Genomic DNA, 144179 nt, shown 5'->3' with positions numbered 1-144179 from the left:
ATTATAAAAAATGTACTCTTTTTTTACAACACACTGTTCCTATGCTAATGCAGCTTTTGTCATTGCTACGCGTTGTGGCGCGGAAATGTTTCCTGTGGAAAACTGACGACAGCACGCCGGGAGGGGCTTATATGGCTCCACTGACGTCACTTCCGTGGATGACGTCAGGACAGAGCTGGGCAACGCCACCTCCCGGCGTGCAGAGGTATTTCTGGGAAAAAGATTTTCCGGATCCAGTCTGATGCCTGGGAGGACATTCTAAGTTAAGGAATCTGCGGCTAGACTGTGTCTCTACCAGATATTCGTTAATGAAGGTAAGTAACTCTTCGAATGGTGCATAATTACAGAAAATTGCCTAATTTCAGGAATTTCATAACATAAAGGGAAGTTCCCAAAATTAAATAAATTACACCGGCGTAATCTAGATTTCACTAAAACCTATTTAAACATATTTAAAATAGGGAATCCAGGGAGAACTACTTCAAGTAACATGTTTGTAATAATCCAAATAATATCCTGGGATAAAATAATTGTAGGAAAAATGTTTATCACTCCAATTTAGTGCCCAAGTTGCTATTAAAGATACAACTGTGCCATACAGTTCTTTTTAAATTGCACTAATATTTGAGAACGACCTCATCATGCACTAGAGTGGTATTTTGCTTGCTCTCACAGATCCACCATGTAATTCACATTCAAATGTGTGATTTGAATTCAGGCACATAATATGTTTATCTTTTTTCTCAGATTGATTGTTCAAGGCTGCAAGGTGAGTGCAACATTGTACATGGAATAAACTCATGTATGCATGGATTACTGCATATTAAATTATACTATGCATCACATGCAGCCAGTTGCATGACACATACCAACCTCCAGTTCTCCACAGCACACTTGATTGAAACTATCTTTGTAGGGCGTGAGAAATCAGATGAAGTACACAATACTTGACTCGTTGAAGGCAGGTAAAGTAATGATTTTGTCGACTTCACCTTAGTTGATGTTAAATAGGCGTGGCTTCATTTGTGAGCTCGATGTCTAGGGCACAAACATTTTCTGGCCAGAATCACTGTGGTGTCATTGGTAGACTACTTCAACCACCATTGACGTTTTTCTAGTGACAGATTAAATGTAGTCTATATAAAAGAAGTTTGATAATCTATACTAGTGACCTTGCAGACACATTAAATAGACTGGTGAGCAGTATCACCATTAAGGAAATATTAATTAAATGAAGGATGTAGTCTCAGAGTGGAAGAGATTCTCTTTTAATCTCCATGGGTGCAGGTATACGGGAAAATGGAAAACTATTTCCAAATGCATAGTTTTAATGGATGCATGTAATGCTGGAGTACATCTTTTCGAGTGAATGACCAGACATTGTTAAGATTTCCACTGGGTGTGAGCAGTGTCACAAGAAAGATGAATCATTTGAAAAATATGGGTTGCATTGTCTGAGGGCCTACACTGCAACAACCATGGTTTTTTGTTGTGGGTGTGTTGGCCTCCTCTACTGTAAACCCCTCCAAAAATGTTATTTCTGCTAACCAAGTGCCTATGCCCCCCCTTTAAATATGTCAGAATTGGAGCACTCCTAATTGACATATTTTATAGTATATGGTGTAGTAATACATACATAGCATGGAAGTTAGGCGTCACTTGTGGACTGGAGCATCGATTGTGCTATACACTACTTTGGCAGAAAAACACAGCTCATGGCCTACCCTGTGTAGCCTGCCTGCAGAAGCCTAAAACTGACTATACACACCTGTCAAATAACCTTTTTTGGCAGGTGTGAAACTTTGGAAATATTAAGTCACCCTTAAGTGCACCCTAACACCTAGAAGATAGGGTGCCTGGTATTTAAAAGTAGAACATGTTCGATTAAACTAGGCAAGTTCTTTCTGTGACTAGGCCCCAAAGGTATTTTTACTGGCAGGGAGTATTTGAATCCATGGAAATGTTAATGATTATAAACTTTAATCTGGAACTTTTGACAGGAAACGACTACAAAAGTCATTCAAACACTATTTTTATTATTTAAATAAATCCAATTTAATGATTATATATTTATGGAATATCTTTTTTAGAGAATTACCTTTTACCTTTCTGAATCACCAGCGTGCTTTTTAGCATTAGCCCACTGACAGCTGGTCTACCAGAGCTTGACCATAATGAGGTGGGAAAATTGCTCCCAGAGCAGGAACAATGGCCCAGATATGGGGAAGTGTTTTTCTTTCCCTTGCAGGAAGACCAGTTAGGAAGGGCCCTGAAACACTAAAGGGGCATGCCCATTAACAAGTAGAGGTAAGGTTAGACCTGAACAAAACAACCCTTTGCCCCCCTAGCCAGGCAGTGGCCTAATCCAGTGATAAGAGGGCTTCCCTCCGCACTGGGTTTGAGTCATCACACAGAGAAGGGGGTCTTCTAATTTGCCTAGACACACCTCTGGACAGGCACAAAGGCTCTGCATAAGGTAGGAAGAGTTTCTCCAAAATGAATTTTAGGAGTGAGGTGCACTGTGGAATTGTTTGCAGTAGGGAAATAGGAACGGGTACAAAAGTGGGTAGGGTTGCCCATTAGAACATTTATCCCAATGGTCAGGGAGGAACGGGGACTCACCCCCACCCACTCACCGGTGCCATCCATAAAAGGAACACCAAAGGCACCCTCCTCAGAACACTTTCTGAACCTACAAAACATCAGAAAAGGAATGGACCCTAAACTAACCCTAAAGGACTCATCCTACTCTTTCCTGTACCAGGGACAACAGAGTGGACTCCAAAGGCAATTTGGCTGACATCCTGTGAGGCTATAGGGCCACAGCAAGCAATAAGAGCCCTTTTTTCTAAGGTGACTAGTTCACTCGTACCAACTGGACATGGACTATATAGTGCTAGTGGCATCTGCTTTAGTAAGCCAGGACCCCCTAGTGATATCTCAGCAGTCCTGGGAGGCTCTAAAAGTGACCCACAAGAGCTATTCCAGAAACCCTGAAAAGTTTGGACTTCCTAGATGTCCAGAGTTTTGCAGGTTAGCCTCAGAGCGAACATGTCTGATTTTGATTCACTTTCTTCAGATACAGCTTCAAGCTGAAGGACTTTCAGCACTATAAACACGCTAAGTCAGAATGTAAAATCTTTGTCCAGAACAAACCTGTTTGGTGTGTCCAACCGACAACCGGCAGTATACCTGTAAAGCCTCTAGGTTCTGGGCTACCTTTTCCAAGAGTAATCATTGGCATTTAGCGCTTTTTGGTGCTTTTTTATGTAAACCTTTAAAAACTCATATCTGCGGTGCCCCTTGTTGGAGGTTGGTAATCTTTATGACAATTGTTCATTGAAATTTACTTTATATTTTTAATTCATTTAGGGATTATTATGGTTTGCTGTTTTTACTTTGTTACTGTTTTGATAAGGAATACGTACTACCCCAAGTTAAGCCTAACTGCTCTGTGCCATCGCTACCAGCGGTTTATGCTAGGTTAATTTAGTGACTAAACCATTCACCCTGACAAGTTAGTGTTAATATTACTTGAGGTGGACAACCGCCCACACCAAATTCGAATCCACTTTCTTAAAAATGGGACTACACTTTAAAGGGCTTCACAAAGCACAGCAGTTGCACGCTAAGGAAAAGTCACAGTACCTAAATATTGCCTTACATTTTGTTTATGTCATTATTATTAAAGTAAGTGAGGCATATTTACTGTTTGGCACACCAGCGGACCCTAACACCTAAAACTACAATAAATAGGGACCAGTACTTGAGTATATCCTGAGCTACATATATAAGAAAGGGACCCCCTGAAACTAGTGGCAAGTTCCTAGGTCAGGGCACAATATTTATAAATCCTAGGCAACTGTGGGTTCCTTAAGGATATCAGGTACAGTGGCACAAAAAATGTGTGAGCCCGACAAATATAGACTGATGCAGTGTACAGGAGAAATTAACAATAGAAACATTGACATAAATATTATTCATTTATTATAAGATGTACATAACAAGTTTAAAAATACAAAACTCACAAGTGTTGTTACACTTAATCACAGAAATTTCAACACATACTATCAATAATAATTTGAATCAATTTACATACATAAATAAAAACAAGTACAGTCTTTAAAACAACAAAGTGGGTTAATTGATAATCTCTACGGGCGTTTCGGCGTGACAAACGCCTTCTTCGGGAGAACCACTTGAAGATTCTAAAAGGAAATAATATACATATTATATAAAAAGATATTTCCAGTCCAGTACACTGCAATGATTCACATAAGCTACATCAAGTGAGAAGAGGCTAACCTGAGCACAAACAGAAGGAATTCCCTTCAGCCAATTTCTGCGCCTACGGCGAAATTGTTCCAATATGTCTGACTATGATAGATAGGCGAGTATATTGAAAACCAAGTTTTTGGCACGTGGATACCCCCATAGGTTGGTCCGCACATCATATAAACAGGCTCGTTTTTATGATTGGGATGTACTACTCGAACCTAAAACAAAACAGATCAAAGACCAATTGGTCTGTGTCACTAGACACTCCACTCTGAATAATACTGTCAGACATATTGTGACCACAAATTGGCACATTCTGAACAGTAGCTCAGAGGAGCAAGACACAATACCTAAGCCCATGTTCGCACACAGAAGGAACAGGAATATTAAGGACCTAGTCACCCACTCTAGATTTAAAGAAAATCACTCTTTTATTCAGAAAACCATTGTTGGCAGTTCCCCAGTTACCGGCACATACACCTGTAACACATGTGTGGCATGTAAATCAGCAATAGTGGGCCCCAGTTTCACCTATCAAGGGGTCACTATACGCCCAACTCAAATGTCCAACTGCAAGTCTAAAAACATCATCTACCTACTCCTATGCCCCTGCGGGCTGGGTTATGTCGGCGAGACGGCAAGATCTTTTTGCACCAGGCTGACTGAACATCGTTCAGCCATCCGTACGTCCAAGATAAGTGCTCCTCTAGTGAAGCACTATCTTGAATATAAGCATAAACCCACAGATATTTGTTGGTTTATTATAGAAAACTGCAATCATGCCACTATTGCTGATATGGAACACATGCGCAAAAAAGTTTTTTGGATTTTCAGTTTGGCATCATACCCCAAAGGTTTAAATAATGAGATACCGTGGGAGAATGCCATCAGATACAATATAAAATATTCTGAAGTCTGTTATTTATTTCTATGCCTGAGCTTCCTATTCCGTCCTCGGTCTAGTTGCGTTTCTATATCCGACACACCTTGACCTCCTCGTATGACATCATCTACAAGGGACTAGGTAGCTGCAATCAGCAGGATGGCTCTTTTCACATAAACTATATAATGCGGCATGGTGTGGCCATCGGTATCTCTACCAGAACCCCTCCAGACGCTTCGTGCGCTTCAGGCGGCAAGTAAGTTCTCCTGCCCTCATTAGCAGCATCTTCACCCTAAGTGTTAGCGAACAAAACACCTTTGCCTTTTAAATTCCGTATGCCTCATTGCCATTTTAGTACTACGAGCAACGTTGCTCTCTCTCTGTAACTATAATGTACATGCCATTCTGTCTTAGGAAGCTTATCCTAACTATTTAAAGAAGTATATCTTAATGGGCTTTTTTATTTAGAATTTTGAATGAAACTATTTACCACACTTTTAGTTTCCCCTTTTCCATATTTCTGATTAACCCCTTCAGCGCTGCGCGAATTCCGCTGCGGTGCTGAAGGTTCTAAAGAACCAATGGAACCATGACGGAACGGTTCCGTCATAAGCACAGGCCAACTGACGCTCATGACGGAACCGTTCCGTCATGAGCATGGAAGGGGTTAAGAGAGAACATACCAACGGCATCTGCGGTAAATCCATTTTATCGTAACTCCTTGTCCTATTTTCTCTCTAGTTATCCACACTGGTTTTAAGTGGCCATCCATGCTCTTAACACCCGTTAAGCGAAATTAGAACCTACATTGTGTCAAGGTAACAGTAAATCTTATCTTCCATTTAATTAAGAAGTGGAATCGAAATAAATTTCTAATGTCATCCCTATTACTTGCCCGACAGGTTCCTTCGAGACGATATCATCACGTTGCCTGTAAAGCATTTTTAAACTTCTACTTTGTTGTATTAAGCCTATTTTAGCTTCATCGTTGCTAAATTCATCACCCCTGACAGTCGACTCTTTGAAACTTAATAGGATAAACCCGGGTTCTACGAAATTAGTTACACACCTATAGTTTAAACTCATGATAATGAATTCGACCAACCTGCTCGCATTTTACCATCTCTTCTGCGGGTTTCACCTTGTTTTGAAGGCGAAGTGAAAGTAATTTCAATCCAATTCATTTCGCTGTGCTGTGGCCTACCATTATATGCTTGCACTACCATACCGGAAATAATCTCGGCTTTTCAAATCGTAGCTTGCTGATAGGTAATACAGTAGGACATGCAAATTTCTGCCATTGCATATGATCTAACCTGCCCATCCCCACAGTAATAACATTTTCGTGTTTTCTTATCCTTTTAAAGAACTTGTTCCGTTCAGGCACCATACGTAAAGTTATCTGCTTCCTGGAATTCAATGTATTTCTCCACAAATTTTTAGGTAATGGCCCATCAGTTACCTTTTGACTTTGATCCACCCTGGATTGCTGATTTATAGGTCAAATCACAATTAAACCTTGGGATTTTCATATGCTTAACCTTATCCCAGACCTTTCAGGTTCTTTTATTCTATACGAGGCACATTTCCTGTTTTCACTACATCCTTAAAGCTTGGTGATTGGATCTTTTCCCTTTCCTTGGCACTTACCAGCTTCACCATTTCATGTTAGCCTCTTCTCACTTGATGTAGCTTATGTGAATCATTGCAGTGTACTGGACTGGATATATCTTTTTATACAATATGTATATTATTTCCTTTTAGAATCTTCAAGTGGTTCTCCCGAAGAAGGTGTTTGTCACGCCGAAACGCGCATAGAGATTATTAATTAACCCACTTGCTTGTTTTTAAGACTGTATTTGTTTTTATTTATGTATGTAAATTGATTCAAATTATTATTGATAGTATGTGTTGAAATTTCTGTGATTAAGTGTAACAACACTTGTGAGTTTTGTATTTTTAAACTTGTTATGTATATCTTATAATAAATGAATAATATTTATGTCAATGTTTCAATTGTTAATTTCTCCTGTACACTGCATCAGTCTATATTTGTCGGGCTCACACATTTTTTGTGCCACTGTCCCTGATATCCTTAAGGACCCCACAGTTGCCTAGGATTTGCTATTTTTATAAATATCCTGAGCTAAATTCCACAAGAGTAATTGTCCTTAGTAAATCAAAGTCGGGACGATCATCTTTTGTTCTCCATTTATTATGGCTGAGATACCCGCCACCCCCTCTCAACACAATCCCCAAAAGGAGGGAAACCGGAAACAGTTCTTGAAGTTTTTGGAAGTGGGATGGAGTGACCATCCCGGCCGTATTTATTAAAACAAGATTAAAAACATTAAACGTTTCATGTTATGTACAATTTCATTACCACATTGCGATGTTTGGCTAACCTTCACAGATTCTCTAATACAGAGGTTCTCCTAGCCGAACTAGCATCCTACAAAACATTTTCTTGACATATTGAAATTGTACATCCTAACGTTTAAGGGCCAACGGCAAGGTCATAACCGGTGTCAAGATCCCTAACCAGACTTACCCCTCCCACTTGGGAGGGGCGACCGCACGGAGGCGTACCTCAAGTGCAACTACTACCAATTTCCCTTGACTTGACGGGGGCACCTAAAAACTCGACGCCAGTTAAAGGTCGTTCGAATACTCGTGTGAGGTATCTATAAGGTATCGTAGCCCTTATCCCAACCCCACACAACTTACCGCATCTGCCGTCGCAGATGTCACTGGCCCCGGGAAATTCCCCAGGAGGGGGCTGTAACCCCTCCTACAAAGGAAGGGGCCTTGACCGCCTTTCCTTTACTTCCGGCGACCCATCCTTAGAAGGGACCGCCTCCCCATTGAGGGGCCAATGGCCACCTCTCCCGAGCGCTCCCATCCGTGTTGGGTGACGCCCACTCATAGGGATCTACTAATTAGTGCTCACCGATCATGACCTTACCGCCTACCAAAATAAATACGACAGAGCTAACTAACCTAAGAATATATTGGCCACTATGACCGAAAGAACACGCTTTAAAAATTCAACACTATATCTGAGTCATTTTAATGGCAAAACATACTAAAAACAGACGATTCTTTATTATACTCAACATCAACATGACACTACAACCTGCAAACGAAAGAGAAGCAGAATTAATCAACTTTATTACAAACAACTGGCTGTCCTCAGGGGCTGGTGGGTGGGTCAAAATTGGCTCCTCGTTCTGTCCCGAGCTCACGTGCAGCGAGGAGGTGCAGCTTCCGGGCACAAGAACAAGAGGATGTCTTCTGGTCTTGCGTCCCTTTTTATCCGTCTTCAGGGCGGGCGTACACCCGCCCCTGCCTGCCCCTAGGGCGTGGCTGGCTGCGTCAGTGTCTAGGCCAGCCCACTCTAGGGCGGGAACGGGCGCGCCCCGGCTACGCCGCTTCGGGCATACCAGCCGAGACGCGCCCCCCGCCCAAAAATGGCTTCCCGGGGGGATCGAGGCACTCTGCCATAAGTTCGGGGGGACCGATTTGGTCGCCCCTTTCCATATGGCTGAGATACCCGCCACCCCCTCTCAACACAATCCCCAAAAGGAGGGAAACCGGAAACAGTTCTTGAAGTTTTTGGAAGTGGGATGGAGTGACCATCCCGGCCGTATTTATTAAAACAAGATTAAAAACATTAAACGTTTCATGTTATGTACAATTTCATTACCACATTGCGATGTTTGGCTAACCTTCACAGATTCTCTAATACAGAGGTTCTCCTAGCCGAACTAGCATCCTACAAAACATTTTCTTGACATATTGAAATTGTACATCCTAACGTTTAAGGGCCAACGGCAAGGTCATAACCGGTGTCAAGATCCCTAACCAGACTTACCCCTCCCACTTGGGAGGGGCGACCGCACGGAGGCGTACCTCAAGTGCAACTACTACCAATTTCCCTTGACTTGACGGGGGCACCTAAAAACTCGACGCCAGTTAAAGGTCGTTCGAATACTCGTGTGAGGTATCTATAAGGTATCGTAGCCCTTATCCCAACCCCACACAACTTACCGCATCTGCCGTCGCAGATGTCACTGGCCCCGGGAAATTCCCCAGGAGGGGGCTGTAACCCCTCCTACAAAGGAAGGGGCCTTGACCGCCTTTCCTTTACTTCCGGCGACCCATCCTTAGAAGGGACCGCCTCCCCATTGAGGGGCCAATGGCCACCTCTCCCGAGCGCTCCCATCCGTGTTGGGTGACGCCCACTCATAGGGATCTACTAATTAGTGCTCACCGATCATGACCTTACCGCCACAGGACCGGATAGTTGACCGGCTATCCGGACCCCCCACAAAACTCCTACGTAAAGGTCATGTTTCAATGTTTATCAACCATGCTAAGAAGTCTCCTATGAGTAACTCATTTCCCACCCGAGACAAATGCACACCATCCCCCGAATACATACTGTCCTCCTTAATACAACCATGCGAGATAGAATGCAATGTCTTAGAACGGAACAACCTACTCACTTTGTTATTAAGTTTTTTAACAGAATGGTTCATAGCAGGAATCGATATAGCCCCCCGCCACACTTTACGTGGGATCATATGCGAACACGCGATGATGCACCCCGGAACTTTCCTCGCCAACCAACTTACAGTGGAAAGCATTGCCTCTAGGAGAAGTCGTCTACCGGTAGTGACCAAATCATTGCCCCCCAAATGTACTATGACTATAGACGGCGGTGACCTTGTCCGCCCTAACAAACCCTCAAAGAATGCTTGAAACTGGTCAATACAGAGGCCGCCCCTTCCGTAGAAGGACACCCTGTACCCGTATTCCCAGGCTACGTGAATCATGTCACCTGCTTCGAATACGTCTGCGGCGCGCCTCACGTATGAGTGGCCCACGACCCACACCTCCTTTCTCACAGCCGGTGATGTCTGACCGCTGGCCCGGTGTTGGGTCGACTGCATAGTCCGCCCCGCCTCGTAGGCTTGCGAAACTGAAAACCAAACAAAAACAAGAGGCGTGAGTACATCGTTACAGCTTTACCACATGTGCAACCGCACATACCTCTTATAACAATTATAACTGCATAGTCCGCTCCGCCTCGTAGGCTTGCGAAACTGAAACCAAACAAAAACAAGAGGCGTGAGTACGTCGTTACAGCTTTACAACATGTGCAACCGCACATACCTCTTATAACAATTGGAGGACCAACGCCCCACTCGTTTTACTTGTTCAACACTAAGACCCCTGGCTGTAGCTTCAGTAGCAGCCCCTATCCGAAAGGAATGGGTCCCGAACTCACCCGGGTCCAAGCCCGCTGCGGTAATTGACATCGCAAGCACCCGCTGAAACTGAAACTTCGTCAGTGGGGTGGCGTCCGCGTGTCTCAACAATGTCCCCTCCCATGATGCCACCCTTCGTGCTAGGTAATCTTCTAAACACTTTACCGGACACATGGGGGATCCAGGAATCCTGTGAATGATTATGGAGTCACCTATCCCATCTTGGTCGGTCTTGGACCTGACAAAGGAGACAGTCATCGTCTCGCCCCTGATCTGAACGTGCTCCTGGCACAAACCCCCCTCCACATCCCGTTTGTTCCTCGCTACTAGTTCACATATCCTCATCGCCCCGTGAAATGCAAGCGTAAAAGCAGCTCGGAACAACAACGTCTCAAACTGAGACGAGCATGTGGCAGGGAGTGCGGCCAGCAACAGGGACAACCTATCCAGACCTATCGGGCGCCTCTCATCTACTCTGCGACCCTCAAGGCGTTGCCACCCACGCAGCGCTTTTTGTACCACGAAAGACGCTGTCGGGTCCTGGATATTGTGTGCCTTGGCAGCAAAGGAGATGGCAGCACGATGTCTCTGGGCCGTAGCCACTGACTTACCAGCCCTACGCAAGAACATCAGAAAATGTACCACCCATTCCTCATAACCCCAAAGCCCCTCTCTCTCAGTCCCCAAAAAGGCTAAATAAGCCCTGAACGCCCCTTCATATGCCTTCCTCGTCCTTGGTGCTAGACTCTCTCCCACGAGGTGACGAAGTTCGGGGCACCGAGAGACCAAAGAGCTTCGGGAAAGGGTGCCGGCTCTGGGTCCGCCGATGGAAGGAAACCCGAGAACGCCTGCATTTGAAAACGAGACAGTGCATCAGCCGCCTGATTCAACACCCCTGGGACATGTTTTGCTCTGAATATTACGTTCAGTCGCATACACAGTAAGACAATTTCTTTGAGCAGCCTTAAAATCATTTTACAACGTGCTGCCTGACTATTGATGCATTCTACAACGGTCATATTGTCAGACCAAAATATGACAGAATGATCTTTGAACCCTTCGGGCCAGGTTCTGAGGGCCACCAAAATGGGAAACAGTTCAAGGAAAGCAATATTACTTGTCAGCCCCTCTTCATGCCACCATGCCGGCCATCTTTGTGCCGACCATTTTGTGCCGAAATGGCGCCAAAGCCCATGCTTCCCGCTGAATCTGTCCATAGACCAAGTTCATCAGAGGACACGGCTGGTTTGTTCCAGACGATTCGACCATTGAAGTCCGCCAAAAATGCTAACCAGATACGCATGTCCTGGCGGACCTCAGCCGATAGTCTCGTGCGATGATGACCCTCCTTCAAACCAACCATCGCTTGAGCAATGGAACGAGAGAAAGGGCGGGCCATAGGGATCACCCTTAGAGCAAAGTTCAATTTCCCCACCAGTTGCTGCAATTGATGCAGCGTAACTTTAGATGCATTTATACATATTTGCAGGGCTGCCTTGAATTTCGACACTTTTGCAGCTGGTAAGCGAAAACAACCCTCACTAGAGTCCAACTCAATCCCCAGAAACTCGAGGCAAGTCGTGGGACCCACAGTTTTTCCTGGTGCCAATGGCACGCCAAATTGACCCATTAACACACAAAAGTCAGCCAAGGCCCGGCCGCATTCGTCATCCCCAGCGGCCCCAAGGAACAAAAAGTCATCAAGGTAATGCATTACATTCCGTAAACCCGTTTTCTTCGTGAAGACCCATTGCAGAAAACTACTGAACTTCTCGAAATATGCACAAGATATAGAGCATCCCATCGGCATACACTTATCCATGTAATACGAACCTTGAAACATGAATCCCAGAAGACGCTGGTCGTCCGGGTGTACCGGGAGCAACCGGAACGCTGACTCGATATCTGATTTCGCCATCAGCGTCCCGGGCCCCAGGCGATTCAAAATGGCTACGGCCCCATCGAATGATGCGTACCGCACCGAACATACCTCTGGATCAATTGCATCGTTCACAGAAAGACCATGAGGAGCTGATAAATTGTGAATCAATCGAAACTCACCTGGGTCCTTCTTGGGGACCACCCCTAAAGGAGAACAGACAAAGTTCAGTACCGGGGGTACATTAAACGGGCCGGCGACCCGACCTCGGGCAACCTCTTTCCGGATCTTATCCTGCACTATGATCGTATGCTGCAAGACGGAAATTTGATTTTTGCACGTCCCGACACCCTGAAAGTCCCCTACCGGGATACGGAAACCATATAAAAAACCGTTCCGCAGCACCCCAGCAGAAGTACGATCCGGGTATTCACTGAGCCAGGGAATCATCGCCAAGGTATCAATCGGGGTTGGTAAAGGCGCCCCTCGGACTATTTTAGACCTGTTTGGCGCCTCCTCTACCCCCATTCTCACCTGTTTTGGCTCTGCACGAGGACTCAGGATGGGGCGACCCGCAACCACTACACTCATGTTTGAACTTACACGATCCCTGGGGCCTAGTACATTTACCTTTGTTAAAATTGAAACAGAAACCCCTTTTCCCTGTACCGCCGGCAGGTCTCGGGTAATCGTTGGTACCCGCACCTGACCGAAAGGGCGTCCCTGGATATTGACGGGAGGACTCGCCCCCATTGCCCCCCACCAACGGTACTTTCAACATCCCTGATTCTTTCATCTTGTCCCATGTTAAAGAATCATAACAGTCCCAGGTTAAACTTTTGTTATGCTCCATCGCCTTCCTGAAAAGGTTGTCATAATAGAACCATTGGTTACCTTGGTGCGATGTCGAATACCCCATAATTCGTGACTGATATACCGGAAACTCAGGGAGCAATTCAGGCCTACGTTCCCCCAAAATTGACGTAAAAATTCCCCATGCATTGCCCCAGTTGCCAATATTCTCATTCACTTTAAAGGCGGCCATTTTTGCGCGCCAAACACTTGGATGCATCAGATCCTTTTGACTCTTAACAGTTTCAACCTCATAATGATCAACAAGCAAGGAGAAAATGTTTACATATTCCCCCGCCCAAATCTTCTCCTTTACTGCTAAAGGAACATGTTGCCCCAATTTCTCTCTACGAGAGGGTATAGACTCATCCCTCGCGATCGGCAATGGCCGCTTACCTGCACCGGACGCTGCTTCCGCCATTCGTGGCTTCTCTATCACCGCAGCCGGCGCGGGTATCTTGGTTGTATCACGTTTCTCGCGCAACTGTTTCATCAGTACTTGCGCTTCGGCAGCCGTGGCGCCCTCGCTACTGTCCCCCAACCACGCTGCTAACTGTGCCGCCAACTCGGGAGGCATATCCCCAGTGGATGTCGGGGTGACCACAACGGGAATCGGATTCCCTTCCTTCGGTACCGGGGCCGGTACCGGAGCTGGCGCCTCGAGCGGGGAACAGGGAACCGGGACGTCTCCCCCGGCTGGCCCCCTTCTCGGCCTCTTTGGCTTGCCTCCAGCCGATGGACGCCCCGATCCCTCCTCCCCGTCTCGCTCCGCCAACCGCTTCTTTATTTCGGACATTTCTTTCATGAGGACCCGAACCATCTGGTCAGTCGTCATTCTCTTCGCGCCTTTCTTGGGCATCTCCCAAATGAAGTATCTAGAAGACAAAAAGAAAGATCAAAACGCTCAAAATTGGCTCCTCGTTCTGTCCCGAGCTCACGTGCAGCGAGGAGGTGCAGCTTCCGGGCACAAGAACAAGAGGATGTCTTCTGGTCTTGCGTCCCTTTTTATCCGTCTTCAGGGCGGGCGTACACCCGCCCCTGTCTGCCCCTAGGGCGTGGCTGGCTGCGTCAGTGTCTAGGCCAGCCCACTCTAGGGCGGGAACGGGCGCGCCCCGGCTACGCCGCTTCGGGCATACCAGCCGAGACGCGCCCCCCGCCCAAAAATGGCTTCCCGGGGGGATCGAGGCACTCTGCCATAAGTTCGGGGGGACCGATTTGGTCGCCCCTTTCCATTTTCACTGTCGTTCTCCACACATGATCCTAGCCAACGCGTGTTTCAACTTTCGTGGTGTAAACCACAGACTTCATCCGAGCTAGAATATTATAGTACACAAAGTCAGTATACCTCCACATGAACCCCAATGGGTTTTAACATAAATTAATCCATTTACCAAGTCCAAATCAAAAGGCGAAAGTGCCTTAAAAAAACCACAGCAAACCACCAACGATAATCTCTAAAACACCAACAGTGAGGCAAATAGGGTCAGGCAGATACGAAATCAAGGTATTATTTCATGTGTCATAGTAGAAAAACGCCACCAGATAGGTTTTTCATAGTTAAGATGAAGAAAAAGTCCAGTGAAATCAAAAAGGTGAGGAAATAAATATCACAACCTATCACACATTATTAAGTGGGTAGTACCGATCGTAGAAAAAACGAACAAGGAATATGTTGCTAGCATGCATAGTAAAAAGAGAAAGGTTTTCATTCCTGCAGCCTCACCTCATTCTAACAAGAGAATGTAGTTTCGACAGTAATCAAACATTGTAATTTTTAAAAAAGGGGGAAACTCCCAGTTATCACATATCTGTGGAACAAAGCCACATTTGTATCAAAAATTATGTCAGAAACCAAAGGGTGTCCTCCTTTATACAAATATAAATAATAAAAGTAAAACTCACTTGTGCTACGATGTACTATAAGGTAAGGTGTGTGGCCTCGCCTAGTGGACATGTCCCAATCACTTTATCAACATAGCACCTAATAAAGGTAAAACCAAAGTCTCAATATCTCTATCCACAGGGTTAATGCATAATTACTTGTACCTGTTGCCCAGTCCGCACTTCCCAATAGAGTACATACAGATAAGTATCGAGCAAGACATCAATCCTTACATCCATTAAAAGCGGTAAAGGGAGATCATCATGAAATAGGGACTATAGTCCTGTAAATGCATAGCAGTCAATGTTGATACATATCGTAACGTGACATCAGAAAATAGTCAAAACCATTAGTATCAATATTCTTTAGCGGTATCCCCACTATAACATCCACTATCTGTACATCACATTATTACCCCTTATATTCAGGTTAGAATCATAAGGAATCCCATTGTGTTTTACAAAAATGGTGTCGCCACTATAACATACACTAACCGTGTAAGACATTATTGCTCCATGATATCAAATTGGGGTCATAAGAACCCCTGTTGTATACAAAAGGAGGATCTCCCATTTAACATAAAAGCTATAAATAAAGTCACACGCTTACCAATATCAGTAGTGTACTCCACAGGTCCGTGTTAGTTGGCGTCTAGCAACCGCGCCATCTTACACGTGAACTATTTATACTTTTGAGTCTTTACCACTAAGAAAGAGGACTCACGCTTTCATCAAAAACAGTCTTGGAACGGGCTATCAACAGCAATTACAATAAGACACTGCGGACTTGTGATAGTCATAGATGTATCTCAATTAGAGAATAAAAAATGTGTTTACGAGCTAAGGTTATATCTCTCATGCACCAGAAATAAAGAGAAAAATGTAAGAAAAACGAGAGGTGAAAATATTCAAAGAAAAGATCGCCGAAGCGCTGTCTGTTAGAATAATAACGTTTCCATATTGTTAGTAACCTATGACATTTGGATTTGGTTCACATAATATCGATAATACTACGTGTCAAGAAATTACAATTGCACACTTATCACTTCTAGACGTGTCAATGAGGACCGACAACATTAAAAGTACAATAATATTCCAAATGAGATCAGAGTACATATGAAAGCATGAGTCTTTTGCGTACATTCATAAGCACAACAAATATGTTATAGGTGGTAATGCCTTCACAAATACCAATTTTCCTCGGTCATCAAGAGTATAAACGAATGCAATCTCACTTAGAACAAAGGGGCTGACATAACATGAGCTGTAAGTAGAAGGGACAAAAGCAGTAACTGCGTGTCCTATTGTAGGTTGGGATCACTGACAAAATATCGACAGTCAAAATATCGACTTACCAAAATACCGAGGTAAAAATATAGAATGCCAGAATATCGACTTCCTCTCTACAAACAGGTAAGTACAAAAATATCGACTCCAAAATATCGATAGGAAAAAATATAGACAGTCAAAATATCGAATTTTTTAAATATCTTAAAAGTAATTTAAAAGTAATATAATAATAGATATAATTTATTTAAACATACTTAAAATACCTAAATAAACTTAAAATTAATAAATAATTAATGTAACTTAAAATGTTTTTTTAAACATATATATATATCTATACATTTTATAAACATATATATATATATATATATATACATATACATATTATTAACAAAACATATATAATATTTTTTCAGTAGGATAGCCAGAGGGTTAAATTTACTATTCACATTCCAGAGAGTGCAACAGTAGGGAAAGCGTTGGATAGCGTAGGGATAAAAATTAGTATTCCCACTCCAGAGAGCGCAACAGTAGGGAAAGCGTTGGATAGCGTAAGGTTAAAAATTACTATTCCCAGTCCAGTGTGCGCAACAGTAGGGAAAGCGTTGGATAGCGTAGGGGTGAAAATTACTATTCCAACTCCAGAGAGTGCAACAGTAGGGCAAGCATTGGATAGTGAGAGGGTAAAAATTACTATTACCACTCCAGAGAGAGCAACAGTAGGGAAAGCGTTGGATAGCGTAGGGGTAAAAATTACTATTCCCACTCCAGAGAGCGCAACAGTAGGGAAAGCATTGGATAGCGTAGGGGTAAAAATAACTATTCCCACTCCAGAGAGTGCAACAGTGGGGAAAGTGTTGGATAGCATAGGAGTAAAAATTACTATTCCCACTCCAGTGAGTGCAACAGTAGGGAAAGCGTTGGATAGCGTAGTGATAAAAATTACTATTCGTACTCCAGAGAGTACAACAGTAGGGAAAGCGTTGGATAGCGTAGGGATAAAAATTACTATTCCCACTCTAGTGAGTGCAACAGTAGGGAAAGTGTTGGATAGCGTAGAAGTAAAAATGACTGTTCCCACTCCAATGAGTGCAACAGTAGGGAAAGTTTTGGATAGCGTAGGGATAAAAATTACTATTCCTACTACAGAGAGTGCAACAGTAGGGAAAGCGTTGGATAGCGTAGAGATAAAAATTACTATTCGCACACCAGTGAGTGCAACAGTAGGGAAAGCGTTGGATAGCGTAGGGGTAAAAATTACTATTCCAACTCCAGGGAGCGCAACAGTAGGGAAAGCATCGGATAGCGTAGGGGTAAAAATTACTATTCCCACTCCAGTAAGTGCAACAGTAGGGAAAGGGTTGGATAGCGCAGGGGTAAAAATTACTATTCCTACTCCAATGAGTGCAACAGTAGAGAAAGCGTTGGATAGCGTAAGGGTAAAAATTACTATTCCCACTCCAGTGAGTGCAATAGTAGGGAAAGTAAATACTTCATATACAAATATAAATAACATAAATATTAATACCAATTAGAACATAATTAAAATATTTTACAATTTTATCAAATATATTAATTAATTAATTAAAATTACAAATAAAAAATAGCTAATAATAAAAATTACCTACTAATACTAATTATTTACCAATTACCAATAAATTAATTTACAATATAAAAATAAATAAGAAATAGACACAAAAAAATATTTAAAAAATGTAATTACTACAATCAATTAAATTCCCAATCTATTCCCCTATAAACACACAACCCACAGAAAATAATGTAATAAAAGTAACATATTTATCAATTACAATAAATTACAAATTATATTTTAATTATTTACAAAGTAATAATTAATTGACAATTAATTTTAAATTCATATCAATAAACAAAAAAACATATATAATTAATTATAATTAAACAACTTCCCACCCTATTCCCCTTTAAACCCACAACCCGCTACAGGAAGTTAATTACAAAAATTAACATATTTATCAATTAATCAATTAAAATGAATTCCCAATTATATTTTAATTAATTACCAATTAATAATTAATTAACAAATAAATCTAAATAAATACCAATAAATAAAATAACATATTTAATTAATTATATTTAAATTACTTCCCATCCTATTCCTCTATAAACCCACAACCCGCTACAGGAAATAAATTACTAAAATTAACTTATTTATCAATTAATCAATTAAAATTAATTACAATTTATATTTTAATTAATTACCAATTAATAATTAATTAACAAATAAATCTAAATAAATACCAATAAATAAAATAACATATTTAATTAATTATATTTAAATTACTTCCCATCCTATTCCTCTATAAACCCACAACCCGCTACAGGAAATAAATTACTAAAATTAACTTATTTATCAATTAATCAATTAAAATTAATTACAATTTATATTTTAATTAATTACCAATTAATAATTAATTAACAATTAATTCTAAATAAATACCAATAAATAAAATAACATATTTAGTTAATTATAATTAAATTACTTCCCACCCTATTCCCCTATAAACCCACAACCCGCTACAGAATTATATTACACACAAATTAAAAATTAATATTAACTTACCTTAAATTCGATATTTTTGTTGTCTATATTATGTCTAGTCAATATTATATCCATTCTATATTTTTGATTCGATATTATGTCCATTCTATTCAATATTAAAAATTTCTAGTCGATATTTTGGTAGTCTATATTATGTCTAGTCAATATTATGTCTATTCTATATTTTTTACTCGATATTATGTCTAGTCGATATTTTAAACTCAATATTTTGACTATAGCTGTAGGTTGATACCTAGTTGTGTCCGTACAGAAAAATGTAATCAATGGCATAATTTCACTATATATAGAAACCCTATTGATATCTAAAATGTATATGGACATTACTCTGACCAATGGCATCTGTCACTGATCATCGTAAAACCATTTTGAGCATCCAAAAAGCTGTTATATCATCTTATCAGTGTATCAATAGTCAGTTCAGCAACAAGTTACATGAGGTCAAAAAGGGGGTCAATTCATTAGAGAATCAATTACCTAAAAAGTATTGAAGTTCATTATCAATATTGAAGCCCCTGTCAACTGCATGAATTTGATATCCATCTTGCTTCTTTCTGTCTTAATCTCAATTCCCGGTTACCACCTCTGGCATCCGGTAAGACAGTTTTGATCCCATGGAAAGAAAAAGACAAGTGTGTCCCCTGTAATTCGCATTCTGACGTATGTACCGCTATCGGATATCTCATATCCCTGTTCTTCAGGGCCCTAAAATGTTCAGCAATGCGTTCTTTTAATTTCCTAATTGTGCTCCCTATTTAGATTTTATTACATTTACAGATCAATGCATATACCACATAAGTTGTATTACAATCTATGTGTGTCTTAATTTGAAAGTTACTGGAGCCATTATAGCAAAAATTCTGTATACCGTGTTGCATTAGCCTGCACATGCTACAGTCACAACACTTAAAAGAACCCTTATTGAGTGTGTGTAACCATGTTGGCATTTGTTTCTGCTCTCTCGGGTAGCTAGGGCTAATCATGTTTTTAATTGTTAGACCCCTTCGGTATGTAATCGATGGATGATTTTCCACATACGGTCGAAACATGGGATCTGACGTGAGCATGAACCAATATTTCTTCAAGATATAATATATCTTGGCTGACCATGGATGATAGTTGGTGACCATCCTAACTGGATTTCTACATTCTTTGCTGGTTCTTTTATTTGACTGTAAAGTAACCATTCTGTCCAGTTTCAATACTCTTTCTCTTGCTCTAGTGACAATATCAGGTCCGTATCCTCTTGACAAAAATCTGTTTTCTATGTCTCTCACGCATGGTTGAAAGTCTGACTCTTCACTACAGTTGCTTCGTGCCCTGTAAAATTCTCCAAATGGTATAGCATTGACTTGTGATCTTGGGAGAGCACTATTTGAGTGTAGTATAGAGTTACAAGATGTGCCTTTCCTGAAAAATCTACTGCAAAGCCTACCATTTTCAACATATAACTTAAGATCTAAGAATACAATATTCTCATAACTATAATTGATTGTGAGGGACATGTTGTAGGTATTGTTATTCATATGTGCAAAGAAACTCAGCAACTCTACCTCCCCACCTGTCCAAATGAACAGGAGATCATCAATATATTTCCCGTAGTAGGGGCCGATTCACAGAACTAACTTAAGACAAAATCCTAAACTTACTACTTTTGGTATTCACAGAAGTTAGGATTTTGTCTTAAGTTTGTTTTAAGACAAACTTATGACAGATTTAAGACAAACTTAAGACAACATCCTAACTACAAAAAACGATAGATTTAGGCCCAGATCACTGTACTGGGGTGAATGTATGACATTATTCTGCATTCTGTCCATCACCTGTTGTTTTTTGCATTTCTCACCCGAGTGAGACGGGTATGCTCAGACGTGAGTCCCGTGCGCTCCATGCCACTGGAATCAAGCTATGCAGGCTGATGAGGGCTGAAAGCCGGAAACCGGTCCTTGGATGCTTGTTTCCAGTCCAGGGAGGACCTGGCTTGGCAGTTCAGGCTGGACTGTTCCCATGGGGCACAGGGTCAAGACTGATTTGCATATGGCTGGGTTCAAACTGGAATGGCATGGTAAGCAAAAAAACGATGGATTTAGGCCCAGATCTCTGTACTGGAGTGAATGTATGACATTGTTCTGCATTTTGTCCATCACCTGTTGTTTTTTGCATTTGTCACCCCGAGTGAGGCGGGTATGCTCAGACGTGAGTCCCGTGTTCTCCATGCCACTGGAATCAAGCTATCCAGGCTGATGAGGGCTGAAAGCCCGAAACTGGTCCTTGGATGCTTGTTTCCAGTCCAGGGAGGACCTGGCTTGGCAGTTCAGGCTGGACTGTTCCCATGGGGCACAGGGTCGAGACTGATTGCATATGGCTGGGTTCAAACTTGAATGGCATGGTAAGCAAAAAAACGATGGATTTAGGCCCAGATCTCTGTACTGGGGTGAATGTATGACATTGTTCTGCATTATGTCCATCACCTGTTGTTTTTTTTTTATAAAAACCCACAGCAAACCACCAACGATACTCTCTAAAACACCAACAGTGAGGCAAATAATGTCAGGCAGATACGAAACCAAAGTATTATTTCATGTGTCATAGTAGAAAAACGCCACCAGATAGTTTTCTCATTGTTAAAATTAAGAAAAAGTCCAGTGAAATGAAAGAGGTGATGAAATAAATATCACAACCTACCACACATTATTAAGTGCGTAGTACCGATCGTAAAAAAAACGAAGAAGGCATGTGTTGCTAGCATGCATAGTAAAAAGAGAAAGGTTTTCATTCCTGCAGACTCACCTAATTCTAATAAGAGAATGTAGTTTCGACAGTAATCAAATGTTGTAATTATTTAAAAAGGGGGAAACTCCCAGTTATCAGGTATCTGTGGAACAAAGCCACATTTGTATCAAAAATGATGTCAGAAACCAAAGCATGTCCTCCTTTATACAAATATAAATAATAAAAGTAAAACTCACTTGTGCTACGATGTACTATAAGGTAAGGTGTGTGGCCTCTCCTAGTGGACGTGTCCCAATCACTTTATCAACATAGGACCTAATAAAGGTAAAGCCAAAGTCTCAATATCTCCATCCACAGGTTTAATGCATAATTACTTGTACCTGGTGCCCAATCTGCACCTCTCAATAGAGTACATACAGATAAGTATTGAGCAAGACATCAATCCTTACATCCATTAAAAGCGAAAAAGGGAGATCATCGTGAAATAGTGACTATAGTCCTGTAAATGCATAGCAGACAATGTTGATACATATCGGAACGTGACGTCAGAGAATAGTCAAAACCATTAGTATCAATATTCTTTAGCGGTATCCCCACTATAACATCCACTATCTGTACATCACATTATTACCCCTTATATTGAGGTTAGAATCATAAGGAATCCCATTGTGTTTTACAAAAATGGTGTAGCCACTATAACATACACTAACCGTGCGAGACATTATTGCTCCATGATATCAAATTGGAGTCATAAGAACTCCTGCTGTATACAAAAGGAGGATCTCTCATTTAACATAAAAGCTTTGAATAAAGTCACACGCTTACCAGTATCAGTAGTGTACTCCGCATGTCCGTGTTACTTGGCGTCTAGCAACCGCGCCATCTTACACGTAAACTATTCATACTTATGAGTCTTTGCCACTAAGAAAGAGGATTTGTGCTTTCATCAAAAACAGCTACATCTTGAAACGGGCTATCAGCAGCAATTACATTAAGACATCGCGGACTTGTGATAGTCATATATGTATCTCAATTAGAGAATAAAAAATGTGTTTAAGAGCTAAGGTTATATCTCTCATGCACAAGAAATAAAGAGAAAAATGTAAGAAAAACAAGAGGTGAAAATATCCAAAGAAAAGATCACCGAAGTGCCGTCTGTTAGAATAATAAAGTTTCCATATTGTTAGTAACCTATGACATTTGGATTTCATTTGAATAATATCGATAATACTACGTGTCAAGAAATTACAATTGCACATTTATCACTCTAGACGTGTCAATGAGAACCGACAACATTAAAAGTACAATAATATTCCAAATGAGATCAGAGTACATATGAAAGCATGAGTCTGTTGCGTACATTCATAAACACAACAAATATGTTATAGGTCGTAATGCCTCCACAAATACCAATTTTCATTGGTCATCAAGAGTATAAACAAATGCAATCTCACTTAGAACCAAGGGGCTGACATAACATGAGCTGTAAGTAGAAGGGACAAAAGCAGTAACTGTGTGTCCTATTGTAGGTTGATACCTAGTTGTGTCCGTACAGAAAAATGTGATCAATGGCATAATTTCAATATATACTGAAACCCTATTGATATCTAAAATGTATATGGACATTACTCTGACCAATGACGTCTGTCACTGATCATCATAAAACCATTTTGAGCATCCTAAAAGCTGCTATATCATCTTATCGGTGTATCAATAGTCAGTTCAGCAACAAATTATATGAGGTCAAAAAGGGGGTCAATTTTATTAGAGAATCAATTACCTAAAAAGTATTGAAGTTTATTATCAATATTGAGGCCACTGTCAACTGCATGAACTTGCATGATCCATCGTGCTTCTTTCTTTCTTAATCTCAATTCCCGGTTACCGCCTCTGGCATCCGGTAAGACAGTTTCAATCTCATGGAAAGAAAAAGACAAGTGTGTTCCCTGTAATTCGCATTCTGACGCATGTACCGCTATCGGATATCTCATATCCCTGTTCTTCAGGGCACTAAAATGTTCCGTAATGCGTTCTTTTAATTTCCTAATTGTGGTCCCTATGTAGACTTTATTACATTTACAGATCAACGCATACACCACATAAATTGTATTACAATCTATGTGTGTCTAAATTTTAAAGTTACTGGAGCCATTATAGCTAAAACTCCATATACAGTGTTGCATTAGCCTGCACATGCTACAGTCACAACACTTAAAAGAACCCTTATTGAGTGTGTGTAACCATGTTGGCATTTGTTTCTGCTCTCTCGGGTAGCTAGGGCTAATCATGTTTTTAATTCTTAGACCCCTTCGGTATGTAATCGATGGATGATTTTCCACATACGGCCTAGGCCTACAAAGTTGCAGCCCCTTTAACATGAGCTACCCGCCAGACACATGCACACCGGAGAATGTTGGAGACCGTCCAGCCCCTTGAATTTCTTTCGAGAGTTCTAATTGATTTTATAATGCCTAGTCGGCCACAAAGACTTTAATCTGGGCACTACCTGTGACAGTGATACCTGTGCACAGATCTCGGACTAAGTTATGAAGGCAGTTCTCTCAGACTCTGAAAGTGTGTACATGCATATAAACCCATTATGTGAGCAACCTGCTCATGGTCCTTTACCCAAGTTGTTAACAGCAGCTGACTTTATGTTAAAAGGTAGGCAGTGACAGTAGCTGTTTAAGTCCATTTAAACTTAAGTTTACTGTGCCTGAGGGTCCATCAGAGGTTCAAAACGTCCAGAAACAAACAAATGCTCTATATTTTTATGGATAGAGTTGTAAAACAGAATTTCAGATCGAAGTTTTTAAAAACTAACTACTTTTGAGCTTTCTTTTACGAAAACATTGTGGTTATTTTCTACCGTGCTGGTGTGACATAAAGTAATACAAAGCATTTTTTTGATTTACTTGCCATTAAAAAAATGCACGGGACAGTGCAAAATTGTGGTGCCCAGGTGACCTATACAAACCTTAGGAAATAACTTTCATTGTGAAAGTGTTTCATATGTGAGTGATGTGCTCCATTTCTTGATATTATCTTCTGTTTAGAATACGGGGCCATATGTATGAACACATTTTCCCATAGACACAGAATGCGTAAACCCTTAGATATGGCTGCCCCCAATTTTCTAACCCACTGATTCCCTCCTCTTGCCAAAGAAATGCAATAACCAACTTCTTTCTTTATTGGCTGAGATAACTCTTCCTGTTTTGCTTGCAGTAATATGGGAGCCTTATTGAATTTTTGTTTAGTTTTTGTTGTTGCTGTTGTTACAAGCTTCTATTGCATTATGTGTGCATCAGTGCATGGAACTATGAAACTGATATCTTCTTGCCTCTCTTGTATCAACCTATCTATTCATTTACAACATAATTGTATCCATGCAATAGCAGAGCCCTTTTTTTTACTCTACTTATGTGAAATATTTGTAGATGTAGGAACTCTACACTGTGCAATTATAAACATAACACGTATCAAATTAGAGAAATAGAAATTCCAACACATACCTATTTAAAGCACATAATGGTGGCCACATCAACCTAATTTGACTTTTTTTAACCTATTACAACACATAGCTTCTACTTAACCCTGGGATCCTAACTCATTATGTGTGAATAGGCTTGCTAGAATGGACCAAAATAAGGATTACATTCACATAAACCTACTTCTACATGCTTTGAGTTAAGAAACTTAAGTGTATTTTAGGCAGTGTATGGCACATCATTCTGCCATTGATTTACTTTATAATCCAGTCTCATTTTGACACGTCCATGCTCTTTGTCTTCTTATAATGTGACCTCGCATTCTGAAGTCAGAAGGTGAAAACCAATTCCATATCCTGGTGTATATGATAGGTGTTTATTGTTACCTAACAGTACTTATTTTATCAGCCTCGGAAGGAGGACGAAAGTCTGAGTTGATGTGGTGGCAAACCAACCTATGGTGGTTTTCAGATAAGGCATTAGTCCCAGCAACATTAACAGGAAATAGGGTTTAATGTAATCAAGCTATTAACATTTAAAATTCTGCATGTGCCCATGTAGATTTGCCTTGTTGAGTGTTCTCTTTTCTCCATAACTGATCCCATACTTTCTTATCATAATGTTATGTATATTTGTAAAGTGCACTGTAACCAGTGAGGGTATCATGGCTGAGCAGGTGTGTGTGTGCCTAATACCACACTTTATGAGCTTTCATATTTATAATCATTATCTTACATCATTGGCTTTCTTGGACCTGGCCCTTTTTTTGCAGGGCCAAATCCAGTTCTTTTGCTGTTGCTGAACCCGTTTTTGCTGGCATTAGAACTCTGAGCACTTTTTTAATGGTGAAGCTGAATAATTGTGAAAATGCCACTTTTAAAAAGTTTGCATGTTTGTGTCCCAAACAACTGGGCCTTCCTGCCTGTGTCCTGGGTCTTATGACTGTGAATTTCTCTTCTGTTAGGGGTTGTGTATCACTTTTAGACAGATGAGTTAAAGGGGGACCCAGGATACAGGCTGCAGGCATTAAATGTAAAGACAAGAAAATGATAACTTTCTATAAGTGGCATTGTGATTTAAAATCCAACTTTCCCATCAAAGAGGATTTTAAATTACAATTAGTTAGAGACCAAGTATGACATTTCTACCTGATCCCAAGCAAATGTTAACACTTATTAAATGTAATAAGGTAAAACTATGTTATGCTATGGGAGAGGTAGGCCTCACAGTAGAGAAAAACACATTTAGGATTTTTTCACTACCAAGAAATATAAAACTTAAAAGTAAATATCTAACTCTTTAACCCCTTCCCTGCGGGGCTAATTCCCCTGCTGTGCTGGGGTAGGGGGACGTGTGCAGCGCTGCGGTGCTCATGATGAGCTCAGATCGTCATGCAGCACGGTGGCGCTGTGCTCATGACGAGCTGAGCTTGTCACGACCACGCCCGTTCCAATGGAACGCACAGCAGGGGAATTATCCCTGCGTGGGCGCGGCACAGCGGTCATGACGAGCTCAGCTCGACATGAGCACAGCGCGACTGTGCCTCATGACGAGCTAAGCTCGTCATGAGCACGGAACGGGTTAAATACATTGCACCCTGCCCTAAGGGCTGTTTACGACATACTTCAGTGGTGACTTACTTGCATTGAAAAGGGAGGTTTAGGTCTTGGAAAGGTGTTATTTTGCCGCATCTATATTGCAGTTTAAATCTGCACACAGGCTGCAATGGCAGACATGTTTAAAAAGGACACCAAAGTGAGTGGCACTATGAGAGCATCAAGCCCACCAGTAGCATTTAATTAACAGGTCCTGGGAACATATTTTACTACTAGGGACTTATAAGTAAATTAAATGTACCAATCAAATGTAGGCCATTGCTACCATCTTTTAGCGAGTGAGCACAACCACTTAAGCACTGGTTAGCAGTGTGTTGTAACCTACCCCTTTGTTGTAACCTACCCCTTTGTTCCTCCCTCTCCGCCCTGTTCCCCCCTTGTCTCCTTCCCACTTGGTATTACCCTAGCTGTCACCTTAAGGCAGCAGTAGAACGTTGAGTTTGTCACGATCCTGCCAAGCTGGGAGCACCTATGTTGAATAGAACTAAATAAAGGTTCTTGAATCTTACCACCTGTGGACAGTCATTACTACAATTTTGGCGACGAGGAAGGCAGCAGTAGAACGTTGAGTTTGTCACGATCCTGCCAAGCTGGGAGCACCTATGTTAAATAGAACTAAATAAAGGTTCTTGAATCTTACCACGTGTGGACAGTCATTACTACAATTTTGGCGACGAGGAAGGCAGCAGTAGAACGTTGAGTTTGTCACGATCCTGCCAAGCTGGGAGCACCTATGTTAAATAGAACTAAATAAAGGTTCTTGAATCTTACCACGTGTGGACAGTCATTACTACACAGTGGTAAAAAGAACAGAGACCTAAGTTCAACAATAACACATGTCAGCAAACAGGAGGGGAGTAGGCAAAATGTTTGGAAGAAGACCACCCTAAAGCTGATATGTCTGAGATACACGATAAAATGGTATGCAAATTAACTGTTTCCATAACTCTTTCAAAATAAAGTCCACATTCAGCTACACTTCATACAATCCAAATTCAGTAGATATTTATGTTCCTTTAAAAAGAAGCTTCAGTGTAAAATCAACCAAGTACCATGCAATTAAGTGTAAAACCCCATGAAATAGAAAACTACTGTATGAGGTTAATATTTGTTGGTCAAAAACACGTGGAATCACCTTTTCCATGCAGTTTTACTGCATACATACTTCCACGTGCGCTGATCAGGTGGTAAATGTATATGTGGGCTAACGTGGGGGGAGAGAGAGGGTTGGGGAAGTAGCATTGGGAAGGGGAAGATTTTTTAGCTGGGTAAGTATTGTATGCTCTATCTGTAAGAACAGAAAAAGATGCATGAAACGGGGATGAAACCATAGTCTCATGCACTTCTCAGGGTCTTCCACACCCAGTAAAACAATAGTACGGAGAATCCTAACCATTTAATATCAGAAAACAAAATGAATGCGGGCAAAAGTGTTATTTTCATTCCGAATGACTGTATTCAGGCACATATGCGATGGTTAGTGGAAATCTCGTCTCGAAACTGACTCAAAGTTTTCTCGAATCTGAAAAAATGAACGGAAAGGATGAAGTTCACATTATCTTGTCCAAGAATGGATACCTTTGGTTACAAATAATAAATAAACAAGAAAATACAAAAGGTGAGCCCTATTTTATTCTACTTCGTTTAAAAGGATCTTGAAATAGATTGCTTTCAACAAAAGACACACATTTTTTGCAGAAATATTCGTAGCAAACAGAATAGAAAATAAGATAAATCTGATCAACTTTGGAGCATCAGATGAGATAATGCACGTGTAGTGTCAATGCTACCAGCCCATGTAAAGGAAGACATAGGGTTATGCTAAACCATATCCCTTTCTTTCTGCCGCCAAGAAGATGGCCTGGCTTAGATGTGACCTGACTCGCCCTTCAGTAAACGCAGCCTCCCTTTTATCATCTTTGCCTTGATCTTCTGTTTGTTCTTCTTGTCTGAATCATAAAAGAATAATCAGGTCATAAACATCCCACGGGTAGATGAGCACGCTCCTGGAACTTGAGAAAAGCAGCACCCTGTCACCGTGCCTGGCACATGCTCTGTTTCATGTACTTGCTGCCTTTGAACACTTTACCTTTAAAGTACCATGACCATATTTGTTTCAACATGAAGGGCAAGATGATGTCGGAAAAAGGAAAACAGAGTGCAATTTCTATTGCTTCATTTTATATTATTACATTTCCAAGAAGGTATAGAACTCTTTCAAATGAAAGTTCACATTCTGCTACACTTCCTACAATCCAAATTCAGTAGCTATGTGGTTACCTTTAAAAGAAAGCTAAAGTGTCAGACATAAATTCTGAGCAAGTTCAACATCAAACATAAGAAAATATGAACTGAGACTTCAAAACAGAAATTAGAAACTTGAAATTGTAGAAAACAGCAAAACTTGTCTCAACTGTTGAGAAGATGAGAAAACCAATGATGTAAAAGTATTACCAGTTGGTGCCTTATTGTGAAAAATAAATCAAACCAAACATGAAGAAAGGATAATATGTTGTGAAGCTGGGCTTTAATCATGTGTTCTAGTAGTTCCTGCAACTGCTTGTTAATTACATGTGCTTTGCATATATATATATATATATATATATATATATATATATATATATATATACTGTCTGTGTCGCTGTTACGACTGGAGAGGAGAGCCTTGCAGTGTGTATAGCTATAGATATCTAAATCTCTCTCTCTATCTCTCTCTCTCTCTCTCTCTCTCTATATATATATAAAAAAAAAAAAAAAAAATATATATATATATATATATATATATATATATATATGTATATATATATATATATATACTAGCAGCCCGGCCCGACCTTGTCCGGGAGCATTTAGGTTTCCCCTACCCCCACCTGCCTCGACATTGGCAAGCAGCCCATGCCCCCGCCCGCTCCGTCCCCCGCCTGCCCCGACCCCCGCCTGCCCCGACATAGCCTTTCCTCAGCCGATCTGTTTTTCCGTCTGGCCCGACCCCCGCCTGGCCTGAGTTAATGGAGGTCGGACAGTACTACCTTCAAAATGTTCCACCCGTCACCTTGTTAGTCCCTGTCCCCCGCCTGCCCGAACCCCCGCCTGCCCCGACATTGCCTTTCCTCAGCCGATGTGTGTTGTTGTATCTCCCCGTCCCCCGCCTGGCCCGACACCTGCCTGCCCCGACATTGTCCCTGAAGCCTTACCTCAGCCGCCACTCCTTAGTTCACCACTCCTTGCCGCTCTGCTCCTCACCAGCTGTGTTGTTGTAACTCCCCGTCCCCCGCCTGGCCCGACACCCGCCGGCCCTGACATTGTCCCCGGAGCCTTACCTCAGCCGCGGCTCCTCATTTCACCGCTCCTCGCCGCTCTGCTCCTCACCGCCTGTTCACTGCCGGTCCCCCCTGCGCCATGTCCGTCTCTCCGCTGCTTGCACCGCCGCTGGCCTGTCCGCTGCTCCTCAGGTCACCGCTCCTCCCCCACGCCATGTCCGCCGCTCCTCGTACGCCCCTCCTCCCAGTGCTCCTGGCGTGAGCAAGTATGTCGCGGCTGGCGCTACTTTGGAGGGACTACTTTTTTTTTATATGAATTTTGTAAATAACGTTTATTTTTTAAATTTATAAAGCCAATGTCCTTCTGCTTGCCCTGAGGTTTTCAAAGATGTCTTCGGTGTTTGGATTGGTGGTGTACTTTTCGAGTTTACCTGGCTCAAAGGACACAGTTCTCTCTTTATAATAGTAGTATGGAACTCACTGCCGTTCGAACTGAGGTCAATCACCAACCACATGATGTTTAGAAAAAACTTAAAAACCCATCTGTTTCCCAGCTATTAATTGTCATTCTATCCCTGGACACATTTTTACTCTCATTCCATCTGCAGCCATAGCGCGGAGATACCCCTTCGGGGGTCTAGTCTGGCGATTTACAAGCATATAAAATAAATAAAAATAAAAAATAAATAGTATATATAGATATATATATATATAGATATATATATATATATATATATATATATATATATATATATATATATATATATATATATATATATATATATATATATATATATATATATATATATATATATATATACTGGCGGTCGCCAGTAGGTAATTATAGTTAGGACCTAGTTTCCATAGGAAATCTGCAACATTCTATTTGGAATAACTTTGGCGCCTGTGGACGAATTTACGTGAAATTCTCCAAGAAGATGGCCTGCTCCACTCCGGTCCTTCCCTGAAAGTTGGGGGGTGATTCGTGAAGCGAGATAAAAGGGGTCTAAAAACGTGTTTTCCCCATGCAATTTTCCATAGGGACCTTTAAGACGGGCTACAGCCCGAACTGCTGAAAGGAATTACACCAAATTTGGCAAAAAGGTAGAGTTTGGTTCGCAGATGATGCTTCTTGTTAAATGGTGTAAATTCGTGCAGTAGTTCCTGAGAAAATCAAAAGTAGAATCATAGATATATCTATTGACGAAGTACCGTCCGAGGATTATAAGCATACCCTTACGAGCACGAGCTGCATGCTAATTGGCTGTCAACTGTCTGTCAACACTCCAAACCAGGAAGTGTTGGCAGCCATCTTGTGTCTCGGTAGAACCGAGGCACAAGAAAACTGAAAAAACAAGTTCACAAAAGACGCAAAGGGGGCAGGGTAGAAACAACCTGACCCCCTAGGCCTGCTCAGGGGGTCCCACAAGGGCCCCAAAGGGTTAAATCGCGGGATGTGCATAGGATACGCGTATCGCGTGAAAAAAAAAAGAAAGCCCGAAGCCCGCTTTAGTGCTAATTAGCCCTCTGGGGGGCCAAGCCCCGAGAGCAATGTAGTTTATTATAATTGGGGGCCCAGAGGGGCCACCCCAGGACTTTTTTTTAAATATATGTGTGGGGAGGCTCACGGCTCCACCGCAGTAAATGTAAATGTATGTGTGGGGGGCTCTTAGGCCCCACTAGCCCCGGGGACCACCACCCCCTGGGCTTTAAAATAATAATTGAGGGGGGCTCTGAGGCCCCCGAGCCCGGGGACCACCACCCGCGGGGCTTCATGGAAGTGTAGTTTTGTGTACCCCCTAAATCAGAAGGGAGCTTTACGGGCCTATTTTGTTAATTTCTTAATATATTTATATTTAATTTATTTGTGTACCCCCTTTGCAGTTCCTTTAACATTTTAACATATAATTTCTACACAATCTTTTCTGTGTTGGACAACAGAGTGTTACCCCAGTGTGTTTGTCATCATATATGATATCTTTGTCCTCTTTTCTGTATTTGAACCTGCCTTTTTTTTACAGTATTCTCCTACCTCTTATGCTAAGCAGTTCCACAGTGTAGCGTCCTTTTTGTTGCAGTGTTCTTAGCCTTGTTGTTCTTTTGCTAACTTGCCAGTTTGTGTACATGATCCGCCGTCCTATTTGTGCAGCCTTCTGTGTATCGTCTTTTATATCTGACCTTGGTTCTTTAGTGCTTGATCCAGTGTCCTGCACATACCAGTACATCTGTAGACATGTACTTTACTCCTTTCCATTTCCCTCCACCCTAATTGACAACGTAATGGGGGGGAGACAACGTAAGGAGCTGTGGTCGTCACTGTCTCAAGCCTGCAACACAGTAGGTAGGACACGGATTAAGAAACCCCACCTCCACCACTCATGGACCCTCCTGCCCCTTGTTGCCACCTCCTTTGCTATGCCTTATCTATTAAATCTCTGCACTTTACTTGGTCCTCTTCCAGTGTATTCTCCTCATAGTCCAAGCACATACAATCCATCATTTCATCTGCCCTTGCTCACTCTGTGTGTGTGGTGGTACCGCCACTAGATATTGCATATTATACACCACCTTGAGTGTACCCGCCCCAAAACGCCTCCACTGGCCATTGTACATGCAGACCTTGGACCACCCTTTTCATCCATTCTTGCATCCTGAGAATTAACCTCCAATGTCTGTTCTTCGCCTCCTAGTTTCCCCTTTCAAATATTCAAATCTTTCTTGGAAAGACCGTACCAACCCTTTAAGAGAAAAAGTAAGAAGGTTCGGGAATCACTTTATGGAAAGGGGCGACCACTCGGTCCCCCCGAACGTATGGTGGAGTACCCCGATCCCCCCGGGAAGCCATTTTGGGCGGGAGGCGAGTCCCGGCTGGTATGCCCGAAGCGGCGTAGCTGGGGCGAGCCTTTTCCCGCCCAAGAGAGGGTTGTCCTAGACACCGACAACGCTAGCCACGCCCCGGAGGCGGATTGGAGGTGGGTCCACGCCCGCCCGAAGAAGGATAAAAGGAGCGACAAGCCAACGAAGCATCCTCTTGTTCCAGTGCTCTGAAGCTGCACCTCCCCGTTGCACGTGAGCTCGAGACGGAACGAAGAGCCAATTTTGAGAAAATTAATTTGTGTTTACTCTTTCAGTGAGTTCGGAGTTTCCTGGCCTAGGACCTCGTGGAGCATACGGTGACGATGCCTAGCAAGAAGGTCGGAAAGAGGGTCGGGACCGATCAGATGCTTCGTATGCTGATGAAAGACATGGCGGATATGAAGAAGCAAATGGCGGCAATGAATGGTGCGGGGGGACCTAAGAGAGTCATCGGACCAGCATTGCCGGGAGTAGTCCCTAACGGGAAAGGTAGAAGGGCCAAGAGGGGAGTGTCGGGAGGGGAGGCCCCGGTTCCCGAAGCGCCCCCAGCGCACCCGGTCACCCCAATCGAGGCCCCGACTCCTGTCCCGAACGCGGGGCAACCAATCCCTGTGGTAATCACTCCTGTGAACGGGGAGGATATGCCTCCTGAGCTGGCTGCCCAGTTGGCGGCATGGTTGGGCAAAGAGAACGAGGGGGCCACGGCTGATGAAGCCAGAGCAATAATAAAGCAGTTGCGGCAATCGAAAGATGCTGCGAAGGCACCGTGTCCTGTTGTTTCCCCGCAGGCTCCCGTGGAACAACCAGTATCGGGCGTTGGTTCGGCAGGGACTACGGTCACAGTTACCGGATCAGGTAAGCAGCCATTACCGATGGCAGGGGAGGGATCGGTACCTTCAAGGAGGGAGAAAGTTGTTCAGCATATCCCAATTGAGGTAAAAGAAAGGATATGGGCTGATAAATATGTGAACATGTTTTCCTTGCTGACCGATCACTATGAGATTGAGCATGTAAAGAACCAAAAAGAGTTTCTGCATCCGAGTGTATGGCGCGCCAAGATGGCCGGTTTCAGAGTTGAAGAAACGATAGGCAATTGGGGCAGAGCGTTTGGAATGTTCACTGCAATTATGGGGGAACGAAGGCCCGAATTATTGGTGGAATTAGCCGTGTATCAGACACCTATCATGGAATTTTATGAGACATATAGTGGTAATCAATGGTTTTGTTACGATAACATATTTCGTAAGTCTAAGGAGTACGACACATCCCTGACGTGGGATTGTTTCGACTCCATTTCCTGGCAGAAAATAGAGAAATCAGGCACGGCGAAGTCGCCATCTTTGGGGGGAAACGTGGTCGAGTCTTCCCGCCATTCGTCCGGAACGCCCTTTCGGGCGGGGTCAAGCAATGATCAGCACACAAGGAATAATGGCAACTCAGGTAAAAAAGGGGCATGCTGGAGCTTTAACAGAGGCAAATGTACTAGGCCGCAAGGGTCTTGCAAGTTTAGGCATGAATGTGCAGGGTGTGGGCAGTCCTCGCACCCCGAGACCATGTGCAGAGCCAAGACTGGTGATACGGGAAATAGAGGGGGCGCCAAACAGGTCTGAAATAGTCCGAGGGGCGCCTCTCCCTACCCCGGTCGACATCATGGCAATGATTCCTTGGCTCAACGAATATCCGGATCATATCTCCGCTGGGGTGTTGCGAGATGGTTTTTCGTATGGTTTCCGCATCCCGGCGGGGGGTTTTCAGGGTAAAGCACAATGTAGGAACCAACTGTCGGTTCTGCAGAATACGGCGGTGGTACAAGCAAAGATTGGGAAAGAGGTGACCCGAGGTCGGGTTGCTGGACCATATGACATGCCTCCGGTTGCTAATTTTGTTTGTTCGCCTCTGGGAGTGGTCCCCAAAAAGGACCCAGGGGAATTCAGGTTGATTCATAATTTGTCAGCTCCAAGGGGTCTTTCGGTGAACGATGCGATAGACCCGGAAGTTTGTTCGGTGCGGTACTCATCTTTTGACGAGGCCGTCGCCATGTTGAATCGCTGGGGCCCGGAGCGCTGATGGCCAAATCAGACATTGAGTCGGCGTTCCGGTTGCTCCCGGTACACCCAGATGATCAGCGTCTCCTTGGTTTCATGTTTCAGGGACGCTATTACATGGATAAATGTATGCCAATGGGTTGCTCCATCTCTTGTGCGTATTTTGAGAAATGTAGTAGTTTTTTGCAATGGGCGTTCACAAGAACAACGGGGTTTACACATGTGATGCATTATCTTGACGATTTTCTATTCCTGGGGGCAGCCGGAGACAGAGAATGTGCACAGGCTTTGAATGAATTTTGTGATCTCATGAATCGTTTTGGCGTGCCATTGGCCCCAGAGAAAACAGTGGGCCCGGCTACTTCGCTCGAGTTTCTTGGAATAGAGCTCGATTCCGAAGAGGGGTGCTTCCGTTTGCCTAAGGAAAAGGTGACGAAATTTAAGGCATCGCTTGAAACATGCATTAGCGAGGTGAAGGTAAATCTGCATCAGTTGCAGCAGGCTGTGGGTCAGCTGAATTTTGCCCTTAGGGTAATACCGATGGCTCGCCCCTTTTCCCGCTCTATTGCTCAAGCCATGGTCGGCCTTAAGGAAGGGCACCACCGCACAAGGCTCTCGGCAGAGGTTCGCCAGGACATGCGCATATGGTTGGCATTCCTGGCGGATTTCAATGGTCGGATCGTGTGGAACAAACCAGCGGTTTCTTCCGAGGAGCTGGGGTTGTGGACTGACTCGGCAGGGAGTGTGGGTTTTGGCGCCATCTTTGGTAATCATTGGTCAGCACAAACCTGGCCGGCATGGTGGCACGAGAATGGACTCACAGGTAACATTGGGTTTCTCGAACTGTTCCCTATTCTGGTGGCCTTAAAAACATGGCCTGAGGGATTTCGTGATCGCTCTGTGGTATTCTGGTCTGAAAATATGACCGTGGTTGAGTATATCAATAGTCAGGCAGCCCGCTGCAAATGGATCTTGAGATTGCTGAAAGAAATTGTCCTGCTGTGTATGAGACTGAACGTCCACTTTAGGGCGAGACATGTGCCAGGGGTGTTAAACCAGGCAGCTGATGCGCTTTCTCGTTCCCGTATGCAGGCCTTCTGGGGTTTTCTGCCCTCAGCGGACCCGGTGGCGGCACCATTTCCCGAAGCTCTCTGGTCTCTCGGTGCCCCGGACTACAAGACCTCGTGGGAGAGAGTCTAGCACCCAGGACAAGGAAGGCATATGAAGGGGCGTTCCGTTCCTATTGGTCCTTTTTGGGTTCAGCTAGGGGGGAGCTTTGGGGCCAAGAAGAGTATGTCCTGAAATTTTTGTTATCATTACACCAGGCAGGCAAATCAGTGGCTACGGCCAATAGACACTGGGCCGCCATTTCTTTTATGGCACGGGCTCATGGCATCCAGGACCCCACTGCATCTTTTCTGGTACAGAAGGCGCTGCGTGGGTGGCAACGCCTTGAGGGTAGCAGAGTTGATGAGAGGCACCCGATAGGTCTGGAAATATTAGCCCGGTTACTGTCCGTACTCCCTGCGACATGTTCATCTCAATCAGAGACTGTGCTATTCAGGGCCGCTTTTGCATTAGCATTCCATGGGGCCATGCGGGTAAGCGAACTGGTAGCAAGGAACAAGCAGGATACGGGGGGAGGTCTGTGCCGAGAGCACGTTCAAATGAAGGGGGAGACAATGGTAGTCTCATTTGCCAGGTCCAAGACCGATCAGAGAGCGATCGGGGACAGCGTAGTAGTCCAGCGGATTCCGGGATCTCCCATGTGCCCGGTAGCATGCGTCGAGGAGTATTTGGCGCAGAGGGCGGCATCATGGGGGGGAAGCTTGCTGAGGCACGCCGACGCCACCCCACTGACGAGGTTTCAGTTCCAGCGGGTGCTAACAATGGCAATCGCAGCTGCGGGCTTGAACCCGTGCGAGTTCGGGACTCATTCCTTCCGGATAGGGGCTGCTACAGAGGCTACAGCCAGGGGTCTGAGTGTTGAAAAAGTGAAACAGTTGGGGCGTTGGTCCTCGAATTGTTATAAAAGGTATGTGCGGTTGCACATGTTGTGAAGCTAATGTCATGCACTCACGCTTCTTGTTTTTGTTTGGTTTACAGTTTCGCGAGCTTACGAGGCGGGGCGGACTGTGCAGTCGACCCGACACCTGGGAACCAGCGGTCACAGATCACCGGCTGAGGAAAGAGTGGTGTGGGTCGTGGGCCACTCATACGTTTGGCGTGCCACAGACGTATTCAAAGCAGGTGATATGAGTCACATGGCTGGGGAATACGGGTACAGGGTGACCTTCTACGGAAGGGGCGGGCTCTGTATTGACCAGTTTCAAACTTTTATGGAGGGTTTGTTAGGGCGGACAAGGTCACCGCCATCTGTAATCATAGTGCATCTTGGGGGCAATGATTTGGTGACCGTTGGTCGACGAGTACTTCTCGAATTGATACTATCCACAGTAAGTTGGTTGGCGAAAAGGGTTCCGGGGTGCACGATTGCATGGTCACATATGATTCCACGGAAGGTGTGGCGGGGGCTAATTCAGTGTCTGCTATAAATCATTCGGTGAAGAAAGTGAATAACAAACTTGGTAGGTTGTTCCGTACAGGTACATTGCATTTTATTCCTCATGGATGTATCAGGGGGGACCATATGTATCTGGAAGATGGGGTCCACTTGTCCCGGGAGGGGAATGTTTTACTCATAGGAGACTTCATAGCTTGGTTAAAGAGTTTGTGCAGCCATGACCTTTAAGTAGGAGTTTTGTGGGGGGTCCGGATAGCCGGTCAACTATCCGGCCTGTGGCGGTAAGGTCATGATCGGTGAGCAGTAATTGGAAGATCCCTAGAGGTGGGGGCGTCACCCATTACGGATGGGAGCGCCCGGGGGGAGGCGGCCATTGGCCCCTCAAATGGGGAGGCGGTCCCCTCTAAGGATGGGGACGCCGAAAGGGAAGGCGGCCATGGGCCCCTCCCTGGGGAGGAGGGGCTACGGGCCCCTCCTGGGAATTTCCCGGGGCCAGGACATCTGCGACGGCAGATGTGGTAAGTTGTGTGGGGTGGGGGTGGGGTCTACGCTACCTTCTAGACACCTCACACGAGTCCTCGGACGACCACTAAGATGGCGTCGAGTTAACAGAGGGCCCCCGCTAAGACAAGGGAAATTGGAAGCAGGCACAGAGGTACAGCCCTCTGTGCGTCCGCCCCTCACAAGTGAGGGGGGAGTTCTGGTATGGGGGATCTGACACCAGTTACGACCTTGCCGTTGGCCCGTAATGTTAGGATGTACAATTTCAATTTTGAGAAATGCATTTGCAGGATGTTTAGTATCGGCTAGGAGAACCTTTGTATTAGAAATGTGTTAAGGTCAGCCAAAGAACATCGTAATGTGTAAATGAAATTGTACATGATATGAAACTGTTAATTTAATGTTTTAATTTTGTTTCATATTTTAATAAATACGGCCGGGAGGGTAACTTCCTCCCGCCTTCCAAAAGTTCAGAACCGTTTCCGTCTTCCCATCCTTGGGGATTGTGTTGAGAGGGGGTGGCGGGTATCTCAGCCATATATGTGATCTCCGTCTGCCATCCTAATACCCAATCATGAAATGACATGCTTTGTACCATTCTATAATGCGCTTGAGTTTCACTGTTCATTCTTGTCTGGCTTTGTGTGTCATGACAATGAAAGGGACCATATTCCTGCAAATCTTATATAAAGCACTTGACACAATGCATAGTGACACTGTATTTATTTATTGTATTTATTTATTGAATGTATTCATAATAATTTCCACTCAAGTTTGTTCCTTCATTTCCAAAATAAATATTAAATACATTTCTTCGGAAGCACCAAATACGCTGATATTACAGTAAAGCAGTTGTAATAATAATTTCAATGTATCACAAAATATTTTATGTGAGCATCTCAAACACTGAAATTACAGTAAAGAAGTTCTAAAAATAGTTTCAATGTAATACAAAACATGTTATGTGAGCACCTCAAACACTGATATTACAGTAAAGAAGTTGTAAAAATAGTTGCAGTGTAGCTCAAAATATTAAACGTGAGGACTACAAACCCTGATAGAACAGTAAACAAGTTGTGAAAATAGTTTTAATGTATCGGAATAACTCATTTCTCTTCACTTCATGTTTCTATACTACTGACAGATCTTACATCTTACAGATGGAAAATGTCACTTACACAGTAAGCATTTCTTCTTGGCATGTAGTGCTGTAGATTCAGATGGTTTCCATAGTCCTGCCATATCGTATTGTGTTAGGATGTTTGCAAGTTGTTTTTCTTTAAAGAAGTCTATTTCCCCTGATCTGAAATCCCTGAACTGGCTGCCTTTTGAAGCCAGAATACATCTGAAAATCGCCTGCATGACGCACAAGGCTGTCCACCTGAGCTCACCTGGATACCTCGCTCAGAAGCTGACGATTTCTGGAGGCTCCAGAAACACTAGAGGCACAAACAATCTCTTGCTAAAGCCCCAAAGATTTCGCAAGGAAAAAACATATAAGCGCTTCTTCTCAGGAATGGCACCTAGGATCTGGAACTCACTCCCCCCTGAAACCAGGCTCATCTCCTCCACCATACTTTTTAAGAAAGAAGTAAAAGCTATCCTCATGGCTAAATACACTTGAATTATTACTGGGTATGATATTTACAGTCGCTGTACCATTCAGTTCTGCTGATTTCTTTTTTTTTTCTTTTTTTGCATTTTTGTATGACTCGTATTATTGACCTTCCTGACTGTTTACGCTATTACTTATTTGTATTTGTATCATTATTGATGTATCTGTCTGATCTGACTATGCTGTTGAGTCTGACTATGCTCCCACATGTACCTTCCCCACCCCAATTGTTATGTACTCACATGCTATTACCATCGTCTGTAAAGCGCTCTGATATCTGCAAAGATCTTGTTCGCGCTATATAAAACTATCAAAATAAAATAAATAAATAAATAAATTTAGTCACGTGGTAAGGCTGTCTCCTCCTTTTGATGATATTGTGCATGGGAATCGACTCTATTGTCAGGGAGCTGCCTGACTTAATGTTATACAAACAGCATCTCACCCATCCCACTTGTTCTCAATGGGGTTCCCTTATAGACTTTGTAATCCTGCCTTAATGTACCTTAGCGTAATTGTTACTACCCCATCAACTTCCTGCCTTCCTCCCATATTTCTCACACCTCCTGCTGTCACACCATGAATAAGACGGAGCACATTATATTAAGTTCAGCGTTAGACATGCATGATTTTTGAGAAAACAGGCCAGGAACGGCCACGTGGCGCAGGAATAAATATGAAAGTCACGGGAGGACTAATGGATTGGCCCACCACAGAGCTAGGATTACACTACAATTAAATGCGAGGAAGCACAGGCCACGTGGCGTAGCAAAAAAATGTGACACAGAAAGTGAACATTTCTCTATTATTTGTGAACAAGATCTATTAAGGTGAAGAAGGTGTAAACCAATGTGAATAAAGGTCTGCAATTTTGAATATAAAATCCTCAAAAAATTTAGAACTTATTAAAATATCACGATCTGGATGTTGAGTTATGTAAGAATCTGCAAACTGGGGCATGATTGCGCCTCCTACTGAAGGCGACAATACTTTCAGATGTCTCCACTATCAACTTTCGATGCCACTTTCTGTGCCTACCATGGTGATATATGAAAGAAGATTTGAGCAAGTTGACAACTTGTTACAAGAAATAAAGTCTGTTTCCTGTTGGGTGTTTGGATTTCCAGGCCATTAATCAGATGTGTCCACCATGGGACGTATTAGTCGATCGGCGTTGAGGAGTAGATACAAAATGCATACGTATATGTACAAAATACATACTCTAGATAACCTCGGGACGATCGCACGTCCTCCTGAAGACGACAATACGTTCAGATGTTTCCACTATCAACTTTCGATTATACTTTCTGTGCCCTACCATGGTGAAATATGAAAGAAGATTTGAGCAAGTTGACAACTTGGAACAAGACATAAAGTCTGTTTCCTGTAGGGTGTTTGGATTAGCAGGACATTAAATAAGGTAAAAAGAAATTGTAAAGTATGAGTCCGTAGAGGGAGCCTGAGAAATGTCAGCCACATGCAAGGAAGGCTGCAGAAGCGCAAACTACACACTCCCGACTCTGTGACATGCTGACAAAAAATAACACAGGGCTCTTGTGAGGCCTTTTAATTGGAATGATCAAGTTGGTATTTCATGTTGCTTAGCAACTTTGAAGAAGAATTAAAGTGGCTTTGTTAAGCTTTTTATTCTACACGAATGCTAAATAAGATAAAAAGGAATTGTAAAGTATGAGTCCGTAGAAGGAGTCTGAGAAATGTCAGCCACATGCAAAGAAGGCTGCAGAAGCGCAAACTACACAGTCCCGACTTGGTGATGTACTTACCAAAAATAAGAACACAGGGCTCTTACGAGCCCCTGTAATTGGAATGAGCAAGTTGACATTTCCTGTCGCTTAACTTGGAATTAAAGTGGCTCTGTATATGAAAGAAGATTTGAGCAGGTTGACAACTTGGAACAAGACATAAAGTCTGTTTCCTGTAGGGTGTTTGGATTAGCAGGACATTAAATAAGGTAAAAAGAAATTGTAAAGTATGAGTCCGTAGAGGGAGCCTGAGAAATGTCAGCCACATGCAAGGAAGGCTGCAGAAGCGCAAACTACACACTCCCGACTCTGTGACATGCTGACAAAAAATAACACAGGGCTCTTGTGAGGCCTTTTAATTGGAATGATCAAGTTGGTATTTCATGTTGCTTAGCAACTTTGAAGAAGAATTAAAGTGGCTTTGTTAAGCTTTTTATTCTACACGAATGCTAAATAAGATAAAAAGGAATTGTAAAGTATGAGTCCGTAGAAGGAGTCTGAGAAATGTCAGCCACATGCAAAGAAGGCTGCAGAAGCGCAAACTACACAGTCCCGACTTGGTGATGTACTTACCAAAAATAAGAACACAGGGCTCTTACGAGCCCCTGTAATTGGAATGAGCAAGTTGACATTTCCTATCGCTTAACTTGGAATTAAAGTGGCTCTGTATATGAAAGAAGATTTGAGCAGGTTGACAACTTAGTACAAGACATAAAGTCTGTTTCCTGTATGGTCTTTGGATTTCCAGCCCATTATACAGAGTGGGTGTCGGAGTCCGGAGTGGGAGCCTGAGAAACGGCTACCACATCCAAGGCAGGTAGCAAGTGCGCAAATGACCTACTCCCGACTCCGGGTGGTAGGGATGAAACTTATACGATATACGTATGTGGTCATTCATGTTTACTGTACAACTTGATGCTGCAAATCAGTGTTAGAGTCTCGGAGTTGCATGCACATCCTATTATTGTAGAGTATTGACGTAATTTACACGTGCCTGAAAATATATTGTAAATATGGTGCTCATGTAAATAGCTGGTATAGTTTTGGGTTGATTTTGCGCTATATAAATATACATTTAAAAAATAAAAAGAGGAATAGCCCACTCTGACTGTCACAGGTAAGTTGGTTGCATACGCTATTTATAGCACAATATAATGTGGTAGGGTGGAGGAGCAGCATTTTACGAACATAATAAATACACAGACACAGATAGATAGTTGAAGTGGGTATGGGCACGTGTGTTCGACTCCATTTTATTACTTGTTGTTGGTAACAAGTAGAATAGTAATTATGATATCATAATCAGATAGTTGCTTCAAAGAGGGCAATTTGCGTGCCCCCAACTGCTGCACAGCTGAAATGTGGAAACTTTCCTCCAAAGTGACCCATATTTATCCAAGTAATCCATAGTGCTCCATAGTAATCTCATACAGTGATCAATGTACTCCCAATATGTTAAAGATACTCCAGAGACAGCCAGATGATGCTTGAATAGTTATTACTCATTTTCATATATCGTATGTCGCCTTAAGCTTGAACATAGATATGTGCTTTTAACATTCCTTCAGTCCAACACAGTAATAACCCAATGCATTTCAAACTCTTATAAGTTCCTCCTCAGGGGTACTGTAATAAATTGAAAAAAGACTGTATAAGCAATAAATAAAAAACACAAACCTATATTAACTATGCATAATTCCATGAGCAAAAAAGATGTATACCAAGCATTGTCCATGCCTCACCCTTCCCTGTGCTCCCCTAATGAACTCACGTATTAAAATAATTTAAATCATCTGCAAACTTATCCAAACCGCTAATGCCTATAAACTTCCTGAACCCTCACTGTGCTGCCCATTTAAATCATCTCAAATAATCAAAACTGCAGGGAGACACGATATCGTGCAAATACTCTCCCCTTTCCCCAAGCTGTTCTTGCAATTATAAGAAATACTAGTGTGTTCTATTTACCTTGCTACCGGAACCAGTGGCTCCCAATATATGTGTGGTCTTGCGTGTTCAACAATAAAGAAAGAACCAACCTACCACCCGCCAGAATTTCCTTTAAATCCTGCTCACTCATGTGTGCCAAATAAACCCTTGATTACACTAAAACGCGATGACCTCCTCCAGTGCTCGATGCTAGGCCATAAAAAACTAACTTTCCCATCAAACATTGCCTCAGTGCCGAATACCTAAAAACTGAACTGGAATTTAACTGGACTGGAATTTAACTTAAAAAGGGAAGGTGTGCATTCATCATCAAGCATTATGACATCATATACAGATAGTTAATCATAATGGTTTATGACTTTTGTTGTGCAAAGGTAGGAACATTGTATGTGAAATAATGTACAGAACATTCTATTGTAAAGGGTTCATGAGTTGTGGCGCACTGAAGTAGGTGCGGTTTGTGTGGCGCCTGTGATGATGCGTGGTTCAGGCAAAGTACACTGGTAAAAATGAGTTTTGACTATTGAATTTTGCCTTAACAAGGGCATGTGGTGATTATTTACGGTGTACTGAGTTAGTGGTACGTCTGGTGTTTATCGTGTGCTCACCCTGCGATGATGCGTGGTCTGAGTGGGCTGCACTTAAATCATTCACTGTTGCATACTGGACTATATGAACTTTGAGGGGAGGGGAGAAACTAGCATCGATGGTTAGCAATTGCTTTGTAAACTAGGCCTACTGATTGCGCTCCATAACAAATTAAACAATTGCATTTCACGTAGAGTATTCTAACTTTCTCAAAATAGGAACGTATGTCTAGTGGCGATGTTGAAGGTGATGTCCCAGAATTACTTGGTATTGCTGGTGATAGAGGTACATTTTGCCGCAATTTTTTACATTCTTTGTTATCATAGTTCACAGAATGCAATGATTGAAAGAGCTTGCGCATACTAGCAGTGCAACAGCACTATTTCTTTCTCTGCTTTAAATTAATTGAGGCAAAATTTTATTCTGTCTGTAGTGTAGATGAAAAGGTAAATTGAAGTTGTGAACTCTACTGCGCACAGTGTATATGGAAGCTAGTAGTCAGAACAGTTATAGAACAATGCTTTTTTCACGTTTTTTAACAAAATCTGAATACATACAGTATAATTGTCTCAGCATTAAATAAACTAAGGTTGAATTTCGTACTGCCTATAGTGTAGATGTAAAGGTGAATTGAAGTTGTAAGTTGTTCCGCAGTGTACATCTTAGGGTGGAGTGCATCATCAGCAATCATAGTAGAAGTGGAAGATCGAACATGTATGCTACGTGCATTTGATTATTCAACTACATCTATAGGTGATATAAAATATATTTTTGAAGGAAGCATACTAAAGGGATATTGTGTATGGTTTGATAGGTGTTATACTTAGTTTGGTTTCCACTGAGTTAGTGGTACCTGAAACAACAAGGTTCTGTGCAGTTTGCGATAATGTGTGGTCCGGGCAGGACGTACTGATAGTAATGTTTTTTGTCTTGTGAATTCTGGCTTAGTAAGGGCAAGTGGTGATTTTGTGTAGGTTTGAGGGAGGTTACATTATTTGGTACTGCACTTTATATGTAATGAATGAAGAATCAGTAAAATTCTGCATGAATACGGCCATGTGGTGATGGCAGGAGGAAAAGTTAGCAAGAGCCCATGACTACTTGACATTGATTACAGCTGCACGATTAGTGTGTGTGAACGCAGCGATGATAAGTGGTGGAAAGACTTAGTGGCACCTGAAGCAATAAAGTTCTGTGGAGTCTGCGATGATGCGTGGTCCAAGCAGGACGCACTGGTAGCAAAGTCTTTAAAATCAAGTTTTCTAATAAATATTGGTTGTCCATTCACAGAAGTAAGTTGAAGTATATCTCCAAAAACTATGATATATTTTCTTCTAATAAGTCATCTCATTCAATACGGTAACGTGGCGATGATTTCTGCACTTAGTTAGCAATACCTTTGGCGCTGAGCTTGAACATACCCTGTGATGATGCGTGGTGGCACACTAATTGAAGTAATGTCTTTTGTCGATTGAATTCTGCATCAATTCCATTTAAAAGTGAAAGTATGCCTCATTGCTGACATAAAACTGTTGATTTTTCTTTGCGATGATTTATGGTGCACTGAGTTAGTAGTGTCTTTGGCGCTGAGCTTGTACGTACCCTGTGATAATTAGTGGTAAAGGGGGGACAGCATTCTGACCAATGTCTTTTCTCTATTGAATACTGCTTGCATACGGCTACGTGGCGATGAATTATGGTGCACTGAGTTAGTAGTACCTTTGGGACTAAGCGTGTACGTAACCTGCGATAATGCGTAGTCCGGGCATGCCGCACTGGGAGCAATGTTTTTTGCCTAGTGAATTCTGCTTTAACAAGGCCATGTGGAGATGACTTGTGGTACAGTGAGTTAGTGGTACCTGAAGAACTCAGCATGTGCTCATCCTGCGATGATTCGTGGTTTGGGCGGATCGCACTGGCACAATGTCTCTTGGCTATTGGAATTCGTCATGTGCAATCGCCATTCCACCTGAATCGTGAGCCCTCACAATGTAGATCGAAGGCAGTTGTCAGCACAGATATTGACGAATGCTTGTTTGTCACAGTTAACAAAATTTGAGGACACAGTAAAATTGTCTCTGTCTTAAATAAATCGAGAATTCATTTAATGTTGTTTGTAGTCCATTTCCGCTTCTGGTATCAAGTTGTGAACCCTGCTGTCCGCAGTGTAGATCGAAGGCACTACTCGACACAAACATCGATAAATGCTTTTTTGTCACAGTTAACAAAATCTGAGGACACAGTACAATTGTCTCTGCCCTAAATACTTCAAGACTGAATTCAATGTTGTCTGTAGTGCTGATGCGCTCCTGGTATCAAGTGGTAAACTCTGTTGATCGCAGTGTACATTTGAAGGCAGTACTTAGTACAGACATTGAGGAACGTTTTTTGTGGCATCCATTAACAAAATTGGCTCTGCCCTACATAAATCAAGGCTAACTTGAATGCTGTGCATAGTGTGGATGGAAAGCTGAATTCAAGTTGTGAACCCTGCTGTCCGCAGTGTAGATTGAAGGCAGTTGTTGACACAGACATAGACAAATGCTTTTTGTCACTTATTTAAAGAAAATGTGAAGACATATAGTAGAATTGTCTTGGCATTAAATAAATGAAGGTTACATTTCCTACTGTTCAAACTTTAAGAAAATCTGAGGACATAGTGCAATTGTCTCTGCCTTAAATAAATTGAGACTGAATTCAATGTTGTCTGTAGTGCTGATGCGCTCCTGGTATCAAGTGGTAAACTCTGTTGATCGCAGTGTACATTTGAAGGCAGTACTTAGTACAGACATTGAGGAATGTTTTTTGTGGCATCCATTAACAAAATTGTCTCTGCCTTACATAAATCAAGGCTAACTGGAATGCTGTCCATAGTGTAGATGGAAAGCTGAATTCAAGTTTTGAACCCTGCTGTCCACAGTGTAGATTGAAGGCAATTGTTGACACAGACATAGACGAATGCTTTTTGTCACTTATTTAAAGAAAATGTGAAGACATATAGTAGAATTGTCTCGCCATTAAATAAATGAAGGCTTAATTTCCTACTGCTCATTTTTAAGAAAATTTGAGGACATAGTGCAATTGGATCTGTTTAAATAAATCAAGACTGAATTCAATGTTTTCTGTAGTGCTGGCGCTCCTGGTATCTAGTTGTCAACTCTACTGACTGCAGCATAGATTGAAGAAAGTTCTCAGCACAGATACTGAAGACAAATTTAGATCCAAAACTGAATTCAAGTTGTGAACCCTGCTGTTCGCAGGGAAGATCGAAGGCACTAGTCAATACAGACATAAGTCTGCGGTGGTGTGGCGGTGAGTTCGCAATCGGCCTGTTTTGAGGAAGCACGCAGTCATGGCGGCAGCCACGTGGCAGGATGCGGACCTTCTCTGTGGTGCAGTCTCTTCTCTTTGCAGAAGTGAACCACACCCAAGGCGTAGACTAATTATTATACTGGGCTCTATTGAGGGCCTGTAATTGGAATTAGAATTAGAATAAGAATTGGCAAGCACATCTATCGAAGGCAGCAGATGCGCAAATCACCCACTGCCTTGCCGGGGAAGTAGTTACCCAGAAATTATTATTGCATGAAATAATAAGGTCTGCAAAATCGTGATAGATGTCTGGATGCGGAGTTGATGGTGCTGTGGAAGTGCTGGCTACAGCTAGTGGAAGGTATTTCTGCAGCCTGTCGCATGCAACTCTCATATAATTGTGGGGAGGAAGAGTCTTCACATGTTTTACCATGCTGGCAGTTCCAAATGAAGATTTCTTACAATAGCAGTTAAGCTATGCTAATGTACATCTATTTTACATTTAGATTCTGTTGAATACTTTGCAAGAGACAGCTTTCATTTTTCACCTTATTCAGCATCCACACAAGGAAGTGGGTAATTTGCGCGTCTCCTGCCTACATTGGATGTGGTTGCCAATTCTAATTCAATTCCAATTACATGCCCTCGATACATTTTTTATTCGGATCACCTCTAGTAAAGAAATTCCTTTAATATTGTGTGCTACCAACCCAGTTGGAGCAGTGACAACACAAGACAAATGCGACTCAGTTGTTTTCTGTAGATAACTTCTAATTACTTTTAATAAAAAACGTTTTCCTGTTCCAGCTTGTCCACTCACGTACATTCGGATAGGTTGAAATGACGTGCAACAGCACTCTTTCTTTTCATGAAGTAATTCATGGTCAATCTGTTCTCTCACTTGGTCATATATTTGTTTTTGCTCAACATGTAGTTGTTCTTCCAACTTTCCTAAGTTTGTTACATCTTCTTGAGCTTGATACATTGCTGTTTCCACCTCATCCATGGCAGTTGCTGCTTAATTTTGAACAATTGGTTCTCCTAGTGGATCCTGACTCAACGGAGCAGAAGTTTGACTGTCTTGAGAACTGTCTTTAGCAATCTCAGCTGCAATTGTAGCTTCTTGCTCAATTTCGTTGCTCAATATTTTCACATAATTAGGAAAAACAGGACATTCTATAGTATCTTTAGTTGCGTTAAACAAATCTTCGTAGCTCTGAAAATCTCCAAGTAATTCCTATTCTGAACGCCACGGCTTGAAGAGTTGCAAAAGAGCTAAATAGTAAAATTCCCTTTTGTCAGGAGTATCGCAACTCAGTTTTCGGTGATTAATCAAATGTCTTTTTCTTTGCTTCACCAAACATCCTGCAGAACCAATCACAGCATATATACCATTATTGATGTTTTCTGTAATATTCTGTTTAAAAGTATAGTTTTGCAGCACTTAATAGAGACAAATGTTCTCAAGATGATGACTTCTATTTGGATAATATGTATCCAACATATTTGTTTTCACAATATCTGTACTTTCTGGTTCTTTTTCAGCTAAATATTCAATTTCTTGTACAGATTCAAGTACTCGATTTCGTGTTGCAGCAAGACCTAGACTCACTCAAATGATTCTTCTAGATTTGGAGATCTACTACAACTTACTCCTGTAAAAGGACAACCAGTATTTAAAACACTTGCGCATGATGATACGAGAAAGTCTTTGGGTAGCATTGGAAATGTTAACATTTGGTCATATTTTGGATATAAGGACCTTATTACAAATATGCGACAAGCAAATAATGCTGATTATGGAACTATTCTACAAGATATAAGAATTGGAAAAGTGACTGAACATGGCAAAGAAGCGTTACAGAAACGATTACTTTCCAATTTGTTTCCAAATGAAAATATCGTTCCTGAGAAAATATATATGAGATTTGCAGAAAACAAATCTTTAATCTGCTTAATGCCAACACTACATGAATGTTCTATATTCAATGAAGAAATTTTAAAGTTGGAAAATGAAGAAACTATAACATTGGAAGCTATTGATAAAATAGAGCATGAAGGAATCACCATTATTTTGACAGAATAGTTGAAGAGGAAATTGGATTCTTTAGAGAAATTGATATCTAAAACTGCTGGTTTAGAAAAGAATCTATATGCATGTATAAACTGTCGAGTAATTTTACGACGTAATTGGAATGTGGAAAAAGGTTTAGTAAATGGAGCAATGGGTAAAGTTGTTGATTTTGTTAATTATCTAAATAAATGGTATTGAATTTTTGAAAATCAAATTTGATCAAATTGAAGAAGTACAACAATTTAGTCATTGTTCAGATCGGTTTTTGCAAACTTATTAAGTTTATTTGCATGTGTGAGTATGTGTGTGAGTAACTCTATGTATGAGTGTAGGCGTGTAACAGGATGTATAGGTGTATGTGTACATATGATGAGTGAGTACTTGTATGAGTGACTATATAGAACTGTTGGTGAATGAGTGAATGTGTATGTAGATTTTGAAATTACTGAATAGTTTGATCTAACTAGTATTGGTATCTCCATTGCTTTGAAAATGTTAGTCTCTATTTTTCAGTGTGTGTATCAAAGGTTAAAGTAGGGTGAGAGGAGGTCTGCTACTCTTTCTCAAGTATGATGTCATCTGTGATGTCATCAGTGATGTCATTTGAGATGTCATCAGTGATGTCATGAGTGATGTCACTAACCATGTCATGAGTGATGTAATATGTGACGTCCTCAGCAGTGGATTGCGGGCGCCCAAGTTATAGTTAGCTGAACTAACTATAACTGGGGAATTTCAATGGTTTTGTATGAGTGAAAGTCCAGCTAACTATAACATGTGTGAAACCTATGTTTTTTTCAGTGAATTTTTAAGGTTTTTTAAATGCTAATTCCTAACTATAACGTGGCTGAAACCTATGGTTTTTTCAGTAAATTTGCAAGGTTTTTTAAATGCTAATTCCAAACTATAACCTGCCTAAAACCTATGGTTTTTTCAGTGAATATATACAAATATATATATAAATGTATATATATATATATATATATATATATATATATATATATATATATATATATATATATATATATATATACATTTATATATATATTTGTATCTAATGTGTGCCACAACAGTAAGAAGAAGGCGCGAAGCGGAAACGGGTCCTGTTTCGAATTTGACGGAGTAAATAAACCTGTTCTTTAATTTCCACTAGTTGAGTGCGGTTGGTTCTTTTGTTACCGAAGGAACCGTGAGCTTCATATATATATATATATATATATATATATATATATATATCCACTGTGATGATTACAACGTCGATCCTTGCGGGTCATCTCATTACATGAAATCTACTTCTAGAGTCATGGAAGTGATGTTTTCTAATTACAACGATGAGCTACTAAAGATTCAACAAAGCAATAATACTGAAGTCAAGGACACAGTGGATGCAATAATTGGGTAAAGGTATGCAAGGGATTATGGTAATTGTAGTCATTGTACCAAAGTGAAGTGCGGAAATCTTTACAATGGAGTAATCTGAAAAGAACCTGTTGGGTTCTTCTGAGCGGCGTGATTAGACACAGGAACACAAGTGAAGAAGAAGTCACTTTAATTTAGTAGATCCAAACAGCACAATGACAATCCCCATTGAAAGCTCCATGCGTCAGCTAATAATTGACTCGCCTTAGAACATTGACGTCAGAATCTACTTTCCACACATTCCATCGAATACATTCTATCCCATGGACTCAAAAAAGCAACACATCTTCCCCCTTAACAACACAACACTAAAACAGACAACAAACAAAACACCACAGATACCACAGCGCAAAACACGCACCAATACCTTGCACCAGAATAAAGCTGAAACCACACCAAAAACCACACAAACCACTTAAACCAGAACTCTTAGGCAAGACCACCAGATCCCCCACAGCTGTAAAACTGGAGCATCACTTTAACATATACTCTTTCAAATACTCAGTTAGATGCACCTGTCTCTTGTTTTCCATTAAAGAGACTCAACATTCTGCATCAACACCCAAACCGGGCCTCTCTCTCTCTCTCTTAAAAATGGCGTCTCCTGTCATGTCCCCTGTACCCAAGCCTGTCGACAAGCACTCATTAGTCCGAGCTTGCCCTACCTGTCAGGTTGAATCTGCTCAATCAACCACCATCCTTCAGCTTGAGCGCTCTTCTTGTCATCATCCACCATCACATTACTTTTGTCTCCCACTAAGACCACACTTCCCTTGCTCCTCCACTTTCCATTCTGAACCAAAACTTCATGTTTAGAGACGTGACAATATTAGTTTTAGGAAAATAATTTGAATTGCTCTTCTTGGTTCCCACTGGTCATTTGACTTTGAGCACATCCGCTACCTGAACTCCAAACCACTTAAAAAATGACTGCATCATCTGTGACGTAAACTGGACTCCATTGTCCATAACCAGAATTCACAGGAACACCTTCCCTATGAAACATGTCCTTCAACAGTTCCACAACCACTGGGGTAGTTGGTTCTCTCAAAAAACTTGCACTTGACCATTTAAAATAATAATCCACCAGCAACAACACATACCTCAAGTCAGAATTGAGATTATACATTGGGCCAACAAAATCTATCTCCAACTTCTCTCAAGTGCCATTGGGAAATTACACTGGGTGAAGAGGGGTACTGTATACACACATACAGGCACGTGCACACAAACACACACAGTCTTGTCTGCTTCTTGATAACTCAAAACACCTGCCTACTTGCGTCTCCACTTCAACATCCATCCCTGGCCACCAGTTATACAGACGTAGGTGCTTCGAGGTACCTGTCACTAACCTCGAGCTGACCTTATTGTGAGCATTCTCCACCATCAAGTACACCAAAAGCTTGTGATTAGTTACAAGGGTGAACCATCTGCTCCATAAAAAAGGTCACAAAGTGCTTGGTTGTCCAAACACAGGCTAAAGTCTCTCTCTCTCTCTCTCTCTCTCTCTATTGTGCTGTACTTGCAAAGTGGAAGAGAGGCCCCTTGAAGATAAACCAACAGTGCGTTCCTTGCCCCTGCACCCTGTGCCTCATGGGAACAGTCCAGCCCGAACTACCAAGCCATGTCTTTCCTAGACCGGAATCAAGCATCCAAGGACCGGTTTCTGGCTATCAGCCTTCTTCAGCCTGGATAGCTTGACTCCAGTGATGTGGAGAGCCTGGGACTCATGTCTGAGCATGCCCAGCCCACTAGGGGTGGCTTGGTAGTTCGGGCTGGACTGTTCCCATGAGGCACAGGGTCAAGGCTGATTTGCATATAGCCATTGTCTGACCTAGGGTGGTGTGGAGTGCAAAAAAACGATGGATTTAGGCCCAGATATTTGTACTGGGGTGAATGTTAGACATTGTTCTGCATTCTGTCCATCAACTGTGTTTTTTGTAATTTTCACCCCGAGTGGGCTGGGTATGCTCAGACGTGAGTCCCAGGCACTCCACATCACTGGAGTCAAGCTATCCAGGCTGAAGAAGGCTGATAGCCAGAAACCGGTCCTTGGATGCTTGATTCCGGTCTATGAAAGACATGGCTTGGTAGTTCGGGCTGGACTGTTCCCATGAGGCACAGGGTCAAGGCTGATTTGCATATAGCCATTGTCTGACCCAGGGTGGCGTGGAGTGCAAATAAACGATGGATTTAGGCACAGAACTTGGTACTGGGGTGAATGTAAGACATTGTTCTGCATTCTGTCCATCAACTGTGTTTTTTGCAATTTTCACCCCGAGTGGGCTGGGTATGCTCAGACGTGAGTCCCAGGCACTCCACATCACTGGAGTCAAGCTATCCAGGCTGAAGAAGGCTGATAGCCAGAAACTGGTCCTTGGATGCTTGATTCCGGTCTAGGAAAGACATTGCTTGGTAGTTCGGGCTGGACTGTTCCCATGAGGCACAGGGTCAAGGCTGATTTGCATATAGCCATTGTCTGACCTAGGGTGGTGTGGAGTGCAAAAAACTATGGATTTAGGCCCAGATCTTTGTACTGGGGTGAATGTAAGACATTGTTCTGCATTCTGTCCATCAACTGTGTTTTTTGCAATTGTCACCCCGAGTGGGCTGGGTATGCTCAGACGTGAGTCCCAGGCACTCCACATCACTGGAGTCAAGCTATCCAGGCTGAAGAAGGCTGATAGCCAGAAACCGGTCCTTGGATGCTTGAATCCGGTCTAGGAAAGACATGGCTTGGTAGTTCGGGCTGGACTGTTCCCATGAGGCACAGGGTCAAGGCTGATTTGCATATAGCCATTGTCTGACCTAGGGTGGTGTGGAGTGCAAAAAAACGATGTATTTAGGCCCAGATCTTTGAACTGGGGCGAATGTAAGACATTGTTCTGCATTCTGTCCATCAACTGTGTTTTTTGCAATTTTCACCCCGAGTGGGCTGGGTATGGTCAGACGTGAGTCCCAGGCACTCCACATCACTGGAGTCAAGCTATCCAGGCTGAAGAAGGCTGATAGCCAGAAACCAGTCCTTGGATGCTTGATTCCGGTCTAGGAAAGACATGGCTTGGTAGTTTGGGCTGGACTGTTGCCATGAGACACAGGGTCAAGGCTGATTTGCATATAGCCATTGTCTGACCTAGGGTGGTGTGGAGTGCAAAAAAATGATGGATTTAGGCCCAGATCTTTGTACTGGGGTGAATGTAAGACATTGTTCTGCATTCTGTCCATCAACTGTGTTTTTTGCAATTTTCACCTTGAGTGGGCTGGGTATGCTCAGACATGAGTCCCAGGCACTCCACATCACTGGAGTCAAGCTATCCAGGCTGAAGAAGGCTGATAGCCAGAAACCGGTCCTTAAATGCTTGATTCCGGTCTATGAAAGACATGGATTGGTAGTTCGGGCTGGACTGTTCCCATGAGGCACAGGGTCAAGGCTGATTTGCATATAGCCATTGTCTGACCTAGGGTGGTGTGGAGTGCAAAAAAATGATGGATTTAGGCCCAGATCTTTGTACTGGGGTGAATGTAAGACATTGTTCTGCATTCTGTCCATCAACTGTGTTTTTTGCAATTTTCACCTCGAGTGGGCTGGGTATGCTCAGACATGAGTCCCAGGCACTCCACATCACTGGAGTCAAGCTATCCAGGCTGAAGAAGGCTGATAGCCAGAAACCGGTCCTTGGATGCTTGATTCCGGTCTATGAAAGACATGGCTTGGTAGTTCGGGCTGGACTGTTCCCATGAGGCACAAACAGGGTCAAGGCTGATTTGCATATAGCCATTGTCTGCCCTAGGGTGGTGTGGAGTGCAAAAAAACGATGGATTTAGGCCCAGATCTTTGTACTGGTGTGAATGTAAGACATTGTTCTGCATTCTGTCCATCAACTGTGTTTTTTGCAATTTTCACCCGAGTGGGCTGGGTATGCTCAGACATGAGTCCCAGGCACTCCACATCACTGGAGTCAAGCTATCCAGGCTGAAGAAGGCTGATAGCCAGAAACCAGTCCTTGGATGCTTGATTCCGGTCTATGAAAGACATGGCTTGGTAGTTCGGGCTGGACTGTTCCCATGAGGCACAGGGTCAAGGCTGATTTGCATATAGCCATTGTCTGACCTAGGGTTGTGTGGAGTGCAAAAAAATGATGGATTTACGCCCAGATATTTGTACTGGGGTGAATGTAAGACATTGTTCTGCATTCTGTCCATCAACTGTGTTTTTTGCAATTTTCACCCCGAGTGGGCTGGGGATGCTCAGTTGTGAGTCCCAGGCTCTCCAGATCACTGGAGTCAAGCTATCCAGGCTGAAGAAGGCTGATAGCCAGAAACCGGTCCTTGGATGCTTGATTCCAGTCTAGAAAAGACATGGCTTGGTAGTTCGGGCTGGACTGTTCCCATGAGGCACAGGGTCAAGGCTGATTTGCATATAGCCATTGTCTGACCTAGGGTGGTGTGGAGTGCAAAAAAACGATGGATTTAGGCCCAGATCTTTGTACTGGGGTGAATGTAAGACATTGTTCTGCATTCTGTCCATCCACTGTGGTTTTTGCAATTTTCACCCCGAGTGGGCTGGGTATGCTCAGACGTGAGTCCCAGGCTCTCCACATCACTGGAGTCAAGCTATCCAGGCTGAAGAAGGATGATAGCCAGAAACCGGTCCTTGGATGCTTGATTCCAGTCTAGGAAAGACATGGCTTGGTAGTTCGGGCTGGACTGTTCCCATGAGGCACAGGGTCAAGGCTGATTTGCATATAGCCATTGTCTGACCTAGGGTGGTGTGGAGTGCAAAAAAACGATGGATTTAGGCCCAGATCTTTGTACTGGGGTGAATGTAAGACATTGTTCTGCATTCTGTCCATCAACTGTGTTTTTTGCAATTTTCACCCGAGTGGGCTGGGTATGCTCAGACATGAGTCCCAGGCACTCCACATCACTGGAGTCAAGCTATCCAGGCTGAAGAAGGCTGATAGCCAGAAACCAGTCCTTGGATGCTTGATTCCGGTCTATGAAAGACATGGCTTGGTAGTTCGGGCTGGACTGTTCCCATGAGGCACAGGGTCAAGGCTGATTTGCATATAGCCATTGTCTGACCTAGGGTTGTGTGGAGTGCAAAAAAATGATGGATTTACGCCCAGATATTTGTACTGGGGTGAATGTAAGACATTGTTCTGCATTCTGTCCATCAACTGTGTTTTTTGCAATTTTCACCCCGAGTGGGCTGGGGATGCTCAGTTGTGAGTCCCAGGCTCTCCAGATCACTGGAGTCAAGCTATCCAGGCTGAAGAAGGCTGATAGCCAGAAACCGGTCCTTGGATGCTTGATTCCAGTCTAGAAAAGACATGGCTTGGTAGTTCGGGCTGGACTGTTCCCATGAGGCACAGGGTCAAGGCTGATTTGCATATAGCCATTGTCTGACCTAGGGTGGTGTGGAGTGCAAAAAAACAATGGATTTAGGCCCAGATCTTTGTACTGGGGTGAATGTAAGACATTGTTCTGCATTCTGTCCATCAACTGTGGTTTTTGTCTTTGAGACACCCCTGCACCCTTGTAATAATTCTCAAATTGTGATTAGCAAATTGCGAATTCGCAATTTGAGAATATTGCACCATCATTCCTATGGGCCTCCTGGCCCATAGGAATGCATTGGAAATCATTCTTTATTTGCGATTTCGTAAATTGCGAATTCGCAAATAAAGAATGATAAGGAATCGCAAAAAAATTGCGAATTTGTAAATACATACCGTTTTGTGATTTCTAAATAGCGATTCTTAAAAAATCGCTATTTGGAAATCACAAAACGATATCTTGATACATACGGCCCACTGTCTTTTTTTGGTTGAGAAGGTATCCTGAAACCTTTCCAAAATTCTCTATCTCTGACGAAATGCCTATATATGATGTTTCTAAATTACCAGTAAAGATGATAAGATTGTCAGCATACAGCCCGACTTTTTTCTCCCATCCGTTACATTTGAATGGAATAATATTCTGGCTAGTTCTTAATTTACAAGGCAGAGTTTCGATGTAAATATTACAAAGTAACGGGGCGAGAGGACAGCCTTGTCTGATACCTCTTCCAATTTGTAGAGCTCTAGTTAGTTTCCCATTAACCAGAATTTTTGCTGAGGGGTTTTTATAGATGGCTTTAATTGCTGCCAAGCATGTTTCACCCAGATCAAAACGTTGTAAAACTTTACACAGGAAGGACGAATTGACCCGATCAAAGGCTTTTACAGCATCGAATGCCATTACTGCCAAAGAGATCTTATACCTCTGGGCCATATCTATAGCTCCAATGAGATCGTGTGTTAATTCACTGAGCTGCTTCCCTTTCATAAACTCCTTTTGATCTGGATGTATAAGCCAAATGTTTGGTAGTAATCTGTGTGTAGATCTTGTGATCACAGTTTAAAAGAGAGATAGGCCTATAGGACTCGGAGATTCGTGGATTTTTATTTGGTTTTAAAAGAATTGTGATGTTTGCCTCTTCCCATGAAACAGGTGGGGTATGACCTTCTATAAAGGAAGAATTAAACAATTGCAGAAGAATGGGTGCAAATTATTATTTTAGTATGCTATAAATCTCATTAGGAATGGAGTCTGGACCTGCTGTTTTTCCGTTTTTTTTTTAAATCTAATAGCTTGAGTTATTTCTTCCACAGCAGTAGGGCAATTTATTTGTTCTTTTTCATTTTGTTGGAGTGAAGGAAGAGCCAGCTCTGATAGAAATTCATCCATGAGATTTTCATCAATTATCTTCTACTCTGTAAATAGGAATTTGAAAAACTGGACGAAGGCTTCCTTGACATCGGCATCATCTGCTATTATATTGCCAGTGTCTAAGCTTCGGAGACCCTTTATCCAGTTTCTCGTTTGGTCAGTTTTTATTTTCCAAGAGAGGCGCTTGCTACACCCCTCCCCATATTCATGGTGAGCTAGTTTACTAGCATCCCACTTTTTTTTAAATTATGGTTTCTAAGTGATCAGCAAGCTTATGTTTTGTAGTTGTTAGACTTCTTAAGATGTTTGAGTTCCCCTGTTCCCTTTCAAGACTTTTATGTAGTCAGTGTATCTCATTCTCTAACTTTTTAGTATTCTCTTGTATTTTAATAGCTTGTGAGTAAGATATAGCTATTAGTAAACCCCTCAAAAAGCCTTATACGTATCCCACACTAATTGAATTGAGGAAGAGTTAAGATTAATGTCAAAGAACTCTTTAGCTACAGCTTTTAGTTTTTCAAAAATAGTGATTTCTAATAGTAATGCTCGATTAGTAGTCCACCTCCGCGGGGGTTGAGCATTCTGTATAGCTATATTTAAGATAACTGCCGAGTGATCTGACATATGCTCGGGAACATGGCTGATTTGAATAGTATTACTACTCACTGCTGCACCCACTAAGAAAAAATCGATTCTTGACAGATGTCCGCATTTATTATTGTGAAACATACATTTTCCCCGTTTGTTTTAGACTTATTAGCCATCTCCCTCCAAATATGTACTAGTCCTATATCTGACATTAGTTGTCTTACAGCCATTCTCATTTTTTGTGTGTTGAATGCTGCCCTGCGTGAAGTAGATTATTTACTTGGGTTTAGGACCAAATTAAAATCGCCCCTTAATACTATAAAATCATTAACTTCAGTTAGATGTAGAAGTAAAGTACATCGGGAGGCCAGATCGTCCATATTTGGTCCATAATACCTTACAAAAGTCATCCATATCTCATTAATTTTTAAATTAGCAATTGCCCACCTCCCCTGCGGATCAACTATACACTCACCCAACATTGCTAATGCCGTTTGTTTAATTAGAATGGCTACTCCTTTCGTTGTGCAGGATGAGTCGTGCAGATACAATGTTCAATCCATTTCTGATGTTTTAAAACCATAGTCCATTCCTCTTTAAGTAAGTGAGATTCTTGGACAAGAAAAATCTTACGTTCTGATAATCTTAGATATTCTAATATCCTTTTTCTTCTGGAGAGGACCCTCAATCTATTTACGTTCCACAACATGATTCCCAGGTCTTTTACTCTATCTTTTTTTGGCATAAAATATTAAATAATTGCCTTTATTACAAAATTATAAAAAAGAAGACCAGAGATTTTTTTAAATTAACCTTGTAAAATGAAGACATTATTTTTGATGTTGTTCTCCCACATGCTCCCCCACCCAGTGTTTCAGTAGAAAACATTTTTTTGTTAAATTTTGAGTGCACAACACTCCCCCACATCTTGGGGAAACATCCCTTTCTACTATTAGAGGAACTCCTCTAAATTTCAGGTTCTATCTCTGACACAGCTTTTTGTTCCAACATCTCTTATTTTGATGAAATCTTATTATTCCACATTACTTTAAGTGAAGCGAGGAAACGTAGGTTTGCCGCGGGCGCCCATATTTTTCAGTTCTTGCATTGATTTCCCCAACTACCATTGCTTTTCTTGAGTAATATTGGATATGTCAGATCTAATGTGGACTGTTCATCCAGCCTTTTTGTACACCCCCTCTTTTAATCCTCCTGCCAAGATTTTTTTCTTTGAACATGTACGATTTAAAATTAATCAAGATCTTCCTAGGGTTTTTTTTCCCAGTTTTTTTAATAAAAGGATCCCGATGGACTCTTCGTATGTCACCTTCAAGAGTCTTTTTATCAATATCTACATGAAGCTCTGCAAGAAGGTTAATTATAAATGACCTTATGTCTCCACCCTCTTCATCTTCTGGTACATTTAGGAGCCTGGTGTTATTCCTTCTTGCAGCGTTTTCTAAGCTTTCCAGTTTCTCCTTTAAAGTCTTATCCTCACTCTTTAGTGTCTGAATATCATGGGTGTTTTTATTCATTCGCTTTGTTAGATCTTCAAAAGCTAATTCCATTGCCCCAACTCTTTCAAAAATAGCATTCATTTTGGATTCAAGAGTCTCACAGACTGTTTGTATTCTTAATTGATTATTTTCAGATATAGCAACCTTATCTCCTATTTCTGTGAGCAGTGTATTTAATAACCCCTCAGTATGAGAGGTAGCTCCCATATCACACACTGAATTTGAACTGCTAGATGAACTTGCTTCTTCAGATAGCCCCCCCCCCTTTCCCAGTGGGGCAGTTTTTTCCGGGTTGGACAAGGGAGGAAAGGATAATGGGCCATTTACCAATTCATTAGTTTCTTGCAAGAGTGATTCATAACTATTTTTTAAGAGTATTGAATACATTTCCTTTCTTGACCCATTATCGATCATATTCAGGAGTTGTTGTGGGGGTTGTTGTGAGCTCACAGGTCTAATTTCACCGGCTATTAGATCTAAGTTAGGCGCAGGTAAATAATTTAATTCTTTTGGGGGAGACTGTGTAGCCTGTACTTAAAGTAGGATTTCAGAGATGGAGTAACTAAAGTACTTCCTGATTTATTTTTATTTTTAAATGTTTTCTTTTGTTCTTTTCTAGAAGGAGTGTTATCTGGAAGGACTGGAGGGGCTTTTGAATTCGGGATGGTGTTTGCTGGCTTCACTTCTTTTGGTTTAGATTGTATTACCAGGGGGCCTGACAGCTCCGAGTCTTTATTGACTATTACAGGAGGAGATTTATTTAGGCCCTTATGTCAAATGTGCAGGATAGATTTTTAATCACACATTTTAGGCTCAACCTTTTACATCATTTACTGGCAGATCCGCAAGGTTTTACTTTAGCTGTTGAGCAGAAGAGTCCCTGTGGTTGCGACTATAGGTCCCCTCAGGATACCCTTCATTTTGTATTATTGTGCCCATTTTATTCATTGCCAAGGCGCTGCTTTTTATTAAGCATTCTAAAGCAGGCCAAGTTTAGGCAGGCCAGGTTTGCCTTATTATTCGTGCAAATGGCCAATGACCCTAGGACGTTGTTTTGTATAGTGAACTTCTTGAAGCTAGCACTTAAATTAAGGAAAACGATAGGGATCTGATGAATTAGGTTTTATGTTTTTATAGGCTATCAATTGTTTGTATGACAAAAGCTCAGTTATTTGTAATTGATTGTGAAAACGTTTTTTAAATATCTATGTACTGGTATTATGCACTTTTATGGTATTTTTTAAATGCCTAATAAAGTATATGATTGATTGATAGTCCCCAAATGTCTCTACTTCTCAATCTATACCTGGTAACTCTATTTGTCTCAGTGGACAAACCCCCGTTTTGTCTCTCTTGTCTTTGCACTCCGCGTTCAAAATTTAGTTTAAGTCCCCCTTCTCCTTACCGGGATCATTGAGGTTAGCCATGCGTTGGATTCCACCTCCTTAGAATTCTCCAGATCATCTCTTTCTTCTCCTTCCAGTGTCTGACTCCCTATTTTAGTGGCTTGGAGAGGCTCGTGTAAAGCACCGGCCTGTCTCACCAACAAACAAGGAAACGATAATGCCGGCACTGAGCTCCTCCTCAATCCAACACCCACAGCAAAGCCTCTCCTCTGCGCCAAACTCATTGCGGCTTCAGACCATTGTCCACCGCGGGTCGCCGCCTCCCCTCTAGCCGCCACCTCTGCACCGGGGTCTGAGAATGCCGAGCACAGTGAGATCCTCCCACAGTGAAGACACACATTAAACAATGCCACCGGAAAATACAAACAAACAAACAAATCCAAAGAAGAAGCCGCAGGATAACAAAGGTTAGTTAAGAATTACAGAATGTTTACCCCACATTTTGTTTCATCCATTCGTGGTATTTTTTAATGCATGCCTGGGAGCGAGATTCCGAGCCTGCGACTGCTACTAACTAGCGGCCGTCATTTTCCCCAAAGCTCCCACCATTGGTGTCTTGTGTATGCTATTGCTATACATTTGTATTTTGAATATGGTGGTCATGTAGGAAAGAGTCAGTTCTTGAGTTATCTATTGAGGTACGATGATTACCTGTGGATCTTATGTTTGTGGGTAATGAATTCCATATTTTATCTGCTTGAACAGAGAAAGATGTTCCACTCATGGTTTTTTTCTTGTATGCTGAGACTTTGAAGCGGGACCCCTATATGGAGCATAGGTTTCTTTGTTATATGGTTTTTGTGATTATCTTCCTGATGACAAGTGGTCCCATGTATTGCTATAAATCTCATGATTATTAGTAGTAGAGTGTAATTTCCTGCCCATAACACATGGCAGTTGGTTCGTCAAGACTGGAGGAGGCCAAAATAGTGAGTCCGGTCCACCTCAAATATGACCATGTGCTGGGCGGGTCGAATTTTAGGTGGTAGACAGTGTCAGTGAGTGTTAACTTAAACAGCCAGGATGCCTGAGCAAGCTTGGCATAGGGGACAGTGTTGGTGCAATGACTCGAATACCACTGCACCTACTGCTGATATCAGGAAGGAGGTCTCTCCATCAGGCTGGTTTCTCACCGCCCAGGCACCCAATGGTCCCACATACAGTCAAGATCACATGCTTGGAGTAGGACTGGTGCATCCGAACTAAAGAGCACATGTGACAAAGTTGTGAGTCAGCCACTGAAAGATCAAGCAAGGATCAAGCCGGATGCCTGGCTTTGGTTTAACTAGAGATCTTTTCACATGGTTACATTTGCTGAACAACAGGAGAGATAAAGAGATTCCCATCTATTTGCTGAGTTGGAAAATGTGAACCCAGAGAAGCTGGGATAAATCCCCGCTTTCCTGCTTAACTATATTGTGTGATCCTAGGCAAATATTTTATTTCACTGAGCTTCCTTTTTCTTCATTATCACAAGAACAACTTTAAGTATCTGAGTTCCGAATGTGCGTTGTAGAATAAACACTTTTGCTTCATTTAATAGACTATAAGCTTCCATCTTAGAATTAGGGCACCTGCACTTGCTGCAGGATGCGTGGCATTCTCTATTTCCAACAACACTGGGTTATACATAGTATTCCACACCACATAAACAGTATTCCAGGATCGATATGGCATGGATCTCAGTTAGTATTTTATTAGGCTTGGGCATGGAGGTGTGTCCTCAGATAACATCCAACCATAACCCAATATTACTAACTTTTTGGACCTAAAACACCTCAACCTTTTTCCTTTCCGCGCTATATTTTTATGGATTCTGAGTATCTGATTTTTATCGCTAAAAAATTATCGGAAAACTTGGTAGATAATCTAGGGTCTGCCTCCCCTATTGTGATATGGAATGCAATGAAGGCAAATATTCTAGTAGCTACCCAAACGACAGAAGCTAACTAAGGAAGCCTATCCAAAACTTATAGTCAGCGAACTCCAGCATGCTGAGGCGGTTCGGCACGGGATAGCAGACAGGATTCTTTGTATGCCTCTTTAGTGGAGGACAGGGTAACAATGACCAGAGTTTTAAAAGAGAAGGTAGCGGGAAGTTTTATTAAGCATAAGACACTGCAATACGAGTATGGAGATCAAATTGGGAAAGTACTCGCTTACCAGCTTAAGGATAATCATCTTAAGGCAACGATCAAAGCGATTAGGGATATTGCTGATCAATTTTCTATTTTTTATAAGCAACTATACTCTCCAGATGCTGCTCAAGATCTGACAAATATGCAGGGCTACTTGGAAGAGAATAACCTCCTGGTGTTGACGGATGAAGATTCACTCTTATTAGAGCAGGAAATTACATTGGAGGAAATTGAGGAAGCAATAGGGAGCTCCCGCTAGGGAAGGCGACTGGGGAGGATACTATCCCTGCTGAATTTTATAAGAGCTCTAAAAGTGTGGTGGCTCCGCTGCTAAGAGAGGCCATCCAGCAAATTGGGGCAACCGGTCATGTTCCAAACTCATGGAACATTCTTAATATAATTGTTTTTATTTTTAAAGGATAAGGCACCGGAAAAACTTGCTTCTTATCGCCCAATCTCTTTAATTAATGCAGATGTTAAGGTTTTTGCCAAGATAATAGCCACCCAGTTAGCCCCTATGATGGCTGGCCTGGTGTCTCCCCAGCAGCACAGATTAATACAAGGTAGAGATACCACTGCCCAAGTCAACACAGCAGTGGCTGCTTTTGATGCTGCAGGGAAATTAAAAACTAACCTGGGCATGGTGTTATTAGATGCAGAAAAAGCATTTTACCGGGTGGCTTGGGAATATCTTTGGGCAACATTTACTGCATTTGGTGTTAGGGGGACATTTCTGAAATGGGTTCAAGCTTTGTATCACAGTCCTATGGCTAGATTGCTTTATTGTAATGTTCAAACAGCCTCTTTCTTAATGTGCTGTGGTACTAGACAGGGCTGTCCCCTCCCCCCCCTCCTATTTGCTCTTTATATTGAGCCATTTATTAGAGCACTCCTGGCCAATGACAGGGTATGTCCGCTGAATATTGGACAACGACTGCTGAAACTCACCACGAATGGGGACGATATAGCTATTTATTTGGCTGATCCAAAGTCGGCAAAGGAGGGTATCAATATGGAAGCTAAGAAGTATGGCCTCTTTTCGGGCTATAAAGTGAATATTAATAAAACGCAAATCCTTCTTAACTTTCTACTGTAATCTCCGCTGGAAGGCGTTTACCCGACCGCTAGGTATTTAGGGGTTTGTATATCGCCCAAGGTCGAACTTATTCAGCTGTTAAATTATGATCTTCTTTTAGCTACTACTACTAAGCAACTGAAATTGGGACACAAGCTTCCCATCCTTATTTTGGGTAGGTGTAACATCATTAGGATGAATATATACTACCTAAGTTTTTGTATTTATTTCAGTCGATACCGTTGCACATTCCCAATCTTTTTTTAGCAAACTGGATGGGTTTTTAAGCAGTTTTATTTGGGGCTATAAGAAGTCAAGATGTGCTATGGAATTATTGAAGCTTCTGTATAATCATAGGAGTCAAACTTCCCGACTTTAAGTTGTATTTTTGAGCTGCATTTAACAGTCGTTTGCACAGCCTTTTGAACCTAGAGAAAGTAGATTTTTGGCTTTGGCTTGTTCTTGGTCCAGAGAGCCGGATGTTCTTATATCGAATTAATGATCCTAATTATTTTAAACGGGTACAGTTCAAGACTATTAGAGATTGTGCTTATATATGACAGGGCATTATGGCTAGATATTCTTTATCTCTAATACATGATAGGCTTCCTGTCTGGGGCAACGCGATGATGCCCGGGATATTTAAGGATTCTGCGGGCCAGCAATGGGTGAAGCAGGGAGTCCATTACTTAGGGCAGTTATATGATTAAAATGGTTTTACATCATTTGAGAATCTACCGCTTACTTTTTCTCTCCCCCAAAGGATGTTTTTTAAATATTTTCAGGTCAGGGATTATCTCATTAGACACCTTGCTATCCGGAGTGTTTCAACTTCAGTGGTTTGGGAGTGCATGTGTGCTCAGAATCGGCAGGCAGCCATCAGTTGGATGTATCGATCTCTTTGTCAGCTTAGACTTGATGGCTGTGAAAAATTTGCATCAAGATCGAATGAGACCTTGGGGATAAATATTATTATTGGGGAGGTAAATACTGCTTTTGATATTATAGCACGCTCAGTACACTTGGTCAATTTACGACTGCAACAATTTTGGATGATCTGTGCACTTTATTATACACTGGAGTGGATCGCTAGATCGTCTCAAGGGGGTGCCCTGGGAAGGGGGGGTGTAACTGCACTAAGTGTGAGCTATTCGCAGCTGACATGATTCATATGTTTGTTACATGCCCAGATTTAGGTCTTTTTTGGTAGAAGATATTATTTGTTATTAAACTCCGACTGGGGGTAGAATATACATTTACGATAGCTGAGAAAATGCTCAGTTATAAAGAGGATGGTGGTGGACATACATTTTTAATTGAAATCATGTTGGTTGCTGTCCGGCTGGCGATAGCCAGAGCCTGGATTTCAACTAGGCCTCCCTCGGTAACGGAGTGGTGGTTAATTGTAAGGGAAATTGGCGAAAGAGAGAAGGCTCTAGCTTAAGTTAGGGGTATCCGTGCTCTACAAAAATGTAATTCTATATGGGGCTGTTTAGACGATGCATAGCCCGATGCCCTTAGGAGATTAGGATGTTTTTCTTTTGCTTATTATCCATTTTTCCTGATTTTCAATGTACGTGCGTTAAGCACTAATTTCTAGATTTTAAGTTGTGTACCGAATTTTGACACCTTAGCTTAGACTCACACTGCATTATTATCTGTTTTATTTTTTCTTCTTCCTTGTATTTTGTATTATGGCGGATCAGAATTGTAAATGTATTTCTTTTTGACAATAAAAAAAAAAGGAAAATGTGAAACCAGAGAACCTGGGATAAATCCCAGCTTTCCTGCTTGTGTGATCCTAGGCAAATATGTTATTTCACTGAGCTTCCTTTTTCTTCATTATCACAAGAGCAACTTCAAGTATCTGAGTTCAGAATGTGGGTTGTACAAAAAACACGTGTGCTTTATTTAATAGACTATAATGTTTCTCCATGTATGAAAAGAATCCTGGTCAAAAAGAGTGCACATGATAACTAACTTGGGGGCATATTATCAAGAAACGTTGTTAAAATTATCGCCGTTTTAGCGGCAGAAAACTGCTGTTAAAGCGGCAATATTGGGCTTGATAATATGCCCTTGAGAATTCCAGTAGAAGCTCATGTTCTGGTGTCAACATGGGCTTCTATTGGAATTCTCTACGGCATATTATCAAACGCATTATCGCCGCTTTAGCGGCACTTTTCTGCCGCTAAAACGGCAATAATTTTAACGCCGTTCTTGATAATATGCCCCTTGATTCTTAGTTCACTAATGGCATTATTGTAAGGTTGGGAGTAGCCAAGCGCAGCAAATATTATAATTCGCTCCCGCCTTATTAACTGTTAGGGAGAAGTTCAGAATGGAGTAGCATGGGGGTTTGATGCACAGAAGCATGAGTCCCATGACATGGAGACAGACATCAAATGATAAAGGAAAATGACAAACTCAGCAGCAGAAACATTTACACATAGAGCGTTTAAAAAGAAATATTTATCGTAATAAACTTTATATTGACCTGGATTTAACAATATGTATCACACAGAGGCCTGAAGGCATCTCAGGCTATGTCAATCTGAGAGATTGGAGCACCTTAAAGCCTTTCTATTCAGTTCTCCTCGTTTAGTGTTAGGTTCCCTGTTATCTCTCCTAGTGTGTCCACATAAGGCAATATCATCAGCATAACAAGGGAGTAATTTTTCTAATATTTTGTGTGAGCACTACATAGCAAAGCTCCTCATGCTGCATTCAATTACTTGCAGGATGCTGGCGAACTTTAGTGCACCAATTGAGAAATTTGCTCTTTCATCAGATCACCCAGTATACAGAAAAACGTGCTCATCCTGAAAGAAATATAGTCATCATAGCGAGTGGGTGAGTAGATATTTCTAGGCCTGAACTTACTGCAGTCCAAACCAGTGACCTGTAACTTATCAGTAGCGTTGTTATTTGAGTCTAAAAGGACTGTCACAATCTCTTCTCTACAAGCAGGGATTGGGCCATTTGTTTAACATTGATTTGATCATCCTGACCCTTCCAGCTAAAGCAAAGAACTTCAAACTGTGGGGCTTTTCCCCTCAGAGGTCAGTGACTTCTCCCACTCCTTTGCTTATTTTTATTAGGAACAATTCCTGGTCTTTGGTGAGCTTTCTACCCCCATGAGGACAGTGTGCCTCACGACTGGGAAAGAATGACAACATTGTTCTCTTTTGGTGTGGGGAATTTCACTATGCCATAGTGGGCCGTCCCCATGTCTTTGTATTTTGTTTTGCAATTTCCTGTTGTCCATTGAGCTTTCGGCCCCACTATTGGGACTCCTTGGGACCAGAAAGACTGTTTTTCCTTCTTTTGGGGTGTTGTTATGATCCTACAAAATGGTGGCCTTCTCTCACCCCTTTGTTTATTTTTCACTAAGTCATAGTGGTATCTTGTGGGCTTTCTAGCCCCATGGGATAGATTGGAAGCAAAGTCCCCAATGTAGATCAAGGGGGCAGAAAGGCTGTAATGCCCATTTTTGAAATGGGAAATTGGCCTTATGCTATGGTGGGCTTCTCCCTTGCCTTTGCCCATTTTTTTGTATTTCACTGATGTCATATGTATCATATTGTGTAGTTGTAAAAACTCGTGTACGTAATAGTAGAGCATTTACTCCCAGAGGTCCACCTTGTTTTAAGGATAGTGAAAGAATACAGCATCAACATTTCCTATAAACATATTGGTAAAGTCCTAGGGTATTCTAATCTAAGCAATGCTGCCCAGAAGAAACATTGATCACCACTATCAGAGTCACTTTTAAACTCTTTTTCTTAGCAGCATCTGAGTTTGCTGCGGATATATGTATTGCCCTACAATAAATATCTGGTTTTATATTCTGATCAATTGGTTATGCTTTTAGCTGTTGCAGTTTAAAGATTTCGTTCACTTGTCTGCAATCTAGATTAAGGAAATAAACAAGCCAATAGTCAGTGTTCAGCCTTAATGTACAATCAAGAATATTGTTGGGCTGTAATATGTGTTGTAATTTAGAATCTTCCCTCTTGGTACCTTCGTTTGTTTTAAGCCCAAAATGTGTCTTTTGAAGACTATCCAAAATGTACTCGCCCCAAAGAATAAAGAGTAGCTTAAATCCTTTTTGGGTCTTGCTGAATTCATGACAAAGTATGTCCGGACATTTTCAGATCTCTCTCATTGTCTAAGAGAACTCCTAAAGAACCATGCACGTTGCAATTGGTCTGAAGAACACCAAAGTGCCTTTGAAAATATCAAAAAAGCCATTTTGTCCGCCTCATACGTGTGTAACTTCGAACACAGTAGAAAAACCATCCTCACCACAGATGCCATCAGCAAAGGCAAAGGCCTTTGTGCAACTCTCTCTCAGGTCATTGATGGCAAGGAGAGAATCGTGGCTTTTGCTTCTAGGGCTTTAAATAAAGCAGAATCGCATTACTCAGTGGTAGAGAGGGAAGCCCTCATATGCTTTTGGGCTGTCAAACATTTCAAATTTTACCTGTGGGGCATCCAGTTTGACATACGTACCGACCACAAACCCCTCATTCACATGCTCTTCACTAAAGGATCTTACAACAGTACGCCCAGAATAGCTAGATGGGTGTTAGGCCTGGAACGTTTTTGCATCAAATTGGAATATGTCCCAGGTAATCAAAACGCAGCCGCAGATTTTCTGTCCAGATCTCCCTTAGAAGAAATGGAAGAGTTTGCCACATGCAAATATCCTATCTTGGCAGCAAATTTAGAGGATGGGGTGCCCTCCAAAGTCAAATCTTATGCTCTTCATGGGTGGGCAAACAGCATGAATGAATTTGACAAGGAACTGAACGCTTCTTGGGAAGTGAGAAAAAAAAATGGAAGCAATAACCTGATTCTCAGGAAGGACAAAATCTTACCCCATTCAAAGTTGAGGGACCTGGTTATTGATCTCGTCCACGAAGGTCACTTCAGTAGAAGCCTCACTAAATCACGGATGAGGCAGAGCTTTTGGTTCCCAGGTATGGGGAACATGCTTTACCACAAAACCTTTACAACGCGGTACCATTACCACGCAGGTTTTACAACAAAAGTCGTTACAACGACTTTCGCTGGAGGGTGCTCTAGGATAGGGAATAGTTTACTTTACTATCCAACACTTTCCCTACTATCCACGGGGACTGGAGTTGGAATAGTAAATTAAACTATTCACTATCCAGCGCCCCCAACGCAAGTCGTTTTAACAACTTGGGTTGTAAAACCTGCGTCGTTACGGTACGCGTTGTAAAAACACGTGTTGTACCGTCATACATCCCCAGGTTTGGACGCCATGGGAGAGGCCAAGCTAAAAGATTGCTTAGTATGTGCAAGCAGTGACAAGGCCAAGGTTGTCCATGGGGGACCCATTACCCCAGTGACCGTTCCTGACAAACCGTGGGATAAGGTCGCTTTACACATCATTGGTCCTATCAATAGGGCTGAGGTGACTAAACACTATGCTCTAGTCATGGTAGTTTACCATTCACATTGGTTGGTTACCAGAAGGGTTCATGAAATTGCCATCGAGCACATCATAACATTTTTTAAAGACTCATTCCATTGTGAAGGTATCCCGGCCACTATCATAACAGATAACAGAGTGCAATTTACGTCTTCTGTAGTGGTTGAGTTTCTTGCTCATCTCAACATTTCCTATTTTTAGACAGCTTTATACTGCCCAAGGGCCAATGCACTGGTGGAGAGAATCAACCGCATGGTTAAGGAATACATCCAGTTAGCTTGCGTACAACACTTGGAATTGGATAATGCCTTGCAGGAGATGTTGTGGGCATACCATACTACTCCCAGTTCTGTAACATGTGTTTTGCCCTTTACTGCCCTTAAGGGGAGGAAACCCCGTACCAAATGATGTCCTGCTTGGTTGGGTGGTGGGGACAGAATAGTACATGATTCAACCCTGGTCAAAGTCGGAGAAGTCATTTACGTGACTGATATGTGTGTCCGTTTTACTCTCAACATAACAAGACGAAGAGATGTTTGCTATTATACCTACCAAAAATATTCTGAATGAGTTTTACCAAACAAATGTGCAAGTGATATGTTTCCTGTTGAAACAAACAAACTATAATAGGCACATACAAATTCCTTTGGATGGTATGATTTAATAACATTGAAATCATTTGAATGCATATTAAACAAACAATGGCAAAACCACATGGTCTGATTTTCGTGTGGTAAGAATTCAAAAATAGGCATGGATAACAGATGATTTTAGAAGAATGCATCCTGGCTTTTCAAATTCACACCCATGTTCAACAAATTGTTATTTAAGCTTAAAACTATGCATTTGCTCTTTCTTACTCCCTAAGAATGCAAGCGTGAGTAAAGTGACAAACTCACTCCATGTCATTACGGACAATGTCTACCTTCCTGAAAATTTTATCTACAAATCATTGATTTCAGGTGTGTTAGTCTAAAGAATTCAATGGAAGCATAACACAACTACAACACTCAGAATGCGCCAAGCTATCAACCAAAGTTCAGGATTGTAGATAGTTTCCAAAAAGACCTTGAAAGAGGTGGTCATCTTAAGAGTTCGATTGCAGAGACCTAATGGTATTAAGATAGCAGGCCCTTAGAACTGATTCAAGTGTGAATGCATTCCCACAGTCAGTCTGTCCTCTACAAACTCACCCAGGCATTTTGTGGAATAAGACATATCATCTTTCTTCGCTGCTCCGGAGGCTTCAGGCTAGGTACCGGGGTCTCGGCCGGATGCAACTGATCATTCAACAAGCAAAATGGCCACCCATGAAGGAGCTCCCACTGGAGGCTCCCAGGGTTAGTGATCGCCATTGCATAAATACTCCAACAAAGCCCTGCTATCGAGCCCCCACCTATTGGGTAACAAATAGATGGAGCTGGGAACTACATTCCTCAAGAAAGATTTCGTCGTACAACCAATACAACTACCAGAACTGTTCCACCTGCTCCTACCTAACTCCAGGATGGCGGAAGAGCCTATGGGCCTGCCTCGTCCCACCAGCCACCACTGCTGCTCTAATCACAGCTGCAGCACTTTGCTCCCCTTTAATGCATTGCAAGTTGGGAACACAGGAAGTCAACCCCTTACCCATGACCTCCAGTTCGCGGCTAGATCTGCCTCCCTGCCTGCTGCTGAGCCTTCTGTTACCTATGAACTGCTAATTGGCATGATCTGTCATGGCCCGAGTAAGCCGTCCCCATTTTGGAGCTTCATTGCCCCTCTGTTGCTTTCCCCCTCACACAGCCATCTCCCCCTCTTGTAATCATCTCCATTTGTAGCCTTCACACAAAATAAAAATACGACCTCATACCGAGTCCAGGCCAGAGCTCACCTTTCACGGCTATCAAAATGAGAATGATGCCTCAAATATCCTCAGAGCTGCACCTATTGACCACATGATGAATGAAAACTCTTCAGTGGAGCCCGGAACTCAATGTTAGGTAAACCAAAAGAGGTATATGCACCTATAGCAGCCTCTGAGCCCCACATAGTGGCCAAATATGAAAGTAAACTCCGCTTATATATTCCTCTAGAGCTGCCAAAAAAACAACAGTTTGAATGAGCCCTAAGGTGTCTAAACTCCCCACGAACCTTCTACTACCCCTACTCCTCTAACTCTCCCCTCTTTATCCTATAACTGCCCCTCTCCCACCCATCCGTGCCCATGCTCACCTCCATCATGGAAAAATATGGGCCCAATTGACCCCTTCTATTTAGTGGTCCTTAATCTGGTCATCCAGACATGAAGAATAACCCCACTAACCCCACTAGAACTCCTGACAATATTGGAACAGGTATGCTACAATGCCTGTGTACATATGTATCCTCCTAATCTATCTAAAAATGCACCCAAAACCTTAAATCACAGATTTCTCAAATATCACCCAGAAATGCTAATCTCTGACCCTTATTTCTGCACTAAAAAAGGAGTTATAATTAGCGATCTTATATTCTTCATCAAAGGAAGAGCACAATGGAGAAAAGCCTTGCTCTCTCAGCTACGGATAGGGCATTCAGGAAAATTCCACATGGGCTCAAACTCTCGGCAGCCCCCTCACTGACCAACCATCACCCTATACAATATTGGGATTATCCTCAGACCACAACCTTGATATTTTTATATGAAACCCTCCCATCATCAACAACACTATCCCCTAGATGCATCAAACACCCATTCTGCGAATCCCAAATAGTGAAAAATAATGAATCGCTATTTAGAATTCGCAGAATGGGATGCATCATCAAAATCGCTAAATATTTGTGATTCGCAACCGCCCGCAATCGACAAATCCCAACAAAATCGCAGTCGGCTGTTTCCAACCCCCAAATTGCGATTTCACAAGTACCGAAATCGCTATTCGCAACTTGAGCACAATGATGACATCACTACCAAGAAGTAACCTGCTCCATGCATCATTTGGATCACAGAGCTGGATACAGGAGGAGGCAGAGCACTGAGTTCCAAGAGACACACCCTGTAGTGCCAATACAGGATTGAACAAAATACCACAATGCCCCAGGAAGCTGCAGGACAAAGTGAAGAACCCAGGCAGCGCAAAATAGAATTTAGCGGAAAAAGAACTGGAGTACCTGATAGAAGGAGTCAGCAGGGACCACGACCAACTGTTTGGGAAGCTGTCCTGAAGGTGCCCGAGGCTACCAAGAGGCGCATCTGGGTGCACATCAAGGCTAAGGTGAACGTGGTGGGAGTCACGCACCGGTCCATTGATGACTTAAAAAAGAGGTGGGACGACCTCAGAGGCCGTGCCAAGGAGCGCATTGCTGAGGGACTGGGGAGAGACTGGCTACGGGAGGAGGACACTCCACAGTCCCTGAAAAAACACCCATGGAAGACCTAGTAGAGGACACCATCCACCCTGCAGCCTGCTTGGGCGTCACTCAACTGGACACCTCCTGCGCCACACACCAATCTCAAGGTAAGAGCCATGCTACTGCGACCCCATACCCTAACAATGCCCATGCCCCCAGTGCAATCGATATTTGTAACCCCAGTAATCCAGTCCCTGCTCCTCCCAAACACCCAAATGCATTATGGAACCTGTAGTGTGTCAATGTGCCCTGATAGCCACACACAGTCAGAATAGTCAAGTAACACAGACCCCTAAAGCCAGTCAGGGAATGCAGACATCAAGCAATAGCGAGCCTGCATGCATGTTGCTACATCCCAAGTGCCTGAATCATATCATTAATCATGCACTCATCCACATCACAGTTGCTGCGGAGGATGACACGTCTGACAGTGAGATTCTCCACATTGCGGAGGGACATGAAGAGACGGAGGGGGAGAACCAGCCAGCACCTGCACCTGCACCTGCACCTGCAACTGCACCTGCACCTGAACCTGCAACTGCCCCTGCACAGAGACCCAGGGCCACCCTGTAAGCTACAGGTGGAACACAACCTCACCACTCGGCACACATGGCAGTGGAGCAGATCCCACCCCCACCCAGGAGGCAGACACGACGCCCAGCAAGTGTGTGGGCCCACGCCAGCAGCAGGTGAAGGCAGCAGCGCTCCGTGCCCACCACAGCAGACATGGAGCAACATGCACAGAACTTGGGCCTGGGCATTGAGGCTCAGATGCTCGCTGTGCACCGTAAACAGGCGCAGCACATGGCAGAAATGCAGCTGCAGCTATATAAAACTGCACGCAACATTAGTCTCCTCACTGAGAGTGTGCAGGAACTGACCACAGTGGTGTAGGAGAGCAACCAGCTGATGGTAGCATAGCAGGACATCACCCGCAGACGCCACAGGCAGTTGCTCACACGGCTATCTGCCTACACACATTCCAATCCCCTGATTGGGAACGCCACTTCCCAGCTGTCGCGCAGATCATTGGCCATGCAAATCCAGATGGTCCAATGCTGTGCTGACGTTGCAAGGGCCCTGGAGCAGGTCACCAACGCTGTGGAGCACCAACAGGCAGCAGATCATGGCAATGCAAGGGGGGCGATGATGCCAGCGAAGGTACATCTAGCCTCAGCAGCCTGTCTGTGCCGGTGCAAACAGAAAGGTGGTGCAGTTCCCAGGCCAAAATTGCATCCCAACAAAATCTGCCTGATGTGGGGGGTGAGAGGTGACAGTGTGCGTCCGGCAGGAGGCGCTAGTTACTTGACATTTCCGGCAGTGCCGTGGCTAGGTAACCATGCACGCCAGCTCAGATTACATAAGCTTGGATGTCTTAATACATTACCCCTATTCTTTGCTGATGTAAGCACATCGAGAGCTTGTGAATTAAACAAAGGCTTTATTTCGAAAATAATTCTTCCTCGTGTCAATCATTGATGTGGCTTGCATGAGTGTGTAGTGTAGTTCCTATTTTCCCAATAGGCCCTGCGCATTGGAATAACATAAACAGTAGTATCGACGTAGAAGTGCGGATCTTCCAGGCCTCTACTGACTATGCTAAACTTAATTGGGTTTGTTACCAACTAGCTCAGAGGTCACTGGAAACTTTCCTAACTGAATAGGAAGTGATCAGCTTCCCTGGCTCAGACAAGAAGGGATTCAGTTTTCCAACAACCGTGCAACATGACAACTTTGCTCCTCAGATAAGAGTCAATCTCTAGAGTTGTGTGAAACACTAGACAGTTATTTTTGTCAGTCAGTTGTTGTGCAGATTACTTTCACCAATATGCAGAGAATAGAGAGACGGGCATTTTCAATAAAAAGGTATTATTTATTGAACAGTCTTTCTTCTCATACAAGAGAAATGAATTGCCACAATTGCAAGACTTGTTATTATAAAAAGTGCGTACAGTAAAATGAGTATTGCGAAATAATACTGTAAAAGCATTGATATGGTTTCTTAGCCATACAATGGTTTAAAATGAATAAAACATATATACATTCATATATATATTAGCTAATGTACTCAACTGGTGCTTCTAACTACGCCTACCCCAGTGTACCTGACCTAAGCCTAATACTTGGGAGGGGAGTAAGTAAGTAGCTTTAGTTATGTTGGTTTTGCCAATGTTTGCTTCAAGAATTCTCTCTAAGGTTTTAGTCAACACCATACCTCTGGAATAGAATGTTGGAGGGCTTGTATCTCCTTCAGGACTCGATATCCCACTCACTCGCAAGAGTAGGCTGGAAACGCCGGAGCTGGATTTTCTCGGCAGGAGAAAAGACAGCGTCTTTCTCAGCGCGTCGAGGAAGAGGAGGAGGGGCAGCGTCCGCGGGCAGCTTGAATCTGCTGGGCTCTTGCAGGGGGACAGCTGTTCAGCTCCTAAGTGCACCACACCATCGTTCGCTCGTTAGCAGCGATAGCAGTAGCGATAGTCAGCGATGGTATCATCAGCTTCAGCGTTTGTTTAGGGCAACGTTGGTAATATTTATACCTGAAAGGTGCCTGGTTTGACGTAAGTTTTTGGACATAAGACGTCAATAAAGATGTCACTAGGAAGTGATTGTCTCTCAGTGCTCATTAGAGTTCTATTACTAATCAAAACATAGCAAGCGGGGCTTTCCCTGGTTGCTGAGTTTTTATCTTGTTGAAGAACTCGGAGTGTTAATCTAGGAATCTTGATAGTGACTTCTGCTGTGTCATTTGCACTAATGAGCTGCAAAGGAAGTTGCAGAGGAAGCGATTCTGAAATGTGGCTCTGTTCGTGTGAGGCCAGAGACGAGTTTCTGAATATTGCATTTGATTGGTTATGCCAATATAGGGGTACAAAGGGATTATAGCCGTATAGGGGCATAAGGTCACAGTATCCATCAGGGTCCTAGATTTGAACGCGACACCCACTCCACGAATTTATGTCCATCAAATTACTAAAACTAGAGCAATAAGATGCATGTGTAACATTGCCCACCCCAAAATACATATTTGCATTTGAAATAGGCGTATTTGAAATACGTGAAAATATAGGTACTGTACGTCTTTAAGCATAGAAATCATTCAACATTATAGCATATGTAATTAATGAAGGATTTTGCGAAACAATTACACATGAAATATCTCTTAATACAGAAAAGAAAAGGCGAGATAATTTCATCACATATAAATGCATTTGTTGTAAAATGTGCTAGAGGCTCATGTAAAGTTATTATGTCTCTAGATTTACCTAAAAATAGAAGTAGAAGCTTCTGTTCTTTATGAATAGGTCTACTTTAAGCAAAGAATTTCGTGCCAGAAAAAGGTGAATATTTAGAAAGTGTTCAATTCAAAAAAATTGTTGTTGAACGGGGAAATAGAGTTCCAACGCTTTTCAGCACTTTTTGTTGATCAAAACTGAAGGCCGAATTCAGAGTTCATGGGAACGCTGTGTGTCGGAATGCTTTTCTAAAGCTATTGTTTCTGTTCGGGTGAGAACATCATATCAGACAGGCTCTCAAAAAATTGGTCTACAAAATCAGGTGACAGTTCGACCAAGTTCGATAGTGCTGTAACTTGGCAGGTGTGAGAATGATTGCTATCATCAAAGTCTGGATCAGCAATGCTCACAGAAGGTCGTACCTGGGTGATGTTGCTTTTGTCACTCGCTCCACTGTTACCACCTAGTCGTAGTACAGGAGTCTCAACGAATGCCGTCATCAGGATTGGTAGCCGCTGGGGACAACACAATGCGTGAGCCGTTATCGGACTGAGCAAAGTATCGATATCCATTGGTACTGCTGATGGAAGTGCAAGACAGGTGTCCAACACGCACTCATCTCCGCATAGCATACATCGTAGCACAGGTAAGATGCAGGATTGCCATATCGGTCTGAATGAAAGGAACGAGGTCATGTTTAGATCTCTCAGCCTGGCCAATCCAAGGACTCTAGTTATTCTGTCCCGGTAGCGCACTGCTAGGATTGTTTCTTCCATCCTCGTAGGAGTCATGTCTGAGCTTTGGCTTGCCATATCGGAGCAGGAGGGTCAAAAATGAAATGCCTGCTACAAGTCCCAAAAATAGGGGTATGCCGCCAAAGACTGAATGGACAAAATTAGGAATGATTCCCAGAATTGCTTTGAATGGTGTTAGCAGTCCCGTAAAAATCGTCTTAAATATGCCTGGGATGCCTATGGCACTAGACATGTTAAGGAGTTGGCTAAGCATTTCTGTGAAATGCACGGGGCAATTTGTTGATAAAAGGTCATGGATCTCTGTAGCCGTCCTTGCAACTAGGAGATCATACGTCTCTTTTGATGACGTTATGGGCACTGTTGTCTGCAAAAGCACAGACTTCATTCTGCTTAAAGTATCAATTCGTATAGAAGAGAAATTCAAACGAGGCCAGATGGGAGTCTCTATGTCTCCAGGGCCGCTCGGAAACAATGCTTGCATACAGCATTTGACCATGGAAGTTACGCTTACGAGATAGGCTTTCCCTGGCAAAAGGCCACAACAGCTGTGATCCGTTATTAGAATGTAACTCCCATTTGCGAGTTGCATAAAGAAAGGCTCTATCTGTGTTGCAGGTGTGACAAGTTGGTGGCATGAAAGGTTGTTAGAATTACCTTCACAGGTTCCGTGTAAATTAATACCCTGGCACAAAAGTGTACCGCTTAGTGAACGTTTACAGTTTTCACCACTAAGAAATACATTTTTGTTGCTGTCACTATAGCATGAATGTGTGTATGGTAATTTCCATGTTGACTTAATGTATCCTTTACCCAATCGTTCATACTGGCCAGTAGGTATGTATTCAAGGCACTTTTTAAATTGGAAAGTTGTTATCGGAATTGTGATAATCCCGTGTATTATCCATTCAATGACAGGACTTTCTGACATTGTCAAAGGTAATCTCTCAAGTTTTTCGATGCTCAGGATTGTATAGTCTGCTCCTTTCTGTGCCAAGCTGATTTGTTTATCAGTAAGGTTAAAGATGGAAAACAATGACGTTGTGTTGATTAAACGCCAAGGCACATAGCCTGAACGAAGATTTTGCAGCGTCCAGCCTAATTGTACAATAGAACGCAATTGTGACTGGCCATGCTGTAACATTAGCAAGTCTCTGTCTATTATATCAAAGGCAGATGATACAATATTGTCCAATGAATATATTCTGGAGGACAGAGTCATTAACCCATTGTCCACTACAGAAAGTGATTTTTCCAAATTAATACGATCAATTTCTCGTATTTTTTCAGCTGTTTCAATTTGTGTGACTTTCCAAGCCTCATTGTATGCAGCATAGATACTGGTCGCTATGAAACGCTTTTGACGCTGTTTGCGTGGTCCCATAATAAAATCGCGCAAATCAGCACCATCTTTAAGTAAAGATAAGTTTTGCTTAATTTCAGCCAGTGTTGATGATTCTAGCCATTCAAGGCACAGCTTCCCTGCACTGTATGTTGTTACTATCCCTGGATGTTTTCTCTGGGAGTATCTAGGGTCTTGTCTGGTCATTTTTAACCCCTGTGTTTTATTCAGGAATCTATCTTGACAGTTGTTTGTGTCAGTAGGCCAGATTAACCACTTTTTCCAATCAGGATGTGTTCTGTTTAAGTGTAAAATTTTTGTTACGTCTATCTCAATATCTGTTGTTGTATTCTCAGGTATTGGCTTTGGAATAGACGGTTTGTTAAGGTCTTTGATCTTAGCTAGGCCAAGACAGGATGTTTGGTGAATTGTGTCATTTAAAAACATCATTTGTTCTGGGATCATGCAGGCTCGAAACAGTGCTTCTAGGCCTTGTACCTGCCACTCTGTTGTACCCCAGATTGTTTTTGTTTCAATGTTATTTTTCCAATAATCAAAACCAAATATCATCATTTTTTCATAAAATGCTTCTGAATATATCAATTTAGTATTTGCCAGCATTGTTTTCAATCCTGCTTTATCTAACAGTTTGTAATAAAACGTTTCTGCATCACTGGTGTTAAACCCTGAGAAGTACTGAAATTTCTCATAGAATGTTTTAGAACTGCTTTTAGGTGGTGTAGCACAATGTTCCCATTGGTTATACTTAAAAATATTTCTAGGCTGTGCAGATTTATGCAAGTAATGGTCACCATAATGTGTGAAGCAGAACATCTGTTCATACCTAGACGAACCTTGTAAATAATCATGATCTGTGAATCTAGCTGACATTACTAAATCAGACATCATACTATTAATACTTTCAAAGTCCCAATCATCGGAGAATGTACTAGGTTTTACAAAGTCACTTAAGGAAACCTTGAATTGATGAGGATATTTCAGGATTTCGACTGGACCATAGATTTCATAGTCAGTTTTCTCCCATACTACCCCACCGGGTATTGGAATGGCTGTGACATTTACTGTTGACAGTTCTCTTTTCTTCACGTGGGATGATCTATGAGGTTTTAGGACTAAGTTGATGTTCTGACTTGCTGTGTCCATTGTACTATATTTTCCCTCAATGAATTTTCCCAAACAAAGTACCATGATGAGCCAAAGCAGGAGGAAAAATATACCTAGACCAAACCAGAACTCTAACCATGGAGAAATAAGATAAATTTCCTTGAGTTGGTGAAAGAGTTCTGTTGCTTTTTCCTTAAAAGTCTTTTTTGTTTCTGGCATCACTTCGGGGTTGCTTTGATCCTCAGAAAAGTCGTCGAAGTTGATGAAGTAGCCAGAGGCAGTTCTGTCAATTGTTGGAATTGTTCTTTCAATTTGTCTTTCGGTAGCACATTCTGATGCCATATCATTGCAGACTGGTGTTTCTTGACGAACTGTTTCAATCTGTGTTTCAAGAGGCACGAGTTCCATGGCATTATTGCATAGTCCTTCTCTGTGCACTGCAGGCTGATCGAATGTGATTAGTCTTTCAGTTTGCACCTCTTGGATTGTTGCAAGTTTGGGTATTCTGTTGTTTCTTGGGAGTCCACTGGGCCTACTGTTGATTATAGGCCACATGCTTGTGGTTTTACCAGGTCGATTGATACAACTCTGTTCTCCTTTTTACCAGCAAGGGGCGGTAGTACTACTGATCTTGTTCCGTTGATTGCTAAGACAGGTAACGCTTTTCTGTAAGAAGGCTCAAATTCCTTCTTCACCGCTATTTTTTCTCTGACTAGATCCCCAATCTTTGGAATCCAGACAGGCCTTGCTGGGGCTGGTGCTGGTGGTGCCTCGTCAGTGGTAGCTGGCTGTTGCTTTAACTTTATGTTGCTTAAGGATTCTCTTGTTTCGTTCAAGTCCTGTAAAACAGCCAAACGATCTTTGATGTCAAAGTCTGTTTTCTTATCTTCTACCACTGATACCTGACTATCTAAGTCCTGAATTTGCATTCTAGTTCCGAACAATAGTTCGTATGGGCTGAAACCTTTAAGAGAATTTCTTGGCAAATTATTTAGGCTTAACTGGACACTTATTAAATGTTTGACCCACCCAGCACCCGAACCTAATACCTTCGCTGTTATAGATTGCTTTATGTCCCGGTTTTTTCTTTCTACCACACTGTTCCCTTCGGGGTGTGACGGACAAGAATACTGCAACCCAACTCCCATGCTGGCCATGGCCTCCTTATAAGCTTGAGAGCTAAAAGCAGGACCCCGGTCAGAATGGAACCTGGCAATTGCGTATGTGCCGATAAAGACTCGCAGATCTTTTATAACTGTTCTGGCGTCAGCCGAGCGCTGGAGGCCACATTTTTTAAGTGGGTTTAGCCTTAATGATTAATAGGACGCTGGATGGCATGTAGACAGCATTATGCTTACCATGGCATTAATGCGCTTGACTCATTGCTGCGATCTCTGTCGCAGTCCGGACAGTTCTTTACATATCTGTAGTGGTGTAGGTTCATTCCTGGCCACCAGTACACTGACTGTAATTCTTTCAGAGATTCACTCATCTGTATGTGCCTAGGACCTTCACCCATGTGTGCGTCTGCTATTAATAACTTTCTCCGGTTCATGTTTGGAATTACCCTATCCCCCACTCCAGGGATTCGAGCAAAAGGAACAGAGTTTGCATCAATTACGTATGCATAATTGAGTGGATAGTTCACTGGTAGTGCTGCACAGTCGCCTTTTACGGACGTTTTTACTGCCAGCATAGTTTCCCCGTCTATGTGTTTTTCTGCACGCTTTTTTGTGGCTACGGAAGCCGGTTTAGTTGCTTCCGCTGTGGTTGTATTAGCCAATGAATTCCCTGCAACGTGAACGCCATCACGTTGAAGACTCTGTGCGTGTATCACGTGAGTCTTTTGTAGTTCTTTCTGTAAAAGAGCTACCTGTTTCCAGAGCAATTTATGCTTTATTGTGGCACCTGTGTCATCTTTGTAATCATTTTCAATCCAGCTCTGCAGCTTATTATTGTAAGAGTTGACGCATAAATGAGAATCTTGGAAACAAAAAGGAGAGTAAGGAGTTGCGTCCGTGGTCGTCGGACGGGGAATACTCCTGATTCCCTGGTCAAGGTTCAAAAGAACAAATGGAGGAGTACTACCCGATGAGGGTAACTGAAGGCTTTTGTCCACACCAAGGAAACATTGTTCCTTTGTTAGTAAACCCCTCACTCACCACCTAGTGGTGACTTGCTTCATCATCGGGGCCCACCCAAGTGGCCTAGCGTCACTTGGGTGTGCTTCAACACCTGCGTTTGCAGTGGAGCAGGTAGTGAAGTGTGGGGTGCGAACAAAAAAGAGTGTGAGTGTTAAAATTGTCCTGGTTAATGATTTTATACAATGTTTAATAAAAAAGTAACTGGACAAAATTAAAAATATAGGTGAGATAGTAGTAGGGAAGTTACGGCCTACATATCTCTGTTTATGTGTTGGTCGACATGTTTCTACCATATGGGGAAAATCCCCGGTATTCCTCAGGACCAAAACAAGGAAGTGGGTGGTATGTGCCCCCTAAAAGACACACCCAGTCCTAATTCCTTGGTCATCCAGAAGAAAAATATACTTCTGGGTAAGCACTCCTAGGGTTATGGGTGCTAAAAAAACAAGGCTGGGGCTCTAGTCGAGCTGCATCAAGCAGGAGGAGGGCGCTTCGCCGGTTACAACATATTAGTTGCGTGTGGCGAGTTCAGGTGGATCACCTACTTCTCCATGTTCGCTGCTTGGTAGCATCACACACAATTAGTGTCGGGAATTCACGTTCTGCATTTTCAAGCGCCATCTTTAAAGATCTGATTTCAGCTCTCTGAGCCGAACAGTACTTCACTGATTCAGTTTTTGTTATTTTCGGTCTGAATTTACCGCTCAGCCAGCGACCTTTAACAATCGCATAGGCTGTATCGTAGGATTTGCTCTCTACGTTGAAATGCTGTACAAATCTATCTGTATAGATTATACAGGCGTACTGTGGGAGAGGCAGAAGTTTGATTGGCAGAGGATATTCTTCTTCATATTCTAAATCATTCAGTTTTTTGAATTGCGGGGCGAAATAGTATTTCACATCTTCCGCTCCTAGAGAATCTACACACTGTATCCATTTCGGATCCAGTGACCCTGTGGGCAGATTTACTGGGCAGAATAGCGCCTCGAAGGCGGATTCCGCTGTGAGGATATTGATCCGTTTGCCATGTGCTAGTTCTCGTTCATTTGCTAATGCAATTTCTACTGCTTTCACAGTATTTTCTGTGAGACTGAATGTTTTTTCTGCTTGTGTGTACAAGTGAGATTTAATTGAAATTGGTACCTTTTCTCCCTCATTAGAGGTCAGGTACGTGAATCCGCATCTTCCTGGGATGACTCGGATTACAAGATTACGTGTGTTGTCACGTGTATCTAATTTTGTTTTTGCTAACATGTCTGTTTGCAGTGATCTCAAAATTTCTGTATGTTTTTGAGTCCATGTGATTTGTTTAAAATCAGGTTTAATTAGTTCGTAGAGAGGTTTAACCCTCTCTGCGTAATTTAGAATGTAAGTTCTACCGAAATTCAGGAAACCTAGAATCGATTGTAAATTCTTCCGCGTTTTTGGAGCTTGGAGCACAGCGCACTTCTCTAAGAAGTTGTCCGCTAGGCTTTTCCCTTCACTTGATAATTCGTATCCTAAAAATAGTACTGTCAGATGGGCAATTCGGGACTTTTTAAAGTTGAATTTGTAACCCTCTGCCGCGAACCCAAGTATAATGGTGTTCACTCTTTTCAAGTGAGTCTCCAAGTCATCGTCTGTGAGATAGATATCATCTACGTAAGATAATGCCTCATCATCATATATTTGTAGTAACTCTGTTACTCTAGCTGAGAATAGTCCTGGGCTGTTCTTGAATCCCTGTGGGAGCCTACAGAAATTTTTCTGTGACCCCATTACTGAGAAAGCGGTCAAGTATCTGCTTTCTGGTGCAATGTTTAGACAAAAGAAACCATTAGATATGTCTAATGTCGTTTTATATTTTTTCCTAACTATGTTATTCATTAGTGCAGCACTATGCGAATTTTGTACTGCAAAAGTTTTGCAACATGTGTTAAGGTGTCTGTAGTCCAAAACTAGACGATATGAATTGTCTGGATTGGAGACAGGAAACAAAGGATTGTTCATTTGAGAGGTGCATGTTTCAATCACCCCCTGGTATTCAAGTTGATCTAAAATCTCCCTGACTTGTTTTTTAGCTTCTTGCTTAATGGGATACTGCCTTTGTGCAGTCGGTTCACTTTTTAACTGGATTTTGTGAGGAGGAGAGTCCTCATCCCATCCTACATGATTTTTATATAATGCCGGTGCCTGGGCCACTGCCCATTTCCTTGCATATACATATTTAGTGTGAATCGGAATGTGATTCGAGAAGGCAGGCATAATCATTTCTTCGCCACGAGGGCACTCCCTGACAAACTCTGGGGGCCAATCTTTTTCAGCTAACAGAATATCATAGCCTTTTGAGAGTTTATCCCAAAATAGACCCCTTATTTTCCTAGTCTTATCACCCTTTATATGCAATGTTATTTCGTATATCTTATGGGGCTCGCTAAGTCTGGTGTCTGCAGTTTCAACCTGAATGTATTCATTCGTGTCCACTGCCTCCAGATGACTCATCAGGATCTTTCGGGCTATACTGATTCCTGCTGCACTGTCTAACATTGTCTGTGCCCACTCCCCGTTTTTCAACTGTGTCCTCAGTATTCTCGGCATGGTTGATTACTCTAATACTGGCTACCTTCTTTTTTGGAAATTGAGATTTTTTACTCTGAGGCGGTTCCTTGTCTTTGGACTTGGTGTGCTCTCCTGGGTCTGACCGTCCTCTTCTTTCCGATTTCTGCGAAAAAGATCGAGAGGGACGTGTATCAATACTTTGATATCTATCAGGCTTCTTCAAATTATCCCTATTTCTAAAGTTATATCTTTTCTCAGAGGGCTCCCCCTGGGGAGACTGGTGTTCTCGAGTCGGAGTTCTTTCCCTCCGTCGAGGAGTCCTTCCTCTGGCCTGGAAAACTTTTTCCTTGGGAGTGGATTGTTTATTTCCATCCCAACTCTTTTTAGGAGTGTTTGAATTATTTTTAATAAATAATTTTTCAGGATTTTCGAGCAGTTGGGGCTTTACTGGTTTTCCACCCAAGCTGTCTCTACCTAATTCTTCATAGGATTTCTCTATGATTCTGGCAAGCTCAATTGGTTGATCTGTTATATCTGTTTCCTTCAACTTCTGGCAGATCGCCACAGATGCTGCTTCTCCTTTTATATTGGCTGATAATATAGCCGAGACCTGCTTGAAGTCTTTCAGTAATTTCATACCAAGAGTTAAAGCAGGTTCTGGACCGTATTCATTCTGAATCTGTTTTAGCACTTCTGGTATTACCGCCATTGACGGAACACCATGTGTTTTTATGTAAATGGAAGCAAAGACTGTACCCCAAGTTTCACAGTCCTCCACGTGTGGTGGGACCCCCATAGGAAGGCAGATGGTCAAGATTCTGTGTTTCTCAATAGGGGTAGTATTCGGAAATACTGCCTATATTTGAGTGATTTTCTGCGCTAACCAGAAAGGAATTTGTTCCCGTTTTACGGGTGTTTTACCAAGACATGTCTGTATGTTCTGTGGTGTAATTTTATTAGTGTTCCCCTGATGAGGGGTCAGCTGTGGTACATTAACAGCTGATTGGACTGTAGTAGTCCGCATTACATATTGGACTAATTGCCTATCTATTTTAATTAATGTTTTCAGCTGTGCTAAAAGTTCTTCTCTAGACATTTTATCAATGTACGGATGTGGTGTGTAGCTGGCTAGAACCGGCCACGTTGCTCCTGGTCTACCTAGTGGACCGAGCCTGGTAATATGATCATTATGTTTTAGGGCGCCATTAAACCAGAGCAGGTGCTCTTGGAAGTTTAATGGGATTTCAATCTCCTCGAAAGGAGCTCACTCTCCCGGTGGATCCTCTATTTTATAATAGTGGAACTCATGTGTTGCAGCGTTTGCCGCTGGAAATTTTATCCATGAATAGAATACCTCTGTCTGCCGATATTCGTGTGCCTCTATCACGAAGACGACTGTGCCACCTTGTGTGGTCAGTCCATTTTCTATAAGTTTTGACGTTATAGATTTTCTTAAATGTGCCGGGATGATTATTGCACCCGGTTCAATAGTACCGGCGTCCCGTTGATTTGCATCTGCTGCGGTTTCAACGGTCCCGTTGTTTTCTACTGACATTTTATAAATGCAGGTTTTGCCGAGCAGGTCTCCAAGGAGACAAAGATTAGGTGCACAATATTTTGGAACACTGTATCCTTCAACCTTGAATAAACCAGAGCTTTACATAGGAATCTCTTCCTACTAAGGTCGGGCGGATTTTAACCTTTCACCCACTCCAGACGTCTATTGGAGTATTTACGGGAGAAAGGGGTCTGTGTGAAAAATGCACGACTGAGTTACTCTAACGTCTTGCGTTAGTTTATCGCCTTACCAAACGTTTGGGCGCCATGTAGTGTAGTTCCTATTTTCCCAATAGGCCCTGCGCATTGGAATAACATAAACAGTAGTATCGACGTAGAAGTGCGGATCTTCCAGGCCTCTATTGACTATGCTAAACTTATTTGGGTTTGTTACCAACTAGCTCAGAGGTCACTGGAAACTTTCTTGACTGAATAGGAAGTGATCAGCTTCCCCGGCTCAGACAAGAAGGGATTCAGTTTTCCAACAACCGTGCAACATGACAACTTTGCTCCTCAGATAAGAGTCAATCTCTAGAGTCGTGTGAAACAATAGACAGTTATTTTACTCAGTCAGTTGTTGTGCAGATTACTTTCACCAATATGCAGAGAATAGAGAGACGGGCGTTTTCAATAAAAAGGTATTATTTATTGAACAGTCTTTCTTCTCATACAAGAGAAATTAATTGCCACAATTGCAAGACTTGTTATTATAAAAAGTGCGTACAGTAAAATGAGTATTGCGAAATAATACTGTAAAAGCATTGATATGGTTTCTTAGCCATACAATGGTTTAAAATGAATAAAAAAATATATACATTCATATATACATTAGCTAACGTACTCAACTGGTGCTTTTAACTACGCCAACCCCAGTGTACCTGACCTAAGCCTAATACTTGGGAGGGGAGTAAGTAAGTAGCTTTAGTTATGTTGGTTTTGCCAAGGTTTGCTTCAAGAATTCTCTCTAAGGGTTTAGTCAACACCATACCTCTGGAATAGAATGTTGGAGGGCTTGTATCTCCTTCAGGACTCGATATCCCACTCACTCGCAAGAGTAGGCTGGAAACGCCGGAGCTGGATTTTCTCGGCAGGAGAAAAGACAGCGTCTTTCTCAGCACGTCGAGGAAGAGGAGGAGGGGCAACATCCGCGGGCAGCTTGCATCTGCTGGGCTCTTGCAGAGGTACAGCTGTTCAGCTCCTAAGTGCACCACACTATCGTTCGCTCGTTAGCAGTGATAGCAGTAGCGATAGTCAGCGATGGTATCATCAGCTTCAGCGTTTGTTTAAGGCAACGTTGGTAATATTTATACTTGAAAGGTGCCTGGTTTGAGGTAAGTTTTTGGACATAAGACGTCAATAAAGATGTCACTAGGAAGTGATTGTCTCTCAGTGCTCATTAGAGTTCTATTACTAATCAAAACATAGCAAGCGGGGCTTTCCCAGGTTGCTGAGTTTTTATCTTGTTGAAGAACTCGGAGTGTTAATCTAGGAATCGTGATAGTGACTTCTGCTGTGTCATTTGCACTAATGAGCTGCAAAGGAAGTTGCAGAGTAAGCGATTCTGAAATGTGGCTTTGTTCGTGTGAGGCCAGAGACGAGTTTCTGAATATTGCATTTGATCGGTTATGCCAATATAGGGGTACAAAGGGATTATAGCCGTATAGGGGCATAAGGTCACAGTATCCATCAGGGTCCTAGATTAGAACGCGACAAGTGCAGCGCTGTGTTAGGGGTATGGATGCACTAGAAATAGTTCTGTGTGATGTGGCATGGCGCTTGTGACCTTCAGCAGGATTCTCCCCATGTGCATGATGTACATGTGCAGGTGGCAGGTCGTCCCCCGTCGACTCACTACCTGACACCTCAACAGGTATCCTCCGCTTGGTGGCAATATTGTACAGCATGGCGCACATGGCAACGATGCAGCAGCAGATCTCGGGCCGGTATTTGAGGGGCCCACCAGTCTTGTGGAGGATGTGGAATCGACTCTTTAACATGCCAAATGTTCGCTCTATCACATTTCTGGTGTGTATATGCGCAGCATTGTACCTCCGTTCCTGTGGTGTTGTTGGGTTGAGGTATGGGGTTAGGAGGTATTCACGGAGGGCGTAGGCGCTGTCACCTGAGGGGAGGAGCAGAGGGTCAGTGCCTGTTATGCGTGGTAAATTGGTCTTGACATACTGTATGTGGGCATGTGTACTTACCTAGGAGATGTCCCTCTCCAAATTCACCCCTGACCAAGAGGGTGTGTATGCCACTGTGCCGGAAGATAAACGAATCATGCGTGCTCCCTGGGAATTGCGCCACAATGTCTGTAAAGATGGTCTTCACATTGCAGACCATCTGAATGTTGAGGGAGTGGTATGACTTGCGGTTCATATATTCGGTCTCTGCGGGTGGACAGATGTGAATGTGGGTGCAGTCGATGCAGCCAATTATATGGGGGAAATGGGCGGTGTGATAGAAGTCCAGTTTAGTTTGCACTAAGTCCTGATGGGTTTTTGGGGAGGTGATGTAGTGGCTCAGCATGGCGTCCGGAAAACTCTGTAGGCAGCGTAACAGTGTACTCTGGGATACACCCCCTGCATATGCAACTATCCCCTGGAAGCTGCCAGAGGCCAGGAGGTGCAGGCAGCACAGGACCTGGACATGGGTGGGTGCAGCATTGGTCCTCCATGTTGGGTGCTGCATCAGGGGGTCAAGGTCTCTGATGCGTTTCTTAATCATTGCCCCATTGAGCCTGTACTTGGAGTAGATCTCCTCTTCAGTCTGTCCCAGTAGTGTAATGCACAGCCGGAAGATGCGCTCCTGGATTCTGCGTCGGTTCTGGACCGCAGCCTGGAGCCTCAGCCGCCTTGCCACGATGTAGAGACCTGCCATTGTGACTTTCCCCATGCTCCGACTGAGTCTCCTTAAGTGTGTTTGATTTACCCAACACCTGTTTGTTGTTTGCAAAATATATATGTTTTGCCAATTTGACTTCATGGTTACCACCTGGTTTTGCTACTCCTTCAATTGCGACTTGCATTTAGCGATTAATGGTTTTTTCGCTATGTGCGATTGATGATGAATGGGAATAGCGATTTATTTGCAAATTCGCTATTTGGCTGTGAATTCGCAAATGATTTTGCTAAATATGTGGGAAATCGCTTTTAAGGAATTTCAATGGGGGTTTCCTAATGGTTTAGCGATTCTTTGTTTTGCGATTTCACAATTTGCTGCTTTGTACTTGATGCATTGCGGAAGTGGGAATTGCAATCGCAATCGCTGTTTCGCATCGATTGTGATCGCTATTTAGCTTGATGCATCTATGCCTATATCTAGTAATTATCAGGCCACCACCCAAGGCTCTCTTGTCTCTACTGCTGTTCCTCAAGGAAACCCAATACTGTTCCCCAATGCTCATTTCTAACGTTCCTGCCCCACTCGGCTCCCCCAGAGTTTAGAATACACATAACATTATCACTCAACCTACACACGGGGAATGCAAGACCCTGTCCTTGAATCAACAATCTAAAATAAGCCCTTAAAGCACTTCTTTAGGAATGATAAGCGATATACACATCCTCAAAAACAACCTTTCACCACGACTATCCCTTTGACAGCTGAACACACACCTGGGGTTACTGAGATTGCGCCCAAGACACCACATGCAACCCAAACAATTGCCTTTGTGATGGCTGATAACCCTAATATGAACATTATCTTATACCAAAAGAACCAAGTGCTCATACCCAACCAGCTCACTTGCTCTCCACCTCTACGTCTCATGCCCCAATCTATCCATCCACAACCCAACCTCTTTTCCGTTGTTTCTCCCAGGCCAGATGTACACTAACACTACTGGCATGAACACCCCCCCCCCTATCTCCTGGTGTATGGACACATTCATTGCCCACCTGTTCTCACACATATTTAAAAGCCCGACTTTGCTTAGGACCTAAACCTTCTTAAGGTATAACTAAAAAACCTTATAAGCATCACATCAGAGTTGGCGAACACAAGGAACAACATAACGCATAAGAGGAATGGACTCAACCACACCCTAGATAGTAATTACCACACTAGACCTAAATCTCACCCCAGAGACATATACTATTTTGGCATTCTCCCACCTGAAATGGCGAACAGTACCCTACCCCTTCATAGCCCTGCAGACTGGAGGATCCCCTTTCAGATAGGGACATTCACTCCCTCCTCCTCTCATATTACCCTACTTACTACTCCAACAGAGTCGCTGGGTCTCAAATCCAAACAGTCCCTACAAACCCACACAGAGATACAAGGCACAATCACAGAGCCGTAAACAAATTGAGCCTTAAACAAGTGCCCATCACTCAGCCACCCGCTGCTAACACCAAAAAACACCTGAAATGCATGCTACTCAATTGCAGATCGGCAGTGAAACATCTGGTGGACATAGCGAACCTCATTCTCACACATGAGCGAATCATACTAATCCTGACTGAAACATGGCTAAATGATGACTCCTCAGTTACACTTGACCTACTACTGCCACCTAAGAGAATCTCATAAGATTAGATAGACCAAGCAGACCTGGCAGAGGTATCACCTGCATACACAGAAACACTGTTGCAGTGAAACAATCACACAAAATGGACCTATCCTCATGTGAATACCTATGCATTGACATTTTGGTGAAATGACAGTCCATTGTGCAAACTGAACACAATCTATCACCCACCTGGTGTCAACATCACATTTATAGAACAAATGATGGCAACCATCTCAACCAATGCAGGACAACACGGCATTCACATCTTCCTCAGAGATTTCAACCTCCACTGGACTGGCCAAGCAGTCAACAGTCTGAAAACCTTCCTAACTGACCTCGACTAGACTCAAATCTGTGACAGTCCTACCCATAACTTGGGCGCATCCCTGGAATTTATCATTGGAAAGAGTTAGACCATCCAATCGGAATCTATTTTCCCTTGTGACTGGACCAATCACCATCCTCATCACTGAACTAGTGAACACAATAAAGGGTCAACCAAAGAAACCCAAACATTGGAAAAGGAGCACGCAAAGTATGAAGTGAAGCAATCTGACATCACTCAGCCACAACAAGTCATGACAGCAACTCCATGTTGAACATCTTAAACTCAATAGCACCCCTGAAGCTAAAGAGAATGTCTACCAAAGACGTCTGACCTTGGTTCAATGTCAGCCATAATACAGAAAGCGGTAAGCTTAGACTAGCCGCCCAAGCATGGAGAGCCTCACCGCCCCTCGAAAACCTCAAAATCCTTAGATCACAGAGAAGGACGTACAACAAAAGAATTAGAAGCTCGAAAGCTAACTTCTTTCTAAGCCTACTAGACAAAACTAGAAATCATCCAAGAAACTGTTTGAACTGGTCAGACTACAACCCAATAAGCAACCCAACACTTCCCCCACAAGTTCTAAACCACAGCCAAATTGTGAGGATTTTGTCTCCTTCTTCATTGAAAAGACAAGAAATATCAAAAATAGCCTTTGGTCAGCTTCAGAGCACCATCCTCTCACACCTCAATGTAGCACCCCTATGCCCCTGATTGCTGAGACACCAGGTATGTCAGCACACACCCCTAAAAACAATGATACAGGGAGCATATTCAATACATTTGATGAAAGCACCATCCTCATAATCCTCTCAACACTAAAACCCTCAAACTACTTTAGCGACCCTCTATAAACGAACGTCTTTAGTGAGATCAAAATGTCCTTACTCCCTCTCTTGATTAAATTAGTCAATGCCATTACTGCAAGGATTAATCCCTGCCTGCCTTAAATCTAGACAGGTTAGTTACCCCATTTAAGGCAGATCTCTCAGACCTAAACAACTTGTGCCCAAACTTTACAATTTTGACACTAGCAAAATGACTTGAGAAATGCGTACATGTTGAACTGTGCAGCCACATTGACCAATTCAGGGGCATATTCACAATAAAGTGGAAAAGTATGCCATTAAGCCAAGAAGGCTAACAACACGCTTCATCACTTTACAAATGCAGGGCTGCACCAAATTTACTAGAATATGGTGCAGCACTGCGTTTCCCCCTACGCTGGCGCTAACCTGTGTTGAGGGCAAGATTGTTTTTGTGCAGGAAGGTCCACCTTCCTGCACATAAACAATCTTTAAATGCCATTTTGTAACTTCTATGTGTGCTGCACTCATAGAAGTTGCAAAACTGCTTTTTAAAAAAAGATATTGTTTATGTGCAGGAAGCGAGACCTTCCTGCACATAAACCATCATAGGTAATTTGCTGTTTCTATGTGTGCTGCACAAGGCAGCACACAAGGAAACAGCAAACTGAGAAGAAATAAAGCATTTCTCCTTGTTTCGTCTGTTTAAGACCAGGTATTTCCTGGTCTTAATTTTGGCACTGCCTTCTATTTATGCTGGCCTTGTAAATAGGAGGCAGCGTAAAAATCAATGGGTGTTGCAATGGAACGCCCACCGCAACACCCATTGCCCTGCCCTTTCACGCTAAATACAGCGCAAAAGTGTGCCTTATTTACAAGGCAGCGTTAAGCCACCGTAAGTGACGTTGTGGTGGCGATTTGGGCTTGTAAATATACCCCACAGTTGCTTAGATCAATTCCATTCTGGCTTCCGCCATGGCCAAAGCACTGAATCGGTGATCACACACATAGTTGATGATGCGTTAAGAATGTTGGATCAGAATGAATCTGGTCTTCTTATATTCCTTGACCTCTCATCAGCATTCAATACTGTCAAACATGACAGTCTCCTAGACCTGCTTAAATGTAGGATAGAATTATCGGGGACAGTTGTTAACTGGTTTGCCTCTTTTCTCCAGAGCAGAACTCAAAGAATGGTATGTTATGTTATTTTATTATGTATTTATAACGCGCACGGATACTCAGGAGTGTCCGGACGTGGACGCCAGTATGAAGGAGACAAAAGGGCGTTGAACATGGCTGGATGTTAGTTAAAGAGCAAGTGGGCATATTACCAACAACTAGCGATAATTATCGCTATGTTGGTTTAGCGGCAATATTTTAACGCCGAGCTGCAGCGATTTTTATCGCTTAGGAACCTTGCTATTATCAAGGTTTATCTCCTTAGGGATAAAAATCGGCCGAAATGCATGAATATCGCTGAAAAGTCAGCGATATTCATGCATTACCGAGCTAATGCTCTTAGCCATGTTATCCACCTCTCATTGGATAACATGGCTAAGAACTGCTCAGGGGCAGGTGTTAGCTTTTGGAGATATTCGCGCTTAGCGCAAATATCTCCAAAAGTTGGTAATAGGAGATTAGCGATTGTTTCCAGTCGCTAACATCTTGGCAGGCCCACTTTGTATGTCATTAGTGATAAATATCACTGACATGCAAAGTGGGGCCCAAGATGGTCGCTATCTCCTACTAGCTGTCGCTAACTGGTGTTAGCAACAGCTAGGTAATAGGGAGATAATTTTATCTCTGCTTTCTTGGCTTTTAAAGCCAAAAAAAGCAGAGATAAACCCCCTTGATAATATGCCTCAAGGTTTTTAGCTGTTTTTTAAACAGCCTAAGGTCTTGGGTGTTTCGCAGTTCATAGGGAAGGGCATTCCAGGCTTTGGCCGCCTTGAAAGAAAGGGAGCTGCCCCCAGTTCTAGCAAGGCGGTAGCGTGGTATAACCGCAAGGCATTGCCCGATGGAGCGTAGATGTCTATGAGGCTCATCAAAATCAAATCATCTCCTGAGGTAAAGGGGCTCGGATTCATATAAGGCACCACAGGCAAGAGTGAGCACCTTGACCAGGACACGCTGTCCCACTGGGAGCCAATGTAGATCTCGGAGATGTTGCTTTGTACTGGACCTACACAGAATTCACAACAGCGATCTTGCTGCTGCATTCTGGATGGTCTGTAACTTTTTTAGCTGATATCCAGGAAGGCCGATGTATAAGGCATTGGCGTAGTCTATACGTGACAAGATGAGAGCGCGAGTCACCATTTCTTTTGCTTATCTGGGCAGCAATGGCAGGAATTTCCTGAGTGATTTCAGTGGCACACACTGGCCAATTGTTTTATCTGTCATGAGAATCGGAGGTGCTGACTGAACCAGACCCCCAGAATCAAGGTCAATATGTCCCTATCCAACCCCACACAGGTAACTTTAGGGATCCCATAGGGGCCTTCGCTCTCACCCACTCTCCTTAACTTTTTCATTGCCCCTCTAACCGATCTGTCAAATGTAGTTAACATCCACTATCACTTGTACCCAGATGACACCCAACTGTACTTAAAAATCTCCTACCCAAAGATATTAGGTCTCTAAACTTCAAATCTACAAAAAAACACAAAACTGGCTGACTGGAAATCCCCTCAAACTAAAAGCTGTCAAAAAGAAATTTTCCTAATTGCCCCACCCAAACATTCACGGGACATCGCAGAATGGATGAAACAACTAACAGTGCTGAATTGCATACCACATATTATAGAGTCAACAACATCTCTGGGAATAAAACTGGACAAGAATCTGAACATGCAGGAGCACACCAGATCTGCCACCAAAGAGCAAACGTCCGCATGAGAATCTTAAGTAAAATAAAACCATTCCTACCCCCGGGAGACCTCAGGTCCGCTGTTCAAGCTTTAGAGATTCCCAGGTTGGTCTATGGTAGTGCAACTCTATGTGCATTCACATGTAAATGTAAATGTATTGCGACTTATATAGCACACGTATCACCCGAAGGCATCAAGGCGCTTGCCTTGGGAACCTGTCCTGGCTTTTCCCTGTGAGATAACCCCTACTGGGCATCCCCAAGGTGAAAGCCAGGCATCCCGCAGCGGGTGGGCCGCTGTAGTGGAGATTAAGCAGCTATTGCCCAGAGTTGCAGCGTGGGACCCCATGATAAGAATAGGCACCGAGGCGAGAATTATCAAGTCTGTGGACATTTTTGGGTTCAGGACCCTGCCGCGTCCGGAATTGAACCCTGGTCCCGGGCCAGACCTCTGCATCAGGGTCTGCCGCTCTAATCAGTGAGCCACACTTCTCCACATCACTCCTGACCTGAAAACCCTCAACTTGCTTCCATATGAGGCAAGGATTCATTGGAAAATTGCCTATATGACCCAGAAACCCCTTCATTTCAACACTCTGAGTTACCTTGCACATAAACTAGAGCTGTCTTGTGGAGTCAGAGCATCTAGGGCCACTAGATTACTATTGATAACACTACCAAGATTGTACAAAAAGAAAATGTACAGCTGAACCTTTTCAGGCATGGCTGCAAGAATGGGGAACACCCTTCACCCTGAATTCAGAAATAACCCTTCAACTGCATTATTCAAAAAACAAGTCAAAAGGATACTGACTATGTTTGCATTCAGTTTTACTGTTTGTTGTCCACCTGGAACCTGTGTTTCTCTCTCTATGAGATTCTACCATACCTTGTTCCTCTTTGAATATGTTGTTATTTGTATACATGTCCCCTTGAGCAGTGTAACGTGCTCTGTTACCTGCAAGGGCCATGTTTGTGCTATATAAACTTTATAAATAAATAAATCTGCATTGTACCTGTGCAGTAAAATAAAAACAAAAAACTAAATGCCTGTCTGTATGAAAAACATACATGATGTTCATCCATCATTGTCGGTAAAGACCTCAACATCTCTTGATAAGGTGTTGAGACTTGCACGTGAGTTGGATTAAAGTGAGGGAAAGTTGAGTGACATTAGCCTCACTCTCTCTTCCCTGTTCCCATCTTTATCAGGTGGCAGGACAGAAGTCAAGATGGCTGGAGATAGTGTACGGCACAGTGGAGGACCAGGATGCCTTGTGTGTCATGTTGTGCTCTGAGTGTTCCACAACACTTGCTGTGAGCACTTTCCTGACAGTCGAACCAGCAAAGTTTCCTCTGAGCATCTGCCAGATACAAACTTTGCATGCATAGGTAGACAGGCCCTGCTTACCTGGATTAGCCTTCCAGTGAAGGTGGTTTCCAAAGTATAGCTGCTGTCGCAGGCTAACAGCTGCTTGGAGCCACAGGTGAGAGCTGAGTATTAGGTGGGGACCCAAGCGAGTGAGCTACTGCAAGGAGTATGACTGCTTCCCTGTCATATATACTACCCCTCTCTGTCACTCATTACATCCCAAAAGTCATACATGCTGCCTTTTGGAACCTCCAGTGGTGAATGAACAGTTGTCAGTCTATCCAGCTCCAGCCAATGAGAGCTGGGGAGAGCGAGGACCTTTTCCTAGCAATGTGAGTGGGTGACCCATCTGCTACCCCAGCAACAAATGCTGGGGGTAACCAAGTCATGGAGATAACCAGCATGACCACAGGTATTGTAGAAAGGTTGTGATGGGAGGGTGAAGAGGCAATGGGAGCTTCGGGGGACAGAGAACTCCCCCACCTCTGGAGAGAAGGACAGGAAAGGGGAGGAAGGAGATGATACTGCCAAACCTCCAGCAACAAGAGCATGAGACCCTTGCAACAAGGAATGGAAATGTGTGCACTTGGCAATAGGATCTGTGTACCCAAGCAATAGGAGCAGGGGAGTGCTGCCCTCCCCTAAAAAAGAGCAGTGGGCACGTCCAACAAGAGATTTTTAATAGCATTCTCTGCAACAGAAGCTAGGAAACCTGTCTACAGCAGCTAGGAAGAGCCAGGAGCACAACTCCTGAACTGGAAAGATGGCATGAGTAGGTGAGGGGAGAGCTCTGAGCACACTGCAAATTGGGAGGAGGAGGTTAATGGATGAGGAGCCAGCAGTGCACCCAACATTTGGTCAGGGCCGAAGCTGAGGAGTGAGGGAAGGGGAGAATGGAAAGGTGAAGGGATGGAGTGAGGAGAGTAAAAAAGACGAGAGGTAAAAGGCTGGATGTGCATCAGAAAAGTCACAAGGAGATTGGCGGAGACAGTCGTGGGAGAGTTCCAGACAAGCCAAAAGGGATGTGTGATCAGGGACATGAGAAGTTGGTTAAATTACAGTACCAGATCTTTGGTATGGCAAATGAGTGGAGGAGGGGAGATGAGGAAGACACTCCATGGGAATGTGGGATAGAGAGAGGAAGCAACAGTTCTTTAGGACAAAAGTGTATTACCTGCTCAGGACAATGGATCCCAAGGTTGCTAATAACGTCCTTGGAGGTGTAAAATATTGGGGTTGCCATGTTGGTGGCAGGCATACCAATCTTCAAAGAGGGAATGCAATAAGGTTGCCATACTGAGGACACAGTTATACATTAATACTTATCAAAAAGAGAAAACGTATTATGGTATTTGATAAATATATCCCTGTGACATTTATGGATTAAAACATATGTATTTATCCTCCTTACTAAATGGTTCCTGTATTGCATGCCATTGCATTGTGAGAGACTAACCTGCAATGCACAGGGTGTGTGGCACAATAATATCATTATCAGAATATTGACAGACAAATATTGTTTCTCAAATATACTTTACAATAATTACCCCATTTGAGTGACTAATGGAAAATCTACAGACAATGTATCTGTGTTTTCAGAATGATAATTAAGAATTAATATTAGATAGATATTTATGTAAATACTAATTGAACATACAACTGTACAAGGTTTGTTCAGAAGGCATGGCATCTGAATTAACACCTCACCCAATCCAACTTAGGCAATCAACCCAGGCTGGACACATTTTTTTTTTGAAAACCTTTATTGCAGCATTCATAAGGTACAAGTATGGGCCTACAACCACGGGGGGCGGCCGCTAAACAGAAGCGAAACCTGATTTATCCTGATTTACCAGAATTTAACACAGCTCCTCAGCCGACAACCCTGAGGTATGGCAGAGATTCAGAATGGATCTTGTACTAGAACGCATTGATACATTACAGGAGATAATAAAGGTTTCATTTTATATTATTTAAATGAGCGGATCAGGTGCCATACATGATGAACAATAGGACATGGGGTACAGGCCAAGAAATCAGGATATGCAGATAAAAGAACCATCAATGGGATTCTGGCGTTATGACTTACGATTCAGAGAACACAACAGTGCAATATACAGTTCCGTAGACGCCAGTACTCAGGACCTGCCCACCCAAGGTTCGACCGAACGCAAATCAAGGGCACTAAATACCAGAGCTCGATAAGTCAAAATAAGGCACAAACCATACTGATCAAAAGGAATAAAGGGAGGGGAGAAAAGAAAGGCCATAGAAAAAAAAAGGCAAAATATTTAAAAAAAAACTCCAACCCCCCACCCTGCACCCCTGCCGATGGCTATAGCCTAACCCCACTAGCAGCGTGTCTGTCGCCCACTAACCTAAACCCTACAAGAAAAGAATAGAAGAAGAAGAGTGGAGGAGGGCGCATATTCACACGATGTTTCTGACCCCTTAGTCCCCCCGCCCACCACAGATCCCCCCTGTCGCAAAGGACGGATGTCGAGCTACTCCTACGAAAGACCACAGGGGGTACCGCGATACACCGCCCAGCCTCATTAATAAAACAATTCCAATTCAGGCGCCAATAACAGTAGTTCCAAATCATCCCAATGTAACAAACTTAACCCTGACCCCTCCGAACCAGCACACGGACCTTCCCCATCGATACCCATGAGCACACATACATGTCAGAAATAAGACGGAAGCCATCGAAAGTCAAGCCAGTACAGCTTGTAGCTGATAACTCTACTAAAAGTTCAAGCACTGAAAGTGTCCTTCCCCTCGCTGGACCGTCTCGATATTTCTCGTCCCGGGATCGTAGAATATCCAAAGGAGGAAGAGACCACCACACGATGAGGGGAGAGTCTATGGCATAGGTCTCGGGGGGGGGGAACGCCACACGATACGTCCAAAGTCAATGACGATGTTAGGTACAGTGACACACTCACGGTCTCGGGGACACAATCTTCCAGGGCGCCATCCGTTGGTTCTAATATTCGCTTCTCTACTCGTTCCCTCACGGGGTCCTCACACTAAGGCAAAATGGCCGCTGCTTGAACGGCTGTAGATTGTTGATTCAACCGTATGGCAGAGTCCGGGGCCCCGAGCAGAATCCCAGCTAGGCATGCATCCATTTTAGTCAAAGACACATCCATTTGCGCGCGAAACTCCCAAAGTTCCGACAGTATCGATCTTAACGTTAGCCCAGATATCGTTTGATCCATTTTATCAAGTTCGGCACCAGTATCAATCAGCTCCCAGGGCGAAAACTGGTATTTCCTGGAGGGGAGAACAGGATCACGAGAGGGCAGGCGTAGACGGTGACCCGCCGTTATCCTCAGCCGCGATGACTCGGCGGAACACGCGGGTCGGGGTCCCGACCCGCCGAGACCCCGCAGAAATCTATGCCGGGTCCGCGGGACGGGGATCCCCACCCTCAGTCAGCAAGCAGGTCACCTCGCTATCGATGCTGGGATAGGAAAACAATCGCCACCAAATTCGGGCATAGATGAAGGTTCCACTGCGATCGACCGGACCCTGCCGAGGTCCCCAGCCGATGTTGTTGCACTGCAGCCCAGCCTTGCGGATACTCGAGGCCCCGGCTTCGATGTCGGAACAGGCCACAATCTTCAACACGGTGTAAGTTTGTTAAATCCGCAGATAAAAACGTCGGGATTTCGCCATCGGAGTGAGGAACACTTCATACAAGCAGAGGCTGGGCGTAAGGTCAGGATATTGTACAGGATCTTGCGGCGGAATACGGAGATCAGCGCAGCCGGGAACCTAAGCAGCCATCTTGTTTGCCGTCGTAGCTCCTCCTGGACACATTCTTCAACCATGCACAGCTGGCGTTGACTGCAGGGCTTGTCTAGTGGCCTGAACTTCCACCCAATGAAACATCCATGAATGATCAATGTGCACATTGGCACATTGGGGGTTGGCCACAGGGCAAGACCACCAATTTCCATACCTCTGCTGGGCATAGCCTTCAGATGTGTACAGTAGGTATAGGCAAAAGGGCATGACTTTTTGCCTAACTCTGAACCTGACTGGTAAGCAAACCACAGCCTTCACTGTTTTCATCCGTACAAAGCAGGTGGTTGGCTTATAGCTAGGCTTTGCACCCAATCAGTTCATCTAATATCACAAACACCCTTACACTTGATCACACAACCATGCTGCCCCTAGACATACTCACCAGATATGAGAGCGCCAGCTCGACTTCCAGTACTTACACTACTTTACCCCCCTAAAACTGGACTCTTCATATTCAACCCTCCCAACCCAACATAGCCACACCTTCATCTCATTTCAATGACTCTGTTCCCTCTTCCTTTGTGGCTTGCATGTTGTAATGGCTGGATTTTCTGTTTAGATGGGATCAGCCCCCAGGGGCCCCTGTGACCCAGCCAAAACGTACTCACCTTCCCTTCTTAGATCGTATTTACACTGAGTAGATATAACGATGAATATACAGGTCGCACCTAAGAATGGGGAATGACAATATACATATATGGATTTTCTACAATATCTTATTCACATCAGTTGGCCTCGCGGTCGCCTCGACCCAGACCGTTCTACCCCAGGGCAGATCTGACACACAATCCGGCGTGTCTACACACGGGCCTGCAGAACCCAATGCTCCCTTTTCCAGCGTTCGCGATCCTGCGAAACATAAACGCCAGTATCCCCCCTGACGCTCTCACTTAGTCTTATACCACAATCCGGTGGCTTTACACGGCAGTATCCCTCCCGCCGTTCTCATTAACGCCGCATATCAACGACGACCACATTCCTATGAAACATTATTGGGGTGATATCTCGACAGTCTACTTAGGATAAAACTACAATAATAACTTTGGATATGGGTCCAGATTGTATAGTGTACTCGTTGCTCTTGACATCAGAGGTTCACTCACTCCCTATTTGTGTGATCACCACTTACCTGATTGGGATTACTCGTCCATTCATGCGCCTAGCTTTCACCTAGGAGTTGCGTTTACCAAGATTGAACATAAGCACCAGGCACACGGTAATTCTATATGAATTAGGGCATTTATTAACCATAAACATAAATCACATTGCTATGCAATATTACATTTGCACAAGAAATAAAAGAGAAAGATTAGGGTGCACGCACTATAAGGATCGGTTGGACTTCACCTGGTTAATAGGAAATCGGGACTCGGCAGTCATCTAGGCTCCTGTCTCGTCTCTGGGTCCTGGCTCGCCTTGCAGTCACCCTCAGCCGTCACAGGTACACGTCTGCACTGATAGGCTCAAACTCGTCTGCTCTCCCTCAGGACCTCGGAACCTTGCTGTTAATTAGCTACCGTCTCTCTCTCTCTCTGCATTAGTGCGCTCCGCGCCACTTCTCGTTCAGTCTATTTTCAGAGAGTTTCGGTCTTAAATCTTTCTCCGACTTCAAAGATGGCGGCTCGTCCACCATGAAAATGAATAATGGCAGAGATGCTAACGGCTAGATGCCGCCTACGGACTGACTGACTGAAAGACTAACACCTTCGCTAATATCAAAGCCCGTTCCTTCATGGAAATTCACGGCCAGTAACCTGCCGCCCACCAAATTCTTGTACCTCCCCGTACCAAGGACACTTTCCCAGCCGGCCGGCCTGAAGTTGTGTCTTCGGAGTGGAGAAAAATACATTCCTTCGATAAGGGTCAGCCTGAACCGGTTCTCTCCAAGCGAACAACAGCTTGAAACTAAAACATTACACTTCACCTAGAAAGCCTTCTCGAGCTACCAGGCAGAAAGCAAAATGGAGTCTGTCTCGCTTAAGGCCTACGGAGCCCATAATATACATAGCTCCATGAGAAACAGATCGGCATGTTAGCAAATGAGTAAATCATGACTAATACCCATATATCTAACCCCTAACTTAAATTCATAAGCCTTACTCTAAGGAAAATGGCACGAAAATGCCCTTATATCTATAAGACAGGGTCCCTGTCTATCGGCCTAATCCCTATGCTATGAGGGTGATAGGCTGGAGTCACTCTCCATCATTCTCCTTCTCCAGAGGGCTGGCAGAAAGACAGCCATAACATTACACCCCTTGACTCCAGTCTATTTACCAATAACTAAATGGAACTAACGTCAGTAGACGAATAATATGAAACAAAACTAACTGATCTACGACTCTTTGTAACTCTAAAAAATTGTAGCAGGGAAGGGATACACTGAATGAAGCAGCAAATCGCTATAAGGACACAGACAATAATAATAACCCCTCCCAAAATTTGTCGTAAAAAATGCATGTCAGGGAGCCAATTAAAAAGCCAGTCAAAGAAACCCTGATCTATGTGTTCCCTAATTTCTGCCGTCAAGTCGTGGAGTTTATTAATATGGGACTGGATATCTTTAGAATGGTCAGACAAGTTAAAACAGCATAGACCTTCAAATTCAGAGCACTCATGCCCGTGTTTCAGCAACAAATAATCGATAGCGGCACGATTCTGCAAAATAGCTCTACGTTCACCCTGGGAGTCCAATAATAAATCTGATAAAACAGTAGACGTTTGGTTGATCGATTTGACCATCCAGCAGGCCATTTTGCCGATTGTTTTGGCATTATAAACGGCCAATGCCGGAACACCAATTATAGAAAAAGCTAAACCAAGATATTCTGATCTAGAAAAAAGATGAACAGAGGAATCACAGTCTTCATGCAATGACATAGAGTCTCGAACAATACGGGAATGTGAAGGAGGATGTGAAGAAAACATTAGCAAACTTAATCTAGTGATGGCACATGGGCCACCAGAAATATTCGCAGGAATATAGGGCCAAGATGAATTCCCGCATGAAAAGAGCCATCCAGCCGGCAACAACATTGAACGATAATGGCTAGTGGCAACAACTAAACTTTTGCAAGTCATATTGTTCTTCACTGAAAAACATGAATTAGGAAGTCTTTTCATACATAACAAACGCTGGTGAAATGAAAAAGTAGTAGCTGCTTGGAGTTTCAACCGCAAACATTCAGAGATGGCTTTAGGATTACAGGTCATCATAAAACAAAGGTCACCAGGGGTAATGTTAAAAGTAGTGATTCTGGAATTAAGTAGGACATCTTGGTCTGGAAGAAGAGTACATGAGGGACAATATTCATGGGCCAAGAAGTCGCCCAAAATGACATTAGGTCGGGCACTGGATATATTAAATACATGACGAAGTGTATCAGTAGATGCGGGGACAGCGACCAAACAGGTCGATAATATGTCAGTAACGCTCTTCATGGGGGTAAGGCAAAAATGCGGAGAGTTCGTCACTCGCTTCGCGAGTGTGATCCAGAAATTGGAGGACTTCTGCCACGCGGATCGCGTAGCTCTTGTTATCCCATCACTCGGCGTCGGTAGATCCTCTCCTCTCCCGGCGTAGCAGGCCAAAAGGAGTCCAACGACGACACATCCTGCAGCAGCAGTCCAAAGAATGATCTGAAAGAATACAAACACAGGCCTTAATCATTCTCGTAAATAACATTTGTCAGCTGGGACAGCTTCCCAGCCATCTTTCCCTGGCTTCATCACCAAAACGGTGTTGTCATGACCGGTCGCAATAATATCAGCCTGTTCAGGAGGATTTTTAGGCGATTGCACCCATATTTTAGCTCCAGGAAGATCAGATGATCCGAAGCCTTTTTGTCCACGTACAGTTAGCAACGTTGGGGCAGAGCCTTTTTTGATCTCACCACTGAAGACAGGCATAATCAATAGCTGAGCAACACGGTCAGACTTTTTGATTAACAAATCCATCTCACTGCTATTAAGCAAGAGAACCTTAATCTCTCCCTGATAATCACTGTCGATCACACCACCAAGGACTTGAACACCTTTCAGGGCCAGGCCAGATCTAGGGGCAATTAATCCAAAACTACCGACAGGTATAGAGACACCAATGCCAGTTTCAACAATGATTCGATCCTTTCCTGGGAAGTGTGCATCATTTAAAGCATGCAGGTCGAGGCCTGCGGAACCTGGGGTTGCTCTACATGGGGCCAAAGCACCGGGGGTAATTTCCCAATAAGTAACAGTGGTAGCAACAGAATTAGGTTTCGCATCAACATGTGGAGGAAACAAACGCATCAAAGGAGATTCAGCATGCAACAAAGGACGGTTGTTCAAAATTAATAAAGCTTGAAGTAGGACATCTCTCCACTGGCTGTAACGGTCATCAGTCAACTTGCGCAACTGTTCTTTCAACAAGCCATTCATTCTCTCAATCAGTCCTGAAGCTTGTGGATAATATGGAATGTGAAATACCCAGTCGATATTGTTTTCCATACAGAATTCCTGCACCAATCTTCCACGAAAGTGGGATGCGTTATCTGATTGAATTTGGAATGGGACACCATAATATAAAATAATCAGTTCCAGGGTTTTAATTGTATTCACTTGGGTAGCATTCTTGCAAGGGAAAGCGACCAAAAGGCCACTATAAGTATCAACTGCTGTACAAATGTATTGACAATTTCTGCTCATGGGGAGCGGACCAATATAATCAATCTGCCAAATTTGGGCGGGCAATTTACCTCGATGTAAGTGACCTCGAACAATTTGAGGCACCTCTTTCTTTCTAGAATGCTGGCAAATGGGGCAATGTAAAATGGCATCTTTAATTAAAGAAAAGGGAATATGAATTCCTCTATCAGCAGCCCACCTGTTAGTGGCTTTCTCTCCAAAATGTCCTGCTTTCTGATGGGCCCATTTCGCCAGTCCCGCCAAATCAGAATCTTGCATGTCAACCACTGCCTCAGAAAATTTAGACTGTTCATCTGCAATGTTATGGAAAAATTTGTCAAGGGAGTCGATTGGAGTATGAGCATCCACGTGAAAGATTGTTACAGTACTCTGCGGAAGCAGTTCCCAAATTTCTTGCCACAATTCTTTACCCCACAACTCCTTAGAATGCAATTCCCAATTGTGCGAGTGCCATGTAGGCAACCACACCGCTAGTCCATTTGCAGTGGACCAAGAATCAGTGAAAATATGACATGTACCTGGTAACTCTTGTTTCAAAACTTGGTAAATCGCATAGAGTTCAGCATATTGACTACTCTTACCGTCTCCAGTTGTGCTCAACAATTTCTTAGTAGTCGGGTTATAGGAGACAGCTTTCCAATGTCTCTTGTCACCAATGAACTTTGCAGAACCATCCGTAAACCACACATGTTTTCTATCCTCCACGGATAGATCATCAAATGATTTACCCCACTTCACGGGAGACTCCTGCACTACGGGAACCGAACGCTCACTCTCAGCTTCATTGGAGGGCGCCTGCGCCACTCGCTCATGTAGAACCGCAACACCTTTCGGACCCACACGTGCCCTGTCCTGAATGTACCATTTCCATTTAATCACACTAGCCTCCTGAGCATGTCCAATTCGATGGGACTTCGGTGAACTCAAAACCCACTGCATGATGGGAATCTCAGGTCTCAAAATCACAGCATGGCCTAAAGTCAATTGCTCGGTGTCCACCAGAGCTCAATAACAAGCAAGCAACTGTTTTTCAAAAGGAGAATAACGCTCACCAGCCTCTGGTAGCTTTTTGGTCCAAAAACCTAATGGCACTTTTTGTCTGCCCTGCTTTTGCCACAAACTCCAATTGGCATACAGACCTTCCACGGACACATTCAAATCCACATTACCCTCACTCACGGGCCACAAATCCAAAGCATACTGAATAGCTTCTTTAGCCAAATCAAAAGCAGTCTGTTGAGGTTCACCCCACTCAAACGCATTCTTTTTACGAGTGACTCGATACAGTGGGGCCAAGATTTGACTCAAATGTGGAATATGTTGGCGCCAAAATCCAAACAACCCAATAAAGGATTGCGCCTCTTTCCTATTTCTGGGAACAGCAAAATCAAGTATTTTACGTTTAACTTGTGGGATCACTTCTCTGTGACCTTCATGCCAATTAATTCCTAGAAATTTCACAGCTTGGGATGGAGTTTGTAATTTATCAAGATTAATTTCCCAGCCTTTTGCTCGCAAACAGTCAATGATCTGATCTAAATGAGACTGTACTTGGTCTTGCGTTTCACCTTGAATCAAAATGTCGTCAATATAATGACAAATCTGAACTTGTGGAATCGTAGGCACTTCAGACAAATGCTCCGCCACCAGCCGGTGACAGATTGTAGGGCTATGTACATAGCCTTGAGGAAGACTCCGGAACGTCATTTGACGTCCATTCCATGTAAAACTGAATTGTTCTTGGCATTCGGGGGCAATTGGAATCGAAAAGAATGCATTAGCAATATCGATAGAAGCATACCATGTACCAGGATGCTTTTGAATTCTCTCAATCAATGTAACAATGTCGGGCACTGCCACAGTCAATTTAGGTGTATGTTTGTTCAATTCTCGATAATCAACAGTCATGCGCCAAGAGTTGTCACTTTTGCGCACGGGCCAAACAGGATTATTCCAAGCGGATGTGACCGGAGTAATGACTCCCGCGTCAACCAAATCCTGAATCGTAGCTGTAATTTCTTCATGACCACCTGGGATGCGATATTGTTTCTGAGAAATCACTTTCGTTGCTAAAGGGATCTTAATAGGTGGCATGCGTAAACGGCCAACCCGTACGGGTCTGGTCGAAATGTACTGTCTAGTACCAAACTGATAGTAACCATCATCCAAATGCAAAGTCATACCTTTCAAGATGTCAATTCCAATAATGTATTCCAAAAGTGGCACAACCAACACAGAGTATTCTCTACGAGGAATCCTACCAATTTTAATCTCAAGTGCAGTTTGAACTGCGGGCGTTTCTTTACCACCCAGGCCGGTAATTGTGAAAGATTGTCCATGAAATTTTCTCGACTTGCCATGAATTAAAGTGGCCTCCGCCCCAGTATCAACCAACGCTCGGGCCCTTTGGATATTACGATGTTTCCAAAAAATCTCAATATCTACATATGGTCTGTAATCTCTGTGGGCCCACCTGCGTACCGGAGCTTGACCTATTTCCTAGTCATTTTTCCTGCGTTCAGTCAACCAAGACAGATCAGGGTAGATGTTTTCAGTTTTCTTCGGTATCAGAATTTCTTGTTCATATCCGTCTCCAGTACGAAACGGATTAGTATCATGTTCAAAAAGTTGTGAATTACGGTCAGAGAGTCTATTACGATCCTCCCTCCTTCGTATATCAGGGGAATAACTCCTTGCATCTCTATGTCTGCTAGAACCACGATCATCTCTTCCCCTTTCACGATCATCCTCTCTCCCCCTCCCATCACTACGACGGGGGGAACCACCACGTTCTTGGCGCCGGTCATCACGGCGATCAGAATTCACACGTCGTCTCTCATCACCACTGTCATCCGAACCACGATCATAATCATTCTTTCGCACACGACGGGCACCTTCCTTCCGATCCAAACCACGCTTACGGAACAAATCCCATAGGATATTATTGGGTTCACCATCGATCTCTTCCCTTTTCACACCATCAGCAATGAGAGCAAGAAACATGTCACGTCTAGAGAACTTATAGTCCCCACCAGTACGACCCTCAGGTCGGGATTGTCTCTCAGGTTTAAACCATTCACCCAGCTCACCAAGCTGACGAACAGACTCAAGCACAGCAGACAAAGGATTGCCAGTTTGATTAATCAATAAAGTCATCATGACCTGCTTGTAAGCAACAGGAGAAGAACGGATAATGCGATTACGCACAGAAGATGTTAAAAGACCATCCAATAATCTGTCAGCAGTACTAAGGAAGATACAGGTTTTCATGACTTCTTCCTTTAAACGTTGCGACGCATCGCGCAGAGTATACCACGGCTTTTCATCAGAGGGCCAATCAGACTCAGTTGGATATTTATGATTACAGCCATCAGACGCAAGCTGGAGCAAAGAAGTTTGAACATTACCATTAAAATTCCGAAAATGGTCCTGAATAGTAGAATCAGAACTCAAAGAGCAAAATCGTAAGCAATCAACGGCATCGAGCATAATACCGGAAGCGCCAAGCTCATAAAGGCGCACCATCCAGGTAAGCAAGGTCTCACCAGGTCGTTGTTTAAATCGTTGCAGGATGTCACTGATCTCCTGCTGAGTAAAATCTTCAATACAGTCAAGAGCGATACCACCCGGATTACCAGGGGCTTGTTGTAATTTCCGTCGAAAAATCGGGTGAGCAGAAACTGCGGGAAGAGCTTCCGAGGAAGCCCGCATCTTAGATTTAACATCACAATCAGGGCAAGCTACGTCGTCCGCATGGGAAGAACGAGCACGGTCACAATCGGGAGTTGAATCAATGCACGAAGCAGATTTACAATCACATCCGGAGCGAGAAGACTCGCGCTTGTCACCCTCCTCTGCCGAGGAGTCAGAAGTATGAGAATCCCAGATATTACCGTCCCACTCATCGGGGTTCCAATCCATTCCAGCTTTTGCTACAACCATACGCACTTTGCGTGAAGACACACGTCCACGACGATGTTTATACTTATATCGTGCAATACGGACCGCAGCCCTTTCGGCAATGGTCTGATATGTTTCAAGTTTATCGGCAAGCAATTTATTTTGACAACGCAACAAAGTGTGCGCATTTTGCAACTCGACACACTGTCCTTCCGAATCTTTAAACTGTTTCTGTAGTTGCACAACCCTCTCATGCATTATTCTGTATGCATTAAGAACAATCCACCCTCTGCGTCCTAAAATAGGAAGCTCATCACCCTTCACTACTGGCGCTTTCTGTAGGCACGAAATCACATCAGCAGGCTCCGCCTGCTCCAAGAATGAAGACCAATTTTCGCTCAAACCAGTAGAATCAGCCCACTCACGGGCCAAAGCCTCGTAAGGCGTAGACTCCCAGCCGGGAATCTGAATCGGTAATTTGAAAACCGACGATGATTTTTTCACAAACATAATGATACACAAAAAATATATATACAATTATAAACAAAATTTTATACGTACAAGCCGAGCGCAAACCAACGAGATAAAAACAACACAATGCACACAGGCTTCGTAAACAGTTCGTGACGCCAGATGTAATGGCTGGATTTTCTGTTTAGATGGGATCAGCCCCCAGGGGCCCCTGTGACCCAGCCAAAACGTACTCACCTTCCCTTCTTAGATCGTATTTACACTGAGTAGATATAACGATGAATATACAGGTCGCACCTAAGAATGGGGAATGACAATATACATATATGGATTTTCTACAATATCTTATTCACATCAGTTGGCCTCGCGGTCGCCTCGACCCAGACCGTTCTACCCCAGGGCAGATCTGACACACAATCCGGCGTGTCTACACACGGGCCTGCAGAACCCAATGCTCCCTTTTCCAGCGTTCGCGATCCTGCGAAACATAAACGCCAGTATCCCCCCTGACGCTCTCACTTAGTCTTATACCACAATCCGGTGGCTTTACACGGCAGTATCCCTCCCGCCGTTCTCATTAACGCCGCATATCAACGACGACCACATTCCTATGAAACATTATTGGGGTGATATCTCGACAGTCTACTTAGGATAAAACTACAATAATAACTTTGGATATGGGTCCAGATTGTATAGTGTACTCGTTGCTCTTGACATCAGAGGTTCACTCACTCCCTATTTGTGTGATCACCACTTACCTGATTGGGATTACTCGTCCATTCATGCGCCTAGCTTTCACCTAGGAGTTGCGTTTACCAAGATTGAACATAAGCACCAGGCACACGGTAATTCTATATGAATTAGGGCATTTATTAACCATAAACATAAATCACATTGCTATGCAATATTACATTTGCACAAGAAATAAAAGAGAAAGATTAGGGTGCACGCACTATAAGGATCGGTTGGACTTCACCTGGTTAATAGGAAATCGGGACTCGGCAGTCATCTAGGCTCCTGTCTCGTCTCTGGGTCCTGGCTCGCCTTGCAGTCACCCTCAGCCGTCACAGGTACACGTCTGCACTGATAGGCTCAAACTCGTCTGCTCTCCCTCAGGACCTCGGAACCTTGCTGTTAATTAGCTACCGTCTCTCTCTCTCTCTGCATTAGTGCGCTCCGCGCCACTTCTCGTTCAGTCTATTTTCAGAGAGTTTCGGTCTTAAATCTTTCTCCGACTTCAAAGATGGCGGCTCGTCCACCATGAAAATGAATAATGGCAGAGATGCTAACGGCTAGATGCCGCCTACGGACTGACTGACTGAAAGACTAACACCTTCGCTAATATCAAAGCCCGTTCCTTCATGGAAATTCACGGCCAGTAACCTGCCGCCCACCAAATTCTTGTACCTCCCCGTACCAAGGACACTTTCCCAGCCGGCCGGCCTGAAGTTGTGTCTTCGGAGTGGAGAAAAATACATTCCTTCGATAAGGGTCAGCCTGAACCGGTTCTCTCCAAGCGAACAACAGCTTGAAACTAAAACATTACACTTCACCTAGAAAGCCTTCTCGAGCTACCAGGCAGAAAGCAAAATGGAGTCTGTCTCGCTTAAGGCCTACGGAGCCCATAATATACATAGCTCCATGAGAAACAGATCGGCATGTTAGCAAATGAGTAAATCATGACTAATACCCATATATCTAACCCCTAACTTAAATTCATAAGCCTTACTCTAAGGAAAATGGCACGAAAATGCCCTTATATCTATAAGACAGGGTCCCTGTCTATCGGCCTAATCCCTATGCTATGAGGGTGATAGGCTGGAGTCACTCTCCATCATTCTCCTTCTCCAGAGGGCTGGCAGAAAGACAGCCATAACACATGTCCAACTCAAACACAACTCTCCATATTCAACCCTACTAACCCAACCAAAACACCCCTTCCTCCTACTTTGAGGACTCTGCCCCTTCCTCCCCCTCTGTGTATCGCCTGCCTACCCCTAGACCCTCCACCTGTCCACACACCCCCAAAACAGACGGCCTCCTTGATACTCTAAACCAGCACTTAGGTTGAATTTAACAAAAACTTGACTCCCTAACTAAAGACTTCTCTCATGTAAAATATAGTTTTGTGAACATGGAAATACCCCCATCATACTCCACCCTGAGAATAGGGAACTGCTCTGCCCAAAATAGATCTCCTATCAACAGCCAACACTCCGTCATGTCCACTATACCCCTGAGTTGACGATCCCAGAGGTCCCCCCCCAGCCCTCAACCCCCTACTCCCCTTGGAAGCAGATTCACTCAGTAAATCTTACAACACAAATACCTCTCCTGCAGACCTCGAACTTCTCTCTAGAATCCCTGTAATCTTGGGCACTAACCAATTCCCCCGAACCTGCGCATCACCCAGACCACCCACTCAGTGTACCACTATCCAGACTATACACTTCATGAACACTAGTCCTAGCTCTCTATACTGCATACTGATTAACTACAGATCATCAGTTATACAGACCACCGAACTACTCGAAACGATACTTGCGGACTACATCAACATTGCATTTCTGACCAAAAGCTGGCTCAATGAACACTCCACCCTACTACTAGACCTGCTCATTCCGCCTGGCTATTATATCCTTAGATGGGACAGACCAGGACATACTGGGGCAGGCTAGTGATCCTCCACAAAGAAGAAATTCTCCTCATCGCACTACAACCCATGAACTTCCGGACCTTCGAATACCTTGGGGTCATACTCACAAGTAAAGCCACCACTCCCATCAATCGCCATACCATCTACCACCCCCAATGATAGTACAATCTTCGCTGAAGAATTAATTAACTTCATCATACAGAACTGCCTTACTGACTTCAATCACATTTTTCTTGGTGACTTTAGCCTGCACTTGAACGATAACACTGATATCACAGTTCGTATCTTGACCAACTTTCTTGATCTCAATGACCTCATACAACTATGCAATGCCCGACCCACAAGAAAGGCTCGACACTCGATGCCATAATCTCCAGAAAAGTACTTGTCTCTCTGCAATGCATCAAGCCTGTTGATAGGTCGGACCACCATCTCAATGTCCCCCCCAGACTCCATCCATCTTCCGCCTACAAACCCACGCACTGGGCAAGGAACATCAAACACATCCCCGTAATGGACCTGGAAGCTATGGTACTCTCCCAGCTACCCTTGAACCCCTTCCTCACACTGTTGATGACCTTACTAACCATTATAACTAAGCCATAACCGCTGTGCTCCACCATGTCGCACCGCTTCATCTTAAACGAGCCAGAAAAATTCAATCCAGATCCTTGTTCAACTCTGATCTCAACATCGCAAGGAGACAATTAAGACAAACAAAAAGATGCTGGAGACAAAACCCCTCTCTTACTCAATTCTCACTATTAAGATCGGAACGGCTCATATACAACAAACACAACTTTAGAGAAAAAAAACCTTCTTTCGCGATCAACTGGATGGTGCAAAAACAGACCCAGGGAGCTCTTCAACATTATCAAACATCCACTACCTTACAACCAAATACACCAGTCACCATTAAACAGTGTGAAAAAATCACTAACTACCACACTGACAAAATTACAAAATTTCAGCAAATTCTTATCAATGATATGAGTCTGTCATCACTGTCCAACTGTGCCTTTGACACCTCGGTCACCACTATAACCCCCCTGCCTGGGCTCAACCAATGACCAGCAATTCCCAACAAAACCTGTATTTAATCAGGATCACAATCAGCTCAAAAACAATGCTAAGTGGTCAGACTTTAACCTTTTTGCCAATGCGCAAAATTGGCTGAGGTGTGGGTGGGGCTAAGGGGTGGGCGTGGCGCTCCCTTACTCAAGACGGCTCCACGCCATCATGAGTCACGGGCGGCATGTGCTCATGACGTCATGAGCACACGCCGCCCGTGGCTCAGGGTGGTGTGGAGCCGTCATGGGCATGGAAAGGGTTAAACCATTGACTGAAAATAAAGTCTTCAAAATAATAGCAAACTTGAAGCATACTGCCCACACTTCCGACCCACTGCCCTCCACCTTAGCACAGAACCTCAACCATATAATCTCCCCGCACTGGACCAAAATCATTAATGCCTCTTTCTCCTCAGGCTATGTCCCCGACTCCCTCCAATTAGGGCAAGTCACCCCCATTCCCTAGAAAGTAAGACCAGACCCCAATGACTTTAACAACCTCAGAACCATCACAAACCTTCCCTTCCTAGCAATAACGCGCTGGTCATATGCCCTCCTTCAACTAAACTGACACATTGAGGAATTCAACCTCCATGACACTTTCCAATCAGGATTCAGCAAAGGTTGTAGCACCAAAACCACTTTGCTCAATATTTCAGGCGACTTTCACAGAAGCCTGGATAAAGGGGATGCCTGCCTCCTAATCCTACTTGGTTTATCTGCGACATTTGATACAGTAAATCACCCAGCTCTACTTGAAGCTCTCAGATATCGCACGGATGTCAATGGTACAGTCTTGAAATGGTTTGCATTCTATCTGAAACATCACCATTAGCAAAAAAGAATTCACAGCTGCCGCCTAACCCAACTCCTGTGACACAAGGTGTACCCCAAGGCTCCATGCTCTCCCCAGCCCAATTTAATCTCTTCATGGAACCCCTCACCGGCATCCTGAACCAAGCAGGGGTTAAATACCTATATGCCAATTACCTACAACTCTACTGCAAAATCAATTCACCTGGTGACCTCTGACAACTGAACAACAAACTTATTCATATACAAGCATGGCTCCAAACCAACCATCTTAAACTGAATCCAGACAGAACTACTTCTCTTCTCCCCCAGAATTAATCCTTTGCCTATCCTAGAATAGATCAATTATCTGGACACTCTTAAGTGCACCTTATTTCTCTCTAAGTGCCATATGTATCAAGATACCAATTAGCAATTCTGTAATAGCGATTTTTAAGAAATCGCTATTTCAGAATCGCTAATTGGTATGTACCAAGAAAATCACAATTTTTTAGCGATTTTTTGATATTCCTTAATTGCAAATTCGCAAATTGCCAATTCGCAATTAAGGAATACTTTCCCATTCATTTCTATGGGCCTCCTGGCCCATAGGAAGGAATGGGAATTTATTCTCAATTTGCGATTTGCAATTTGCTAATCGCAAATTGAGAATAATTTCAAGGGTGCACCCTGTTGTACCCCTGAAATAAGTATGGGTGCACATGTGGTGCACATACATGCCCTAAAGGCATGTATGTGCATCACATGGCACTTGTACATTTTTCAAGGAAATCACAACTTACTACCAACTAGAAGTTGGTGGTAATTTGCGATTCCTTAAGGGCATTTCTAAATTTTTTTTGCTTAATGCATTGCATATAAGGAATCACAAAATTTGCGATTCCTTAAGTGCAATCGCAAAATAAGGAATCGCAAATTTTGCAATTCCTTATTTTTTCATACATACCATTTTGCGAAAATGAGTTTGCAAACGCAGAAATTTCGCGAATTTCGGCGTTTGCAAACCCATTTGGCCTTGGTACATATGGCCCTAACTCTGTTAAGTCACTGGGAATCACCTTGGACAAAAACATGTCCATGGGGAAGAACATCAACAACTGAGCTCTTTGCACACTCAGACACTTCAGAAAAAGTAAAGCCGTCTATCCGTTCAGATGATCTTAAGACGGTAGTGCAATTGTTCGTATTCTCCAAACTCAACTCCAGCAATTATCTCCTTACTGGAATCCCTAAATGTCACCTGCACCCGTTAAAGCTGCTCTTAATGTGGGTGCCAGACTCATCACAGGTACCAAAAAATGTAACCACATAGCTCCTGCCCTCTGCATTCTTAAATGGCTTCCTAGGGAAAGAAGATGCGTTTTTAAGATTGCCTGCATCACCACAAAGTACTTCATACAATCCCCCCAATACTTAGAAACCAGAAACCCAAGAGCTTGAAGAGCCCGAACACTGAGAATCTCTGATGTTCTTCTTCTCATTCCTCCAAACTTCTAGAAGAAAAAATCATCTCAGACTCGCTCCTTCTCAGGTAATGCTCCGAAGATCTGGAAGTCGCTACCTAAAGATCTCCGCTGTAACCCCTCCTTCCCCTCATTCAATCCTGAACAAAAATATCTACTCCTCAACAGCTATCTCAACAGGCACATCAACTCTTCCTCGTTCCCCCTGTTGATTAACTCCCTCTAGATGGTTACATTACTTGTTCAATTGCCTTTAATGTGACTTGCTCATTCGCCCTTTGTCCCTGATGCCTTTCTCCTCCATATGCCCTGTGTTTTACTTTGTGACTCTATAACCATTGAGTCTTGTGACTTTCACATTACAAATTCCCTTTGTACCTCTTGGAAACCTATTTATGTATCCGCATAACCTGTAAAGTGCTCTGATACCAGCAGGTCCAGCAAGCGCTATATAAACTCAAATAAATAAATAAAATTTACCATGAGATAAACCCTCCTGCACAAGGCTGTTGTCAATGCACAGCAGGAATTGGCCACAGGGCTGGCTAGGAGCTATGACAAATCCGCCATATCTGTCCAACTGCCATATGCAGTAGGAATTAGTTGCAATGCATATCGTAGGTTGGCTGTGAGGCGAGGCTATGTGCGGAGAAGTTTCAGTGTTATTCCTGCCCTAGGCTTTGACCAAAAGTATGTGTACCTAATCAATCCTGTCAGCCTATCAGCAGCAGTATTTGCTCATAGAAGCTGGCTTTTTGTCATGCCCTGATCCCAACCCATTTGTTAGTCCAATACCACTTTTTAGAGCCATAGTCTGTGTACCGCATAATTTTGGCACAGGGCCCGGCCACAGATCAGACCCTATGGCCAACTCATTGTGGGTGAATGTGAGAAACTAGGTTACTTGTTGACGGTGGTGAAATTCTACTCAAGCACAATCCTTGTCAGAGTCAAGCAAAACCCAAAGTAACCTGTGCTCAACTTTCTGGCAGCTTGGCACAGAGCAGTCTGGTTTAAGTAGGAGGCAATGTTTAAGTATTTATGCAGAACTTCAAACAGTAATAAAATGAAAACACACCACAAAAGGGATCACACACCAGTTTTGGAAAAATGTGATGAATAAATAAAGACCAAAATGACAAAAATCTAATCGGCAGAATTGAAGACATGCAGGTTTAAAGATTTAAGTGTAAATAGTGGCAAACAAATGAAGCGCTAACTATGGATATCTGGTCATGCTAAGCCCGCACAAAAAGTCATTCAGGCTGACCATGATGCAGCACGGGATGGCAACAATGAATTAGTTAGGCTCTCCGGGCAAAACTACCTTAAATATGGGTTGCAGATTGTTGCAAGATCCCGCCATGCGGATGCGTTGTGCAACCGAGGCGATGCGCCGGTTCCGAGGAGCAGCAATGCTGTGATGCGAAGACCTGCGTCATCAGCGACTAGCCCGTCCACAAGGGTGTGGGATGTGAAATCTGGTGTCAAGGATGTGTCACTGAGCCAAGGCGATTCGTAGGATCCGCGGAGCTGGAAGGTTGAGATGCAAGAATCTTTGTTGTTGGCTTGCTGCTGTCGACTAAAGATTGGCGATGAGAGGGCCTGCATCAGCGATGTGTCACATAGTGATGATTCCAATGCGGGCTCCAAGGTTGATGCAGAGTCCTTGTTTTGGGAGAATCCTCACAGCAGAGGATATGCGTCGGTTATGCTTGGGATTGCGCTGCGTAGCAGAGGAGATACCTCAGTTTTGCTGGATTCGCGGATAGGCTGGCAGAGCATCTTCAGGCCCACTTCCAAGGGCCCAGGACTGGGGTGGCACCACTTTGCAGGGTCGGACTCACAGGTGGCTGAGTCCAGGTGCTGGTTTCAAAGTTGTTGGAGCCTTCTATCTCTGAGGCTCTATTTAGGAAGCCAGCCAGCTTGGCCTTGGAGTCACTCTGGGGTGCTGGGTTCAACAGATGTGGCTCCAGTCCTTCTCATCCAGGAAAGAAGGCAGCAGACCAGCATAGCATGGCAGCAGACCTTTGGAGCAGCAGTACAATGGAATGGCAGTCCTTTCAGCAGCACAACAGGCTTTTTTCTTGGCAGTTTCCACAGGTCTAGAAGAATAATGAAGAGTAGGTGTTTGAGGTCCCATATTTTCCCAGGTTCCTCCTTCAAGTGGCATAATCTTCTAGAGGTCTCCCTTTCAAATACGCAGGTTTCCTGACTCCATGGCACCAGAATAACTACAGAGGGTATGCAGCCCTTTGTGTGGAGGTAGGACAGAGCCTATTCAAATGCAAGTAGGGTTGAGTCCAGCTCCACAGTCCCAACAGTGATGGTCCAACCAGGCTCTCTATGGTGTGTGACAGTCTAGGGGGAATACACAAAACCTAACTGCCAGCTGCACCCAGTCATGTGACTCAGAACCAGGCTACAGAAACTAAATTAGGCAAGAAAATGCCAACTTTCTAAAAGTGGTATTTTCAAAATTATAACCCAGAATCTGACTTTACCAAAAGAGAGTTATCATCACAGTTCCAGAGATACCAAACATGAACTGGTGACCTGTTCCCATTTGGATGTTAGAGCTTATTAAATGTAATAAGTTAACTCCAATGTTATTCTATGGGCGAGACAGGCCTTGCAGTATTGAAAAATGAATTTAAGAGATGTTTAGTACCAGGACATGTAAAACTAAAATGCACATGTCCAACTTTTGAAATATACTGTACCCTGCCTTCTGGATAGTCCTGGGCCTACCCTAAGGGTGACATATATATTGCAAAAAAGAAGGTTTGGGTCTGGAAAAAGTTTATTTTGCAGAGCAAAATGGCAGTTTAAAACTGCACCAACAGTCTGCAATGGCAGGCCTTAGACATTTTTAAAGAGCTACTTAAGTGGGTGGCACAATCTGTGCTGCAGGCTCACTAGTAGCAGTTGGTGTACAGGCTCTGGGTACACATAGTACCCCTTTATTAGGGACTTACAAGTAAATTAAATATGCCAATTGGGAAAAAGCCAATTTTACCATTTTTAGAGGAGTTAGCTGAAACATTTAAGTAATGGTTAGCAGTGGTAAAGCGGGCAGAGTCCTAAAAGCCAGCAAATCGGGCCCAGAAAGCAATAGGGTGAATGCAAAATGTTTGGTGATGACCCTTAGACAGGGCCAAGTCCAACAGTGACCAGTTGCCTTATGTAGGGTGGGTTGGCAGCTGTACTCAGCAGGGTTGACCAAAAGGCTTGGCCTGAGGCTTTCTCCTGCATGTAACCTATCATGTGGTAATCTGCCACTGCACATCATCTTTCTCAAAGGCTAGACTCTGCACCCAAACAACCAGCTGGCCACATTTTCAAGCACCAGCATCACCATAGGCACTGCTCAAAAACTTCTCATCCAGTTTATTGCAATATTGCATGCGATGGGAAGCTCATCAACATCATTGTGGCCCAATCCCGTCACAATACAAATTGGGATTCCAAGATCCACCACCTCTGGTAAGTGTCCCCAAAAAGAAACAATCTCACCTGCTGGTGGGAAGTTAATCAGAGAACTGGAGGTGGTTGCACAGATTTGCTTTGGCCAAAGTCTTGCTTGATCCATAGATATTGCAAGACTTCCCAAGATCTTCTCATAATTCCCGTTGCAATGGAATGCGTGGTTCCATCATACATCAGAGACGGGAAGCAGTAATTACAATGTGGCTGTTACCACACATTGCCCTTACAACGCGGTCGTTACCACACATTGCCATCACCACTCAGGATTTTCAATACATATACCTTAACCACGCATGTCTTTACAACAAATTTAATTTTAAACGCACAAATTGTAAAGGCATATGCATTTTAAATGTGTAAGTATTAGGTAAGTATTAAGTGTTCATATATATATATATATATATATATATATATATATATATATATATATATATATATCAAACAAATGCAATCTCCCGAGCTCCGACCACAGCGACCCAGGAAATCACGCGGATCCAGTAATTATAAGCACAGTTTTTTATTCAAAAGCTGAACCAAGCAATCTGACGCGTTTCGGGCATCCGCCCTTGCTCACATATATATATATATATGTTTTTTTTTTTCCCTCCACTTGCAAAACTCCCATAAACAACCTTATAAATATGGATATATTTTTATCAAGTATGTTTAGGATTCAAGCCCATACAGGGCTCCATAACGAAAATGAAAACAAACTGTGAAGTTCTTTAGTTTGTTAATATTATCTGGTCTTAGGGGATACACCCCAGTACAACATCTTTAAGAATCCTAATGAATTCAATCTCGAACGAATGAGGATGAAATGGTACATTATACTTGACAATTTGAATGAAATATACTGTGCACAATAATAATGAAATGTTTGTTGTTATCAACAGTTTTAATTTTGCACTTGAGCACTTTATATTCGCCATTTTAACTAGTATGGAATATATGTAATACTACACTACAAGATGACCGCCACCTTCATTGTAATTTACCATCATTTATGTTGATGATACTGAAAGGCTGGGTGGGGATAAAATGGCGATTGTATGTTTGCACAAACTGACAATGACGAAGCTTTTGACATCTGGATACCCGAGGGCTTGCCGCTTTTCGACTGGATTGGGTGATTTGTGCTGCTATATATATATATATATATATATATATATATATATATATTAGGTAGTTATTAGGACCATGTTTCCATATAAAAAGCATTTTTTGACTTACCTATCTCTTTGGCGCTGTTTAAAGAATGTTTCTGAAACTTTCCAAAAAACGTGTTCAGGTGAAGCTAGTTGTGCATGGGAAGTTTCAAGGTGATCCGTCAAGCGGGGTCCAGGAAAAAGTGGGGAGGTAATAAAAAGTGTGTTTCCCAGGTTAAATTCCCATAGACACTTTGACGTACCATAAAATAACATAAAGGCTATACTTACCAATAGCCCAATACCAATTACCAAATAACCAGTCAGTTGGCAGTGTAGAAAGCTCAAAGCGCAGATTTCAAATAATCAAAAGCATTCTGACATTCATTGTTCCAAGGTAGGGGTTCATGTACTTCTTTAGTGTTTAAGTACAAGAGAGGTTTAGTAAGAAGGGAAAAATTTGGAATCCATTGCCGACAGTAAGAGGTTATGCCAAGAAATGCATGAACATCACGCTGAGTACAAGGAACAGACATGTCACACGTTCAGGAGTTAGTTTCCTCTCCTCTTTTGACAGTAAATGACCAAGGTAGGTCACCTCCTGTTGACAATATTGAAACTTTGAGAGGGATACCTTATTACCATTGGCTGCCAAATGAGATAATAATTTAACAGTGGCTTCCTTGCAGCCGCTTTCAGTATCGGAAGCCACCAAAAGGTCATCAACATACTGGAAGAGTACGTTGCCCGGGGGTACGGTCAATTTGTCTAATACTGCTTTCAAAGCCTGGCATAAATGCTAGGACTCTCAGTGTACCCCTGGGGCGCGCCAAAATCGAAAGCTGCGTCCAGATAAGGAGAAGCCGAAAATATGACAGCTATCAGGATAGATCGGAATGCTGAAGAAGGCATTCTTCAGATCGATGACCGAGAAATACTTTGCAGTTGGAGGGATCATGGTGAGAATAGTAGTGATATCAGAAACCATTGGATACTGTGGCACCACTATCTTGTTAATTTCTTGTAGATCAAGTACAAAACGATAGTTATCAACATGATCGAAATTATTCCCAACCAGGGCCTTTTTCAAAATCGGTAATATCGGGCTATTACACACATTTGCAGCTGTTTCTTCCACCACACCCTTATCAATCAGATCCTGAATGATGGCAAGCAGAGCCTTTTCACCAGCCGGTGAAATCTTGTACTGAGGTATGCGGGGTAAACGAGCATTTGGCTTTAACGTGATAGAAACAGGCCACATTTTTTATAGACCGACATCCGTATCCCCCTTCGCCCACAGAGTCGATGGTATAGCAGCGAACTCCGGAGGAAGGGGCTCATTTTTAGTGAAACATTGTCGGGTATGTTTACCTGGTGATTGTATAGTCAAATAAACACCGTCCGGGGAACAATGAATTTGTGCATGTAATTTCTTTAGCAAATCCAATACTAACAAATTTTCCCCACAATGTGAAGTTAACAAAAATGGAGAGTCCACAGTGACCGGGCCAATCGTAAACGGAACAGGTTTAGAGATGGGGCTCACTACCGGGATTCCAGAAAATACCACTGAAATGTTGTTTTGCCCAGACAAAGCAGCTCCCGGAACCAGTGAACAGGAAATCGAACTATTCATTGCACCCGTATCAACTAGGAAGTTTTCAGAAGTCCCAATCAATCGTCCTTTCAAATAGGGCCCCTGCTGATCGACAGGTACTTACACCTGGCCCCTACTCTGTCTATGGCTGTCCTATGTATAACTATACCCATAAGCCCTCTCGAACACACAATCTTCGTTATAGTACTGTCTTCCTCTTGGATTATCAAAGTAATTCTTTTCAGACTCACCATGCAATGCTTCTTCTCTTCGCATATCACTTCGATTCACGCCACCTCGACCTCTTCCTCTTCCTCTTGCTTCCCCGTTCCGAGCCAGTAGCAATGGACACTGAGCTCTCCAATGCCCTTCCTGTTTACAGTAAGAGCACTGGTTTATTCCTAAAGCAACAGCTGGACCTCCTCCTCGTCCAGTTCCCGCCTCTCTCGGAGCAAACCCTCTCCCGCCTTGATCCCCGCCCCTTCCCCTCATAACTTGTTGTAACAATACTCGTGTCTTAAGATCCTTTGCTTTCTTTTCTGACTTATCCTTGCTCTCATTTTCCCTATGCTCATAATACTGAGTCATGCTCAATATGATTGGGGGGGTGGAAGTGGTCCAAGTACTCTCAGCGGCTTGTAGCTGTGCAGAGATCTCAGGTAACAAATTGTTCACAAAACGATTAACAAATAATCGCACACCACCTTCCACCGACAAATCCTGTCCACTAAAGTCAATGAATACCCCCTCAAATCTGGTAAAGAATTCCGAAGCACTTTCTTCCTTTTTCTGTTTGCACACGGTCAGGTCTAAGTATATCTCCAGGCATTCGCTCCTTATCCCAGTCCTTAAACTGGTCCCAAGTCCCTCCTAATTCTGCTAAATGATCCTGATCGGGCACCTGATGCCATACGTCAACAGGGACCAGTAGGCCAAAAAATAACTCAATTTTAGCTAAGGTCATGATAGCTGAAGACGCAGCCTCTGTGACTTCCTTATAATAGGCGGTAGGTTTTTTACAAGGATTGGGGAGTTGCGCTTTCAGGGAAAGGACACACTCCTCTTCCACTGGGTGCAGACCCTTTGGTCCTGAAATCGTGCCTCCACACAAGCTCTAGTTACCTGATTTTGATTATCCCGTAACTCTGGAATTTCGGGATGATAAATAGGATGAATCTCGCTCATAGGATACTGGGAATCCAAATTCGGACATTTCAGATGTAACAGCTCTCTATATTTTATCAGAATCTCTGCATTCCGGTACACATCTTCCAAACCCAACTCAAATTTATGAGCCCAGTCCAAAATATCATATATTACCTGTGGGGCTCTTCCATCCGAAAAGCACTGTTCCCACAAGGAAATAAGACATGTAGCCATATGCTCCAGAGCAGATTGTTGCATAACAGGCTCATAGTCTCGAAGGGTACTCCATATATCGGTAAGAGTATACACAGGGTTCCGCATCCATTGGAACGCCTGATTTGCAATCATCTGTTTCTCTTCTAATCCTACCACTGATCGAGTATACAATTGCCGCACATCTAGACCCACAGGACCGTGACAGGGTGTCTGATCGACTAGGGTGGGGGTCGTGCTTGAAGACTGGGAAGTCCAAATTGGAGAAGGGGAAGCCAAAACTACCGCAGGCACGGGGAAGGGGACAAGGTGTTTGGTAATAGAGTAGCTGATCCTAATCTCGGAGGGGGCAAGACGCAAGGAGTTCCTAGAGGAGCAGAGTCAGGAGCCACAATGGAAGCCGAGGACACTGAAGCCGAAGCTGGAGTTAAAGGGACTGCAGGATATATGCGTTGTGGGGTATAAGGGGGAGGTGGACGTGCATCTAACAAATCCTCTATCTCGTCCTCTGGTCTGGTCCTAGTTACATAACTTTTATCCACCTGCAACCTGTGTTGTCTATCTGCACACTCAATATTTTTCTGTCTGTTCTTTATCATACGCTATGGTCTTTCGTGTAATCGTCTGACCTGCTTTTATTTTGCATAACTTCTCCTCCCTAATATGTCTTCGTTTTGCTTCCTTCTGCCACATATTCAAAGAGTCAAACATTGTTTGTTGACTACGTTTAGAAAATAATCGATCCTGCAGGTAATTTATTTTTTTCTCATCAAAAGACCCGGTTAAAGGCCACTGTAATTCTACATTATCTTTGGTATACTTGTGCCATAATGTATTAAACAAAATAGGCGAAAGACCATGTTTAACATACATATCATAACTTGGGCTACCCTCAGGTGGGGCAGGTTGACTTTGATCCAATCGCACGCCCTTTCGGCGACAACAGCATCCAAAATACAGTTTACTAAAACACAACATACTTATTCACTAACAATCCATCTTCAAAGAAACGATCTTTCAAACATGGCCATGTTCATACATTCTCACATCCTATTCACTAATCAAAAATCTCAAACAAGACAATATAAACAAAAACATATTCAAAAGGAAAATTTTTCAAAGCGACATGTCTTTTTTCAATACTGAAAGAACGGAGCCCGTCAACTCCCGTTCATGGAGAACCAATCAGTGTAGATTTCAGACCAACAGATACCAAAGTCAGGCAGTCCAGAGACTACCAAGAGACCGTTAGACAGGGATTAACCACAGACCGATGGACGGACCATCCTGCAATCTTCCCGGTTCACCCTCAAGACTATTCTGACTAAGCCTGCTGCCTTAGCGTCGCTCCAGATATGTCCAGATGGCTACCCAGGTACAACCATAGGCTTTTCCGGGAGCAGTCCGGCCGGGATCACACCACACATGGCACATCAAGGTGTCAGATCGGTATTTCTATTATTTCACCAAACAGGTCCGTTGGAGCGTCTACCCGTGCAGCCACAACGCTGCCCCGTCAGACCCCCAAAGTTCTGCGTGGTTCACCAACCACCGAATCAAATACAGTCAACTGTTTCCAAAGGCACTGCTCAACAGCGCATTTCAACAGGCACCAAAAACAGTTCACTCACCTGGTGCACGCAGGTATGATTGCGTATTCTCCAATGCCAACTCCTGACCACGAGAGCGGAGTAAATCAGAATCTCCAGTCAGTCCACCCACTCGACCAGAGCTCCCCTTTCTTTGTCCTTTCTACCCGGTTACGGGAGGACACCCACGCAGAGTCCCACCAGAGTCGCCAACTGACGTACCATAAAATAACATAAAAGCTATACTTTCCAATAGCCCAATACCAATTACCAAATAATCAGTTAGCAGTGTAGAAAGTTCAATTGTTTATTATACAAAATACTCTACAGAGGAGCATCTCCCATCCTCACCCCTCATGTTGCGTGGAGAAGACTGCTGGCTGACACTCAAAACGACACATATATACTTTAGGCTGGTACATGAAGTCACCGTACATGGAAAAACACTACTTGGCTCTTGGCCCTCGGAAAGTACCATATATGGCACACATGATTAGTACAAAGCTCTGCTTTAGTTCCTATTGGGAAGGTCAGAAGGGGTGACTCCCTTTCATCTTGGTGCCTGGGAGTGCAGGCACGGTGCTTTCAGGAATGTGCTTACCATCGCACCCACAGCCAGATGCGACCTTGAGTTCGAGCACAGGGAGAGAATAGCGTGTATTCAGCTGTCTCCAGCAAATCAATTAAGCTAAGGCCTGACAGCCGTTGGAAGGTAACTTGTGATCACTGTTCGTGTCTAACGCAGACAAGAAAAGATGGCGTGCGTACAGTTTCAGCCTACTCGATGCAAGAAGAACACACAAACAGCATATACCCTTTTTAACTAGCTAAAGAAGTTATAGATTAAGCACTATGCATACCTCTATACTAGGAATATATAGATACATCATGCTAACACAACATATATGTACAACCCATACCACTAACATAAGGGAAATCAGCTTTTTATCCCTCAACTTTAGGCCCGCCTGCAGCCTTAACCGCTGAACAGAATTACACTAAATTTGGCAGAATGTTAGGTTTTGGTCGGCAGATTGTGCTTTTTGTTATTTGGTGTAAATCTGTTCCGTAGTTTGGGGATATTATAGGAAATGAAAATTTGTATGTGTATGTTTGCGAAGACTTCACGAATATTAACAAGCTCCTGCAGAGATATACAGAACTCTGATTAGCTGCCAACACTTCCGCTGGGAAGTGTTGAGGGCCATCTTGCGACTCTGCTTCAGCCGAGTCCCACAAAAAACTTGAAAAAAAGAAAAGGGAGAAGGGCAGGATAACCTGACACCCAAGTCTTTGGGTCCCAGAGGGACCTCCGCCAGGGCAAAAAACACTTTTTGCAAAAATGTTGCTGTGAAATTCACAATGAATTTGTGAATCCACAGCAAAAATTTGAAAAAAACCAATTGCGGTCCCTGTGTATGTTTATACTAAAGACCCTGGGTTGGCCAGATCCCGGGGGCATGTACACTAGGGGTGGGCGGTTAACTCCAAAATGGATTTTGTGGAATTTTGCGACTCTGCGCTCTTCTCGAAGCGTGGAGATCAGCAAAAAACTCTGATTCTGCAGCGTAGCAGAGTATTCCCCCACTGCTCACCATTAATTTTGATTCTGCCAGTAGGTTTCTTTCTCGTCAGCGGAGCTGGATTCAAGGAGGCTTGTTCATCACATGAAACAATGCCATCTTGTTGGCATTGCTGTCAAAGGGCTATGTGCATTTTCCGGGTTACCACTGTGCTCGCTGTGGGTCTGCAGACAATTGCAAAGCCTTTATCCAGTCACAGTGGACAACATAAGAGGATATTAATGTGCAGCCTGGTATGGGCGACAATTATGTTCCACAGGTGGGTTTACACACATTGCAGTTTTTGACAGCAAATTATGGGTCTGTGTGGCTCTAGCCGGGGCGTGCTTGAGTTCCTTGGCAGGCTCCATGATTAGTAGGCTACAGTAGAAAGTGCATCCAAATAGACAAATCAGTCTTTCTTCTTTTCTTCTGACCTGAAAGTTGCTAGGAACAGACATGACCTCCTCAGTGATCTGTGCTGTCATACCAGCGTGCAGTGATCTGTGCTGCCAGACCGATATAGTGGTCTTGCGTTGTCGTATGCTGCTGGGCCTTTTTACACTCTCTATCTAACCTATGTGATGCTGGGCCCAAGTTTGAGTCCTGTGAGTTCCCTGGTCCTCAAGTGTTTGCCATGGGAGCCGCCATCATAGGAGAAGCAAGACATGGAAGTGTCGCAAAACAGAGAGCTCAGCCAAAAAGGAATTGATTTCTGGGTCTCTGCTCTTGCTGCAAGCGTAGCGGAGCACAGTTCACAGAAGGAGTTGACCCGCAGCGGTAGAGGCTAAAGCAGGAACTGTTTGTATTCAATAAGGTGAGTTCTGCAAACAACTGCCTTAGTTAATGTAGCCTTATTGCAGTACAATCGTACTCCAGGCGTAGCACTATATGAACGGGGGTGAGTGGGTACAAGGATAAAGACCCTTAAACTTCCTGGCTGTTAGGTGTGCTTCTATCACTGGCTTCTACAAAAATTGTAAGCACCTGTGATTTTGAAAGCAGGAAGAAATCTCTGACCTCATTCATCAGCAGCTAGAGATGTTATTCTGTTAAGCGCACTGTACAAATGCATTCATTCAAGTCAGCAATTCCTGTAATTTGAAAGGACTCATTTACAAAACACCGGGCATTGCACAGGCAAACTACTGTTCTTTGTGCTATAAGAAAGGCTATAAGTTGTGCTAAAGTGGAACTATATTTTAATTCAGCAGAACCATTGTGGATGCACGCTCTCTCTGCGGAAAAAGCAGTCACGCCTGAAAAAACAAACCTCTCTAGCCAGTCGAGTAGGTAATGATACAAAACAATACTGAAGGAAAAATGAGCGATACATTAAGGCCGCCAACAAAGTATAAAAACACAGATATAATAGACTCGGTTAGCTCCCCAACTCTGGCCTCATCCAATCGGCCGTCAGGAGGCGGAGCTTGGAGGCAGGGCCAGGCACTTAAAAGCAGCGACAGCGTAGGAAGCAGGCAATTGCTGTATTATTGCCGTGCGGATCGCGCATGTTAGCGCTTTGTTTTTAAAAGAACTTGACTTGTACAGTAGTATTGTTTGTACTTACCCGAATCGCATTGCTCTCTTTTAAAAATTGTAATCTTGCTCATTCTGCCGCACCCCTCGAACTCGGTTAGCTCCCCACCTCTGGCCTCATCCAATCGGCTGTCAGGAGGCGGAGCTTGGAGGCGGGGCTAGGCATTAATGCCCATCACAATGCGGAAGCGCAGCAGAGTCGTGCAGACGGCATGCCAAAGGCAAGCCCGTCTGCACCCGTCCGCGCCCGATCGGGCCCAGGGGCCACGAACGCTGGCCAATTTGTCTCTTATTCCCCAGGAGCATTATGAACGCTTACTCGACAGCAAGTCCCCCTGGAACCTATTACCTATAAGCATGACCAATGGAATTTTGCAAGAACAAGTGGGCTACCCTATCTCGCCACTCCCAGTCGCTCCCCCCTTCCCACCTCATTCAATGTAACCACCCTCCGTGTCCTGTACTTGAACATGTGTTCTTTGGTGAAACATCAGCTGGACATTCTCTTGCTGCTGACCTCTGAGAAACTGGATATCCTGCTGACCTCCGAAACCTGGCTTACCCAGGATTCTACGCCAGATATTCTGGCGGCTATCCCCTTGGACTATTATATCTTAACTGCTAATCGACCTGCTGGAAAGATGGGTGGAGGGGTTGCGGCCATTATACACAAAAACCATAAGTTTGACTCTATGACTTCCCTCGATTTGCTAGAGGTTGAGAACCTGGTTATTACATTAGGCACTGACATTGGATCCCTCGCTCTGGTGCTTATATACCGCCCCCCAACCTATGCCTTCCTTCCCAATCTCACTAAGTGAACAATTGGCCAACCTCGTCATGAACCATGCGAGGATCTTACTGATTGGTGATCTGAATTATTGGTTTAACGACTTCCTTGGCGACCCTCATGCAGCCAAACTTTCCAAACTGTTTTCCAATTTCAACCTGTCCCAGCATCTTTTCTACCCTACTCATACAAAAGGTCATACTCTGGACCAAATTTGGACCCACAATCTCACTCTGTGCCCTCTATCTCTTCCTGCATTTGGTCTGACTACTACTTGATTGACTTCACTGCTACTTTTAGCGGCAGGACCAAGAACCCTATTGGGCTGGGAGGCAGGACAAGAAAGTGGCGAACCCTTGATAAAAATGACTTTATCACCACCTGAGCCAGCACTACAGCTATTTTTAATCCCAATGTCAATATTATGGAAAAGGACATTGCGGATTGGTTGCTGTCAGCCAGTGACTTACATGTACCTCTTACCAAATTCTCCCATTCTATATACTATGATGCCCACAAGTGGTTCACTAGCGAACGAAAGGATCAAAAACTTAAGCTTCGCCAATCTGAGAGGAAATGGAGGCGTCACTATTCTAGCGCAGATAAACAGCAGTACCTGCTAGCTCGCAATGAATGTAAAAAAACTGTATTGACATCTAAAGCTGCCTACTTTTCTACTAGAATTTTGAAGGCCCATAATAAATCAAAGGACATTTTCCTAATTGTGAACGACCTGACTAGTGACGAGAGAATCTTACCCACCCAGGCTCCCACACAAGAACTAAGTCAGTCCCTAAATAAGTCTTTCCTGGACAAAATCTCTGTCATCAAGACGAATATTCCACCCAATGCCATCAGGGAATCACTGGACGACATCTCCAGAAACCAATTTTGCCTGAGTCACCTGCCAGCTATATGTTCTAACACGCTACTTGATCTTTTGTACCGTGTTAAATCCAGTTCCCCCAGGGACCGCCGTCCTCCTCCAGTCCTCAGGGACGTCTTTTCCGCACTGCCTCATAGTATCCTCCCTTTCCTGAATGAGTCTCTCAGTAAAGGGGAGGTACCTAGCTCCTTCAAAAATGCCACAGTAGTCCCACTGCTAAAAAAACCTGGAGCTGACCCCACAAACCCCTCCAATTACCGCCCTATTTCCCTTCTCCATTTCCTAGCCAAGATCATGGAGACCCATGTGACCAGGTGCCTTTCTAATTTTATAGAACAATCAAAATATCTGGAGCCAAATCAAGCTGGCTTCCGGCCTGCCGATCTCGACGGAATCAGTAATCCTCGCGGTTATTGATACGCTGAGAGCCAATGCTGACAGGGGGGTCTCCCAGGCTCTGGTGCTCCTTGATCTGTCTGCCGTGTTCGACACGGTTGATCATAACATCTTATTGAACCGTGTCGAACAGGCTGGCATTCAAGGCCCTGCTTACACCTGGATCAAGTCTTTTCTCACATGTAGAACACAAGCAGTACGCCTTGGCACCTTTACGGCCCCCAAAGTATCCACCTCCTGTGGGGTACCACAGGGTTCTTCTCTCTCCCCCCTCTGTTGTTTAACCTATATCTTAGGCCACTTATCGACTCACTCAAGGAGAGAAGTGTAACCATCTTTAACTACGCAGAGGACCTCCAGCTAGTCTTGCCTCTAGACTCCCCCAACTCTGTTATGGAATTTAAAATCACTATGCTCCATATCCAACGTTGGATGGATCTTAACCATCTGAAGCTTAACCCGGGCAAGACGGAACTTGTGTTGCCTGGTGTTAGACCTGTCAGCCCTAGGGTGGTCTTTCCCTGTGACTTTTTGCCCTTGCATAATTTTCCCACCTACTTTTTGTTGGCCCATAGATCTTTGGGCACCCTTTTCATAGCTAATCTGTGTTAGGGTGCAGGTGCTCTCTACTTCCAGCATGGCTGCCACTGGCCCCTGCTACTGCGGCATGGTCTTTTAGTGTAGCACCCTAGCTGCCAGGAGCAGGCTGGATCCCCATACAATGTTGCAATACCAGCCACCCAGCCCCTGTCCATAGGTAGAGTGGGGAAGCTCCTGGAACCTTCCAGAAGAAAGGTGGACCTGACGTTTCCCGCCTTAGAGAGTGGTCACCTGACCTGGGCATATATAAGCAAGAGAGGGAACTTTTTCTAGTCAGTTGGGGCATCACTGACCTGGGGAACCCACGCAGGAGTTTTAGGCGGGAGGGCCTAGTGAGGAACCTATGCTACTGGGAGTGACAGGATTTAGGTGCTGCCTCTTAAGCTGGGTGAGGTGTCCCAAGCTAGCCCCCTGATCTGGCCCAGTGGTAGGGAACCCTAGGGTGCATCTGCAGTGACTGAAGAGAAACTCTTCAGGCCTTCAACTCAAACCCACCCCCCTCTCCTCAGCAACTTCAAGAAACAAGCAACTAAGGGCGCAGAACCATCCAAGCGCCAAGAAAACTGCTTTCCTGTGACCTGAGACTGCTGGGGGATCGACCAGGTACTGGACTGTGTTGCCCTGCGCACCCCCTGCCAGCAGTGGGCCCACCTTGCCCCCCCTGGTCTCCCCCTGACTGAACTGCTTTACTACCCATCCAGCCTACAGTTCTTGCAAAGCTGTGTAGAAAGCGCTATAATCTACTCCCTTTGTGCCCCAGCGCTGTTCTGACTGAGCAAGTGGCATTCCTGACTGGAATTCTCCACCCGCGCTGTTGCCTGATTCCCCTCACCGTCAACCGCTGGTTCCTAACTGCCCTGAACACCAAGCGCTCTCCTGAGCTGACTGATTTGGGCTCCAAGAGTAGCGCTGCGGAGCCTGTCATCGCCGCCGCGAGGCGCTGTTTTTATCCCCACTCACCGCCGCAGCGCAGGGCTGCCGTGCCGTCCGAGGCACCCGAGGAGGTCTGGTGTTCGTCGCGGCCCACGCGACACCCCTGTGGTGACCTGCGCCAGCTTCAATTGCCCCCGCGGCGGCCCCCGCATGTGAGGAGAGGGCCGCTGTTCTCCACACGTTGGGCCGCAGTAGGCCCGAAGCAAAGCTGTGCCCGTGTCACGTGACCGGGGAGCTCCTCCGCCCCGCCCCCGGGCGCCGTGCTGCCATTGGCTCAGGCAGGCGCGCCCTCGAGGCGGGCTACACGGTTGGCTGGAGCCGCCCCGGCCACGATCCTCCTGGCCCCGGCCTCAGAACCTGGCCGGTGGGCCCCGAGACGACCCATAAACAAAGCGGAGGGGGCCGTCGCCCATCCCCCGGGGTGAACTAAGACTGGGCCCCGTTCGCCCCCCTCCATTGTGCCTCGAGAACTAGGAGGTCTGGGGATAGACACTTTCCCCCCTATATCGTTTTGCCTGCAGGTATCCAGCCTGAAATGTTCATGGTTACACCCTATTTACCACCCTATTAATGGAAGGGCGATTTACTTCATAGTACTGAATTTCTTACAGGGGCGGGCTTCTACAGCTCTTGAAGGGATCAAACTGCGATGTGTATTGATTCATTCTAATGGTATTCTGATGATCTGATCCTGGGATCGCAAAACGATCAGTATTCACAAGAAGAAAAGCTTGTGGCTGTGTTCTTTGAAGTTATCTGTTCTACTGAAAGTACTTGATGAAATGTTTTATCACTTCCTATGAAGTACAGTTTAGAAGGCAAACACAGGAGGTTTAATGTGGTACTTTAATGCAATGCTATGGTCGCTTCTTGTAGGATCCTCTAGGTTTATGAAAGTACCCTCTTTGCCTGCTGAAGAGTATGATGCGACAGGCTGTGTTATTTAATGTTTCACTGCTTAGATGAACTGGTTATTATTTTAATGACAAGTCTTTCTGCAATTGCCTACTGAAACATTTTAATGAAATACTAATGATTTGCTAATGCATTACTTGCTTGATCCAAAGTCTATATAAAAGAACTTGATTTACAAATACTACTACTGGTGCGGTCTCCATTATTGCGCCCACTGTGTGTCATTGGATTACTGTGTTAAGTGGCTGCTTTACACGCAAGCCCCTGACTGCCTTCCTGCTCTTGACATGCTACCCCCTGGAGAGTTGGTGGACCCGGTTCTTACACCTGGGAAAAGCAATATCAGCTGGGGCCCGCACTTTTGGCCGAATGAATATAGCACTCCACCTACCCCTTCCCCTTCTGTAAAAAGTTAAGGGGTTGTCAAAAATGCAGATCTCCCACTTAGAGGCCAAGTGGGGTCAGTGGTATCCGCCAACCTCTTCCAACTGTGAAAAATCTGAAAGATTGCTCACCTGCTGACCCACCCAGCCCTTGTTCAGGCGGTGTTGGAATTGGTTCTCTCACGTCTTGATTTTTCAAATGCTCTTTACATGGGCCTGCCACTGTGCCTGCTTAATCGTCTTCAAATAGTCCCGAACCAGGCGGCAAGACTAATCTACAAACAGCCAAGGTGGCAATCGGCTAGGCCTTGTCTGCAAAAACTCCATTGGCTGCCAGTGGCGGAACGGGCTGCATTTAAATCAAGTTGCCTTGCCTTCAAGGCGCTGCATTGCAAGACCCCTAAGTTCATTAACAATATGATCACCAAGTATGTCCCCATGCGTAACTTACGTTCTGCCCACCTTCACCTACTATTCACCCTAGCCGTTAAACTCAAGTGACAAGGTGGCTTCAGGTTCTCCCATCTAGCCCCCAAATTTTGGAATTCCCTCCCGTTGTCAATTAGGAGTTGTGACAATATTCTGGGCTTCAGAAGGGCTTTGAAAACTTGGTTGTTTAAACAAGCTTACTAACAACCCACACGCAACACAATTACACAGTATCAGCGCCATGAAACCTCCGGTGTCCGTGCGCTTTTATAAGCTTCGGATACCATAACATAATTACCTGCAGTTTACACGTATGCCTGCTACATCTACGAACATGATTAAAAACTAGCAGTTTTAAGTTCATACTAAGAGGGGAAAAACAAATTGACCTTAAAAGAAGGATGTCGAAGACCCTTGACGTGTACCTGACGACAATGATGAGAAATGTATGTGTGAATAGTACTGCAAGTAAATGTGAAATAAATACACCTACAAAGAAAATTAATTAATAACACTTGGGTTTTTTAAATACGTTTTTTCACACCTTTGCAGACAGAATCTTTTGTTAGATATTCATATTGAAGGGGCCTAATCTGGCTAGCGGTACTAGGTCCCAACACACTTTCTAAAAGTGGCATTTTCAAATGCACAATTTAAAAAACACCTTTACTAAAAGGTGTGTTATTAAATTCTGAGTTCAGAGAGCCTAAAGTCCACCTCTCTATCTTCTCCCAATTGAAAGTTACACATGTAAAATGTAGCTCCAATGACAGCCTATGGGACAGACAGACATTCAACTGTGAAAAATGAAATACACAGTATTTTACTCTCTGGACATGTAAAACACACAAGCAAATGTCCTGCCTTTCACATATACTGCACCCTGTCCATGGGGGTACCTTGGGCATACGTGAGGGGTGTCTTACATGTAAGAAAAGGGAAGGTTTGGGTGCACTTGTCAGGTCGACATAGCAGTTTAGAAACTGTGCGTGCAAACAATGCATTTACACATTTACAGGGCTACTCCTGAAGGTGGGCCCTTCAGGACTAGCCCACTAGTAGCCCACTAGTAGCATTTGATTTACAGGCCCTGGTACACTCAGTGAGCTTTATTGGGGACTCAAATATGCCAATCATGGATAACCAATCATGTTCACAAATTACACAGATAGCATATGCACTTAAGAGCTGACCAGCAGTTGTAAAGTGCCCAGAGTCCTATAGACAAAGAAAACAGGATCAGAAAAACAGGAGGCAAAAGGCAAAACATTTGGGGATAAACTCCCTACCAGCCTAAAGGGGAGACAAATCAAACATCTTGATGGACTTCCCTGATTGTGGTGATAGAACCTGTTCCCTACGGTATTTTGACAACATGGGAACCCTCTAGGTAGTTAAGGACCTGGGGTATCAATTCTTTAAGGCAACAATGGTCCTTAACATAACATGTATTCTAGGAGCTAAATTATTTATAGACAACAATGCGTACTATAAGCAAGGAAGTGTCCAGCCGGGCACTTGATTTAATCAATATAAGAAAAATTAGGAGGATCTTAGTGAACAAATATATATGTGGGATACACTCCCTGGTTTTGCTAACATTAGTTTGTAAATTCCATCTTCGTCTGAGGTCTGAATTTCAACGCCATTTGGAATGCAAAAGATGGTGCAATTCATATTGCACAACAAATCTCGTCCTAGCAGGTTAACAGGACTTGAGTCACAGACTACGAATCTATGCATTTCTTTAAAATTCCCTATTTCTACTTCAATTGGTTCTGTGACTGGGGTACTAATCTGTTTATTAGAAACGCCCACTACTTGGATCGCTTCTCCCGAGAGGGGTAGGATTAGAACGTCTGCTGTTCTCACAGTAGAAAGGGTAGTACCAGTGTCCAACAGAAAGGTGACATCATTTCCTTCAACCTTTCCTTCAATGTATGGCCCTGACTGGTCTACCGGTAAGGAGGCGCCAAGCACGCACTCCTCATCCTCCCCCCCTCAGGCACCATCAGTAAGGTTCTTCACAGAAGAATGTGTCATTCAAAAGAAATTGTGAGGTTGATGCATCTCTTGTTTCCCTTCCTTCCCAATTCTGAGTCTCTACATTCTGTTGTGCTTTGCTCCTATAATGTGGCATAGGCGCCGGGGGTATCTGGTTCTGTATTATCTGCTGCTGGGTCTTCCGTGTCACCTCAGGCTGCGTCTGTGGAATTAAATCATTATTTTGCACATTACCATTCTGCACAGCCTTACACTCGTCTTTCCAGTGCCCCAACTTGCCACATCCTTGACAGAGGAACTTCTTTTTCACATCTTCGCTATTGAATTTTCCCCTGGGCCTTCCCCCACTTCCATCGCCCTTATTCTGATTAGTAGTCATCTGATTCAGCTGGTGTTCTTGGTGCTCTGCTAATTTTAGTTGTGCCCACATAACCTTTTCTTTTAATTCTTTCTGTTTGTTTTCTAGCTCATCTTCACAATATTTTGCATATTTCAGGACCTCATCTATGGGCTTTGCTTGCCAACAAATTTTATTGTCTTTAATCCATTGTGAAATTTCTGGTCTTAATCCTAACAAAAATCGATAAATAAAATGTGTCATGTCCTTCATGTCCTTCATGTCAATGTTGTCTAATCCACTGTATTGTTTAAAGGTCTGTAGTAGACGTTCATAATATGAATGCACTGATTCGTCTTTATTCTGAGTGGTTCTATCTATTTTCATCCAATCTGTCTCTTTTGCAGGCACCTTTCCTTTCAGGTAAATTATTACCTGATTATATTTCTTCATTACATCCTCAGAAGGTGCTCCTGCCTTCGGGTCTCTTGGGTACTCATCACTAGGCCAATCAACAGCTACTTTGCATTCTGTCCACAAATCTACGGGAACTACAATGTCAAATAAGCCATCTAAGTCTTTCAAAAGACACTTTGAAACCTTTACAAATCTCTCGACCTGTCTGTACCATTCTACAGGTTTTTCTCGAAGTTTTGGGAAATCATTCATAAATGACAAAATATCCTGTCGGGACCATGGAACATGCACATAGCCTCCACCTGGTACCTCTCGCATGGGACATCATTTTTCTACCTTTTCTGCTTCTTTTAAGACATATTCTGAAGTCATTTGCCTTGATCGAATTACTTCCTTTTTCTTTGCCCATCTTGCTTTCCATTTCTCTAGTTCTCCCCATTTTTGCAATAAAGTCATCAGCTCTCTTATCTGCACCTTTTTCCCTGACACATTCATGTTTTCCAAATCTTTGTCAGAGAATTCTACTCATTAGGGTTTCTGTAATACTTTAGATTTACCAATGTTGATTCCCATGCTAGCTGCCGTGTCCATTAATTTTTTGTGAAACACCTTTGTATTTCTAGTGCTGCTTTTACAGACAAACAGTAATTCATCCTCACTAAGGGTATTTAATCTTTCCAATCCCACATTCCCAGCCATCATTTCTTCTATTTCAATCCTTAATTTATATATGTCTAATGGCTTAGGCTGTGTCTTTGGTCTCTATATTTCTTGTGTCCATCTGTCTATCTCTTCAGGAGTTACTACAGTGGCACTTCTCGTTCATGAAGAAGTCTCCATCTGTACTTCTCTTGAAGTTAAAGGAGTGGTTTTTCTCATTGAACCACCTTCAGGTTCCCTTATCGGTAAATCCATTAAGGATATCACTGATTCACATTCACTTGCCTGATCATCCACTATCAGTGGCTCTTTTGTTGGCTGTATTACTGATGCAGTTATAACAGGAGCTTTAGGACTAGCTTGTTTATCTCCGTACAAAGGAACAACTGGGCGAATAGTTACCGGAATTGTCAAAGCCTCAGGGCTTGTATTTAATTGGGAAATGTTCTAATTTAACTCACTTCTCTGTTTATTTAAAGCTTCTCTTTCTCTTTCTTGTAATACCCTTTCGATGGAGGTCTCATGTATCACTTGCGGAATTAAAGGTGCTTTAAAAACGGGGCAGTCGGGTTCGATGTGCTTGACTCCTCATTATAAGGTGGCTTAAAAAAAGGATTATTCGGTTTCTTCAACATAGGGTGGTGGATTTTTCAATAATAAATCCTCCATGTAATCGTCATTAGAATCATAACTAGGCATTAAATGTTTAGTTTTCTCAGTCCTTTTCCCTCCCACAGGCTCCTCAACTGTTAGTACTGGGTAAAGCCCTTCCACTAACATATTCTGTCTCCATTGTTTAATTTGTTTTTCTTTTGAATCTCGTGAAACCTTCGGGTAAAATGTACTCAGTCCTTTGTCAATCCTAGGTCTGTCTCGCTCAAAAGCCTCAATCTCCCATTCTTCTAATGCCTCATATTGTGTTAATCTAGGTCTGGGATGTAAGTCGTTCATTCGAGTCCTTAAATTAAACAAAATTCTTCCATTAAAGGTGCCTTCTAAGGGAAATGCCAGAAGCCCGTCATCTTTTGTGTATTCCACACAGTTCTCTAACCATACAAAAGAATGGTATCCTGTGTCAAACATCATGAATGATGCAGGAGTATTTGAAGGTGGGATAATGACTCCTTCTCTAGTCTTAATAGGCTTGTCTTTCTTAAAGTAATTTTTAACTTTGACTACAAATGACAACTTTCTCTTACTTCCGTACATTTTATTAGGTCTGGCTCTTAACATCTGATCTCTAGCAAACCCTAAGTATCTTGGATCAGGTCGATTTTCTGGATGACTTGGATACCACATATATCTCGTAAATTCAAAATGCACAAAAAATGCTTATTTTCTGTTTACTAAACCAACCAACACTGTGGTTTCAAATAATTTCAACCAATGGGCTCGCGGCCTTTCCGTGAGATGAGTTCCCACGCTCCTGCGCTCACCCCTCCTTTACAAAGCTATCTCAGCTACACGCCCGCTGTCTTGACCAATACCAGCGCTGCACTGAGAGACGTCAGCGCAGCTTCGCGACTGACTCCCTCCTTCACAAGGTATTTCGAATACTAAATTCTTTTGAATCTTTAAAGTGCAAATTTTTATTATTTAACAACGGAAACACATTTGCCACTGTACCCGAGTGACTAGATAGGAAAGAAATATCTCACTGCAAATAAATCCCTTCCGTGTACTTTTCATACACTACGAGTAGAACCCTTCCGCCTACCCTTCACACAAGCATTAGAGAACCTGCTACTCCTTTAGACTCATCCACTCCGGGATATATACTGAGGCAAAAGTTTCACCAGCAAACCCCATTGCCATCAATCAAGCTCAGACGAACCTGCTACTTCTTCCGTGTGACCCTTACTAGGTTATATCACAACAAAAGTTTTGCTAGCGAACTCTTTGCTATCACTTATTCATACATTCATACGAAAACCCTAACTAGTGCTTCCGGTTCTGCCCAACTAGGCACTAACTTCCTAATGGTAAGTGACCTCACCGCGATGTGGCTGCTATCTACCACTCGCTATTCTGCCCCCCGGGGAATTCCAGACAAAACATATAAAAGGTACAAACGATTTTGGTTAATACATAAACTTCAATATAGCAGCATCAAATAAGCATTTCCAATAATACCACATTTGATCGATCAATAGAATATGAACTTTAACCTTCTAACTAATTGACGACCTATCTTTAACTAATCCCTAACATACTACTGCTACCAAGAAATTAACTGATAGAGCGAGTAGGTCACCCGACTATGATCTTACCAAATACTCGCCTGGGCCCATACTTCGAAAAGGACATCAATTTTTATATACCTCAGACAGGTAACCCATGCTCTACTACCAGTTTGTGTTAATACTAATTCCTATACCAGTAATTTACAAATCCTTGTCACTACAATTACCTATACACAATGAATCAGGGAGTTCAATTAAAGGAAAGGCACTCAAAAATACCGTAAGTTTTGTATTTATATAATAACCACAGACTCAGGGTAGGTTTAAACTTTTTATCTAATCATCATCAAAAGTCATAAGCCACAGGTTAAATGCAATCAAACTATCAATAACCAAGATCAGAAACAGCGTATAGCTATGTAAAAGATAGATTATGCCAACCTTGAGACACCCCTGCACCCTTGAAATTATTCTCAATATCCTGGCCCATAGGAATGAATGGGAAATTATTCCTTAATTGCGAATTCGCAAGGAAGATGAAGAAATAGCAAAAAAATGGCGATTTTTTACATACATCCCATTTTGCAAATTCTAAATAGCAATTCCTTAAAAATCGCTATTTAGAAATCGCAAAATGGAATCTTGATACATCTGCCCCTTGATCTTCCCGTGCCTAACAAAAATGAATGTATCCCTATGTAACATAACTGGTGCACATGCAAAGTGCTCAGATACCGGGGTTAAATTTGCACTATATAAAACTCCGGAAAAAAACGATATTCAGACACCCCGACAGTAACCTCTAATTGAGGGATTCAATTATGATTCTGTACTCGATCGGTGATGGATTTCTTGTGCAGTGGAGACAGGAAACTGCCAGACAATACAAATATCCGATCTACATGGTCCCTTCCACCGTCTTAGTCTGAATTGCCGTAGAGGATGGGAAGGAGAGTTGATAGACATCCATTTCCATCTCTCTATGGTCTACATTTTCTTGGAATCCGTTTACTGCAAATTCTTTTTAACATTGGTGGAAACTTGCATGGGAGTCAGTTTGCTCACGCACAACCCATTTTGTGATAGGCATCCATTCTCTTTCAAAATAAGCACATGCACAAAATGTATTTGAGGAAGAATGTTGAAAATCGAGCAGTAAATATGCAAGAACTGGAAAAATGTGCAATGATTGGGTTACTACACTTTTCTTTTATCTTTGAATAAAGCTCCTGCAGATCCTCTTAAAGAGTGGCTGTTTGGCACAGATAATTTCAGATCCTTATATCACAAGTCACATTTAAGATGGTGCCAACAGAAACATCCTCAAAAGACATGAATGAGACACAGACCATTACAAAAAACCAAACTATAATCGCCTATTCACAAAATCATTATGACTACAAGAAGAAGTGCAATAGTGAATTGGTTCGAAAAGTCCTACTCCCTATTAGTAAAAGAACAAAGATACGCACACCAATTGTAAATGAATGCCGCGCTCTGAACATCCCATTTTAGATGGTCTGGGGCCAATTCACAAAGGCATGTTTGAATATGTAAATTATTAATGCGTGAGTACCACTCTGCATACACCGAAATCCATTTGTGACTAGACCCCAGTGGATTCAAACTATATAAATATATCCTCTATTATTATACAAATATACCCTGACTTGGGATTTGATAAACAAGTGAAATTTTATTTTTTCTTCTCGAAGTACAGTAGTGTACCACATGTAAAGGAAAAACAACGCTAACTGCGCTTGCCTCTAATTATGTCTAATTTAGTTAGGACTGATCATGCTTAATTTCTGAAAAACGGAAACCTACTTCCCATGAACTAACGAGTTCTGCACGTCTTACCTATTAAGGGAATCATACGAATTGTTTCCCTTCAGGGCACAACGTCGTTTTTTTTTACTGTGTACTCACTCTGGCCTTAATTGTTTCTTGTAGGATGACAAAGCAAGCTCGGAAACCTATTTTAACACATTGAGCAAGAATCCCACCAATAAAGTGTCTAGTGAGTCAGGGTGCATACCGGTTCACACGATGAGGAACTCGGGGTCGCCCCAAAGCTATTTGTTTTACACGAGCCTTCGTCATTACTGCGGGACTTGAAACTTTACAAGGCGTCCCGAGAATTCTACTGTTCGAAAAGTGGTGCTTGCCTCCGATTACCGTAAACCGACCAGCTGCCGAAGCCCAAGGACATTGTTCACATAAAATGATGACTTGGGTGGGAATCTGCTGAGCTATAATTACTACATAGATAACCAGCCAGAACCATTAGGAACCTTGCACCAGGGGTTGGGCGAAGAGATCCCACACACCTCGATCACACGACAAGTGCGTCTACCAGGGGAGGGAAGGTCAAGAGTCTGTACTTTTCCATTGAGAGAATGCTCCCTGCCAGGAAACCTCAGAACTTATAAAAGTATATGATTATGGGAACTCTTAAAGCCCCCCCCCCCCCAAACACACACACATTTTACGATTGAGTCCATCTGACACATGGCAATTATTAGGTCTTAGACACTTCCCATTTTACTGGACATGGGATATATTGTTGTAAAGTACTAAATTTCACATGATCCATTTAAAACTGGCCTGCAGTGTGTTATTTCCAGTTACTGGAACCTGTCTGTTTTTTGACAGCAGCTGATGAGCTTGTGGAATTTTAACCCAAATTCCTTGATTAAATGTAATTGTTATTGAGATTAAGTTCATGGGTTTTATAACGGAGCCCATTGTACAAGTCGTGGTTTTTACTCCTGCTGGTACATATGGTTATTAGCTTCAAACTGAGACATTTGAAGTAATTGTAAAAGTACCTGTCACATAAAAAGTTTGAATTCTATTTTTGAAATGTTCTGAAATGTCCTATATAGACACAACTTCTTCAGGGAAATAACGAGGCTTTCTCATCAGGCTTATCCACCATTCACATTCATTCCCTACTCCTTCAGCTAAGATGTTTGAAGTTTAAAGGAAGTGAGTATATTATCAAGGAGGTGAAAGGTTAAGAATTGAGGGGCATATTATCAAGGAGGTTTATCTCCGCTTTTTTGGCTTTAAAAGCCAAGAAAGCGGAGATACAATGATCTCCCTATTACCTAGCTGTCGCTAACACCAGTTAGCGACAGCTAGTAGGAGATAGCGACCATCTTGGGCCCCACTTTGCATGTCAGTGATATTTATCACTAATGACATGCAAAGTGGGCGTACCAAGATGTTAGCGACTGGAAACAGTCGCTAACATCGCTATCTCCTATTACCAACTTATGGAGATATTCGCGCTAAGCGCGAATATCTCCAAAAGCTAACACCTGCCCTGAGCAGTTCTTAGCCATGTTATCCAATGGGTGGTGGATAACATGGCTAAGAGCATTAGCTCGGTAATGCATGAATATCGCTGACTTTTCAGCGATATTCATGCATTGCGGCCGATTTTTATCACATTTGCGATAAACCTTGGTAATACCAAGGTTTATCTGTGATAAAAATTGCCGCAACTCAGCGGTACATTTTTGTCTCTAACCAAGCAATAGCGATAATTATCGCTATTGCTTGGTAATATGCCCCTGAGTTTGGAACTTCGAGCAAATGTGATATAAAATTGTGAAACTGGATCATCCGCACTCTGATTCAGCATTGTGAAAATCTGCAAAAACATGAACAGCCTTACTTTAAAAAGTAGGTTTTAGGTCTATGAATAGGCTGTTTTAAAAAGAAAAGAGATATTTGTTTCTGTTCATAAAGCACAGGGGGTTAGTATCTAGGAAGTGCACGTCCACCAAATGGAAAAATACTGTTCCAGCCGGGTTCTCCATGGGTTCTTTTCAGAACTGGAACTTTTCCCAAATTGTGTACACCCAGAGAGAACTGGTAACAGGTGGCTGCTTATGGTAATTGTGAATCTCTAGAACAAAAAACAAAGGGGTATGTTATCAAGAACTGCGATAAAATTATCGCCGATTTAGGGGCAGGAAACTGACGCTAAAACGGCGAAATGGGCTTGATAATGTGCCCTTGTGAATTCCCATAGCAGCCCAGGTTAACACCAGAACCTGGGCTGCTATGGGAATTCACAAGGACATATTATCAAGCCCATTATCGCCGTTTTAGCTGCAGTTTCCTGCCGCTAAAGCGGAGATAATTTAATCACAGTTCTTGATAATATACCCCAAAATTAATATATTGTGTCACAGGCCATTTGGCTTTCACTAAAAAGTCCCATTAAAAATCCCCTTGGCTGCTTCTTAAACTATCACTCAATAGCGACTACTAGTGGCCTCTTCAATTATCAGTGAGTATGAAAGGAGGAGTAAGAGGACAAGCACAGCAGAGCCAAAGAAAAGATTTGGGGGCACATTATCAAGATGGCGCAATACAATTATCGCCGCTTTATCGGCAGGAAACTGCTGCTAAAGTGTCGATAAGGGGCTTGATAATATGCCGTAGAGAATTCCCATAGAAGCCCAGGTTAGATGTCTAACCTGGGTTTCTATTGGAATTCTATAGAGCATATTATCAAGCCCCTTATCGCCACTTTAGCAGCAGTTTCCTGCAGATAAAGCTGTGATAATTGTATCGCACTGTCTTGATAATATGGCCCATCAATGCTTACGAGATCCCACTCTGGCTTATGTCTCCTATGTCGATATTTTGCCTACACCCATTGAAACAGCCTGGTCTTGCTGCATATCTAAACAGTTTGAAATTGGACATTTTGGGTTGTAAGAAAGTAGATAATAGATAATAGATTTTGTGGAAAATGCAATAATTCATAATTATGCGGAAACATTGCTAGAGAATCTCAGAATTGCAGTGTCCCTGGCCAAAGAGCAAAAATGTGTTGTACATATGGTTATGTTCACTTAATGCCTCAATCCGAAGCCCGTAATAAACCCAAAGCATGAGAAACTCCCACTCTTATCCGATTTCAGGTTGCTAGTTTTGTGGACACACACACATTGGGCAATGTACCCTCTTCATTACTCAGTCAGTCAGTCAGTCAAAACACTTTATTCGATTAATTAAAATCATAAAAGACAAGATAAAAACATTGTACATTTAAAAATGTAAGATATTTACAAAATATATATATACAATTATTGCAGTCGATGTACAATCTATTATACAATGCAAATGTTCATCAGCAGTTTAACAAAATCGATTTAATAAAACAATTCATCCGAGTAGGGGTCCAACAAGAATATTATACACAAACAATCTTTTTGTTATTAATCCGGGCAGCAGCCACCAAAAAACTAGCAACGCCTCAGAAGTCACGCGTGCTACTGAGCATTCGCAAATAAAGCAGGGCGGGCCTCACTAGTACAAAACCTGCCTCTCTTAATATTGGGGTTAAAAACATTTTCAGTATCTCAGAATAATACTCACAAAACATGACAAAATGCAAAGTGTCTTGTGTGGAGAAATTATCGCAGGAACATGGCATAGAATTTTCTGGTTTTCCCCAAGTTGAAAAAACTCCTAGGGTGAGGTGAATTAAGTTAAACGGAAATCTGACCAGCAAGTAGCGAGGAATTGGCTTGGTTACAATTTTTAAATATGGTTCGATAGAGGGGGAGGTTAACAAAGCATAATTAGCTTTGACACACGTTTTTTCTAACTCCTGCTCCTCCCGTTCCAATTCTAACATGTTCAGAAAGTTATACTTAATCCAATTTATGTCCTCTTTTTTTATACATTCGGGTGATGTGTACAATTCAGGACGTCCAAGCTTGATGAACGCCGCTCTAACGTACATCAACCAAGGCACCCTGTTTCCCTTGTCTAATACTACACAATCACTGAGGATCTGGTGGTTCAGAGTGATTTCCTCATGTAACCATGTTTTCACCCAACAGATTAACTGAGCCATTTTTAATTGATCTGAAATATAACCGAATCCTAATTCTGTGTGTAAGGAATAGGTTGGGGTCGACTGGGGAACTGCCAGAAGAGATCTTAACAATCTATTTTCTGCAACCTGTATCTTGTTCTGAGATATGTACCCCCATAGAGATGCACCATGGGAGGCAATCGCCAAACATTTAGATTTATAAATCTCCAGAATTGCCTCCATTGGTCTTGCTCCCAACCGCTTACAGAAACCTAGGAGAGCTGAAGTTGACCTAGCTACCGCATTGCTCTTGAGCTTTTGTTGTGGTCCCTAAGTACCTTTTTCATCAAAAAGGACCCTAAGGTAGGTAAAAACCGGGACCTTCAATAGTTTAACACCATTGCAGGAAAAAGATTTTGACTTCGCATCCCTGCCTCTAGTCCTGGCCACCATGACGTGCGACTTTTTGATATTAACTTTTAGGTCCAAGGAGTCCATTTATTTATGTGATTTATTTTAAGATTTATAGAGCGCGTAGCTGCCACAGCGACGAGGCGTCCCAGCGCTATCAGACACCCAAGTACCAGAGCCAAGTAGTAGCTGGCGGTCGGTACATTACTTGCAAGGAAAGACCCAAGTTTTTAAGGTTTAGCAAAATGCCAGATGATTCGACATTACTCTCATCGAAAAGGGTAG

Source organism: Lissotriton vulgaris, chromosome 9 (assembly GCF_964263255.1).
Source record: "Lissotriton vulgaris chromosome 9, aLisVul1.2, whole genome shotgun sequence".
In the NCBI taxonomy this organism is placed as follows: domain Eukaryota; kingdom Metazoa; phylum Chordata; class Amphibia; order Caudata; family Salamandridae; genus Lissotriton; species Lissotriton vulgaris.
The sequence above is the reverse complement of the archived record's forward strand: the minus strand, read 5'-3'. Positions refer to the sequence as shown.